At 39.7% G+C, this 129,886-nt stretch overlaps 4 protein-coding genes across 6 annotated transcripts; 1 reads left to right on the top strand and 3 right to left on the bottom strand.

Annotated features, from left to right (window-relative positions):
- The first annotated feature begins 11,551 nt into the window (after positions 1–11,551).
- On the top strand, positions 11,552–31,486 carry eno4 (enolase 4). Its single transcript, XM_062401473.1, has 13 exons — positions 11,552–11,726; positions 13,949–14,077; positions 18,315–18,487; positions 19,803–19,939; positions 21,097–21,266; positions 21,358–21,486; positions 21,686–21,754; positions 22,299–22,463; positions 22,625–22,750; positions 23,225–23,399; positions 27,757–27,818; positions 28,478–28,595; positions 29,157–31,486. The coding sequence occupies exons 1-13, from the start codon at positions 11,559–11,561 to the stop codon at positions 29,246–29,248; spliced, it is 1,713 nt and encodes a 570-aa protein (XP_062257457.1). The 5' UTR covers positions 11,552–11,558; the 3' UTR covers positions 29,249–31,486.
- Positions 31,487–31,620: 134 nt separating this feature from the next.
- Positions 31,621–58,753, bottom strand: shtn1 (shootin 1). Of its 3 annotated transcripts, none has more exons than XM_062401476.1 (16): positions 58,618–58,753; positions 57,068–57,120; positions 53,378–53,438; positions 48,236–48,330; positions 43,056–43,230; positions 41,811–41,908; positions 41,018–41,099; positions 40,766–40,860; positions 40,495–40,641; positions 38,507–38,660; positions 38,107–38,224; positions 37,621–37,703; positions 34,830–34,933; positions 33,852–33,896; positions 33,416–33,545; positions 31,621–33,075 (listed from the first exon to the last, which is right to left on the bottom strand). In XM_062401476.1, exons 1-16 carry the CDS (start codon positions 58,670–58,672, stop codon positions 33,023–33,025), a joined length of 1,548 nt encoding a protein of 515 aa, XP_062257460.1. In that variant the 5' UTR covers positions 58,673–58,753; the 3' UTR covers positions 31,621–33,022. The 3 variants fall into 3 exon arrangements, with proteins under 3 accessions (XP_062257460.1, XP_062257461.1, XP_062257458.1); XM_062401477.1 differs by having other exon boundaries at positions 31,621–33,054; positions 33,852–33,902; XM_062401474.1 differs by having other exon boundaries at positions 33,852–33,902.
- Positions 58,754–60,491: 1,738 nt separating this feature from the next.
- atp6v1ba (ATPase, H+ transporting, lysosomal, V1 subunit B, member a) lies at positions 60,492–87,171 on the bottom strand. Its single transcript, XM_062400945.1, has 14 exons — positions 86,970–87,171; positions 73,981–74,036; positions 73,633–73,731; positions 72,933–73,026; positions 72,374–72,451; positions 72,058–72,197; positions 68,981–69,082; positions 67,096–67,193; positions 66,728–66,851; positions 64,353–64,503; positions 63,340–63,422; positions 62,995–63,099; positions 62,490–62,619; positions 60,492–61,762 (listed from the first exon to the last, which is right to left on the bottom strand). The coding sequence occupies exons 1-14, from the start codon at positions 87,076–87,078 to the stop codon at positions 61,620–61,622; spliced, it is 1,512 nt and encodes a 503-aa protein (XP_062256929.1). The 5' UTR covers positions 87,079–87,171; the 3' UTR covers positions 60,492–61,619.
- Positions 87,172–97,780: 10,609 nt separating this feature from the next.
- vax1 (ventral anterior homeobox 1) lies at positions 97,781–107,760 on the bottom strand. Its single transcript, XM_062401291.1, has 3 exons — positions 107,315–107,760; positions 105,504–105,691; positions 97,781–101,497 (listed from the first exon to the last, which is right to left on the bottom strand). Exons 1-3 carry the CDS (start codon positions 107,526–107,528, stop codon positions 100,952–100,954), a joined length of 948 nt encoding a protein of 315 aa, XP_062257275.1. The 5' UTR covers positions 107,529–107,760; the 3' UTR covers positions 97,781–100,951.
- Between the last annotated feature and the right edge of the window lie 22,126 nt (positions 107,761–129,886).

Raw genomic sequence — 129,886 nt, forward strand, 5'->3', positions numbered from 1 at the left:
CCTCTCTCTCGCTCACTCTCGGGCCCCCGGCTTCGGGAGATGCGCAGGCAGCGCGAGGACCTAAGCATCCGGAGGTTGGTTGGGCTGCCTTGGTTGACCAAGGTCGAGCCGGCTGTACCGGTTATGATCCCTCTGCTGGTTTGCCTTCAGAAACTCTATTAAGAGTTTTACTTCCTCCAGATAGCCCAGATTGATCGTCTTCTCTGCGTTCCGCCAGGGCCGTGACCAACTCTGGCAGGGCCAATCTGAGGACCTCACTAAACCATCCAATGGGTAGTAGCGATGTGTGTTCAAAGGGCAGGGACTGATCACGAAACTCTGCGATTTAGGCATCAACCCTTCCCTCTGCAACTGGATACTGGACTTCCTATCCAACAGACCACAGTCTGTTAGGTTAGAGAACCACACCTCCTCAACCCTCATCCTGAACACCGGCGTGCAACAGGGCTGTGTGCTAAGTCCTCTCCTCTACTCACTATTCACGTATGACTGCATACCTGTACATGTAACTAATAGTTTTGTCAAGTTTGCAGACGATACTACGGTGATTGGCCTCATCAGCAACAACGATGAGTCGGCCTACAGAGAAGAGGTCCAGCATCTGGTGGAGTGGTGTGCCGACAACAACCTGGCTCTCAACACCAAGAAGACCAAAGAGCTCATCGTGGACTTCAGGAAGAATGGCGGCACACCCCCCCCCATCCATATCAACGGGACGGAGGTCGACTGTGTCACCAGCTTCAAGTTCCTATGTGTCCACATCTCTGAGGACCTCTCTTGGACCCTCAACACCTCAACCCTGGTTAAGAAAGCTCACCAGCGTCTCTTCCTCCTGAGGAGACTGAGGACGGCTCATCTGTCTCCTCAGATTCTGGTGAATTTCTACCGCTGCACCATCGATAGCATCCTCACCAACTGCATCTCAGTGTGGTATGGCAGCTACTCTGTTGCGGACCGGAAGTCACTGCAGAGGGTGGTTAAAACTGCCCAACGCATCGCCAGTTCCTAACTCCCCACCATTGCAGCTGTCCAGGGCAAGAGATGTCTCCGGAGAGCACGCAGCATCGTCAAGGACAGCTCTCACCCCAGCCACAGACTGTTTGCCCTCCTCCCTTCTGGGAGGCGCTACAGGGTCCTCCGTTCCCGGACTAGCAGGTTAGGGAACAGCTTCATCCCTGCGGCTGTCGACCTGCTGAACTCTGCACGGCAGTGATAGCAGCAGCCCCTCCGGCCACACACCCTCCTCCTACCACTGAACATTTGAACACTCGCACTACACTGTTACTTTTTTTAACACACACCCTCCTCCAACCGCTGAACATTTGAACACTTGCACTACACTGTTACTTTTTTTACTACTGTATTATCCTGCCTATAGTATATTCATATTTATATATTTTTATATATTTATCTTGCTTAAAGTTATTGTATCGTACAATACCTGTTAATACTGTACTACTTCAGATATATTACTTACTGCTCATAGTTCTTATATCATACAATACCTGTTAATACTGTACTATTTCCTTTATTACTGCTCATAGTTCTTATATGATACAATACCTGTTAATACTGTACTATTCCATATATATTTGCTACTGTACATATCTTATTTATTTACATTCCATTTTAAATACGCACAATACTCTGCACTTTAACTCCTTTTTTTGCACTTCTGGTTAGACGCTAAACTGCATTTCGTTGTATAAGCACTTGTACTGTGCAATGACAATAAAGTTCAATCTAATCTAATCTAAAAACTTAATCAAGCACATTCCTCATTTATTCCCTTTAGAATAAATAATCCATGTGCTCATGCAGGAGCTTGGTTTAGTTCAGTCTTGAACTTTAAAACACTGACACTAAGCTGTGTCAAGTGATTTTGTTCTTCTCTGTACTAGCACTGTCCAGGCTGTTAATATAAGAGGAAAACAATCATATTTTATGTGCCTAGAACTTGTCTCCTTTTGCAAAATTATCATAAGGGGCATTGTGTATTATTCCTGCTACTGATTAGAATGTGAAAGGTCCATGTTTAGTGATGTTTACATAATTTGTTAGTGGTTATACTGTGGTCTATTAGTGTTCTTAGACAGACACAAGAGGCACTTGTTTATCCTTTTGTTTTGTTTCTTTGATGTCCCTAGAAGTTCAGATGCACCAGTCCATTAGTATTTGAACCTCAGCATATAGGGTTCAAAATTTGTTTGATTATACAGTATGTATGTCCTTTATAGCCACAGTTTATCATTTTCTAATTGTCCAAGATAAATAATTTACGTAATGCTGTAATATCAACATGGAGCAGAATCTAAGAAGAACATTTCCAACAACTTGCGGCCTAAATGACACAATTAACTACAAATCATTGGGGTGTCAGATAGTTTCTGTGTAAGGAAATCTAAATCAGATCATTATCACTGACTGTGTTGTCTTGGGAGCTAAATTAAGCATTGAGCAGCTAATGCTTATTACACCTGTTTATCTTATGCATGTTTATGAATGAACCTGTCCATCTACATCAGTTCACTGAGCACTCTGTGGAAACAGTAGTGTCAAGTTGTCAGACGCTCTGGAGGAGCTTGGCCAGGGACAAAATAACCTTTCGGTTTCTTCGACCATTTTTGTTCTAATTTACATTAATATTTCTGTTGGGAGCTGGCGGGTTTATGACGATCACCACCTGGTGTTCACAGGCTGCACTGTCATTTAAAACTACATCAGTAGAGATGCACTGTGCTTCTATAATGGTATGTTTACATGCAACTAGTACGATGGCAGCTGTTTTATGTTTTTTTTGTAATTTAACATTATAGTGAGAGCTCAAATTGTCTTTTTCTCAAAACTACACTCCTTTGTTCGGTGTTCAGAGTAGAAAATAAGTAAATTCATCTGCATTACTCAATGTTTACCACTAGAGGGTAGTACAAGGATACAAGTAGAAAGTGAGGAGGTCTACAGGCCTCAGGAAAGGATGGGAAAGGGATGTCTCATACACACACACACGCACACACACTATATATATATTTATAAATATCATATTTAATATTAATGACAGGGTAATAATACGTGATTTGTTAGTAATGAATGAAGTTTCAACAAATGTAATTGTAATGCATGTACTTATTGTGAGTCGCTTTGGATAAAAGTGTAAGCTAAATGAAATGTAATGTAATGTAACTGCATTATATTGTTAACTAATCAATCAGCCCATTAAAACCTGTCACCTGTCAGGGACAGATTGGTGCATTTACTTTTTATAAATGAACAGAAATACTCTGATCCTGCATCATTTAAATGTTGATGTTTAATGATCAGTGTATACACAAGATTCTTCAGCACAATTAATTACAAATTATAATATATATATATATATATATATATATATATATATATTCTATCTCAGTTCCACCTGGAAGCAGTGACATACTTTTCACTTATAAAGGACGTTGCAAGATACATTGGAATGTTCCCACTTAAGTATTTAATTTCTGAGTTGCTGAAGAAATTGAATTAAAATATGGCACTGAAAGTAAAACTAAGAATATGGTTAGAAATGAAATGATGAACTGTATGAAGATTCATCTTATTGTGAAGTAATATGGGTTAATATTAACAGGGTTAATATGTTCTGACCATTATGATGAAGTCAACCTCCTAAACCCTCTGTGAGGGGCTTCAGCCACAGGTCAGACAGCATTTAGCCCCTAAACAAAGAGCTGTGCGAAGCTCAAAACCCGGCCGAGCAACCTGAACATCTGGGCTGATTGTCTGATCCCTCCGCTCTGCAGCTTCCAGAGAACAACAGCACAGACCTTTCTCTCAGGGAGATGTCAGAGAAGAGGACGCTGAAGAACTCCTTCTCTCTTTTTAGATCTGACATGTATCTCCTGCAGCTCGCTAAGCACCATTATGCCTTGTGTGTTATAGATTTAGACAGACAATTTTATTGAAAATAATTCAGTGTGATCAATCAAATTGATTTTATTGCAGCCCAGATATATGAAAGAAAGCTCATTTGCTTTAATCAGCTAACAACAAACGTTCTTCAAACATCAATGTGTGCAGCCTGCAGGCCTGTAGCTCTGGGAATGTTTCTCCTGCACAATCATTATTTTATTTTGTACCCTGCAAAGTTATAAAGTTTTCTTATGGCGTTAGTTCAGCATTTTCTCTGAGGTTGTGTTTTAAATACCCTTGTGGAATCTTATTTTAAGTGATTCGATTTTTCATATTAAACAAACAATAAATTATTATTCAAGCGTTTAGAATAAGAGAATAAATCTATATTGTGGATTAGCCTTGTATTATTTTAAAGAGAGTTTTTAATTTAGTTTGGGGCAATTAATTCTACTTATGCCAAATCGCTTTTTAAAAACCTAGTCTATTATCTGATAAAGATAACGTAAGGGGAATCTTGCATGTCTCGCAGCATTACGTGGCATCTGACAAGCAGAACACCTTTAAAGTAAAATCAAGAATAAAAAGTTTAGTAAAAATAGAGTTGATGGTTTTCTGTGTTTATTTGATTCTCCTTGTAGTCATCAGTCTGCACAGCTCTGTATCTCCAGACCCACAAACCAGGCCACACATACACATGTCAGCAGTAACACTGGGAGGTTCCCAGCAACACCTCAGCTCTCTGTATCACCATCACAGGCCATTCTTCTCTACCAGTCCCCTGCCAGACTTATAAAGCCCACCAATACCCCCATTCAAACCACACCTGGTCAAGTTTGAAAACATGACTAGTGGATTTTAATTAGGTGCAATTAGAGATGGCGACCATGCGGAGAGCTGCATGGACCCCCTGCTTTTTAGACAGGGGGCGAGAGAAAAAATAGATGCGCTAATTAGGCCAGAGGCTACTTTTATTCATGTGACCTGTGGAGACCCCGCGCAAGCTGTTTAATGTCACTGCTCTGACAATTAAAGCAGGAATTCATTTGAATGAGCGCTGCATGTTGACATAAACAGACACCATTACATTCACGGCAGTGGGAAGAGTTGCCTGTGAGCCGTGAATGGCTTGTGTTAATGGGCCAGCAGTAACAGGTGACAAGCAGAGGAGGAGAATGAGAGAAGCACGTGCAGCCATTTGCACACTTGTCTACATGTTGTGTTTGTGTAGATAAAAACGAAGCCGGTGAGCTACTACATTGAGAAATTGTCGGGCAGAATGTTTCTGTCACATTCATTTACAAAAGATGATAGAGGTGAGTAAGTATAAAGATTCCCCTTCAACTCATGGGAATTGTATAGACAAAACTTCAGTTCTGCATCTAAATGACAATTTCACACTTTGGTCAACTATTGCCCATTTGTCCAGGGGGACCTTTGAAGACCCTTTGAGGACCCTGAGAACCTGCTTGAAGACACCAAGTGGAACCCAACAAGGCACATCAGTGTTTTTAAATGACATTCACAGTTCTTCTTCCTGTTACGAATTAGCTGAAGACACTTTGCATGCAGCCCAATTTCATATGCCATTTGTGTCACTTAGACCCAACTGATAATTTTCTTGGCAGCTGCACTTTTTTTTAAAGCTGTTGGCACCCTGCTGTTGCAGTCTACCATCCTCTGGAGGAAAGAAATAAAAAAAGAAAGGAGTGATGGCCCTATTATGTCCTCAGATGTGAGATGAGAGTGTCCAGGAGGGGGCTGGGGCTCTGCTTCATTGGCTGAAAGCTGCACATTTTTAGGATTTAGCATCTTAAAATGTGCCCCCTCTGCTTCTTTTTTTTTGACAGGCCTAAATGCCCTTTACTTTTTGTATTATTATGTTTCCATAAGGCTTTGGCTAAACCTGTTGCTCCAAGTGTGCCTATCCCGCTCTGGTAGATAAGGCATCAACGATTCATGGGAATATAGTTTTAGTTCCTGAGTGTCTGAGGGTGAACATGCAGTGGAGTAAGACAACACACAGGAGATCCAGATAACAAAGACCCAGTTCTTCTGCTCTGCCTCCAGGTTGTGGCGGCAGTAACGGCAGTAAGTGGGACCTGATGGTAATGTGGACGTAAACAGGAGATTACATGTTTAAGCAGAATTACTTTAGGATTTAGATACAGAATACATGTACTCTTGTTTTCTATTCTGTCATCCTTAATCTAATTTTTGCGACTCCCCACACAGATTTGAATATTCATCTATTTTACTGAGCGAGAGGAAACATACTTTTTACAATTTATTGGGGATGATCTCACAGCACACTCTTTAAATATGATTCGTTTCTGGTGTTAGGATCATAACGGGCTGTAGACGTTTGGGAGGAACACAGCCAGTCAGTTTTATTTTAATAATAAATGCTGACTTTTGTTGTTTTGTGGAGGCAGAATCTAGTAGGTTTTTTTGTATCTGTATGATTTGATGTCAGTCCCCAGGTTTTCTGTATTGTCAACACAAATACTTGTTTATTTTTTGTGCAGGTTTCAGAATGGGTTTCCACAGGAAGTGAGATCAGAGCATGTTTTGATGAGTACTAATAGTGTGGTGACATCTAACAAGCCTGTGAAACCCTGCATGGTGCCAGAGCGATGAGGATAAAGACGTTCGTGTCCCTGTGTGGCACATTTGTGTCCCTTCTGAATTGCAGTCTAAATCTGAGCCATGTGGATGCGCTCAGGCGATGGAGTCTGTCCGCCTGCTTGACTTTCTGCCAAGGATGAAGCTGGCCCTCTGTGTGACTCCGCAGTGACCCCTGGAGCTGCTGGAGGGGCCCTCTGAGCCCAGTACTCTAATCCTGCCTGGTCCTGAATTAGGCCACGAGAAGGGAACCAGGAAAAAAACGTTGGATATTATGAATACTTAATGAATTATTTATGAATTTATACCATTATTTCTAAATCACTGGCATGGCCCCAGCTATTATATTATTTGATTCAATTTGAAAACTGAAATTGCAAAATAACCTGTTTTTTTCACATTTTAATTGAATTGAATTATAATCATATAGTTTGTAGTACATAGATACTCTTTGAATTTATTTTCGATATTTAAATACTTTCTGAATATAATTAGGAACAGTTTAGGCAAAATCACAAGCGCCTAAAATTATTTAAAAAAATTAGAACCAAACTGCGCTTGGTTGAAAATTCGAATATTAGAATAACAGGAGGGAAATTAATCTACATTAAAAATAAGGTTAAATGTGAAGGATAAAATTAGGGTTTTAATTGAGACAATTTACAGAATCTTTGAAATGGCGTCATGTTTTACTGTTTGACATCAAATTTTCCTCTGAGTTCACGGAGAAGCCTCTGGCCCGCTGATCTGTCCGGGCTCGGGGCTCCAGGGGCTCCGGGCTCCGAGCTCCGGGTTCCGGGCGCTCGGGGCTCCAGGGGCTCCGGGCTCCGAGCTACAGGTTTCGGGCTCCAAAGCCGGGGTGACGGTTCACCTCTGTCCGCAAACCTGCGCAGCGGCACCACCGCATCCTACATGTGAACTGTGCAGGCCTTTATCGAGGCGTTCATGTCTTCATTATGACTAATGAACAGAAATCAGACGAAAATAAATAAATAAAACAACATTAACGCAAGTTCAACATCCTCAGGTGCAAACAACATTATGAATAAGTTGACATTTTTCCTGCGAATATGGTAATCACTGGAAACAATAAGAGGTCGGTGTGTGTTTGCGTGCATGTTTTTTTTCTCTCATTCCACACGGGTGTTTGTGACTTAAAGAAGTGTGTGTGAGCGGGTGTGTGTGTGTGTGTGTTTATGTGTAATTTGGAAGTCAACAGATCATTATTGGTGTGAGTTGATTCGAGTATTTTCACTGCAAATACTGTTGGAATATAAACCAGACGGAAGAAAGTAGGGCCTGCTGTATTTGTTGGAAATGTCTGACAATTATTTCTTTATTTTAAAATGATTAATTAGTATAACATGTATTTGATGATATATCAATATAAGTATTTTATTTTATTTTTTATTTTACTTTCTCTTTCAAAATAAAGCGTGAGTTCCTGCATCAACAACGTGTTGAATTAAAGAGAGATGGAAATGGGGAGTTTTTCTTCATCATCTGCTGTTGACCTGTCTCTTGACAAACACTAATAAAGTTAGAATTCAACAGGCCCTGTGTGGACATGTGGGGATCAGATGGAATGATGGTCCATCTTACAGCCTGTTGAGAGGTTGACAGTCAGGTAATAAAGGCCTCCCTGTGATTCTGCAGCCTGAGGCCCACTGGGAGGCTGCTGGGTGACTAGAGGACACAGTCACTGTGGTGTCTTCTTCAAGCTGCTCACTGGGGTCCCATCTGACGGTATCAATTAGAGAAGAAACACCAGAAAGTCTTTATCAAATTTCTGCAATTTAATATAACAATATACACAATTGACAAATTTATTGGAATTATTCATTCACAAGGAAAAGTACACATGGGGGAGGGGGGGGGGGGTTCCAACAATATGGGCTATGGGTAAGCCTCGCAATGTCCAACATGTTAATATTCAGTGAATATATATATTCAGTGTTTAAGTATTAAATATGAGCTAAATCTGATTTTGTGATAACATTCAATTATTTACAAAGCTAAATGTTCGATTCAATTATTCATGTTTTAAATCCTTTTAAAACTAAACACTTTGCACTCCTCCACATTATGCTATCCTATTGTCGCACAATCGCTTTTGATTTTTGGGAGAGAGTTCCAAATAAAGAACAGTGGAGGTCACTTTGTTTCCAAATCAAGGTTAGTGCGACACACTAAGCTGTCCTTGGCCTGTAGCTGTACTCACTCTGATCTTGAGAAGATTCAGCTCCGTTAACCAGTTCAGCAACAAGCCACAGGCCTTTCGAACCCACTTTCACTGCTAAGCTCTTCACTGCGGTTGAACGTGTCCATGTTGTCAGACTGCAGCCTTGACTCTCCCCTGACAGACATGCACAGTTTTTAATGGACTTAAAACGCCCACTGACTGCCTGATCACCATTAATGCTGTTATTTTCAATGTGCTTATTGATAATGTGTTTCATAATGTTATGTTATGTGGTTTTGTGCTGCATGCCATGGCAGAGAAATAACAATCCATGGCTCCACAGTCATGCTCACTAAACAAACGTAAGCGATAGAAGCAAATTCGAAACATTCCCGTGTTTACCCCTGAGATTAGAAATAGCCCACACGGGGAGAGTAACAGTGATGTCACTCGAATTTCCTGACCTGCCACCGTCACTTGAACATCTCGTTCCCATGGCAACACACAACACAAAGCCAGTGTAGAGCCGACGCACGAGCACGGAGAGACAGAAGCTCAAACCGTGGCAGCGGCAGCTCGTGGAGGCACTTCCGGTGGCTACAGAACCTGCCACTGATTTGTGAAGGCAGTTGCCGAAGCTGTTTGGGGCAACTACCGCTGTTGGTGACTTATTCTGGGAGATTTGGACAAGTTTATGAACGTTTACTTTGTTCCGGGTCATGGATGGTTGAGACACTTCGTAAAGTTATGGTGTCGTCCCTTCACATCTGTTTTATTCTTTTCTACTTTCTGAGCTTGTTATGTACTGTATTTTAATACAAATAAATAGTTTCCCAACTTTAATATCCAGATATATTGGTTTTCATCTGTGGGGAGTTTAGTTAAACTTTAATAAGATTTATTAGGAGTTTTCTGGTTCAATGCCATGTTAATTATTTTATTTTTGTCTATGATCATTAACAAGATGCGCCTGTGCCACAATTCCGACTCCTCACAGCGACACAGTAAATAATTATGTTTTTTTTCAAAAATGTAGATGTAGATGAACACTTGGGCTACCCACACTGGGTTTCCCTAAAGCGCGAGGAGAATAAGGTAAAGATGTCCTTTTTTTCTTAAGTATTGTGTCCTCATATTGCTTAGTAATGGTGTGTTTTGAGCTGCATTAAAAAATTAAGTGATATTAGTGTTGGATACGTGGAGGCTATATAACATATTCTGCTGTCAAAATACTTTTGAGGACATCATTATTACTTATTACTAACCCTAACCCTAACTGTAACAAGGTACGACCAGTGTCAAGTGGACACTTCACTGCAGTACCATCTCTACATCCCTGTATTTCCATATGTATATTTATGTCCATTTCTTTATCTGATTCAATATCTGAACTTGTTCCGCAGATATGCATATCAGTTTATTTTTTGAATGTATTATTAGTTTCCATCCTCCGCAAAATTTGTAGAAAATGTCCTTCCTTCACTTGTCTTTAGTCTAGTAGCTTGAGGTCTCGCGGTGTAGACAGTTTCATTCTGTGTTAGTCTATAGTTTTTTATATTAAAAATACTAATTCAGTTGTCCTTTCCGATCCACTGAACAGTCTCTGGGCAAATCCAGTCATGACTGACAAGGTGATGCAACCAGTTTCCGATGCCAACAGGAATGGTGTGTCTTTCTGTGTAATGACCTTTATCTTTATTTTTAGATTTGGACAGAGAGTTGAGCTGTTGTTAAAAGGATGTAAAACAATCTGGTACACACAAATGTGGTAGGACTTTGCAGTGATGTCAATGGAACATGAGGCTTAATGACAGAAACGGGAAAACTGCTCTCTATCCAATGAGCTACATAAAAAGACTCAAATTTTCTCTGACTTGCTTCTCTGTCTTAAATGCTGTTATTAATGTGTCATTAGCATATTAACGTTGTGCCTTGAGAACTTCAAAGATTTTTTCATGTTAAAGTACACTTTAACCCAGTCCTTTTTAGCCCTTTTTAAGTTTCCACTATTAACATTTAGCACCACTGACACAATATGTCATTACAACAGACAATTCTATGAATTCATGCTCTAATTTAGTTATTATGATCTGCATTTGCACAAATTATTTAAGCATACAAAATTTGAATGTCTATCTGTCATCCAAGCTACATTTTTTTCAAGTTGTACTTGGTAACCTTGATGGAGATGACTAAGCCAGTCCGTCTCAATATGTCTGTCCACGGTGTCATTGTCAGTTAACTGAATTCATTGGTCTGGTATATGCACTGATGCTTTTACACTATATAATCTCATAAAATATATTTTGAAGTTGAAGGACTAACAATACGTCTTTTAAATTTTATTAAGGATGTTAGTGTTTTTAACTAAGATCGTTGGAGAATGACTATGAGATCCCGTCAAAAGGAAAACATCGGGGCCAGAGTCAACTTATGATAAAACTGTAAATGGTTTATATGCAATTGGAAAGTAAGATTGTGTGAGTCTCTCTTTGCTGTCTTTTACCACAAAAACACTGAATATATATATATATATATATATATGTACATATATATATATATATATATGTACTAAGCCAGTCCGTTTAGTATATATATATATTCAGCCTAAAGAGAATACATATAAATGGAGAGTGTGCCTGGTCCCATGGTCCTACCGTTCCTCAAACGTTGTTGGTCTGAGGTATTTCCAGGTTGTGACAACAAAGGCAGCTAACTCTAAACAGTGTGACAACACAGCCAGCTACCTCTTAACAGTGTGGTTTCCATAGTGGTTTCTGTGGACACCGGAAGTGCCTCTTCGAGCTACTGCTGCCACGATTTGAGCTTGTCCCTACTGCGAACACGAGCGATGTCTTACCCGCGCTTCCTCAGCCGTCTGTGTAAACAGGAGCAGGATGTGTATGAAACAAAAGTGGCAGCGGCCGAGTTTTACAGGCTCAACAGAATCCCAGAGCAGATCGAGCGAGCTCTGAACGAGCTGTTCCTCCACAAGCCCGCAGACCTCCACGGTTACCTGGTATGAGCTTCTAATGCTAATCACACAGCTAATCTAATCTCTGCGGTTAAAACCCTGCGTGTTTGTGTTAATTTATTTATTTTCATTCAAGAGAGCTCAAATTAAACGGAAGCAGTTCCAGCATATCCATAGCTATATGATAGCGGTATCAGGCAATTTCTAATACAGGACTTACTTTTACCTCATCTACTTTCAGGTTTCACAGGGGGCGCTGGAGAGCAACATACTCCTGAGAGCCCCTTTCCCCACCCATGTCCCCGCCCCTTTAGACATACACACATGCGCAAGTTCCAGACCCACTTAGAAAAGGAAAGGAAATAAAATAGATTATTCGTAAGTATTCGTATTAATGACATCTGGGCTGAAAACTTTTTTCAGTACTCAGTCAAACACAACAATACGGCAGCACTGTACACCTGTGCCCAAATGAAGGTCAAACAAAAGGTTTTAAGGGACAGTTCACCGAAGAATTTTAATTGACTCATTGTCTTTATTATTTTCAAATGTAAAAAAGAACACACAAAATGCCTCAATGCTCCTGACGTTCAAATTCGACAAGAAAAGGTGACATGTACACCATGTTTTAGCCTAAAAGTCCGCTACAGGAAGCAGGGATGCTACCGCTTGCCCTTGGGCGAGAGCTTGTGTGTGGTGTGTGTGTGGAAACGTATATACAGCACTAGAGGACATTTAGGTGGAAGATTGTTTTCTATTTTGTGAAGGTTGGAAAAAAGTTTATCAATGAAAGAACAAAATCAAAAGATGACATTGATTTGTTTAGTCAATAAAGTAAAAATGCCAAGAATAAGGTCAGTATGCCAAGATTAAAAGATTAGAATGTGGAACAACTGACAGCTATGTGAGCTCTCACTCTCCATCTTCCTAAGCTAGTGTGGTTCTTCCTTCAGCACAGATTTTTTGCACTGGTTACCGCTAGGGTTACAAAATTTCGGGAATATTCAAAGTTGGAAACTTGCCATTGGAATTAATATACGGGAATATGCTGGACAATTTGTGGGTAATTGATACTAACTGTATTTACCTTGTCATATACAGACATATAAACATTTTGTTTTGTCAAAAGCTGATTTGAGCCCTGAGGAAACTCTGGGCACTTGACTATATGCTTCTGCATCTTTGTTGCATTCTTAACATAGGTCTTTGCAAAGTATTTGCAAATGTACACAGCCATTCCTTCTACATTGGCTGGAGTGAAATGTCCCAACACATGAGATGTGGCATTGTTCTGTAGAATAAGATGAGAAAAAAGCTTTTCAAAAACACTAATGCAATGCCAGAGATATAAATAGTTAGCTAAACAATTGGAATTGTCTTTTAATAATATTTTACAATTGATGGATAAATGAATAGAAATAGCCTAGATGAACAGATGTACAATCCTCATTCAGCATGCTAATATATTTCCCCCAGTAATATCATCAAAACCTACCTGACTAGTCCTTTGGCTAATGCAACCCTGGTTACCTCACTGATTGGGCTACCACACTGTGTTTATGTGTCCAAAGAGAAAGAACTTCCTTGTTACTAAAACAGATTCTGATAACAAAATACCTCTCTGTAAGTTGTGACATGGCCATTTGCCTTTTTGGTTTTACCAGAGACATACAGCCACTGGACCGGCTGGGTTAACCACTTGGCTATCAACTCGATAATTTGTAACTGACTTTCATAGATTCTCCTTGTAAAACTTTGTTTCAGTCAGTTGTAATACTTGATAACGATCACACATTCGAATTTTGTATATGTAGAAACCTCAATACTTGTGAATGGTGATGTAACTGACTTTCATAGATTCTCCTTGTAAAACTTTGTTTCAGTCAGTTGTAATACTTGATAACGATCACACATTCGAATTTTGTATATGTAGAAACCTCAATACTTGTGAATGGTGATAAACTTTTTTGTATTTTTGTGATACATTTAAAGATTCATAGTCATCTCTGACAACACCCAGTTAAACTCTTTAACTCCCCTAGCATTGTATTTGTTGGAACTGTCTTTAATTTCTCAAAACCAAAAAAATCATCTACCACATTGTTGTAGATTTTATCACAACTACCACTACAATGATGCCACAGTGTCCACTTTGTGTGCAAAGCTTTTCTTATCGTCTAATTACAGGAGCTAAAGTAATTGAAGGCAGAATGTTGGTTCCACTCCCCCCAATGTGGAAGTAAAACATTTATTTTTCATCACTTTAGGCAAATTACTTCACAAACCTTTCTACACCACCAAGGATAAACAGGCTGAAGGGGCGGGAAGTTTATGGTACAAGAGGACAGCTGTCTATTGAGGTGGAGGTCTTCTGCATCGTCCGCAACATGGAGAAGGTAAAACTCAGCCGACTTTGCCTTTTGGCCATAGATTAGTCAACCTCTAGTTTGATGTAAGATCAGCAGATGAACTGTTGAACTGATATTTGTTTAAACATCCCTGACTGACGATCTAATGCTCATGTGCCAGATTCTGGATATTCGGTTCAGTGTACTCATTCAGCACGAGGAGTGAACCAATACAGATTAAACAAAGGAGATGAGATTCATTAGTGATGTGCTGATCGTTTGAAGTGACACTCAGAGGCCTCATCAAACATGCAGGAGGTGCTGATGTGAACAGGCAGCTGGAAGCAAGAAGTGAGGGAAGAAGGTAGCAATCAAAAACAGGGCATGACCCTTGACCCCTGTCTTTTCAGTGTTCTACAGTATCACAGGAGGCAGAAAGATGAGATGTGACACTGACATCACAGTGAGGTCCAAAGAAGGGCACAGACGGGGGGCTTAGCCAATATGCCCAGCGGCACAAGTGCTTTACCAGACAGTGTTCCTTAAAGCTATATTGTCTTTGTCAGGTCCTCAGAGCCAAAGATGGATAATACTGATAAAGACATGATATGTAAATATATTAAAATGTAAAATGTAAGATTTAACCATCATTAATAATACACAATTGCCAATGTTAGTTAAAGCAAATGCTAAGACAGTGCCAGATTCCACCAGATTTAGAGCCTTTTGAAAAAATTTTAAGTTTGTGTTGCAGTTCATTTTGCGTGAAGAAATTTTTGTGTTGTTAAGAGAAATTATGAGCAGAATACATTGAGAGTCAATCAACTACACTCTAAACACACAAGAGGTGCTGTTTTAATAATTTTTCTTCAACAAAGAATTAAATTTTTTTTTATGAAGTAAACAAAACAGACATTAGCTGCTCTCTGCCATCATGGAGAGGTCCACTGTCAATCTTCAACTTCTGGATCGTGTCAGGTGGAGGTGACTGTGTGAGTACAAGTCATGTTCATTTTTTTTTTATTAAGCCTATTATCACCAATCACAAATTGGCCTCAAGGGGCTTTGAGAATCTGTAGAGCAGTGGTTCTCAACCTTTTTTCAGTGACGTACCCCCTTTGAAGAAAAAATTCTGCCGAGTACCCCCTGACCAGCGCAAAGCATTTTTGGTTGAAAGAAAGATGTAATGTGATTTATTAATCCTTGTAACTAGACACATTCAAATTTAAAACTCCATCAATTTCCATAACATTGCTCATTTGTAGTGGTCTCTCTTGAACTATTTGGAAACAAAAAGATATAAAAATAACTAAAGACTTTTATTATTATCTCAAGATAAATAAAGATTTGTGCACATCAAAATAATTATCAACTTAAAGTGACCTCTTTTGGGATCATAATAAAGATATGTTCTCAAACTGAACTCATGAACTTAATTATAGCTAAACACTTCTTCCCAAAAAAGTAATCATTAACTTAGTTTTAAATAAAAGATTAGCTCAAAACATATTTTTTTTATATTTATCATCTTAAAATATCTTCTTTAAGGATCGAAAAGAATACTGACAGGTACCTTGTTTCCGCTTGCTTCTGGGAGGCTTTTCGCATCGTGTCTTGAGATGACCTGAATTCAGAAAGTTTCCTCTTAAAAAACTCAGGTGGCTTAGCAACATGACTTTCATGTTTTGTCTGGAGATACCGCTGAAGATGTGGTGGCTTAATGCCACTGTTGGCTAATCTCTCCCCACAGAAAAAAACAAAAAGTGTAAATAACCCAATCTATGTTAATGTTAATATTGGTGAAGTGTCTTTCTGTTATTTTATTGTGAAATATTTGTTCGCTTTAAGGTCATACAATTTCATTTCCGCTTTTGTATTACAGGCTTTTATTTTGAAAGGGTACCGGTAGAGACGCGGACTTCTTGTTATGAATCATTAACTTCACAACGGAAAACGTTTACGTTTTAGCGCCCCTTCGAAGAGGCACAAGCTCTCACGGTGATGTTTAGGGAAGGCTCTCTGCTCTGGTTTCGCCTTCTTTGGCTCTTGTCCCTCCGTGTTTCAGCAGTATTGCTGCTGCACTTCAACTCGACTCCATTGTTGAAGTTTTCAAGGCAGGTGATGAGAGGCAATGACAGGTGGCGTGTGCCAGGTTGGGTCAAACCATCGGTATGGGGGAGATTCTGTTTTTTTAGGATAATTAAATTGAAAAGCCTACTGAATATAAAATTTAGTTCATGAACTTACACTTATATTTTATTGAATGTTTGTTAAATAACAATTTTTCAAGGATTTTTGAATGGATGCTAATTTTAAATATAAAAAAAAAAATCCCAAGTACCCCCTGGAGCAGTGATTCTCAAATGGGGGTACGCGTACCCCTGGGGGTACTTTAAGGTACTCAAGGGGGTACTTGGGATTTTTTTCTTTATATTTAAAATTAGCATTTTTTATTTTATATTTTATATTCAGTAGGCTTTTCAATTTAATTATCCTAAAAAAACAGAATCTCCCCCATACCAATGGTTTGACCCAACCTGGCACACGCCACCTGTCATCGCCTGTCATCACCTGCCTTGAAAACTTCAACAATGGAGTCGAGTTGAAGTGCAGCAGCAATACTGCTGAAACACGGAGGGACAAGCGCCAAAGAAGGCGAAACCAGAGCAGAGAGCCTTCCCTAAACAACACCGTGAGAGCTTGTGCCTCTTCGAAGGGGCGCTAAAACGTAAACGTTTTCCGTTGTGAAGTTAATGATTCATAACAAGAAGTCCGCGTCGCTACCGGTACCCTTTCAAAATAAAAGCATGTAATACAAAAGCGGAAATGAAATTGTATGACCTTAAAGCGAGCAAATATTTCACAATAAAATAACAGAAAGACACTTCAATAATATTAACAATAACATAGATTGGGTTATTTACACTTTTTGTTTTTTCTGTGGGGAGAGATTCGCCAACAGTGGTATTAAGCCACCACATCTTCAGCGGTATCTCCAGACAAAACATGAAAGTCATGTTGGTAAGCCACCTGAGTTTTTTAAGAGGAAACTTTCTGAATTCAGGTCATCTCAAGACACGATGCGAAAAGCCTCCCCGAAATCAAACGGAAACAAGCTACCTGTCAGTATTCTTTTCGATCCTTAAAGAAGATATTTTAAGATGATAAATATTTAAAAAAATATGTTTTGAGCTAATCTTTAATTTAAAAGTTAATGATTTATTTTTTGGGAAGAAGTGTTTAGCTATAATTAAGTTCATGAGTTCAGTTTGAGAACATATCTTTTTTATGATCCCAAAAGAGTTGATAATTACTTTGAGGTGCACAAACCTTTATTTATATTGAGATAATAATAAAAGTCTTTAGTTATTTTTATATCTTTTTATTTCGAAATAGTTCAAGAGAGACCACTGCAAATGAGCAATGTTATGGACATTGATGGAGTTTTAAATTTGAATGTGTCTAGTTACAAGGCTTAATAAATCACATTACATCTTTCTTTCAACCAAAAATGCTTTGGGCTGGTTAGGGGGTACTCTGCAGAATTTTTTCTTTGAAGGGGGTACGTCACTGAAAAAAGGTTGAGAACCACTGCCCTGGAGTACCTTCAAGTACCCCCAGGGGTAGGCGTACCCCCATTTGAGAATCACTGCTGTAGAGCATATGGCTGACAGGAAAACAACTCCCCCAACAAACCTTTAATTCAATGATGGAAAGACATGCAATGCAATAGATGCATGTAAGAACCAGAAGAAAAAATCAAATGGTAAGCATGAATGAAGAATAGGAGGTTGAGACAGTTCCAGGTTCTGCCAACAGAAGAGCCACATGACCTCCTGTCCACTATGAAGACCTGGACCGAGGACAGAATTCACAAACGCACAAGAGGCATAACCAAGCACATTATTAACACAGCTAGGAGAAGAACACAGAAGGTGTTGGCGGTGGGGGGGTTTAACTATTGAGCCTGGGACTCTTGGAGAACAAAGATCCGCCAAGTTCCCAGGATGTCCAATGGTCCAGCAGAGCCTTAATGAAAGGACAGGACAGGGGAGAGAAAAAAAGAGGAACTGAGAGACACAAAGAACACTGCCTGGATGCTCATGTGCTTGTAGGAATAGACAAATTGATCGTCAGAAACATGGTTTTCAGATAATATACATTAATTCAGTTCCAGCTTTATATCAGTATTAAGATTCACTGCTTGATCACAAGTGAGTGTAGTGTTGGTGTGTGGAGGTTGAGAGGATGTAATTCATAAGGCTTTTCTTCTCTTCTTGTTCAGAGCATGTGCTCAGCTGCTGTCTCCAGCCACTTTGGACATGAAGAGGCATCACAGGACTGGAAGCAGACGGCTGACCATGTGATGACTGCTGTCCAGTGGGTCAATGAACCTCTCAACAATATGCTGCAGGGCCAGAAACCCTGTGACCAATTAGAAGTTGATCAGGCACTCAGGTACTGTTCAACTGAGTTACCCTGCTATTCTTGAAGTTCAGACACAAATAGAACTTTGTTTTATCAACCATCTCTAGATAGTCCACAGAGGAAATTTAGCAACTCTAACAAAGATTTCTACTGTTCATGTCAAAAACTATCATCATTGACGTACAGAAAAAAATTGAACATAGATTGTCCAACTAATAGTCCTTCACAATATTGGGAGAGCTTGGCCTAGGGGATAGAGCGGGTGTTCTGCAACAAGAAGGTTGCCGGTTCGAATTCCACTCTTTCCCATCTGCATGCCTAAGTGTCTCTGGCAAGATACTGAACCCCTAAAATGGCCACTCATAAATGCTGAGTGTTCTAAAAATGTAAGTTGCTTTGGACAAAAGCGTCAGATAAATGACATGTAATAATAATATTGTAATATTGTGTAATTCCCTCATTTAGATTATAAACTACAAGGAAGTCAAATACACATTAATAAAAAATTTTGGTTTTTTAATGCATTAGGATCCAACGGGGTCACATGTGCCTTGTGTTGACATCCTGGAATGGGGTCACGCAGAAGTTAATGCTTTGCACTTGCAGCCACATCAAATCATCATTATGTATTGAGCTCCCCTTGTGTCTCAAGACCCAACAGAAAAGCTTGATAAGTTATCTTGGGGGTTGGGGTGAACAATGCCATATTGACATGGTACCGTCTGTCTCATAATAGATTCCAATTTTGAATCAGAAAGAGTGGAAACATTTCAAGTATATCACATCTTCCATTTGTTGTATACTCAAATACTTTTAGATAGAAAGAGTCGTTCTTTTTTTTATCTTAGATAAAGTACTTTATTAATCCTAGTCGGGATACATATCCCATCTGGTCTGGGAACACCTTGAGATCTGCCAGGAAGAGCAGGAATTTCTGGGAGTAGGGGCATCTGGAATACTTGGCCAGTTAACTCCACGGCGATTAAATGGGATGTGTAATGTAGACATGGCTTCAGTTGAAGAGCCATGCACATGCATGACTGTGTCAGCTGCAATAACATGGATATTATGATTCCGAATTGGAGTAATTCATTTGTTGACCTCGATTGTAATTGATAACGGACCTTGTGTGATCTCTTTAGTTATTGTGAGTGAGTGAGGTTGACCTGAGAACATCAAATGAGATCACCTGTGTTCCACGCAGGTGACATACATGTAGGGGCAAAGTATTCTGGAGCAAATTAATTTGGTGTTATTTTTTTGTGCTTCATGAACAGATAGGCCATCTTTTAAATCTTGTTCATGTGGCCCAAAATAAAACTTTATGTTCTGTAATTTGGTGCAGCAACTTCTTCATGGTGTGCTACCTGGAGGAGAAAGAGATCCGCGACAGGGAAAAGGAGGAGAGTCCTTGTGAGCCTGAGGTGGTGCTTCCTCCTGAAACGCCTACGAAGACTAAAGGCAAAAAGAGTCTTGATAAAGGTAGGGAGCTTACTAGGGGGACAAATGTAAAGCTTCAGTACAGTGGGAGACCTTGATGTTTTATGGCATCAGAAATCAGTCACAGCATAATGTTGTGTTTAGTTGTTTAAAAAATATGGTTTCACATTTCAAAAGTAATTTTCTGTATTGAGGCCATCACCTTACTGGTGATGGTTTATGCCTAAATGATGAATATACTGTCTTAGAGAACAATATATCCATTTTGATCTCTGTGGTGAACCTATGTCCTTTCCCTCCTGCTCCTCACTGATCTTATGTCATGTAAATAAAAGGGACCTAATCGTGTCAATAGACTGGACAAGCATGCAAACTAAATGTTGCAACACTTTTCTATTGAAGGCGATTTACATAGTAAAAGCCCTCTCTAATTTACGTTTTCAAAATATCTAAAAGGATTGTTCTGTATCTGCAGGGAATGACAGCATGTTTGTGAGAGTTCACAGAGACTGAAGTTTCTAATTTGGTCTAAACAAATCTGTCACTACGATCCCAATTTTGTGGGTATAAACATCCCGTTGAGAGATAACATTTTTTTATGAGCAAAGAGTCTTGGTGCAGCGGCCAATTGAATGTTCAACTCTGTTGCTACTGTCTCATCAGCTGCATCAGGTTTTACATTTAATAATTCATTATTTGATCACTGTTATAGACACCAGATAAACTCAGAAACTTCAGTTAATGTTCACATCAATTATCAGAATTGACACAATTCAGTGAGTTTAGTGACCTTGACTTAGTATTCCTGAAACTTCTGATTAGTTCATACTCAACAGTCTCTAAAGTTTTTACTCAGAATGAAGAGAAAATCAACAAACATCCAGTGAGCAGCAGTTGAGTGTTGATTAGACATGTCAGAGGACAATGGTCAGACTGACAGAAAGACTACAGTAACTTAGATAGTCACTCTGTACAACTGTGGAGAACAGAGAAGCATAAGAATGAACAACATCCCTGAGGTGGAAGATTTCTGCTGAGGCTGCAGATGTAGAGTCACAATCTGGAGTCAACATCATGATTCCATGGAGACTGCTGCTGCTGGTGTGATGATGTGGAGAATGGTGTCTTGAAAACCTGGTCACTGTGGTTTCTGGTTTGCTCTGGTTTTTGAATGTGCCTGAGTTTCATCTGACTTTCAGGTAAAAAGAACAACACTCCAGAGAAGCCACTCCCCCCAGCTGAGCCAACCGAACCAGTTCTGCCTGGAAGCATGGCCATAGGGTCGGTGTCTCTGGCTGTTGCCAGAACTGGGGCTCAGTTACAGGGCATCCCTCTCTACAAATACATAGCCACTCTAAAGGCCCGAGAGGTTAGATCACTAGCAGCACAGACATGCATATTTATGCTAACAATAAAAAAACATATTGGGAGCAACATGTGTCTTAACATATTTTATTCAGACTCCTGCACAGTTTCATATCCCCATCCCTCTGGTAACCTTGCTGAGCTGTGGGAAGGCTTCTCCTGGAAAACTGAGTTTACTGGAGGAAGTCATCCTGATCCCCAAAGCAGGACAACGAGTCAAACAGGTGCTCACACTCAGTGTAGCTGTGCCATATTTTGTCTGTGGCCCACTCCCTCAAAGTGATGGCTGTTGGTATAGACTCAGCCATATAAAGTTGTCTCTTTCTTTGTTCATGCTATGACATGGTATATATTTAGTGAGGCTACATTCAGTTTTCTCTTGGATATTAATAAAATGCACTGAACTGTAAACTTGCTCCCCAGATCATCACAATGACCCTCGAGTTACAGAAGGAGATGATAAGAATAATGAACACTTCAACAAAAGCCGGGGTGAGAGACATTGCTATTGATTCACTGTGAGAATTGCAACTGAGTTCACACAGGCTTTATGATGGCAGAGAATGAAGAAAGCTGGAGGCAGGACTCAAAACTTTCTGTGATGGAGCTTTCCTAAAAGATATACACATAGAAGGTTATTTCTAAGTGATTTCCATGGCTAATGTTCAAATTAACTCCGGTGTGCAGGCTTGGAAATGCTTATTAAAACATTCAATACTTCGATCTGCCTTTTCTTTCACGCAGCATTTGTACTATATACACAGATTTATCTCCTCCATTGTTCAGCGACCTCTGGCACTGATATTCACAACACAGTGCAGAGGATTTCACCCCACTTTTCATAACTTTGAAATGACAACTGTTTCTTTCAAGCCTATGAATAAATAGTCTATTGTCATCCACATGCAGCTTCAGCCAAGCCATGTTCTAACAGATGATGTGTAGACCCTTCTAGGTTAATTTATTTATTACAGATGTGTAAAAGCACAATGCATAGATGTTGTTGACTTGGTGAACAATGTGTATCTTCTCCAAGGTCGTTCAGTCTATTCCGCATGACAGTGGAGCGCCGGCTGTGAGCTTTGAGAGACCTGAGCAGCCTCTGGACCTTATCACTGAAGCCTGCGCTAACCTCGGACTGAAACTGGGAACAGAGATCCATTTAGCAGTGCACTGTGCCGCCTGCGAGCTAATGGACTATGTAAGTTGAATGTCACTGGCTTCATGTGCATAATCATCTCTATGTGCATACAGCCAAATATCTCAGGTCACATATACATCCAGGATAGTATAATTGCTGCAGACACAGACAGAATCAGCAATGGAGGAAATAGCCTTTTCTTTTCTCCCTCTTTGTGTCAGTCTAAAGGAAAGTATGAAATTTCAACCGGAGTTTTGAAGTCTCCAGATGAATTAGTGGACGTGTACCAGTCCCTCAACAGGAAATATCCAGCACTGGTAGCCTTCATCAATCCATTTAGGACAGAGGTAAGTTTTTTATCTCATCATTGTTTCATCCATTGTATTATTTATTATTTGATTAAATCAAAGTGATTGTGAGGTTTCTTCTTGCATGGTTGTAGTACCAGCTGAAACACGAAAACTAGTTTGCAACCTGGAGGTACCATCACAGAGAGCCGTTGACATGTGAAAGGTGCTGCTTAATTTACTTGCAGTTCCTCCTTTGTAAAGAAATCCCCGGTTTACTGTAAAAAGGATATTTAACACCACATCGGATCTTATCAGTGTCATCATCACATTTTCTGTCTTGTCAGCTTAAATCACACTTTCATGAATGGTCATTATCATAACAAGGGCTCTATGTAGAACCAATGGAACTCTCAGTATTTAGGTTTATTTTCTTGACTGGTGTTAATGTTGTCTCTGTGTGTATGTGTATGATGATTTGTACACTCAGCTCACTTCACTCAAATGTCCGTCCTTGTTCTTGTGCTCTGTAAGGACAAAGAGCAGTGGGAGAAGCTGAACAACCAGATTGGAGGCACATGTTCGCTGCTCCTGGACATCACTAATGAGTCAAAGGCCCCACCCCCTCCAGGAGTCAGCGGCCGCATCTTAAAACACGTTCACGAGACGACAGTCAGTGATTTGATACGCATCGCATCAGAGCGCCAAGGTAACACAACCACTCAGGTGTGGCAGAGAAAATCTGCAGAAGCACTGCTCAAGGGGAAGATAGTGCTCAGCTGTAAATGAGTAAAATACTATTGAACTCAGCATCCACAATAGAATAATACAAGAAAGAGAATTCTTTGAATTTCCAACTCTGCTCTTATAACATATAAGAGTCATGGTAGTGGAACAAAGATGGGCACATCTGCTGGTTCAAGCTTTCCCTTCACAAGAGAAGGTGCCACAAAAGATCAGCTAATACACATACAACAAAGCATTATTAAAATGTGTGTATATATATATATATATATATAAATATATATATTAGTGCTGTCAAACGATTACAATATTTAATCGCAATTAATCGCATTTATGTCATAGTTAACTCAAAATTAAATAGCAGTTAATCGCCAATTTCTATCTATTCTAAATGTCCCTTTTTTCCGATTTAATGCTCTTATCAACATGGAAAGTGCTTAATGCAAATATTTTATTTTATTGAAAAACAACATTGGCCAACAGGACTCAGCCTATAGTGCAGTTAAACCATGGCTTATTATTTACTTTTTTTTTCAATTTTGCTGTGAACATAACAGTCAGGCCTCTTATTTCAGAAACAATGAACTGTAACAGTTAGGTTACCAATAAAAGTAAGCCTACTTCGTCTTTGCTTTCAGCCAGCTACTCAGACAAGCAACAAAATAACAAACAACAAAATACGCAGGCAAGTGTCGGCCTACTTTGAAATAAATTCCTCATATTTGTGGAAAATGTATGAAATAAGAAGTACCCTATTTTGAAATAAATAAAAACATATAGCTGCAGCCCAATAGGTTAAAAATAGAAACTCAGTGTTTTAACTGTTTTCATAGATATGAAGCAGTCAGTCAGTCACTGAGCGGCTGCTTCACGTGAACAAGCTCTGATCTCACTGTGTCTCTCTGAGCGAGTGATAGTGAGCGGGGGGCGGCGCCCCCTGACCAGTGCCCTATCTGGGAGGACACACACACACACACACACACACACACACACACACACACACACACACACACACACACACACACACACACACACACACACACACACACACACACACACACACACACACACACACACACACACACACACACAGAAAAGCATGAGTTGGCAGCTCTGCGTTAATCTTGCGAGAAAAACATTGACGTTGTTAAAATGGGTTTGCGTTAACGCTGTTAATAATGCGTTCAACTAACAGCACTAATATATACACATATATACCTGAGCTGCTTAGGTATAATCCTCTAAAGGAAAAGACACTTATATATTCTATAGCAGTGGTTCTCAACCTTTTTTCAGTGACGTACCCCCTTCAAAGAAAAAATTCTGCCGAGTACCCCCTAACCAGCCCAAAGCATTTTGGTTGAAAGAAAGATGTAATGTGATTTATTAAGCCTTGTAACTAGACACATTCAAATTTAAAACTCCATCAATGTCCATAACATTGCTCATTTGTAGTGGTCTCTCTTGAACTATTTCGAAATAAAAAGATATAAAAATAACTAAAGACTTTTATTATTATCTCAATATAAATAAAGGTTTGTGCACCTCAAAATAATTATCAACTATTTTGGGATCATAATAAAGATATGTTCTCAAACTGAACTCATGAACTTAATTATAGCTAAACACTTCTTCCCAAAAAATAAATCATTAACTTTTAAATTAAAGATTAGCTCAAAACATATTTTTTAAAATATTTATCAACTTAAAATATCTTCTTTAAGGATCGAAAAGAATACTGACAGGTAGCTTGTTTCCGTTTGCTTCTGGGAGGCTTTTCGCATCGTGTCTTGAGATGACCTGAATTCAGAAAGTTTCCTCTTAAAAAACTCAGGTGGCTTACCAACATGACTTTCATGTTTTGTCTGGAGATACCGCTGAAGATGTGGTGGCTTAATACCACTGTTGGCGAATCTCTCCCCACAGAAAAAACAAAAAGTGTAAATAACCCAATCTATGTTATTGTTAATATTATTGAAGTGTCTTTCTGTTATTTTATTGTGAAATATTTGCTCGCTTTAAGGTCATACAATTTCATTTCCGCTTTTGTATTACATGCTTTTATTTTGAAAGGGTACCGGTAGAGACGCGGACTTCTTGTTATGAATCATTATCTTCACAACGGAAAACGTTTACGTTTTAGCGCCCCTTCGAAGAGGCACAAGCTCTCACGGTGATGTTTAGGGAAGGCTCTCTGCTCTGGTTTCGCCTTCTTTGGCGCTTGTCCCTCCGTGTTACAGCAGTATTGCTGCTGCACTTCAACTCGACTCCATTGTTGAAGTTTTCAAGGCAGGTGATGACAGGCGATGACAGGTGGCGTGTGCCAGGTTGGGTCAAACCATCGGTATGGGGGAGATTCTGTTTTTTTAGGATAATTAAATTGAAAAGCCTACTGAATATAAAATTTAGTTCATAAACTTACACTTATATTATATTGAATATTTGTTAAGTAACAATTTTTCAAGGATTTTTGAATGGATGCTAATTTTAAATATAAAGAAAAAAAATCCCAAGTACCCCCTTGAGTACCTTAAAGTACCCCCAGGGGTACGCGTACCCCCATTTGAGAATCACTGTTCTATAGGCATACGTGAATACAACTGGATACTTATACGTAATCTAACCCATTGGAGGTTTGGTCTGATGGGCAATTTTAAAACTGCCTTGAATGTAATCGATAACTTAATGTCCCCTCTTCTTGGCTGAACCCTGAATTTCCTCACATTCAGTGTTTTCCATGAGTAAATGTAGACATCATCCGAATCAGGTTTTGCTGCCAAGCAGGTTTACACATACAAGGAATTTGCTGTGGTGTGTTGGTGCAAGTATAAATATAGAAAATGTCAAAAAAGGAAACAAACAAAAGAGTACTATAAGAAGCACGGGAAGTCAAAGTGTCCCAGTCTCAGGCAGCGATGTCAGTGCAGTTCGGCCTTGTTGGTGAGGCCAGCAGCAGTCCACCTGCTTATTCCACACTCTCATGTTTTCACTAGAATATTGTGCAGTGGCCTGTTACTGCCCCAGTTCTTACTCACCACACAGGCATACTCTAGATCAGGGACATGGATTGTTTTGATTGAGGGAGCTCCCACGGAATCAGAACAGCAATGCTAATTGTATTTTGGGGAACAAATCAAAATAACATATCAAGGGAGTATTTATTACTCACTCACTCACTCTCACTCATCGTCATCCGCTTATCCGGGGTCGGGTCGCGGGGGGAGCAGCTCAAGCAGGGGGCCCCAGACTTCCCTTTCCCGGGCCACATTGAACAGCTCTGACGGGGGGATCCCGAGGCGTTCCCAGGCCAGTGTTGAGATATAATCTCTCCACCTAGTCCTGGGTCTTCCCCGAGGTCTCCTCCCCACTGGACGTGCCTGAAACACCTCCCAAGGGAGGCGCCCAGTGGGCATCCTTACCAGATGCCCGAACCACCTCAGCTGACTCCTTTCTAAGTAAAGGAGCAGCGGCTCTAATCCGAGTTCCTCACGGATGACTGAGCTTCTCACCCTATCCCTAAGGGAGACGCCAGCCACCCTTCTGAGAAAACTCATCTCGGCCGCTTGTACCCGCGATCTCGTCCTTTCGGTCATCACCCAGCCCTCATGACCATAGGTGAGGATAGGAACGAAGATCGACCGGTAGATCGAGAGCTTTGCCTTGCGGCTCAGCTCTCTTTTCGTTACAACAAAGCGAACGCAATACCGCCCCCGCTGCTCTCCGGCCAATCTCACGCTCCATAGTACCCTCACTCGCGAACAAGACCCCGAGGTACTTAAACTCCTTCACTTGGGCTAAGGACTCATTTCCTACCCGGAGTAAGCAATCCATCGGTTTCCTGCTAAGAGTCATGGCCTCAGATTTAGCGGTGCTGATCCTCATCCCAGCCGCTTCACACTCGGCTGCCAGCCGATCCAGTGAGTGCTGAAGGTCACAAGCCGATGATCCAATGAGGACCACATCATCCGCAAAAAGCAGTGACGAGATCCTCAGACCACCGAACTGCAACCCCTCCCCACCACGACTACGCCTAATGGTTTATGGTATTTATTAATAATACCATAAATGGAGCGGCAAGCAGTACCGGCTTGAAGCCATCAGCAGAGTAACAGTGTCCTGTTAGAATGACTAAATATTATTGGACATTACATGTTAACTGGAAGCTGAGATGCTGATCCTGACACGTGAATGAAGCAGATACTTCAGTGGCTGAGTCTCCACAGGTTCTTCATTTAAAAATGTGAAACATTGCTTCTCTGATGGATTGTTATCAATTCTAATTGCATTTGTGTGTTTGTGTGTCCTCACCTGTTGCCCTGCAGGTTCAGTGTTGATGGGAACAACGTGTAATGAGCCCTGCACCAACGACTCCTTATCAGATATAGTGAGTTTATTCTTTTATTTTGTGACACAGACACACATAACAATAATAATAATAATATTGACTTAGAATATGAGAACATTGTCGATAGTGTGAGAACCATAGAAACACCTGAATGTGCAGCTCCTCTCTGGGTTGTAAAGCTTTATATTATATTAATATAATGTTACAGTAATATATTAATATAAATATTGTATTCATATTAAGTGTCCTCTTTTCACTTTCACTGCTCTCATAATGATACACCAGCTGTTTTCAGAAAATGTCCTCCTCAGCACAAACAGAACAGTTGTTCAACAGTGGAGCATTGAGCAAAACCCGGATCAACCATATTCCAGCAATTGCATCTGCATGTACATATGTGTATACATGTGCACAGTACTCTGTGAGCAGCACTCTGAGATGGTGCCCCATGTTGAGCTGCACATTCACACTGTCCATCGGTTCTGGATTCACAGCTAGTGACTGGACTCACTGGCATGTTCATGAAAAAAACACTTTATGACAATGACATTTAGTTTTGTCCTTTTTTGTGTCTTCATCAAGTAAAAAACTAGATGTTGTGTCACAGTTGTAATCAGTAAAGCTTTTTTGTGAGCATCTATTCAGTGTTCGTCACAGCGGCTCCTGTCTCACAGTGTGCTGCTCTTCTACTCCCTCAGGCTGTGGGTCTGGGGCTGGACTATGTCAAACTGGGAGGTCTGAGCGGTGCTGAGAGGATGACTAAATACAACCGCCTGGTTTGTATAGAGGAAGAACTGGACCAACAAGGAATCCGGGGTGGGTTTTCTATGCTCCTCCCTTATCTTTCTTTTTTTTGTAGCTGGACAGAGATAAAGGAGCCAGACAAAGAGAGAGAGCACATCTCTCTCTCTCTCTCTCTCTCTCTCTCTCTCTCTCTCTGTGTGTGTGTGTTTAAAAGGAAATGTGTGAGGAATCATACAAACGTGTATTTGTGTGTCTGTCTGTGTGTGTGTGTTTGGGAGAATGAAAAGCCATACCTTGGATCTGTTAATTGGCTGCCTAATTACACACTGGGACAAATACTTTCCCAGTCATCATTTCCAAATGATAGATGCAGGCAGGAGCAGCGGCGAGTTAATGAGAGATGACTACGTGTGTGAATCCAGTTCCGATCAAAAAAACACTTTATTTATCATGTTTGCTGCTGTTTGTTGTTTGTGTTGAAATGACGTGCTGCAGCCCGGAGTGGACCAAGTGCAGAAAGAGACTCAGTGGGCTTCAGCTGCAGCAGCGGGGCCATCATTTCATCCTGTTATGTGAAGCGTCTGTGTTCTTCCTTTTGTCCTCTCACTTCATTTCATTATTTTGTCTTGTCAGTCTCCAAGGAGAGGCACTCCCCTCCCCTGTTTGCTGGAAAACTACAGAAGGAGTCCACTGCTGGGGGCAGAGCTCTGTCAGAGGAGGCCTGAGGCAACACAGCTCGCAAGAGAACACGACTGATAAGCCCACCACATTATATTTAACTTTCAACAGCCGATTCTGCTGTGAGCACTGAGTCACATGATTAAGTGCATCCGTTATAGTGTTACTATTCTCTTTAAATAAAAATAAAGCTATTCAAAGACAGACTGAGAGGGCTTACGCTACCTTCAGCAAAGCGGCTTTTAAAACCCCTAACATCTTTTCACCACTTCAGGTAGGAGCCATGTTACCAGACACTGTAGACTGCAGCTCCTTCTACAAACAGGTCTGCTTTCAGGTCACAATCCACCACCTCCATAAAAACATCCAAATATAGCAGCACTCAGCAGCCACAACACACGAGCCTTCACTATTCACTACAATGGAGACAGGAGAGAGCCACTGATAGAGCTCATTATTTAATTTCACCACTTTAATTTTAAGCATGTTTTCTTAATGAATGTATGAATCTTTTCATTAAATAATTTTTTCTAAAAATGTGTTTATTTTGTATTACTTCCAGGAAAAAACAATATTCCTAAATACTACTATTACTACAATATTTTTGTATATTTTTAACATTTAATTTAAGTAAGCGTGCCGTTGTCCTTTGATTTCAAGCAAAGTGAATCTTAACGTTTCGGATTGTTTTATTCAAAGTTTGAGATGTTTAGGTATTTTTCTGGTTTCCTCTTCTGTTAGTGGTGTTGCTGTCCCTCTGAGGGGTGGGGGTGGTCCCGGGTCCTGACCCAGCGTTGGGACTTATGATCTCGATTAAATGTGAAATTGAAAACACTCCAATGATTCAGATAAATTTGATAATTTTTAAACTCTACAAGTCAGGGTCACCCATCGGGCTCATTCATAAGTGACTTAAGAGAGTGACAGTCACACACAGCAAGACCCCTTCGCTGCTCATTGGCTTGTGGAGGAAAGGATCCTGTCAGTGTGTAGAAACACTAGAGGAGCTACGACTCTGCACAGACCAAAAGAAGCTTGTATGTAGGAGCTACCTCGGTGCTATGGGACATATGCGAAATCAATCATAAAAATAAATTACGCTTCAAATTCTATTTCGTTGAATTGTTTTCTCGATTTGCCGGCAGCTTACACTCCGCACTGCTGTAAAAGTGTGTGAGTGAAGATAACCTCTAATCAATGAAACGTGCAGACACAGGCTGAGGCCGGGCACACAGCGGCGTCTCAACGGAGGCTCCCTGGTAAGGCAATTACTGTGTTTGGGAAAATAAATGAAATGACTAACAAAATAGGTCAAATTAAGTGTTTCCCAGACACACAAAAAGGACCTCCCTAATTGCTGGTCCCCGAAGGGACCAAAATACAAAAACAACAAAACATCATATTGTATCGGCCCGAACGATGACAGAAAAGACGCTGACAATAGGTTGCAGTGGCGAATGAGGATGCTGGGGAAGAAAAGGACACAGCATGGTTCGTATAATTATATGTTTTGCCTCGATCGGCAGCGAGCGCATCTTCTGTCAATCACTGTCAACAAGTCTGGTAGCTGGAGCAGATGGTAGGGGAAGGAATTGAGCCGGTCATTGACTTTGTTTCTTGCCAAGGGAAGAGGCAAACATCCCCCCCCGAGGATTCAAACAGACATTGTATGTTGCCATACTATTGAGTAATGCCACGATGGCCTCGACAAGAAGAACCTCATTGGATATGGAGGATATGAGCAGAGACAAATCAATAGGAAGGCCTACTCTTCTTTCTACTCCTACTGAAGCACTGACACTTTATCCTCCAATCCTATGGGAGGACGCAAAGCTGCATATGCTCTGTGCACAGGGATTTGTTTAATCCCTTCACACGCCATTTCCTGTTCCTACTGTTGTGACTAAATCTGCGTTTAAATAAAGTTAGCGTCTTTGAACAGCACTGCTGATGAATCCTGTTAGAGCCACGATGGCGTTTCCTGCATGCTCTGTTAAAGTGGAACCGGGAGCTGGAAATTGCACCTCAGTGCTAAATGAAGCCTAAAGCTTTAATTAAGAGCAGCACACAAAGAGGGACGGATGCTGGCCGCCGCTCACAGCTCTCATGTTTCAGCCCCGAGCTCGAGGAGGTGTCTGGGAAACCTCGACAGGTGCTGAGGTGAAACAAAACGAGATGAGAGCGGACCAGCATTGTGGGTCAATCAGCAGCATTCACTGTGACTTTGAAAGGGCAAAGGCGGATCCTCGGCTTCATACCTGACTCCCAGCCTCTAATCACTGAGGCTTAGAGGTGAAATCCACTGGGAAGTCACTCGAACACTGTTGCTAAACCGACAGTGATGACGCCCTCTCCTCTTCTGCTGCGAGGCAGAGGAGACTTTATTAATCGTGTGCAACAGAATCTAGAGAAGTGAACATTGTAAAAAAATCAAGGTCAATTTTATTCACTCGGAATCAAACTCAAGTTTCTTACATTACCATCACAGGTAGCCTCAGTGGGACATCATGCACTGCAGCTAAATCTGATACAGACACGACTGTTATCAATGTCAGAGAGAATGGAGCAGGTTCTACTTCTGGGAGAGATTGTAGATTATAAAAGAAGTAGAAAATGATACTAAAGTGTAGGAGACAGACAGTATCAAAGAGGAATGACAGGAAATCCCCATAAATCACTAAATCACAACAGCAGGAAGAGACAAAATTCAAATTTTAAAATTCATCTCTCTAGTGATTTGATTGAAATGAAGCTGTGGAATCAAGGCAGAAAAAAATCACCTGCCGATAAAGTTGAGCTCAAAAGCAAATTTTTTAACCAATATATTGAAACAACTTAATAATGAGAACTTGCTGGGGCTCCTTGGACGTGGGTGACGTCTCTATTCTGCTGAATCAAATAAATAAAAGAACAAATACCTCATGAATGACTTTTGATAACTTTGCATAGGTGTTCATCTTTAAACCCACTAAACCTACATCCTTGCTGAATCACATGCTTCTAACAACGTATGGGTTTGAGCAGGTTTGGTTAAAGATAAACATCTAGGTGAGATGTGCGAGGGCTGGCGTGTCCTCTCTCCTCCAGAACAGGTCGAGTGCTGCAGGGAGGAGGCACTTCCCTACATAAAATGGTGGCCTGAGAAGGCTGAGGGGTGTAAGTGGGAGTGAGGGGAGCAGAGGAAACCAAATCTGCCACTGTGGCCTGTAATTGCTCACTAGGTGGCTACAAGGTTAACACTTGTCTAGACAGAGCCATTCACGCACAGATTCTGCTTTGGCAAAAGCTCAAGGCTGTAAAAGCTGCTTCACTGTTCCTCGCACTGCAGACAATACGCTGGGCTTTCCCTTCAGTGTGAGAAAAAGAGCTGAACTGACCCGGAGAAGGTGGTTTGTTACACACGCCCTTCATTTCAATGAAATCCAACAGCCTCAGTGGAAATCAATGAAACATCTATGCCCTCAGTCCACATGCTACCTGACCTCCGTCTCCATTCTGCACGTCTGCTCTCATTTGTCTCCTCCTGAGATGGGACTTCACTATGAACCTATCTGACTGTATCACCAACTCCTCCTGATACTGTCACATGACTTCGAATGTGAAACCGACTGTATAGGGCAGCGCTATATGACCAAACATCTTGATAGACAGTATAGCATAATCTGAAGCAACCTGTCATTTCTATATATTGTTACATCGCTCAGCCCAAACAGACGTCAAAATAAAATGCTTGACATTGATTCTGAATCGTGTCCATCACCCACATCCAGTCTTTATTTCTGTGATTCTCTTGTCCGTCCGACCTCAGCCTGGTGGCACTGTCACACTGCAGGGGGGGGGATAGAATTGAGACCTGCACAAAGAGACAAACACACTGACACAATCAGTGTTGTCTCTTTTAAAACAAAGGACAGAAGAGATATATGCCAAAAATAACCAGATAACCTGTGTGCATGCACATGAATCACTGCTAACTTCACTTTATAGATAACCATCAACTTGACAATGTACACACAGTATTGTACAGGCTCAGTGTTTCCTATTTGACTTGTTTCGTCTGTATGTCCTGAAACTCGGAGGTGGCTCTAAACCAAAAGCTCTGTTTGACTTCAGACCAGAAACTACAGATGGACTAACCAGTCATTGATTGAGGAGCAGTAATGGACCTGGTGGATGCACCTCAGAGAGTTCCATGTGAACGAGATGAAACTTACTGGTGTGGGGGGGAGACGGTGGAGACTCCACTGCGTCCCTCCGTCGTAGTAGGATCCTCCGCAGCTCCTCGTCAGGGTTTGTTGACGGAGGTGCTACCTTCGGTTGAGGAGAGGCTCTATTGAAACTCCCCTGGAGGGTTTGAGCAGAGCATACACACAGAGGCCTGGTTAGCGAACAGAGCATATAGATGGAAGTAGATCTTATTAAACCAGACTTTAACTGGGGTGGATGCATCACTCAGTCTGACACTTCATCCTGTGTGTCTGTTGTGTTGCAGTAAAACTTTCTCTTCAGTAAAATATCTGACTACTGGATTTTATTTGATTTAAATATCACATGCTGGTGTGAGCAGCGCCTCTCTACTCCTGAGTAAATACAGTTGAAGTTCAACAAGTAAAATAAGGTCTGTGAGGATATTTGATTGTTGATCATTACCATGATTCCTTTAAGTTCCTGAATGGCGGAATTAGAGGGCAGCCTCTGCATCTGACAAAAGGGAAATGGGAGGAAAAAGACAGTTTGGTAAATAAGCAGCAGTCTGACCCATTATACTTATTTTTCCACAATCAGCGGCGACGAGACACTGTAGGTGAGCACGAGCCGTTTGTTTTCTACAAGAAGCAAATGTGTCAACACACTCACTCATTCTGAGTCACGTCAATTTTCCCATCCTCATTATTTCTAATTACCTGGCAGAGCAGGTCCTAATGCTATCTAATTTGGCAGAGTTGTTGTTGTGGAGGAACACGCAGACTGAGATGTCTTGGCCGTATGTTGTGTTTTATCGAAACAAGCAGCTCTTAGATATTCCTGCACACTGATGGATTGAGGAGCACTGAACAAAATATGTGCTGTACAGTGTATTTACTTTGTACAAGAAACTCATTCAGGCCCAAGACATCTGCTGGACGTCAAGAAAAAAACGTGTTTACCTTTATCGGAATTAATGGAGTAGTTTTATGTTTCACTGTCTTTTTGTCTGCAGGATGTTTTAATCTTTTCTTTGTCTCATTTCATTTATTTCACCTCACTTAACTTATTAAATTTCCCACCGGATTAATAAAGTATCCATCTATCTAACAAGCCAGCGTGTATTAATTGTTATTGATTATGTTAAGTATATTCCATGAATGGAGCAGGTAATATGATGTTTTGTTTGAAGTAACAACAAACAGTTTTGTAACAACAAAACTACCAGCAGAAGTTTCCTACATTATTGTTTCAGCCCTGCGATTGGTTGAGTGGCTGAGAACACCCTGCAAAGGAACTCCAGAGAATTGGGTCCAGACTTTCTCCAGAGGTTTTCTTTTCTCATGATTTAGGAAAGCGTACTGTCATGTGTGCCAGCAGTCAATGGTTTAATAGCAAGAAACACAGCAGGTCAAAGGTCACAGGTCATGTTGGTGAAGTCACCTGTCTCCTTGCTCTGTTAGCTGACTGGCCGACCGGTCGGAGCTGAACGCCTTTCTTGATCCTCTGCATCATCTCGTCCACCGCCTGCTGCTTGACGTCCACTTCTGAGCATGCGCACATGCACACGCAGACACACAGAAACACACACACACAAAGACGTCATCCCTTGGCCTGCAGCTTTAGTCCTTTTCAATGGACACGCTGTATTCAGTGGCTTCTGTGACACCAAATTAGGGTCTGCCTCAGTGTGATACTGGGCCAAGAACCAAAATGGGTTTAAATGATATTGAAGGGGGGAGGCAACGTGTAATTCATTAGCAGTGCAATTGAAATAAACTCATTTGGATGTGAAAGCGTAAAAATTACACCAGCCCGTGGGACCAATCAATTAAGTCTTTTTTTGGAGAAACTCCAGGGTTTCCTCTTAATTATGCCATAAATACTGACTGAACTGTATTATCGTCACTTCTGTTTTGGGCTGTAGTCATGCAACAATAGTTATTGCTGTCCCTAATTTACTAGTATTCAAGGTATGCCTTTGGGGTTCAGAGCCGTCTTGGTGTGTGAGGTTACTGAAACTCAACAGGAATGAATTTTGACTGGTTTGTAAAAACACAAACACTATTCATCAGATTTCAATCTGAGAGAAAGAGAGTTAAAAAAAAAGGCTAAGAAAAATAAAACTCTTCAATAATGCAGCCTATTGGCTAAGAAATGCAAATATTTAATTTCCTATCACAGCGCATTCAGCGACTGTACAATGGAGCTATTGTCACTAAAATGTCTCTAAAATGACACATAAAAAGTACTTTGTGTTGAAGTAATAGTGAAATATTTTCCTCCAAAGTGCTCAGAAAGAGACTATTATTCTAGTGTCAGAGAAGTAGATCCTCTGTGCGTAGTGCAGATCAGGCCTCACACATTCACATACATTGAACAAAATGAGGACTTAGACAAGCCTGTTCAGTCGACACCCATGTCCTACCTGCTCACACGAGTCAAGGCTCCCCTTTTGTTTGCACTAATTGAAGAATTTGACACGTTGACCTAATAAGCCAGTGATGGAGATTTGAATGAAGTGAGATTGATTTGCTAAGGGAAAGGTGAAAGAAATATTTTCTAAAATGAAAATTATTAAAAAAAAAATGGATGAAATACAGGAGCCACAGCAGACTTTAGGAGAATGAAAAACCAAATGAACGTATTCGGGCGGAGAAATAATAGATTAACGGAACATTTGGATTTTCAGAGAGTGGACAATACTACAACATTTCCCTCAGTGTCTTCACTCAGAATACAAAGAACACAACAAGACACCAGAACCCAACAAGAGGGAATATTTGCAGCACCTTCCTTTTTCATTTAGAGGTTTTGGTGTCTGGATAATTTGATCCTGTATGACCTGAGTGTGGCTCCATATTTGGAACACTATTTACTTTTGATTCCCTCAGAAAGAAAAAATGAAAGCTGAGAATCAAACCAGGCCTTCAGCTTTGTGCATTCTTTTCTTGCTTAAAATCCCCTTAAAATAACAACAACACAAATATGATTTGTTCATTCTTTCCTGTTGATTAATTATCCTGAACATAGCAGCGTATTATTTTGTAACTGATCTACACATGGAGGGATTTTCACCAAACGTGGTGTGAATATTACTTGGGCATGTGTCTACAGATTATTAACTTTTGGAGCTGATCAGCTGGGCTTGTTGTATCAACGCGCACAGTGAAAGCAGTATTTCATGCTGGATACAGTCAAATCTTTACAGATATTTTAACAGCCACTATCGGGGTAGGATTTCTGTTGCTGTTCTTTTAGATGCCATTTAGTTACAACTTTTACTAATGAAATGTAGATCTCATGAATAAGTGAGTAACACTGATTATAGGATGATCAAATGTAAACAAATTCTATATCTGCACAGCCAACACTCTCTGTCATAAGGGATTGGGGGATGCCCGAGAGGGAATGGTTATTTAGGGGAATTAATTTTTGTATCCCCCCTCATCCCCCGATAAACCACTTAAGCCTGAAACATGCTTCTGCGACTGCGTCTGCGTCTTTTCACGCCGCTGTGGCGCAAGACTCGTTGTCATTCATGCTTCCTCAACCGTTGCGCGTTACAAAGCAATTCCGCGCCAGAACACTAGGTGGAGTAATGCTTTTTGTCGAAGACGACCTGAGAGACGCCTTCTTTGTGGGTGTGGCAATCGTTGTTGACTGTTTATTTACCTTCTACCAGTCGTGTTCCCCATTACAAACACACGGTGAACCACGACAGAGAGTGTATTCACGATTCCAACCGAACAACAATTATTAAAATCTTCCGTTGTTTCTGCCTGTATTATGGGGCATGAAACCGGAAATGCAGCTCCAGAAAGGATGTAGAGCAGACCAATCACAGCCTTGCGGGCTGAGTGAGCTTGCGGAGCTTTGCCGTAAATTTTAGAAAAATGGGGCGACGCCCGTAAGCACGTAAGAAGGGATACATAAGCACATAAGGGACCCGGAAGGGCTCTTGCGCTTACGGGCCCGTGAAAACGCAGAAGCATGTTTCAGGCTTTACTGGTTGTATCCAACTACAATAAATCTGCTATATTACTGGTGCTTAGGCCTTGTCTTAGTGTATTAATACTGCATTCCTTTTAGAACAACAAAGACCTGCATCAGATCACACCATAAGTTACAAACCATGATTGATACCTGCCAGTCTATACAAATTCTTCATTGTACTACATTTTGAATGGTGCAGCAGCACCTTATATATAATTGTGGATGTTTTGCTGTGTACCTGGCGTCTTGGCAGAGTCATGGACCTGTAGTTGGATGTCAGTGTTGATGTCCTTTCTCTTTCGGATCATTGACAACAGTGAGCTAGAGGGGAAGGAACAGACAGAGCAATTGGTTATGATCGAGGGTTCTACTCTCACAGGAACATACTTGTGATCCTGGTGACCTTCACGTAAGGCCTTCAGGAACACGTCAAGTATTATATCAAACTAGTCCATTTGATTTTGAATGAATGTCACCACCTCACATCATAATCAGGAAAAACGTGATTATGATGTGAAACACCTTCAGTGACAGGTCATCACAAAGACAGGAACAGACTAGAGGCCGACAATAACAGAAAGAAAGTCAACAGGCTGTGTGATCACAAACTATTTTCTTTAAAGGATTAATTCAACTAAACAGATTCTGATCTAGCCTTTATGCTCTATATGCGTCCAAGTAAAACTGACTGATGATGTACAGAGCAGACTGTGTGGGATCAAACCTGAGTGGGTTGGAGGAGAGGGCCGGGGGAGGTGGTGGTGGTGGTGGTGGAGGAGGTGGAGGTGCTGGGGTGGGGATTGGGTTGGTAGCTGCCTGCAGCTTCTTCTGGAGCTCCTCAACTGGCCAGTCAATCCAGGGACAGTAAACACGCGGCGACAGAACAGTGAGCAGAACACAACATTTGTCAAGACTCTGGAGAACAGCTAATAGTCTCCCGTGCTGACAAAAGACATGAGGAGAATTTCATGGTCACAATTTAAATCAAATGGGGCCTGTTGGCTTTGTTGTAGCCTACACACACGGTGTTCCCTCTATAGTGCCAATAATGTGCTGTCCTCTATAGTGCACAGTGAAATGCCCCGCAGCTCATCCTGTCCTTACACTTCCAAATATATCCTCACCTGTAAACCGCAGATCCTTGACCTCCACTTCAGTCTTGGAGCATTTGTCACTGCACTCCCTCTTCTCCTCCTCCACAAGCTCCAGTTTGCGCCTCAATGCCGTCAGCTCCTTCTGAGCCTCACAGCTTTTCAGCCTGTCCTCCATCTGCTTTATCTGAGGATGGACCCACCACAACGCTCAATTCTTTCACTGAATAAATACAAATAGGAACCACAACAACTTACAACTGACAGTTACTTTTCTACTCTCCTGCCAGCACTGAAGCTTATGATTTCTGATAAGTAGCTGCCAGTTAACCTTCAGTCACCGTCTCTTAGACCCTGTTCCTTAACCAGTGTTTTAATTGTTCCTCAAATGAAGGGCATGACAACCTCTATCCAGCACCAGGAGAGATCAGTGATCCCACTCAGCTCTAATTGTTTTCCATCAGTGCCACAGGGAGGTGGGGGAGGCTGGGGTCGGGCTGGAGACGACGCTGCTTCCTTTAATTATTGATGTGGCAAGTCATGGCCCGAGGTGTTTCTGTCATGGCCTGTGTTCAGTCATCAGACAACCCCCCTATGTAATTAAACAGCTAAATAATTATGTGTCTTTGATTGATGCAATTTTGATGCATAAGAAATAAAGGGATTACAGGAGCAAAGCACAGGTATGGGTTTCACATGCAATACTTTTCTTCTACTTGAACTAATTTTGTGCTTCTAACGAGTTATGTAAGAATGAACAAAAGATGCTTGAGGTGTACTGTCATGACCTGATATTTACATCTGTCATGTTACATATTGCATCTTGCATCTTCTCAGATATCTTCAGGCAATCCCACTAAAGCCTTACCCCCTACACAGGGTTTGTGAAAGCAGGAGGCACCACAATGAGAGCTCCTTTGTTTGTTGGATTTAGTATTTACAACATGAAAATGTCCGAACAAGCAAAAGTAGATAAGCAGGTCTACAGTGCACAAGTGAGCATCCACTTTACTTTTCTTGTGCAATATGGATGCTCGTGCTACAGACTCGACCCCTCTGCAGTGCAGTACAAAGTAGTGTGGCACTCAGAAGAGTCCATACCTCCACAGAGGCTAAACAGTCCTCTTATTAAACAAAACACATACAATTCACTACATCTGGTTTGTATTTGGATCTGCATCAAATTCCACACACTCACAGATATCAGCTGACCTAACATGCCAGATTGTTTTCATCAACACCCATGTATTATCCAGAGAATCAAAGAGAATGTTGAAAAGCACCCTGTCTCGCAACATTAAAGAAAGTGAAGAAATACCCAGATCCTATTATCTCTGTTTAAAATGTTGAATAAAATCTGATCAAGGATGAGGAATACAGATACCTGCATATTAAAGTCTATAAAATGAGCCGTTTTTTATTTTCTAGATAGGGGGCCTGGTGGGAGCAGTCCACATTGTCTCAAAGTTCCTGCTGTAATCAGACATCCATGGCCCTTCGCAGACTTGGGAAAATGACAATTTATGTTACACACGCTCAAGAGGTCCCTTAAAAAAAATACAATCATTTAGAAAAGATCAAACTGACCTGGCGGACTATTATAAAATATCTTTTCAAACCAGTCGCAGGTTCTAATTCAGCAGCACCTGCTGCCTGAGTATTTGGCCTAATGTGCTACAAGCAGACAATTAAACACAACAACAATTTTACCTTATTCTTGAAAGAGAAGCTCGGCTCTGAAATTGCTTCCAAATGAGTTTTTTTGTCCATTAAAAAGAACTGAGTATGTTATTCAAACCAGCAAGAAGAAATGTCCCTGAATCATAAAAGCTCTGGTCTTTACAAGGAGACAAAAGTGGACATCTGATCAGGAAGTTTGCTTCCTCATGATTGAGGAGCATGTACTTTGAACAGATGTATGTTCTCACTATTTCCTAATCTGATCGTCCATATATCTTAATCAAGAATCAAAGACTCCCAGCTCTATTTGTGATGTAACATTCATAGGGTATCAGAGGAACCTGGTTGTGGTGCTCCAGCCTCTGGGTTTCCAGATCCTGGGTCAGTCTGGTGACCTGGCTGAGGGCTTCCTGTAGAGCATGGCTGGGCGAGGTGCTCTGAATCAGGATCTGACTCTGTCGCTGCAGCTTCTTTTGCTCGACCACCATCTGAAGAATACAAGGAGGACAGTGGGTATTCCACCTGAAGGAGCACAGTCAGTTGGACACAGCCTAATGTCATCGCACAGAGAATAAGGAAGGAGCATGGAGGGCTGCAGTGAAGAACACTCACTGCTCTGCCAAAGTTCTCTGCCTCTGTCCTCAGACTCTGCTCCAGGATCAACGTGTCCTGAAGGGTCTTGTATTCCTCCACAGCAAACTGAGACACTGGACAAACATTTCCAAATTGGATCATTGACTAGCAGAGATGCATTGACTGTGATACAGTGGTATCTGTGTAATTACTACAGAACAGTAAGGCCATAATCTGTTTTCCATACTTAATTATTAGTGGATGTAGAAATGAAGACCATATACAAATTACCTCTGTTATATTTCCCCAGGAGCTTCTTTTGCTGCACTGTCTCAGCAATTAAAACCGTGTTATCATGTTTCTCCTTCAGCAGCTGCAAATGGAAGGATGGTCAGAGCAGAGAAACAATAAAGAGAGTGCCGGGGATAAAGTGTGGATGGAAACAAACACTGATGTAGTTTGTTTCTTCCCGATCCATGCATATTCATGTTCATTTGATTTCAGTCTGCTTCGTCCTTTCCTTTCCCTGCATTGCAGCCTACATGGGACATTCTGACAACCTGTTGAAAAGTGGTCAGACTGTGTACGCCACCCATGTGCTTCCATGCATGCATGTTCAACCTTGTGCATGTGAAGAAACACTCCTTAAAGCTCCAAGGAAACTTTAGGACATATTCTTTCATACTTTTAGGGAAAAGTTTAGAATTGATCAGTCTACAATGTTATTCATATGTTTAATATGAACCTGCACAAACACCTTAGCCCGCATAAAGCTGCTATGGAGTCCATTTCTATAATCCATGCTCATGTGATGTAATCTATTGTTTTGTCAAGTCTATTCAATTCAACTTTATTTATGCAGCACCAAATGACAATATACATTATTACAATGCACTTTACATAGTTAAGGATTTAACCTGCCACCACCGGTTGGGTTGAGAGGAGAGATATGAGAGAGAGAGAAACGAGAATAGAACTGTTTGATAATCTCACTAAGAACATAGATTAATAATGAAAAATAATATATTGTATTGTATAATGTAAGTGACAGGTCAAAAACAAACAGAGGAAGCTTTGAACTTACTTCTTGTCTGGTCTCCCTCAGTTGGCCTCTCACTGCCTCAAGATCAGTGACAGCTTGAGTTTTCTCCTTTAACGTTGACTCCAACTTATTTTGCAGCTCTGAAACAAAGACGATCAGAGCAGCTTTAAACAGAACTCTTAAACTCAAGTGATTGTCTGAGCCTGAGGGACGGCTGGCTCTCAGAGGTTATTTTGTGAGTGTCTTCTTTTGGTAGAGACCTGCAATCTCAGGTGTCTACTGAATATGGAAGACATTGATCCTACCAAAATCCTCCAAACTGGAGGGTACACAAATATGAAAACGTCATTTCTGTTCAAAAAGAGAAACTGGGAGGAACAGAGTCTGAGTTGAGCATGGGCCTGATGCTGTGCAGATGGAATCAGTGCTGTGGAAACAGATACAATACCCAACTGAGCTGTTGCAGTAGGCTACAGGGAATTTCACCCCACTCAGTGTTCTTTTGACGAGGCTTTATTAGAAAACCTGTATCTGGCTGTTATAATGAGATTATGAAAATGTAAAAAATGTGTTTACAGCCTAACAGCAGAGATAAGCTGAGAATGGGCTACACCTGCTTTTAGTACATTTATTTATGCATAACTTAAATGTAATTTGTATAAACATACAGTGGAATTAAAGGACAGTCGCAGCATTAACACATTTCTTATTTGTCTAGATGGATGTGCTATCACCTGTTTTATGTGTTAAATTTATAAAAACAGAAGAAGTAGTGTTCCCAGGTAAAGCAGCTCACAGCAGGAGCAGGCAGAGACATTTAGGAGAGTACTTAAGCAGAAAAGGTTGTTGACACCTAAAATTGTTTTTGCGAGGAATTATATGACCTTTCTTGAATAGGACGATTAGTCTCATGAATTAAATTAAAGGAAAAGGCAGTTTCACAGTCGCAGGACCTACTCTGGGTCTCACCGCGATGTGCTCAGCTCCGAATCTAAAGCTGATGTTTGATCAAATTTAGTTATATGTATGTTAAAAGTAAAAAAACAACACACTGACCACTAGATCTCCTTTAACAGGTTATTATGGAAATAACACTATTATTTCAACAGCCTTAAACAGCATGATGGGAAAAGCATCATGGACTGTGAATCCATTCTCACCAAAAGTAAATTCACTTTGACATGAATGACAAGATGTGATAAAAATGTACCATTAAGGTTGAGACTAGACTGAAACTGTGACTACACTGCATGGTAAGTGTACATAACACCTGCAGACATCTAGTACCTGAGATGGTGCTCTGGCACTGAGGGGAGAGGCAGACCGTGCTGGCTGCATTTAAGTCTTGGCCAACTTCCTCCTCCTCTTCATCCTCAAGGCTGATCTGGGCGATGGTGCTTGGGCTGAGGTGGGACAGCAGCATCATGCTCTTCCTCTTCAGAGAGCGGTTCTGACGGTTCAGCTGCAGCGAGGACGCACAGAGAGAAATATGGCAAGATACACAGCGAGGCGTTAGTGAATAAAAGAGATGGATGGCACTGTAAAATTACTTAAAGGTGCTGCTGGGGATATTTGATATTTCCCAAAATTAAATATCTGTTAATAAGCAATATAATTTCCTATCCATGTTCCCTCCAAAGTAGAACATGTAATTTCATTAACAGACAGCAGATTTAATCTCAGTGCTGAAGATTGTCAAGGCCAATTTTTGGACACTGATCTAATTGGTTGATTGTGTAAAAATCTTCATACAAAGTGTGAAAAGCTGCACTGTCTGTGATCCTCATTTGCTGGAGAAGATGCTGGATTTCTATTTGCAGCATCGAATTCCTCTGACCCCCATACCCCAAAGTTAGAATCATCCATTTAACCCCTGTCAGTTTTCACTAGAAAAGCGCCACATATGTACAGACCAGACAATTTTTTTTTTACTGCAGTTAAAGCCGCGACTTAAACCCAAAACATATAACACACATCAAATTCACAACAATTTTCAAATTATAGTATATGATGATGATCATACAGATAATATTAATTGCATATTATCAACGATAGAATGTTTCCTTCAGTGAATTTTGACCTGAAATAATATGGTTGAAAATGTACACACATACAAGTTAAATCACTTTAAAGTTTTGGTAATAGCAATGTATTGGACATGATTAAGTTTCAGTAACACTGAACTTTTCAAAGAAGTGGGATTTTTCAATCTTTGACTGGAGAACAATTTAACGGATAAGTTCTGACAGCACGGCCCTCACAACAACACTTGAGACAACTGTAAAGAGGGAGATTACAAGGTGCAGCCACAAACACAACCTCTGAACGCACAACTTATGGACCATTCAGCACATGTTGCTTAAAAGATGACATGAACCCAACAAAAACTGACAGAGGCGGCCTTGTTCATGCCTTCATTTCACAAATCTGCATCACCGCTGGAAAACAGTGATGAGGGAGCAGAGAGCCAGACGGGGCAGATGAGATGTTTGTTCAATTTTCCTCGTTTCTCTTCTCCCTGCAATCATTCATAATGGCAGGACGCATTCAAAAGCAATGATAAGATGTGAAAAAAACGACATCATTAGAGGAGCACAAGCAGATGAAGGAGGCCGAAAAAAGCAGTTGATATCTCTCCTTTTAGATGTAATCACAGTTTTTTGATGTGGCGTGTTTGCCTCTTGCATCTCTGTGCAACGTGTTTTTCTGTGTGATTATAACTCTACCACAAACCCTTTTCCTTGAACTTCTTTGCAAATTAATCAGTTTCTACTCTAAGCGCAATGCATTCTAAACTGCCACAATGGCCATTACATCTATGAAAGTTAAATAATCAGGACAGCCATATGTTTCTTTTAAGGAGACCGTTACTAAAGGAAAACATGAACGATGCCTATGTGAAGGAGATTGATGCCAATTATGCATGTTTCATGGTGTCGTCTGAAGGAAGAAAATTGCCTTGAGTGTAGAAAAAAAGAGGAGGAATAGAAAAGGCGAGTCATAAAAGAAACATTTATTAATGGCATCCTGGTGGGAGCGGATTGCAGCAATTCCATCTTTTGATGATGCCCTTCAGGGTGCATCTTTTCTTTTCTGAAACGCAATCAACAATACATAACATAGAATCACATTATTTTGATAATAATCTACAATTGGTGGCAAGAAAAGTACATATGAAATTATATACTCAGTTAAAAAGAGGGCTGGCATAGCATCGGGTGAGAACTCTCCGGAGTCACAGTCACGTCCCCTTCATCTTGCTTTTGATCACACATCAAAAATAAGAAAGACAAAGCATCAAAAACACACTCTGATGTGACTGGTTGTAAATTGCTAACGCCCTTTGCTGGCTTTTTAATTCAAAATATTGAGGACTTAAGGAATTGCTCTGAACTTCAGCTTCATTCAAACAGGGAATATTGCGGAGGCCAAATGATCATCATCTACAAGGAAATGCATAGTTCAGTTTGTATGTTCTCCTGCAAAATCTCCTCGTGTGTTTTGACTTTAATTTTAAAGGTAAATAAGTGATAAACTGATGTAAAAGAAATGTGACTTTGTATATAATAATGCTAGTAGAAAGATCAACTCTGTTTAAAAGGGTTATATGTATGAGACCTATTCGACTCACGATCCTTACTGGTTAATGAATGCATTCTCAGTTGGGGTCTGGCTTTGGTCAAGGTTTTATATGAAGGAGGGAGAAGAAAGACACAGAGAGTAAAAGGCCAAAGGAATAGATAGCTTGATAGAGATACCGTCGGTCACACAGCAAGCTTTTAGTCTGTAGTCTCTTAAATGCCGTATTCAGTGGACGTACATCCTGCTACATTATGTCTTTTCTGAAGCCAAATTCCTGCAGTCTGTCAGTAGAACAGGAAATCTACCACAAAACAATCTCTCAAGACAATGTTTATTCACCATATTTGATTCTGTCATCATCTGCTAAGTATCTACCTTTGTTCAAACCAGCACATCTGATGATAGAGTAGATACTATGACAAAAACCAAGAGTAAATTTGGTCTCCAGAGAATCTGTCTTCATATCAGGCCGAAGAAAAATTATTTGACAGACATCTGCATCATGAGTCAGTTAAAATATACATTAAATTTGGTTCAATGTGGTTAAAAGCTTCACAGTTACACTTTGATGCAAAAAAAACAAACGAAAACACATGTCACAACAACATCATGACCTTATACCACAGAGAAAAGGTAAAAACAGAAAGAATTAGAAATCAAGATGACTGCGATAGTTTGAAAGTTGGACTGGAAAAGCATTTTGTCTTCAACACAACAGATCAATAGACGTCTAAACAAACATGACACTAAACTGAAAACCCCCTGCTTTATTCACTGTTACAGTGGATGGCAGGGACCAGTCCACTGGGTGTAATGCCACAGTTAAATATTAGTATTAAATCACAAAATTATAAGGAGGTGAGGTTGGAGCAGCACCCTAACTATCCCAACCTGGCCACTTCCTGTAGAGGTCAACAAACTTCCTTCCTACACATGTTGCATTGATTATTATTATTATCATTACCTCCAAGAAGAAGGTTATGTATTCCCCCTTTCTATTTGTTTGTTTATTGTAAGATTAGATGAAAAATCCTTGACGAATTACAATGAAACTTGGTGGAAGTAAGGGTCAGTAAACGTCGATATGGATCCAGATCAGGGGGAGTGTTCATCAACATTTGCCTTGATTTCTCAGAGAATAATTCATTGAAGTTGATGCCCGATCCCCGCTCTCTGTTTCCTACATTAAGAGATTAAGATGCATTTATTAGTCATTATTAGGTTTTTGAAATTTGATATGGAGAACGTTGATAAACTGCCAAACTCATAATGCCCTGTTTTCTGCTTATCTTTGGGTTATTAGAGCTGTGAGTTATTAGCAGAATATTTGCATAGAAGGTGTTCAAAGAACTTAACATTTTGAGATTGTTCTGAAGTAAGTTTATGTAATTACTTGTAATTATGACAATAATTTTCACAGTGATATCTTACCAGCATCTCTCTGCTCAGTGTTGCCCATTACAATATTTATTATATTTAGGAAAGAGAGACTGACTGTCAGTCTAGGCTCAATCTTTCACATCTTCATCTTGGTATTTTGGCTTTTTCACCTTATGTCATCAGTAATAGGAAGGAAATGCAACAAGGCCAGTATGTTAATGGTAAATCTGCTGTCCCATCAAGGTATTGCAGTTCTTCCCCACTTCCTCAAAATAATGTGGACGTTACATTTCCATCCCTACACTTTAACAGCCATGCGAGAGGTGACGTTTCAGACTCTCAAATTCTGTAAGAAATATGATCACATTTCAAAACGCTGAGAAAAATAATATTCTATTTTAAAAGTGTTTCAATTTCAACCCCTTTATCAGCAATAATTTTGTTTTAGAGTTTATTTGTCGTGGTTTTGAAAAAAAAACTGGAACAGCTTGGAATCAAATACATTTTCGGGCTAAGAAAAAATATTTTTTTATTTATTAAATCATTGATGCCGTGTATGTCTAAAATCCTGACACTGCACCGGACATAGAAGGAAACTAGAAAAACAATAATAACAAAGTATGACTTGTAAATCCCCAAATCCTCAGCAGCCACTGAAATCATCTTGAGATAAAAGTATTTCCCACAACCCAGTCCAGTCCCAAGACGCCGGATAGTATTTGGACCAGTACAAATCGTATTTGTCACTCCTATAAGATGAGGATGAAAAACAATCCAAAAGGAAAGAGAACCACTGGAGGCTCAAGGACGCAAAAAAACAAAAAGGGCATAAAAGTCAACCTTCACCATAATTCTCCCTCAGCCACCCACTGCCCAAAATCTGCTCCAGCCCACCTGGCTGACTGAGGGGGCTTTTGTCCAGAAATTGAATGAGAAATGATTACAATGATAAGCTCAACACCAGTGGGCTGCAAAATCACTACGTGCCAAGCTTCCCCGCTCTCAATCACAACTCGCATTTTAGCAAGGACCCCAAAAAAGTGTGCTCTGAATCAAAAGAGTCCAATAAAATTCTACACACTAAGATATGGGGGCAGCACTGGAGGACAACAGAGTGCTTCTGATTGCAAGACACAAATTGAATGTGTCAGTGTGTGATGGTTTCTGGAATACACAGACCAGAGAGACAACTCCAGTGACTGATTTGATGCTGCAGAATTGATTTAGCCAAACTTATTCGAAATCAGCAGACATAGATTACAGTTTTCTTTAGCTTCCTGACATGATTTCCTTGATTGTGAACATAGTATCGGACTTATGATCCATGTTAGTCATGTCAGTAACATGGAAACAACAGATGATAAGAGCGAAAGCTAGTTGATTGTTTCATCACAAAAAACTGTTCAGTTTCTCTATAATTTTTTAAGATCTAGAGATAATGTATGTCATAATTTGTAACTATAAAAATATAAATGAATTGAATTGAGAAAAAAATGGAACTGCACCTTAGAGGCAAGGGCTTCAGCACTTTCTCGACACGTCCTCTCGATCTCCAGGTTCTCCTGAATCACACTGACCTCTTCGATGACCATTTGAGACACTAGGAAAAAACATAGAAAGTGAAGACACAGAAAATATAAACACTTTTGGGCTGCTCCAGATTATTGACCTCAATGTTGACTAATTATTCAATCATAACCAAGGTCTCTACCAAACCCTCACAAAGGGCTTTGAGTTGCCTAAATCTAACCATATAAATACAAAGTTGTTTTTTTACTTTAGGTGCCAAGAGTGGATATTCTATAAAATGCCTCAGTGTGTTAATTTCCTATGTGTGTGTGACTTTGATGGTATGTTAAAAAAAGACATGACCTAAGTAGCATTACACTGTAACACACAAGCTTAGAGGTTTGTTGTCCTTGCTGAAGATCTTTTTGACCCATGTTCCACGAGTGATGGGAACTGGAGCTCCATGGAACCAGTAATAGAGGAAGAGGTCTGATCTGATATAAAAGTAGCACCTCACTGCAAAAATAGGTATTTGAGAGAAGACTGGCTGCAGTTAGCAAACATTCATTTGATTTACAATCTACCCAGAACATGACAGCAGCCACTCAGAGGAAACAGAATTCTACATTTATGTAAATTAATACCAACATTATTTTCAGCTAAATATGTAACATTGTTAGTATGTGGTATACAATATTATGTGTGATTAATAGATTATTTGTTATAATAATCAGCTTTTTTTAATAATAGATTTTTAATTTATTGTCATCAAGAGATGTATTACTACATTGATTATCTAATAAGAACTGTTTGAAATATAGTGGGGGAAAAATATAAAATGGCCATCACTGAAAATACTCAAGTGACTAAAGTACTAAACGTGTTAAAAAGGGGTCTTTAAAGTGCCTCACAGAGGGGACAAATAAGTGCCCACAATGTCACAATATTATTAAAGAAAATAAGTCAACAGTAATTTCTCCAAATTGAATGGGAAAGCCTCTCTGGTTCAACTGGTAACAAAGATCATCTAGGATCTGTTAGGACATCCGGTCGCATTCGGTCAGAAAAAGTTAGGGTTGGTGATACAGAAAAACTACCCCACCCACTCCCATCAGCCCTCTCGTCGAAGCCACACTCCAAAGCACATGAACGCACACTGACAAACAACTGCTAGAAACTAACTTTTGTGTGACTCACTTGCTAACTTTTCGTCATTGGCTCTGCGGTGTGGGTCTCTCTGGCTAAAGACTTGACATCCACAGTATAGGTCCCCAGCAGGGTGCGCACAGGCAGACACGTAGCTTGCTCTGCTCAGCTATGCCGAATCATTTCAATCAGTCTGATTGAAATGATTTGTAGAGTTTACAACAAATTTGCCAAACCTTTATAATGAAGCCACACATTAATGGATTGAATAAATCAAAGGGTCGATGATGAAACATGAAGCGTTATGCATGTTAATCTTAATATTCATACTCTTAGTAGCCTTTGCTGATATGACAATGTTATTGAAACATAGAAAATAAAACTACGGAACGACTGCAGTCTTTCAATACAAACTTACGAAGTTAACTCATGGCTATTGAACCTGATCAAAATGCCATCAATGAAACAAATAACACGATTGGGTTGTTCTAAATGAGTTCTCACTTCATTGCGCAGTTAATTGAGATAAGAGTGCCACAACACTTGACACCCAAGTATAATTCTGCTTGCTATTGTGTCTGCCATCTGAGTAGCATCATTGGTGAGTGACCTATGTGCACCATTATGATTTGAATTCAAAAGGAAGTGAACTAAACAATGTTAGCAATGAATCTTTTATTAAGATAATTTCCCCTACCTTTTTAATTTTCCGCCGTCAAGGCCAATCTGTATTGAGAATAGACTGAATAGGAAACAACTTTAGAACATAAGAGTACGAATAATAGTTTCGGATGTGTGTGTGATTTTTGTTCAGAATATTACATGTGATGCTGCACTTAACCCAGGGTGAAGGAAAACATTTGCCTTTATGCCTTATTTCTTAGCTAAATGACTGTAGCATGGGCAATGAGTGCTCTGGTAGAAAAATATGAGAAAATTGCTGAATTTTTATCTGATAAAACACTGTAGGGAGTTCGATGAAGAAAATAAATAGAGATTATATTTATTTATTCTACTTGATGTTTTTCTTATAAAAATATACAATGTTTGTTGAATATACCTTAACGTAATCTTAAATCCTGAGCTTCTATTTAAATCAGTAAAGTCCATGCAGCTTATTTCAACGTCCCTGATACATATCTATATGTGAGCACACGACAGCTCACCTCTTTTGTAGAAAAAAACCCTCACATGAGGTCATAGAGCCTCCGTCTGAATAACATCAAAACTCACCATAATGGTGAGTATAAGTGAACTGTTCTTCTTTGCATGTGGCATCTAATGCACTTCTGTCCATCCTGGGAGAGGGATCCCTCACACGTGACCCTCTCTGAGGTTTCTTCGTTCTTTTTTCCCTGTTAATAGTATTTTTAAGTAGTTTTTCCTGACTCTTGCTGAGGGTTAAGAACAGAGGAAGTCGCACCTTGTTAAATCCCTATGAGACAAATTTTGATTTATGAATATGGGCTATACAAATACAATTTGACTGACCAAATATATGTACACACACACACACACACACACACACACACACACACACACACACACACACACACACACACACACACACACACACACACACACACACACACACACACACACACACACACACACACACACACACACACACACACACACACACACACACACACACACACACACACACACACACACACACACACACACACAGCTGCTGGTTCGGCTGCTGGACATTAAGTGATAAATATTTTTCTGTATATCACTTATTTGATTTACAAGTAAAAGACTATTGATTGGTGCAGGTAAAGCTAGGAAGCTGAAAGAAATCTGATTACAATTCCACATCACAAACTGTGAGGTTGCTTAAGATGCAATCACACCTCAATAGACAAAGGACGCCCATAAACAATGTCCTACCACTTAACTAATGAAGCATTGTGGTTGAGCGAGGGAGATATTCAGCATTAGTGCCATTGCTGTGGGCCATTGGGTGACACCTAATTAAGAAGTTGATGAACGCCGCCGTTGGGCAATATCCACGTTCCTCCAGCGCCTTGCACATCGGTTACTGAATAGCACTTAGCTGCCAGTTTTCATCCTCAGCCCCGTCTCCCCAACCTCTTTGCCTGTCTCCATAATACTGTGGCCACACTCAACCTATGAAAGGACGCCTTGAACTAAATGACATGTTAATTATAATTACTGGTAGCCATGGTAAATAAACAGCGGTGGAAGTGTTGAAAGTGTATGAGCACGAGTCGACGGCGCCCTCTGACTCGTCAGAACTGGCAGTCTTAATTGTAAGTTTCGGCCTCCCCATCATCATCACTACATTTTTTTCTCCCCTCTTTTTTGTGTCTGTCTTTTTCATCCTCCTCTCAGGAAAGACAGTGATTACCCCTGTGCCGACGTGCTGCATAATGGTATCAGCGCCGCCAACGGAGCAGTGAATTAAATTGTATCTGCAGCCGCTGTGAAGCCTTGATGAGGGGGGCAGATGCCTTTGTGGTGTTATCATTATAACACAATGGTCATGTTGTCATCAACCTTGCCATCAGCAATTGAAAAGGCATGATTGTGTGTTGGGAGCTTTCTCTCCTGTCCTCCTGCTTGTACCCCCCCCCCCCCCCCCCCCCCCGCAACCAACCCTGTCGCCCCACCCCCAGCCGTTTCATTGTGAATAGGAGCAATTTTCTAAGAGCTATGAAATCACGTAATAGGTCCTAATATGCAGCTGCTTGGCACAGTGAGGCAGCTTCTATTAACACAAAGTCATACACAATATGTGTTTTGGCTGGAGAATCACATGAATACATGAGTACGGGCCAGATTTATTCAGATGAAAATCCACACAACTGTCACCATTACAAAGACAAACTATTTGCTCCATCTTTTGACATGTGGTGCCCTATGTCAAATTTCTGTCTCAACTAAAGTGGTCAAAGCAAAGCATTCAAGTTCTAAAGAAAAATTATTTTGGGGAGTTGAATGGGGGCTAAAACATCAGAGACATATCTGCAGTGTTAGGAAACAGATCTGTGTCCTGGTTCCTCCGGCTGTGATCACATTCAAAACCATGCATGTTTGTTCGATTAAAACACATTTTCTCTTGTCAGTGCCAGTAGATTTGTTGACATCAAATGTTGACAAAAAGACAACATCTAATAAATATTCGAACATGAACATTTTTAAAGTACTGCTGAAGTTCCTTCATAAGATGTATTTATATCAGGTGTTTATGTCTTCTCTTCACATTTGATCAGACACATTTTGTCAAATGAAACGAAATAAGAAAAATAGCCAACCTTGTGTGTGTTTGTGGATACCCTTTATGCTTTACTTTACAATAAACTACCTCAAAACATTGCTTTATAGAAGAGTAGTACTCCCTTTAAACTAACTTTGAAATACAAAGTCTAATCAATAACATTAGTGAAAATAAGCTGACTTAGTTGTGTGTTTTCAGTTATTTTAATAATGAATCCCCTTAAAGCTGTGATTGTCAGCTGGGGGCCACTGGGCCACATCTGAGCCCCAGAAGCTTCTCATATGGCCTGCAGCTGATTTTGAATTCATAAAATGTGAGGGCAATAAAGACTTATGTGTTTATCTGAGACGTCAAATACAAACACGGAAGAGGCAGCCGGGGATGACTTGGAGAATTTTTCATCATGCACCAATATCTAGAGGAAGATGGGCAAATTATTGAATGGTATGAATCTTTATGTGAGGAATCAGTCATTGTGGGAACTGGAAACCATGGCCCAGGCTGATGACCAATGAAAAATGCCCTCCAAGAAAAAAAAGTATTTTTTATATCATGATTTACACTTACATTTACACTTTCTTACAAATGATTTACTTTCACACTATACATGAGTGTCTCTTTCCCTGGCCTCACCCAGGTTCGTCCCAGAGACTTTACCCCTGATGCCACTAGGACAAAGAGCTGACTCCTTATCTTCTTCATGTCACTTTATGGACAAGCTTTGGGCCATGACAGATTAACTTACCTTGCTGGATCTCATTGAGCTCCTTGATGGCCATGTCTCTCTCCTCCTCCAGCCTCTTGCACTTTAGAAAGACAGACAGAGCATCTTTAATACAGGATCCCTGCTGTTTTAGTCATCCTTCAACCTGTCTGCCTCTGCAACAGCAATATCTTACAATGCATTGAAAATCACATTCTATAGAGCAGTGATTCTCAAATGGGGGTACGCGTACCCCTGGGGGTACTTGAAGGTACTCCAGGGGGTACTTGAGATTTTTTTTAAATATATTTAAAATTAGCATCCATTCAAAAATCCTTGAAAAATTGTTATTTAACAAATATTCAATAAAATATAAGTGTAAGTTCATGAACTAAATTTTATATTCAGTAGGCTTTTCAATTTAATTATCCTAAAAAAACAGAGTCTCCCCCATAACGATGGTTTGACCCAACCTGGCACACGCCACCTGTCATCACCTGTCATCACCTGCCTTGAAAACTTCAATAATGGAGTCGAGTTGAAGTGCAGCAGCAATGCTGCTGAAACACGGAGGGACAAGTACCAAAGATGGCGAAACCAGAGCAGAGAGCCTTCCCTAAACAACACCGTGAGAGCTAGTGCCTCTTCGGAGGGGCGCTAAAATGGAAAAGTTTTCCGTTGTGAAGTTAATGATTCATTACAATAAGTCCGCGTCTCTACCAGTACCCTTTCAAAATAAAAGCATGTAATACAAAAGCAGAAATGAAATTGTATGACCCTAAAGCGAGCAAATATGTCACAATAAAATAACAGAAAGACACTTCAATAATATTAACAATAACATAGATTGGGTTATTTACACTTTATGTTTTTTCTGTGGGGAGAGATTAGCCAGCAGTGGCATTAAGCCACCACATCTTCAGCGGTATCTCCAGACAAAACATGAAAGTCATGTTGGTAAGCCACCTGAGTTTTTTTAGAGGAAACTTTCTGAATTCAGGTCATCTCAAGACACGATGTGAAAAGCCTCCCAGAAGCAAACGGAAACAAGCTACCTGTCAGTATTCTTTTCGATCTTTAAAGAAGATATTTTAAGATGATAAATATTAAAAAAATATGTTTTGAGCTAATCTTTTATTTAAAACTAAGTTAATGATTTATTTTTTGGGAAGAAGTGTTTAGCGTTAATTAAGTTCATGAGTTCAGTTTGAGAACATATCTTTATTATGATCCCAAAAGAGGTCACTTTAAGTTGATAATTATTTTGAGGTGCACAAATCTTTATTTATATTGAGATAATAATAAAAGTCTTTAGTTATTTTATATCTTTTTATTTCGTAATAGTTCAAGAGAGACCACTACAAATGAGCAATGTTATGGACATTGATGGAGTTTTAAATTTGAATGTGTCTAGTTACAAGGCTTAATAAATCACATTACATCTTTCTTTCAACCAAAAATGCTTTGCGCTGGTTAGGGGGTACTCGGCAGAATTTTTTCTTCGAAGGGGGTATGTCACTGAAAAAAGGTTGAGAACCACTGCTATAGAGCACTGAGGGGACGATGAGACAACTTAAGGTTGGCAAGAAATAATTGTCATTGATCTGAGTTTGAAATAATCGTGATATTGATTTGATGTCATATCGCCAAAAATGACGACTGAATTTAATATGGCCAACTTTCTTTTGGGTCTAGGCTTAAGCTGTGTCTGAATCTAGGGCCCGCAATCTTCAGACGCTGCCTTTGAAGATAAATTGCATCACATCGGCGTGACTTGACTCATTTCCAAGAAACCTTCAAAGGCAGCCGCCAAATGCTTCCTTACATCTCTGAGAAACAGAGGCTCCAACAGGTGGATCCTTCCATCCAGTGAGTTGAAGCGGAAGTGGTAACGGTACACAAACCAAGGGGCAATAAATCTTATCTGTTTTGTCATCCTTCAGCTCTGTTGCTAGACAACAGAAACAAGGGTGGGAGATGCATGGTCAAGCCACTTAGCCACGTTCATGACTGACATGTGACAAGATTCCTCAGTCTTCCAGAAGTAACATAACAAATTCCTCAAAATAAACCAGGGTCCTGAGACCAGTCAGTGCTCAGGCTCTAAAACCCAGAAGCCTATAGCCCTCTGTATGATTTAAAAAACATTTTTTTTTCTTTTATTTAAGTCCCATTACCACATTTTAAATGATAGTGGATAGGGGAGAGCATCCGACCCTCGTTTGGTGCTTTGCAGCCTTAGTTGGAGAGACATTTCTCTCATTTCTTGTTTGCGCCGTCAGCACAGCTTTAAATAATGCCCTTCAACAGCCACCTCTCCATCAATCAAATCAAATTTTATTTGTATAGCCCATATTCACAAATTACAATTCATCTCATAGGGCTTTAACAGGGGGTGACATCCTCTGTCCTTAACCCTCAGCAAGAGTAAGGAAAAACTACTAAAAACCCTTTTAACAGGGTAAAAATATGTAGAAACCTCAGAGAGAGCCACATGTGAGGGATCCCTCTCCCAGGACGGACAGAAGTGCAATAGATGCCACGTGTAGGAAAACATCATCAATAATCAAAGTCTCTAGCAGCATTTGATGAGGGTAGACATACCGAAGGACAACCCCAACATGACATGCCAAGCAGTCCCGCTGCAAGTACAGTCCATGCTCAGCAACCATCTAGACCACGATCCACCATCCAGACCAGACGCCACTCCAGTCCTCAGTCACCATCCACCGCCGCCCACCAGGACCAATCACAAGCCACCACCGCGGCCCTGGTCCACCGTCCGTGCCCAATGCCAACGCGACACAGGGTCCGCCACCAGCACCACGATCTCCATGTCATCTCTCTCAATTCACACATTCAGTGCTATTGTTAATCTGCTCTTATCATTAATAACCATTTTGTAAAAGCTTCATCCAGCTGTTGAATTAATTAGGGACGGGGGAAATAATCGATTCAGTTACGAATCGCGATTCTTATGAATGACGATATGAATCTTTTTTTAAATATTTTTTACAATAAAAAAAACAAAAAAACATATATTTATTGGTTTTACACAGGGGCCGATATATGGGGGGCAGGACCAACCTCACCCCAGAGCATGTTGACCAGCTCTTGTTTTTGCACAAGAATCTAAACATAGCCAAGCACTAGCTTTGCATAGCCTACATGCAAACAACAGTGAAGCATAGCCTACTTTTTATTTATTTCAAAGTTTATATTTTAAGTAAACTTTTATTCATTCTCTTTAATTTACCTTTTATTTATTGTTTAAAAGTAGCCTAAGTGGCATCCATTTCTTAATCTTTCAGTTTGTGTGCAGTTAACATGGACTTTACATTAATAGGGCACATTTTTATTTATTTTCTCTATTGGCTGCTAAGTTAATGTTAATATTTGAAATAAAACTTGTAAAGCTCTAGGTGAATTTGACTGTGTTGTATTGTTTTTCATGGTCCTGTATTTAAAAAAAAATTTGCTAGAAATCGGAAAATCGAATCGCAATACTTACAGAATCGCAATACATATCGTATCGCCACCTACGTATCGTGATAGTATCGTCTCGGGAGGTCCCTGCCGATTCCCGTTCCTACTATTTATAGTAAGTGATTGTACCGATGCTACTGTAACTAACCTACATGACATTCATGGTGAGGGAGACGAACTCTTCATAGTGCACTGTCAAACACACAATGATATATGGGTGTAAACCTGAGCGCTATTGACACTCACCTCCATGGCTGCTGTCTCATGCTTCCTCTGCAGGCTTCCATACTCGTGTAGGGCTATGGGGAGCAAAGGATGCCAGTGAGCCATCTTCCTCAGTAAAGCAAATGTCAGTGAAGAGCACAGTACTCGTAGGTTCCTATTTAAAACACAGTCAACGTTTGGAAACTTGTCCAGCACGTGAGAACGGCTCATCCAGTGACTACTGCCACTCGTGCCCAGTGACTGACATGGGGCTTTGACTATAGCAACAATTATGATGGACCTGAAAATCTGCCCTGTGGTGTTATTACAATAGTAAGAGGAAGTAAGAGGAGCTACTCTCCAATTAAAAGTTGTACTGGTCACTCCCAAGATAAGACATGTTAAGTACAGATAGCAGCCACAAATGGTAATACTACTTTGTAATAACTTTTCACATTGTATGTTATGTATGTATTAAGAAAAACTATATAAAAGTGTGTTTCCAGTCTAGGGCTGTACCTTATAGACATAAGCAAAAAAACTCAAAACACATGCTCCTATGTTTTCCACATGGAACAACATGTTCATCAGTGACCACATTTAGCCTCTGTTTGCTGCTTGTGATGTCATGAATTAAGGAAGTGACTAAAGATACACTTCTTCTGCATTTAAGACTGACTTTTTTTTAATGTAGTTTTTTTCCTATCTCTTGTTTCGGGTCAAGGGGCAGATGATGTCACATCTTGTTTAAAGCCCTATGAGACAAATTGGGATTCGTGAACATGGGCTATACAAATACAATTTGATTGATTGATTGATTTGTTGATTTAGTTATGGCTCACTCTCTCTTCTCTAACAGATCAATGTCTGACAGTTTTGAATATTAACTATTTTATGCATTTTATTTCTAATATTCACAGACAATGAAATATACCAGGCAGTGGAGCAGAAGGTGTTGATATCCAGGGGGTTATTCTCATACTGTCTTAAAGCTGTAGTAATGATCATAGGTCCTAGATATAATGCGGAATGAAGGACATGTACTTAAATACTGTAAATTCTACTTTGTACTAAACTTCACTGTCACGTTTGAATTATTCTAACTACAGAACATTCCAAGGGAAATATGTTATTATTGATACTGATACAACTAGTTCTTTTTAAATTGAGAACTATTGCCTCGATAAAATATAATGGATTTAGTAAAAATATATTAGTATTGTTGTTGTAGTTAATTTTTTCTTCCCACAGCAGTGAAATACTGACTCCAACAACAGGGGAGCTTTGATTTTCTACTTGCACTTTAATTCTTGGGGCCACTCGAAAGTAGAACTCAGGCCTGAATAAGAAATATCCATTCCTTCCCGTGGGGAGGAAGTGCTGTAAAGGAACAAACTCGGCTGGAGCTGGTGAAGATTAAACTTGAGTTAATCATTTACGGACATGATCACGACTTGGTCTGAGATCTCCTGAAGGGTTTGTTTGCGAATACGCGTGATTTGTGTATCGTCAGTGTTCGTGTGTGTACCGACATGTGTGCGACATGTGTGTGGAGTCAGCCCGCAGCCTGGTCCCAGGAGCACGTCACTCACCTTGGTTTGACAGCTGGGTGATCACACGGATCTTCTGGAGCTCCTCAGCAGCCATGATGACAAACTGGGCGCGCACAGCTGAACAGGAAGTGACAGGTGAGACACACCTGTCGCGTTCAGCGCAGTAACACGTCCCGCCAGCTGTGGAGCACCGGCGCCATTTTAATAGTCCCACCCCGCGCTTCATTTATTTATTGAAATTTTCATGTATAACATTATTAATAGCATATACAGTAACATGAATATATGAACAGGTAATACATGAAACATAATTACCTGTATTTGATGGGACCACAAACCACAAACTGGATATCAATCCATCAAATTTGATTTGTAAAGCCCATGTTCATAAATCACAGTTCGTCTCATAGGTTTTAAATGGTAAATGGTGAATTGTTTGTATATACATAGCGCTTTTCTAGTCTTGATGACAACTCAAAACTCTTTACAGTAGTTTTACATCACCCAGCACTTTGTTGTGCTATGAGGGGCCATTCGGGGTTCAGCATCTTGCCCAAGGACACTTCAGGATGCAGATGGGGAAGACTGGGGCTCGTACTGCTGAACTGCCGACCGCTCTACCCTCAGCTACAGCCGCCCTGTTTAACAAGGTGAGACGTCCTCTGTTCTTAACCCTCAACAAGGGTAAGAACAGAAACCACACAGGGTAAAAAGAACATAGAAACCACACAGAGAGCCACATGTGAGGGATCCCTCTCCCAGGACGATCAGAAGTGCAATAGCTGCCGAGTATAGTACAGTATTTACACCATTGATGAGAAGAACCAGTTTGTAACGTAATGGAAAGATTGTTAATTTTTATAGTATTTGTACATAGGAAAATGGATGATGGGACCAGCAATGACAATTGAAATGGTAGATTATGTGAGTAGGCATATTGTATATCAAGCAGTCTTGTTGTAATAGTAGTCCATCAACAGCCTCCACCTCGATCAAGATCCACCATCACAATCACTGATTCGCAATCCACCGTCATGATGTGGCCGCAGCAGTGATCCTGGATCTGCAAACGAAAAATCACAAGGACTCCAGGAAAGACGTCAAGTCAGTAACATGTATTGATTAGATATTAATGTGATGAGGATGAAGAGGAAAGAAAAGCTCCATGTGTCAAATTCTAGACCTATACAGCAGAACTAAGATCAGGTCCAAGACAAGCCTGGACCATCACGAACTATACGTTTTATAAAAGAAAAGTTTCTTCTGCTTCCTAAACAGAAACTGGGAGATGGTTCCACAGAGGAGGAGCTTGATGGCTAAAAGCTCTGGCTCTTACTTCACTTACAAGTAAGCCTGAAGTCTGGGAGCTCAGTGCTCTAGTAGTGAGAGGCGGTGGTCTAGTGGCAGAAACTTGGACTATGGGCAGATAAGGTCTCTGGTTCGACTCCACGGAGAGACATAAAAAAGACGACCCTGGATTGATCTGTCCAAAAATCCAAGAGTCTCCCTACCCTGTCTAGTGCCCCTTAGCAAGGCACTTTTACCCCCCCATTATCTGCTCCCCGAGCGCCGTACATGGTCGCTCACTGCTCTGTGTGTACTGCACCAGATGGGTCAAAAGCAGAGGTTAAATTTCCCTACCTGCATGAGTGTGCCTTTGCATGTCTGTGGGACTAATAAATGCATCTTAATCTTAGATTATCCACTGACACTCATAAATAGATGTCTTAAGAGTTAGCTGTGTTTTAGAGCAAAAAGAGGAAACAAACATCTTTCAGTTACAAAGCTCATCCGCATTTTTGAAAACACTTTATATAAATGATGAGCAAAGCAAACTGCCATCATCATGTGAGAGGAGGAAGACACTGAGCCCATGAAGTGTGTCAGAGCTGACCATTTAAAACCAGACAAGATTTCTCATATAATTTACTTTATTCATGGACACACAACTCACAAAACCATTTTGCACGACAAAGATTTAGTTACTGTAAACGAATGGGAATGTTTAACAGACTTCTTTTAACTCTTTCACGACAAAAATCAAAACAATAGAACACAAATAATGTTATCATCCACTGCATCATCTAAAGAGGAGATACAGGAAGCAAGAGCGCCCTACAAAGGGGAGAGACAGGTCATGAAGTACCAGAGGAGCAACACAGTGAACATCTGAACTCTGCTGGTGGCCCACGTTTGTACGTTTACTCAGGATGTGGTGCATGGTAACATAAAAAGATTTAAGTCATGGTGAACTTGAAGTAACCGACATGGAAAAAAACAGCATTTGTCTTTATTAAACGATCTACAGAAGGGTGGACAAAATAAAAGAGACCAGATTGTAAAGTCGCCCTCGGGTTAATACCAATATGGTGACATTAATGAAGCTGCATTTTGTGTTGATCAGAAAATAATCAAAGTGTATGTCTTTGTCAAGAAAAGGACAATCAAGTGGAATTATCACCTCTGACATTCTCAATAAGAAAACCAAGCTTTATGAGTGTCACCTTTATGGTACTGACTGCAGGGCTAATGCTGTAGTCCAGGGTGTTTGTTATTTTGTCGACCTCCATATGTAGACACGCCTTTCTTCCATTAGAACCCTGCTGTGTTTAGGGGATGGATATTTTAAAGTATTTATTGACAAAAAGAGGAAACTCCAGCAGTAACACTCCCCAATAAATAAATACTGATCTATCATTTTAAAGACATGTTCACGTTTTTGCAATCACGGGTAGATATTACAACCACAGACACTTTTCATACACAACAGTACATCTATAGAAGGGGAAGATATTGCCCTGGTCTCCATTCAGGGTGGGGGAGAAGAGAGGGTGATGCTGGGGTGAGCTGACTCATGGGAGGGAGACTAGAAGAATTGGAGGTAACAAGAACAACATGATGTTTGGGATGGGCAGAGACAATGTCAGCCTCGCAGCCCCTGGAAGTGCAGTAAGGAGCAAAGGGAGATGAGGATGGTGGGTAGGAGGATGGTGGGTAGGAGGGGTGAGCGGAGGTACAGCCAGAGGTATCCTTTGTGTGCCTCAGTGGCGAACAGCAGACTCCCTCGGGTAAAACTCCGCCAGGGTGCTCTGAGGAATCCTCTTCAGCATCTCCTTGGGGAAGATTCGCAGCAACTGCCAGCCAATGTCCAGGGTCTCGTACACTGTCCTGTTGTCGTATGGGCCTGAGGGAGACACAATGGTGAAGGTTAGTATTCAATCATACTATTTACTAATGCTGCCCCTTTAGGCAAAGCCGCTTTACAAAACCAAATGTCAAGGAAAGAATCATCAGGTATTCAGCGTTTAAGCTGCAGTCAATTACTTGTATATAATGTACAGATCAGGTAGAATGGATAGTTCAACATTCATCCAATCCAATAAAAAAAAAAAAACACTTTCCATACCGCACTGACTAATATTAACATTTGGTTGATAATGTAACTAATAATTTAGAGTTTCAATTATCCTACCTATATTTTTTAACAACATAACCTCGAGCAGCCGATTTCCAATCCTCTCCATAAATCACCAACTGAATGTTAATGTGAACCTTAACGTAGATTACCCCTTTCAGATAGAAGTGCTTCTGTTTCTGGGAGCTCTGACAGAATCTCTGAGAATGTTTATATACATTTTCAGACTTTTTCAAGGTTTTACAAGGGCGGGAGGGAAGCCTGTTATGCCTTTCTAAGCAAAACATACATCTTCACATTATCAAGATGGTAATGTGTGTTTAGATGGATGTACACATGTACACGCGCACACATGGTTTCACTTTGTGCACCAGAAGATCCCGAGAGATAAAAGCATTTTGGTGGTTGCCAGCTACTGCTTCCACCTACACTATTATGAAGTTTGAAAACAAACTTCGTCTACTATTGCCAAACTGCTTCTTTAGCATGTTCTCACCTTGAGCGATGAAGTTCTTCTCAAACTTCTGTAGGAACTCCAGGTAGAGCAGATCATCAGAGGTGAGGGCCTCCTCGCCCACCACAGCCTTCATGGCCTGCACGTCCTTACCAATGGCATAGCAGGCATACTGGAGACAAGAGGAGACATAAGTAATACAGTATTATAGTAGTAAAACAATACCAGGTCAAAACACACCTATACAGATATATGACTGGACTGTTTTGGTCAATGTGCGATCTTTAGGATGTGGTTCAGCACCAAGTATCTGAATTTAACAGATAATAAAATATTAAGTGATGGAGACTTTGTGATATTTGTCTTATTTAAAATAATTGTGAGGAAGCATCGCTCATTGTAATGATCTCTCTTTTGCCTGTCTACAGTGTGAGCTATGTAAAAAGCAAAGTAGTAGTTGACAGCATGTACTTTTAACTCATTTAGAGAGAAAAACTATGTCCATGTTACAGGGTGAATCATTTAGGTACAAGGTAAACCTTCTTACCAGCTGGTTAGAGACATCAGCATGGTCCTTCCTGGTCATCCCCTCGCCGATGGCTGACTTCATGAGACGAGACAGTGAGGGCAACACGTTGATGGGTGGGTAGATCTGAAAGACAAGTATAAAGGTTGTCTAACTAATACAACATTTTAAAGCTGCTGAACACTATAATTGTTTTAACTGTAGAGGTTAGTAAAAAGGGAACCAGGGAGTTATGTTAATGTGTAGTTAGGAATATATTTCATCTGGTTAGGTGACCAAGAACATAGGCGTGATTAATCACTCCATGTACAGTATTAATGTTCAAATCCACACAAAATGACTGGCACAACTCAAGAACTCATATACCTGTCTGTTGTGCAGCTGTCTGTCAACATAGACCTGACCCTCTGTGATGTATCCCGTCAGATCAGGAATGGGATGGGTAATATCTGTCAGACACAAAGACAAACAAGACTTATCTCTTACAATTAAACACAGAAGTAGAATTATTATAAATTATGAAACACATGTAGGATTTAAGTTAACACTCTCAGTGAAGAACATCTACAACTGAGATACTATTCAACAGATAGGACACATCTGTTAGCTTTTCATTTTACAGATTTAACTCTGCAGAGTTCAGCCTGAGAGCCCTTGGGAACAGCAGTGTTTAGTCAAACTCACACTACCTCCTCAGCGATGATGTAATGGGGACTTCTGTTCAACTATATAAGAGTAGCCTCTTCATACTTGTTGCTATGGTAACTTAAGGTATCAGAAATATCTCCAGAGTGCATATCAGATCACTTCTGTAATTGATTTGCCAAAAAGATTTATGCATTAAGGACAGATTAAGATTAAGATTAAGATGCATTTATTAGTCTGTCTCAAACACATGCACAGACATGCAAAGGCACACTCATGCAGGTAGGGAAATTTAACTTCTGCTTTTGACCCATCTGGTGCAGGACACACAGAGCAGTGAGCGACCATGTACGGCGCTCAGGGAGCAGATGTTGGGGGAGTAAGGTGCCTTGCTCAGGGGCACCAGACAGGGTAGGGAGACTCTTGGATTTTTGGACAGATCAATCCAGGTTCGTCTTTTGTTGTCTCTCCGTGGAGTCGAACCAGAGACGAACCAGAGACCTTATCTGCCCATAGTCCAAGTTTCTGCCACTAGACCACCGCCTCTCCACTATAATGATAATGGAATATAGACATATAATCTGTATAACCACATCGATACACAACGGCTACATAAGTTGAGGAAAGCTATTAACCCTGCTGTGAATGATACACAATATTTCATATCAAGTTCCAATACAAGACTGAAGGTTGTGAAACACAGGAAGCTCTTGTTCTGGTGCTGCAGCTCTCACCATCGTTGGGCATGGTGAGAATGGGGATCTGAGTGATGGAGCCGTTTCTGCCCTCCACACGGCCGGCACGCTCGTAGATTGTGGCCAGATCAGTGTACATGTAGCCGGGAAAGCCTCTGCGACCAGGCACTTCCTCACGGGCAGCAGAGACCTAAAGGTGGGCGGCATGAGTGGTGTAAAATAGTTTACAAGGTTGGTCCCATTCAAATCCATTTTATTGCTTCACTTTTCTCTTATTTCCATCAGGTTTGAGAACATTTTAAAGCCACATTGATTAGTTGTTTTGCCACTTGGGAGCAGTAGAGTGAGTTGAAAATTTAAAGAAGTGAATTATCACCTTCTACAAGTACTGCAACATACATTTTAGATAAGTATTGCCTGACTACTAACCCAGCACAGAGCAACATTAGCTTTGATGTATAAATGAAGATATTGAAGATTAAAAATAACCTGTCTCTGAAGCTGCTACATGTTCCAGTATGTTCAGCAACTGGTTTTAGCTAACTGAGTCTGTCTGTTTGGTACAGGACAGGTGGTGTACAATGGCTACGTATGTCAGAAACAGTATGTCAGGGTTCTTGGGGCACAAGTGACAGATTTCACCAAGCATTTCTGTTTATTAAAAATAATACAGCTTTAAAGTCTGTTCTCTGTTTCCCAATAGACCCTTGGTTCTGTAAAGATGGAGATTTAAAGATGTTTCCTATCAGACTGAATAAGTCGATATTTATAATATGTAAGACTTGACTTTTGTGCTATACTATTCATTGTAAACAAAAAAAAAGATGAGTATTTTGAATCCATTTACTGTTAGAGAGTCAAGTGATGCTAACTCCTTCACTATATTTCAGAAGAGGCCAACAGCTGGTTGGAAATGTTGCCATTCTGTTTTTAACCCTCTGCAAAAATGACCAAAAATAAATCCTTGTTCCCATAGTCAAGTGAATTCAGAGCAAGCAGGAAAGAAAATGTATCTCATTCATCTTTGGATTCAAAGGTTGATGGGCAGGCTAAACACTTCTGAACTGTAGATTCAATGCAAAACTAAACCTTCACCCATATGAATGGGAAGAGAAGTTAAATGTTAATGTCCTCCTGGCTCTTTGTAAGTGCAGAAATACCCATCAAGCTGTGTGAGTCTTAGCTGACTATTGGTGCAGCGTGCATGTGCCAAGGTTAGGGACAGCGAATGCAAGAAGGGAAACGCACATGCGCCATTTAAAAAACACATTGTGCTGCCGGTATAGAAACACAAAAGAGTGAGTCGAGGGGGCCTTAGTCCTCATATGAGGAGAGAGGAGTGCAGCGAGGGGGGACCATTTCCTTTTAAAGGCAAGCGGACAATAATGAAATAAAGGTATTTCCTACACAAATGAAGGACACATTACCCTCCCTTTCAGCAATGACTTTAGTGAGTCCATCACCTTTGTGCTGATGCTGCAGAGAATTTACACTGGTGTGTTATGTTGACACGCCGTAACACAAGCAGCAGCTAAGGCAACAGAGTCTTCACAGAGGATTCTGTAGGATAATACTATGGTGAAGATATAACTATAACTACAATAATAGATGTGCCTAAATCTACAGTATTATAATATAACATTGACAGTAAGGCACACGTACCTACAGCTCCATTAAAAAGCTTGGTTCATATCACACCTTTTCTGTCATCTTCATACACAGCATGTTTAAAATCGAAATATAGATTTTCACTAATGTTCAGTGCAGAGGGTTGGGTATAATTTAGAAATCTAAATCATAACTAAATCATTACTTTTAAAACAGAACCAATACTTTTTCAAGCATTCCAACATCATGGCCAAAGTGACTCACTGTAGCATCCAGTCTACCCTGAAGTAAGGACATTTTATAACCCTTTGAGTTTTAAATAACGCAATGGCTGAAGCTCTTGGCGAGCAACAATATTAGCAATTAGCTTTTGATCATATGAGTTATGCTTAAAGAGTTGGATCCTCAATAAGTACCATTGGTTTGCGGATTAGTGATTAGATCAAAAAGGCAGAAGGTATTGAGTAACGGGCTAACAAATCTTTGCTTTTGGTGTTTTCACAGAATGTGTTGGCATCAAGAAATTTATAAATCTCAATACTATCCATTCACAGGAACATCCTTAGAAGTAGCTGAACTAACGAGTGTTGAAGTGAAAAGAGCTCAGACCTTGATGTAGTGTGTCAAAGTGTTCCTGTAAATGATTCAAATAGACAGAACATAAATGATTTTCTACTTTCAGTCAAAATTGGTACCTTTTTGAAGTTTGGCAGTGGCCATATTAACCACACTTCATCAAGAGCAAAAATCATTGTTTTCCATCAAAGAGCTTAAACAAATGTGTCATATTGGACAGGTAGCCATACCTCTCTCAGAGCCTCAGCGTAGGAGCTCATGTCAGTCAGGATGACCAAGACGTGCTTCTCACACTGATAGGCCAGGTACTCTGCTGTGGTCAGCGCCAAGCGTGGGGTGATGATACGCTCGATGCTGATTGGTCACAGAAACAACAACAGCAAGTTATCAGTATGTACACGTAAGAAATTAAGGTCTGAATTAAATTTATCAGGGAGAAAATATATTCTAGAGACTGGGCACAACTTATGTGCATATGAATCTAGAAAGCTTTCTGAAAACATCATCTCAGATTTCCATTGCTAAAAGATTGTCCGTGAGTATCAATGACTTACAAATATTACGATTACAGCTTTCACATATTCTAGTTGAATCTTACGTGGGATCGTTGGCCAGGTTCAAGAAAAGGCAGACGTTGTCCATGGAACCATTCTCCTCAAAGTCGGACTTGAAGAAGCGGGCAGTTTCCATGTTGACCTGCGACACAATTGATACAAGTTAATGACACTGAGCACATTTAGGTGAGGGATCTTGATACAGCAAAAGGCCGATTCAGACATCAGATATGCAACATTACTGACGTACTAAGTATCTGTTACAACAGATGATTTTAAACTGTGAGGCCTGGGGAAACAGAGGAACAGGCAAAGAAAGGTGTTTTCTTTATAGCTATAACCCTTGATCTGGTCAGCTTAATAACCCAACCAGCAGTTGGAGCACAGGCTGTCAAACAACCCATGGAAACAGTTGAAGAATGTTAACCCAACTGCCACAATACATTTAAAAAAGTTCAAATTCTTGGGATTAAAATCACAACCAAATCTGAGCTTATTGACATGATATTCATATTTAAAAGTGTTCGCCTTACTCAGGGAAATTATCAACTATCCGGCATGCATGGAGGCCAGGGTGGTTACTTTTACAACATAAATGTACTTTAGTCTCTGCATACATCAACTGAGCAATGTTGTCATATACCACAAGCCTTCATTGCCCACATGGCACATGTCATAGCTTTGTTCTGGAAATGGGGCGAAAATTTGTTGTCGCCTGGGAGTCACGTTTCAATCACTGCTGATCGGAGTTGGAGCCGATAAATACCTGTGACCTGGGAATGAAAGCTGATTGCACCCTTTAACACTGAAGACAAAAGCCAGATGTTAGTGGGTGTTGGTGGGCTTTTTTGTCCAATGTGAAAGGGGCTTTGCATAAATGCAGGTTATGGCCTTATACAAGCATGACAGAACCATTATGGAAACAGCATGGTGCACAGAGGGACTGCTGTCACTGCTGATAGCAGTTGTATATTGGAGGACCATTATGAATGAAAGGGACACTTGCCTCCTCTCATCACTTACCATGAATTGATTTTCATAGATGTCATTGTTAGGAATACCACTGCCTGTTTTATAATGTATAAAGCATGAAGTATATAATGACAAAACTCTTATTTCTGTTTGTTCACATGCTGTGTATTGAGTGTTTTGAGGATATACATAATTTACATTATATGTAGTATGCCTAAGTCTGTCCATATAAGACTGCTATAACATAAAACTGAATTAGATTCTTAATCTGACATGAGACCAACGTTTTAAACTGAAACATGTTCGCTTGGGAGATCTTTTGTATTCTTGCTTTAAAATGGCTGCAACTAATAAATGGACTTTTTACTTTTAGGACAAACACTAACACAAAATCTTAAATTAGTTCAAATTCAACAGAAGCCCTGAAGTGCTCTTCTGTCTCTTTAATAAACAGTGTCTTGAATGTGTTTTTACTTTACTATTAAACACATACGTTGCTGTTAAAGTGTGCACTATGTCCTTTAAAAAGATGAATATTCATGTGATGAGTTGGATAAATACTCAACTCTCCTGCTAGACTTAAACACAACACAAAATAAGAGGGAAGGGTTAGTATTTAGCAAGTGAACCGTGCATGTTAGAGGTCAGCACTGTCACAAATGGGGTGTTAGAGCAGACGGGAGGAGCAGCTGAGGAGGAGAGAACTTGATACTGCAGGGTAGACAGTGTTAAAAGAACCTGTTGAATTAGTGACCTGTCTACATGGCCGAGGGATATGCTCAGGGGTGCAGAAATAACAAGAGGGACTTAAAGGTTAAATCACCTGATGAATAAAAGACAGAAAGCAGGGTGGGAGAGAGGAGACAAGGTGTCACATCAGGGTTAAGAGGGGGATTAGAGTTACAGACTGGGGAAATTAATGTTTGAACAAGTGTCTGCTGAACACTGCCTGCTCACCCCCATGGCTGCAAAGACAATGGCAAAGTTGTCAGAACTGTAGTCCATTACATCCTTGGACTTCTGCACCAGGCCAGCCTGGCGACAGATCTGGGCAGCAATCTGGGAAACAGAAAACACACAGAATGATTTAGACAGTCAAGATGTCTCAATCTCAACACATAGACTCTCTTAATATAGCTGATGTCACTAAAATGTGCAAAGGTAAAATTTATATATCAGTCAAGCAGGGCTGGGTTTTGACAGTATTCTATCAAATCTGAATCCTTTGCTAAATACAATTTATAACTAAAACTCAAAGATTCAACTTAGATGTGAATCTGTAAAGACAAAAACACAAGTTTTAGCGTAGTTTATGTTAACAAGAACAAGGTGACAAGATGTGAAAACGCCTAAAAAAAATTTCAGCCATTTTTAGTTACCACTTGTCATGTTTGTTAGGTCTACTGTCAAAAGTGAAGACCATTTATGTATGTCTTTTTTTAAACAACAATGGGACTCTATGGCACTGAGGCATAACACATATCAGGTTTTGAATACAATGAGTATTATAATACAAAGTTTGATATGTCAATATTAAATTGTTCAGCTTAATAAAAAAAAAAGTTTCATCTTCAATATGAACCAGTGGAGTTTGGAGTCTATTTACAACTCTAACGGACAATAATCACTGGATCAAATCATTGTTTCTCTTCAGTCTTTTCATGAAAGTAGTTCTCAGGAAATTATTAAGGGCTTTATCCAGACAACTTCTCTAGTCCTCAAGTTATCAATAAATTGGTTATACAATAAACTCCCAACTAATTTCTTTACTAAACTGATTGAAACGAGTAAAGAGTGTTATATAATGAATTGTGGAAGTAAAGAGGAATTTCACGCTCGTCACATAATGCAACAGCCACAGCCTTGATAAGGCCTGACCTCTCCATGCACCCAGTGTTCGGACACCTGGCCCATAGAGGAAGCTATGGCATGAATGACCTCTGTGACATGTGCTTAATGAAACAACGAGCCACATTTTCACAACATCTCCACTGCACGACAAGCCACTCATCATTATCAGGATTCTGTGATAAGACAGTTTGATCACACTTTGTAAAAGTGGGAATGGAACTGAGAAGTTAACACTGGGAGTGTTGAGACAGTTGTGGATACTTTGCACAGATTCTCTCCAGTGATGCCATTGCTGATTTTATTGTACTTTACTTAGATTTATTATTGAAATAGCCATATTCATTATGAGGGGGTGCAGTGCAAAACATTTAGTCATTTACATTCACACACACAAAGAAAAACAGGAAGTTTAAAACCGAGTTGTGTTTAAATAATGTGCAAGTGTGGATATATAAACATTCCCGCAAAGGAAATAAAATGTTGTGGCTGATATTGGTTCTCCATTGTGAGAACGTAACAGCATCAAAATGTGTCCCTGAGAACTGATGTGTAAAGGACTTTAGGAGTGAAAAGAAGAATAGAAAATCCTCTTCTTTTACCTGAAGAGCATCAAGAACCACCAATGGTCACTCAAGAAACCTCAATTGAGCTAGAATGGTTCAGTGGATTTTTTGACAAACACAATGCAGTTATCTTGGTGGCCATTATTTATTTCATCACCTCAACCAAGGAGGTTATGTTTTCACCGTGTGTCTTTAGTCGTTTGTTAACGCGTACTAAGCGGGTTAGGGTTAGGGTTAGGGTTACATTTGGGAATTGTTTTAAATTTCTGTCCTCAACATTGCAAGATGGGGCATTGTTCATCATTTTTGTCAATCACTCAGAAAATAATGACCGGATACTGATGTCAAAATATCAAACATATTTTTGATTGGACACGTATGAGTTTTTAGAATTAGCCAAAGATTATCACACTTCTTCCTTTTTCCTATAATTGTTCTATTATACGAGCTATACAGACATGTGTAGGATTGTTTGGCCTTGGTGGAGGTATGTGCTCTACAGAGTGTATTTCTAGTTTAATTTAGTTCAGTTGCTTTTGGACAAATTCTTGAGCTGTCCTACTTAAACTAGCCTATTGTGACAATCTAGCTGGAATAACCACAACAAAGCTGTTTTTGCTGCACAGCTGTCAGTCACAATGATTACGACACACACTGTAGCAAAAGCTTGGTGAATGCCAAGCACCAAGCAGTAAATTCAAGCCCTGTGACTTTGGCAGAAGTTCTGGTTTCTTTACTGTTTACTGGCAAACTACAAATCCCACAGACAGACAAGAGTGTTTCCTACTTAATCCATAATTTCTGTTGTGTCTCCTATGTCCATGTATATGTGTGCAGGTCATGTATTGCACAGACCAATAAACAGTTACATGTTTTACTACACTGTTTATATACAGCTTGATACATTAATGTGTGGAACATTTGTGTTGGAGAACCGAGCCATGGAGTTTAGGATAGCAGAAGTCAAACTGGTTTCACATGACATAGGAGCACAGCAGACATGTGAATAATGTTGATTAATGTTTTATTAAAATATTACTGTTGTCATTTTGGCATGGGGCTCACTTTTGACTTTGGGAACACATACACTCTTTTAGCTTCTAGATTAGCTAAGTAGCGGAGGTTCTGCCATTTTTAAATGAAGATAATCACACACTCCATTCTAAAATTCAATCACAAGTTCCAGTAATTGAATTTTTAAAGGTTCTATTTTCATCAAGATTTATTCCAAAGTAAAAAGAAGAATAAATCAATTAGGTGTGTTTGCCGTTTAGCCTACCATCGTTTATATGAATGGGGGCTAGACAAAATAATTTGAATGTACAGAAAAAAAAAGTAGCAGCGCCACAACAGTGTTGACATATTCAGTTTAATGCTGTGGTGTCATTTCAATTAAATAACATAATCACTGATTTATTATAGTAAAACTGATATGGATGTATTAAGCTGGAAGCCTTTCTTTTAGTCTAAAATATTTGTATTTACTTCACATTTTGGTACAAGTAAGGGATCTGATACCATTTTCCTTGCATTCAGAAAATACTTTCAGGCTGGTAATCAGGTACTGAAGGAATTGTGTTTTTCTATGTTTGTTGAAATGAGCTGGTCTGGTGGTATCACCTCATTGTGTGGTAGCCCAGCAGCTGAAAATATTGGGATCTTCTGTCCTCTGGCGATGCTGTTCATGCCATCGATGGCTGAGATGCCAGTCTGGATCATTTCCTCCGGGTAGATACGGCACTGAGGATTGATGGGCTGACCTGGAAAATATGGAAACACCATTTCACTTTGAGACCCAAAACAAAGAAACACGTCCATGTACTTACAGGCAGTGGACAAAATTACAAAATGTTGACTTTGATTGAAAATGTTCTATTAGCATCAGGAAAAAAGTCCTACAAATCCACAGAAGGGCAGTACGTTAGTGAGGTCATACCCATAATGTCCAAGTAGTCCTCAGCCAGCACATTGGGTCCACGGTCGATGGGCTTGCCAGATCCATTGAACACGCGCCCTGAAAACGAAGATTGTCTCCTTTTAGCCTAACAGAAATCAAGTCTGTAGTGTGATAAATAGCAACTACATTCTTTTTTAAGTTCAATTCAAAGAAAATTACTAAGCAATGATGATAAAATGAAGTTCATTAGATGACACTTCCAACCCCATCTGATCTAATCTATTTTGTGTCAGATTCTTAACAGATAAGAGTGCTTCTGATGGCTCTTGTTGAGTCTACAAGTAACAAGTACAAGTAATTATAAATTCATGGATGGGATAAATGATACTTCAAAAACAAAAGCAGGTTTTACTTTCTACAGCTGTTCCAATATATGTAACCTTGTGCTGTACTGAGATAATTGCGCTGATTGAGATATTCAAAAGCATTCACAGAGGTTTCATTCATTGCTGTTGCTTACCATTTACTGAGTACATAAGTAGTAAAATAAGCTACATTTGGATTCAGTTTGCTCAGTGAAATCGAATTGATGTCATACCCAGCATATCCTCTGATACTGGCGTGCGCAGGATATCACCAGTGAACTCGCAGGCTGTCTTCTTGGCATCAATGCCTGAAGTTCCCTCAAACACCTGTACAAACACACACACACAGCAATGACAATGCTAGCATGTTAAAGACTAGCAAGTACAGGGATTGCCATGATGGTAAAGCATCTTTTATTTTCCAGATTGCTTTTTAATACAAAGTACAGAATGGGATAATTAAATAACAGGGGTGAAAGATGAAAGGATAGTGCTTAAAAAACATAACATTCCAAATATTAGCATAAATTCCCTGTGGACTATTTATATGTACAATCTAATATTTGTGGAGACATTTTAAATAATAGCAAATTCTACATGACACAATAAGAAGTCAGTAAAAATTGGCATCTATATCTAAAATTTGTGCCTATATATCAAGTAGAATCTGAGATAATTTACATGATTTTACCAGATCAAGGAAAATATTTGCGTTAACAAATAATTAGTAGGGATCCGTGAATGTCAGTATAAAATGTTGTGCCAAACCATCAAATAGATATTGAGCTATGTCAAAGCACAGGATAGGTCGATTTTGGCAAATGCTATTCATGCTTGAGTTTAATTATTGTGGACTATTTTCAGCTTTGGATTAGTGCACATTTGGTGCCTTCACAGTTATAAACAGCAGACATATTAGATCCTGCTTCTTACCTGGACCACTGCCTTGCTTCCAATCACCTCCAGGACCTGCCCGCTCCTCTTGGTGCCATCCGGCAGAGTCAGGTGAACAATCTCTGCATATCTGGGGAACTAGTTCAGAATGATAAAACAGTTTCACTACAGCTGCCCAACTGGTATGAAACTGGTATCACCAATACAACAGGGATCTGCCAATATGACCGTGTATACTTTATAGTGGCTTCTGAAAGTCAATTGGCAGTTTTGCCAATTCCAGTCTCATTGATATATTTTTTCTAAATGAATTTTCACAATAGGGGAATATCTTTCAAATTAATAATCATCGTCATTATTATTATATGAATTAATTTATAGACTCACCTTCACATTATCCAGGATCACCAGGGGTCCATTTACACCAGACACAGTGGAGTAAGCTGAAAGACAGAAGGGTTACATATATAGGTTCATTCATTGCTATATTTCAAGAGGCCACAGGACAGCAAAATAAGGCAGGTAAAACTGACATATTGGATTTCTCTTGTGGAACTGAAAGCTACCAATCAACATGGGAAAAGGTAGACTTCCTTCCAGCACAGTTGATAATCACAGGCTGACCTTTCAAGATGTGACTTAAACAGCTTTCATGCACTTCCAGGTCCAAATGTCAAAGACAGGCAAATGTCAGGAAAAAATTCATGGAATCCACTTGTTCATGAATAGTGAATACAATTACACAGGCACGTAGTTAGTTCTGAGCCTCACAATCATAGACTACTAAATGAAGGGTCATCACCGATGAAGGTTAGTGCGAATAGCCTGTGGCCTCCCCCAGTATTAAACAATAGTCACTGCAGCAAGATGAACTGAAATAACCTACTAGAGCTCAATGAAAACTACATGTCAAATATGTCAGCAGCGTTGCACACTGCAATTTCCCTGAACTTGGGCTGCTGCGTATTTCTTTAATCATCAGTAAGATAAAACAGTTATTCACATCTTTATTTGTGCTTTAAAAAGCACAATTTCAGTGGTTCCACACATTAGTGCAGTAAATCCTGTGTCCTTACAACCTACATTACCCACAGTCATTTCACAATTGATGCAATTGGTGCTGTAAATTGCTACTTTAAATTAGTTTCTCCAATCTTTCAGGGATTTCAGTTAATTTCATCAAAATCAACTCTTTATGAAAGTTATTATGAGGTTATGCATCATAATGAAACATGTGTCCACACTAGTTTTAACTGTAGTTACGTAATTTAAGAGTTTTAACTGTGTTGAAATTGAATAGTTTTCAGTGAATCCTATCTGTTGGTACAATGAGGTGAAGGTTTGGCGGTGGAGTTTTTTTATTAAGCTATGGCATGGCTTTACATTAATGCCATGCTCAGATACTTTCATTATGAAAACCTCTTGATTTGTCTGGATGTTCTTCTGTAATATCGATTTGAAAAAGTTCATATAGACTATATACGCACACACACGCAATCTTTCTTTACCAAAGCAATGCTCTTTGCTTGAGTTTGGAAAGGATCTGCTGATGCCCCCCTTCATGATTCCTGTGCACATCTGCAGACTTACGGGTAAGTTTCCTAACATGGTCTGGTGTTCCTCTTTATCTGTAAACTGTCAGTCCTGGGGCTGGTATCAAATACGCGAGGAAATTGGAACAGACTAGTACAAATGTAAATCTCAAAAGCTTAGTGGGGGGGCATTCACCATGCCACTTATTAGGCAGAGGCCAACAAAATGCCCTGTCAATGTGCTACCGTATTGCAGCCATATATAGTATCATATTATATAATGTTAATGTTAATGTAAATGTATGTGTATATGTCAAAGGACCATAAAATAGGTAAAATGTACTCAACTAAATATAAATCAACTATAGCCATGCTCTTCGGGTTAAGGATTTGTATAATCACAATGACCATAAAAAAAAAATGAAAACCAGCACGAAAACAGAAGAAGAAAGGGCTTCATTAAAATTCCATCAAATTTTCACAACATTATGTTTTCTTGTGGCCAGGTCCTTTCCCCACAAATGGCAAATTATCCATGTTGGCCATGTTTATAAAAGGACTTAATAGCTACACTTAGCCTACAAATTGCCCACAGATCTCAAAAGAGATGCATATGGCTATTTCCTGAAGGGCGATAATAATGCTGCAGGGAAAATTGGGCTACATAATTATACAGTAACCTCTTGGAAATCCACAAGTCAGTGCATCTTTAGGGGGTATGTGCATTTAAAGAAATTTGAGGGAACTTTTCCTTTTTCACTGTGACCATCAAGCTATATCTGACCACCACAAAACACCATCACGTCCGAGAGATTCAAACATTAATATTAAACCATCATTAACACGTTTACTCTTTGAACAAACCAGTAGAGCAAATTTAGATAGAAGGAACCATCCAAATATTTTGCACTGTAATTATTAGCCCTTAACCACTATTTACCTTGTGATTCACAGCAGACTTAATACAGATTAAATATACTCATATGGCTGCAGTGGTCAGTTAGCATCTACTGGGTTTATTCCTTCTAAATGCTGAGCATTGGTGCGATAGGGCAGCTCTCTGAAAGAGCACTTGCTGTTTGAGTTAAGTTGACACTGATGCCAGACATTTATTAATTCTGAATTTATATAGCTAATTTACTTTTTATATACTGGTAAATAAGTAAAAGTCACAAAGCCCAAGAATGTCAAAATTACTAATGCTTAGTCTACTAAGTTTATTTCATGTGGTGTACTCTGTAATTCTGCCTGTAAATCTACAATGAACAACGCCATAAACATTTGAGAAATATATTAAATGCAGCTCATGATACAGCATTCATGTCTTCCGAAGTTTGATTCCTTAAGACTACTTCATCAGTCATTTGGTGGCACTAGTCTTGAGTGTGGCAACATTATGAATAAGTAATATTAGTTAGATTAAAGGCCATCGTTGGCTCCATGTAGCCCGTTATAAAAAGAAGAGGAAAAGGTACACTTCTGTAGGACTTTAAAAAAAAAAAATGGTTTGCACTCTCATTTCACTAAATAACAATTCCTCAATGGCCTATATGTTCACAAGGTGTGAAGTAGCAACATTTCCCATTAGGTTTGGAAAACTTTCTCCACCCCTCTTTTGCTACTTCAGTTCAAGTGCAGCAGTCCCCTGGCTTGGCATGCAACGGCAGTGTGGGTCACCCTGCAGCCTGTTCAGCTGCCAGAGCTCTTTGTGTACAAAGATGTTAATTGGTCCTAATCCGCTACTAGAAGCTGTTTTGGTAGCCTGACCTCGCACCCTGAAGGACACCTTGGTGTGAAATACTAAAGAGCCCATTCAAGTGCCAGAGAAAAGAGGAACAGAGCATTCCAACACAATTCAATTTCCCAGCTGAAAGAGGGGAGAACTGGAGGGGTGGAGGAGGCTGGAGCTTGGATGGAAATGAGGGTGCATCATCAATCTGACAATAAATGGACGCTACAAAGCAGTGGCTGCTGTGATGTGCAGCTTCACAATCACGCCTTAGCCTCTACTCCAAGGGATTCCCACAGCCCCACTGGACAAGAGACTGCTAATTGCCTCAATCCCCGCAACCAACTCAAACTCGCCTTCCCTTGCTTCACCACATACACACGACATGCAACAGTGAGTCGATAAACCAAAATGATAAAGAGATGCTTCTTCAGACATGCACTGAACTCCAGAGAACCACCGGACATTCTCCAGAGGGGCTGTAATGACCCTCTTTCTCCTAATGCCGTTTTCAGACGTGACCTCCAGGTAAAATCCGGAGAATTGGCCATGGAGTTTACCCGCAGTTTGCCTTTCACACATGCACAACGCAGCGGAAGGTTCTCTTCACAGACGCGTTCACATTAGCAACAAATCCTCCACATCATTCAGGTGAGAGGTGGAGCAGCTGGGTGCAGCAGACAAAGGCAGGAAGTGACATTATCTCAGCTGTAGCTATAACATGATTTTGTTTACAGCACCTCGACACCAGCGCCTTTCACCACAAACTCTTGGCATCTCCGTCTGTATCTTCTACGTATGCTTTTTCACTGTGAGATATTCGTTTTCTCTTTTCTTTCTATTTTCGTAGCAACTGCTGCGCATCTCACTCCTCTGGAGAAAATACAGAGGGGCTAGAAAGCAGCTCAAGTATCTCCTGCTAGCCCCCTGGTAAAAGTCTGCATAATTACCAGAGGAGCCGAAGTGAGAACACATTGAGTGACTGGGTGTGTTGAAGACAATTCTGATCCATGACAGATGCAAACTTGAGAAAAACTAAAAGAATGCAAATAGGACAGGATGAACAAGCAAAGCCATGCATGAAGACACAACTTTTGTGATAGGAGCCGACGCCGGTGTCGCTATGCTATAAAAACATAAAAAGAAAAAAGAAGGGAGATCTGCAGCTGAATTGTTCCTTCCTCTCTCTGCTTGATGCACCACCCCCTTACCTGTGTTCTTGTGAACACGTCTGAGTGGAAAATGTCCCACGGCATTGTTCAAACTCCAGAGAATGTCCAGACCCAATTCAGGGGAGATCCTCGTTTAAGTCTGAAAACAGATTCTGACTCCTCAAACTCATTTCATAGCCTTTGCTTCTCTTTTGTCACTGTAAAGTTGATATTGACATTGATGGATGAAAGTAGTGGGGAAGATAGAGTAGTCAACAACAGGGTGAAAAACAAAGATGTGTACCTACAATGCTGGTTGGGATTTATTTACCTTCTTTTCCACAACTCTTATGACTGGTTAAAACAAACACTCACAACAAAGGCTGTGGGAAAGGATTAGTAACTCAATCATTAAGATATAGGTTTGCCAACCCGTTATACCACACTCATGTCAAGTGTGTGTTCTGAGAATTATTGAGGTTACAATATAAATGAGTCCACAGTCGGGCTGTATTATGTTCAAAATAAAATATAATTAAAGTATCAGCTTCAGTAGACAGTGTGTAATGTCACACAAGCCAATAGGGGGAAACCACTTCTATATACATCTTGCTGACTTATCGATGGATCCTGATCGTGATCACTGACCATGATTACAACAAGACTGGTTGATTTACAGTTTGTATACACTAATATACTACCATTACTGGCATAACTCCCACATTCTCGTCATTGCTTCTCCTTTCATCTGTGTCAGATATTTTCGGATGTATAAATACTTCAAACATTTACACTACTTTCCATTATGTTAAAAGATTTATTTTTAATCAATGTTGTACATACTGTAATTTTGTTGATTTTCTCATCTATTGCACTTCTTTCCGTCCGTCACATGTGGTTCTCTCTGAGGTTTCTACATATTTTACCCAGATTTGGTAGTTTTTCCTGACTCTAGTTGCAGGTTAAGGCCAGAGGATGTTGCACCTTGTTATGCTCCATGAGATGAACTGTAATTTGTGAATATGGGCTATACAAATAAAAATTGATAAAGTATTTGATTATCGGAGTGGAGCTTTTAAGAAGCTTCTGGCAGGGGTCCTGAGGATGAGTGCAAGTAGCAAACAGGCAGGGCTATACAGATGACATTGGTCAAAATGTTTCTGGTGCCTCCGTTGCCTCACCTGGATGGCACGATAACTGCTGAGTCCTCAGATTTTTCATTGTTGTAGGGTGAACCAGCTGCTTTAAGAAAGGTAAAATGCTGTATAATTAGGTTGCCAAGGTAGATCATAGTGTGATCCATGGCATCCACTGTTATCACTTTCTATTTTAACAGTGGTTCTAGTTGTGACTGATAAGCAATAAGATGTCCCTATTTCAATCACTACATCTAGATAACTACATTAAGATTGATGAATTTGTTTTATAATCAATCGATTATCTACGTCTTATATCTAATCTAACATCATCTTAAATGAAAGTGATGCCACTTTCAGCAGATTTTTTTTTTATATTCTAAAATGCAAATAAGAAAAAAAAAACTACACTTAAAGATGGAGCAATGTAATAACTTTGTCCACCTGCATAATGTGTGTTTAAAAAAATGGTTGCTATGGTGTTGGATACACAAGCACAACAAAACATCACAGATCAAGTCTGGAAGATGTGTTGTTAACAAATTGCAAATGCGTTTTAGAACCCAAAGCATTCTGCAAAATCCTGGGTGGCCATACACAGTATCCAGGATAGACACATCTCTGTGGTTTGACATTGAATTATTATGCTTGATCTTGATCATCAACACAATGTTGAAGTGCTAAAGAAAAGACCCCATTGCTTTCCATTTCCTAGAAGCCCTGCTTTTAGAAGACAAAAACCCAAAGATGTTCCTGGTTAACTTATTGCACTACTACAGAACTATTGAGAACTATAGAGCAGCACTAGGGAAGTTAACTGAACATGGAAATTGAAAGGGAAAAAGGTTTTGAGATGATGAGATTGAAGAGAGCGCATAATGATAGTCCTATTAATATATATCTCTTAACATCAGAATATATTATTAGTAACAGTAAGTGCAGCCAGACGTCCATCTGGCCTGTCATTCAGTGGACGTTCAAATTAAAGCCAAGTACAATAGTTTCAGTGTAGGAGGCATTGGGACAATTACATTGCATTAAAAAAGGTTTATGCTTAGAAAAACAGAATATTGTATGTTTTGAATATTTTTTATACACCATCTGCAGGATCAATGCTCACATCTGCAGTAATCATAGTGCAATAATTCAGTTTGTATTGTATTATCTTATGTCTGACTTATAGATTTTCTGTATGGTCGCACTTTAATTAGTACAGTTTGTACTCTTAATTTAAGTGTGTACTATGTCTGAGTGCATCAGTGGATTGCTACAAATTAATAATGATAATTATAACCTGGTGCCACTTTAAATGTCAGTATATAAAAAGGCTAAACCACTGATACATTGTCATGCTAGTGTTGAGTCCAAAAGGTAGGGGAAGTGAAGCAGTGGAATGGGGAATTTCTTGCAGTTGAAAATACATACTCACTTCTCTAAATGATCGAATAGCTTGTCGGATGAAGGATGTCAGGAAAATAATTTTCAGTGGTCAGCAAAAAAAGTGTGCGGTCACAGGGATTGCTCTGTGCTCATGCAGCAGACAGAAATGGTGTCAAATCCTTAGCCCACATTTGAATGTTCTTTCATGAAAAGAATGGCAAACGCCCACGGAGGGTCTTTTTCTCCAACTGACAAACTAGCTGTTTAAGCCTAATTAGAAAGTGGATTATAGAACTGCGGCAAAAATAACACTGATTTTATTGAAATAACTTTCAAAGTGACAGATGAGACACTTGTTTATCGTGACTACACATTATTACAATTAGTGCCTTGCTACATGTCTTTTCATAGCACTAAATGACAGAATGCACAGCTAAAACAAAGACAAGCCATTTCGTGGACTAATAGCTTTTGTCACATTTGACATGAGAGAGACAAAGGCCTCGTAAAAGAAAAGACTTGGTCTGATAGGAAATGTCTTTATTTGTTTATTTTTCATGCTCTGTCTCGCAGTGGCTTTTTCAATAGCTGCCTTAGAGCTCTGTCAAGTCAAAGTGGTGGTGAACAACCATCTCATTATCGTGATCTTATAGACTGGTTGATGCCTGGCATCTGACTATACTGAATAATGTCTGTGTGATTTCCTACACTCCCCATTATTGTTACAGTTTGCTTTAACACCAACATGACTGAGGCCCTCTATCATGTGTTCTTGGAGATTCACCAACACACTTATTCCAGGTCTGATAGAGGACATGTCCTGCAATGAATCAAGACAGACATTCATTTGACAATAACCGAATATGACACCCCTTTTCTAAATCCTGCTCTCTTGATTTGGTTCTGACAACTCCGAAATCCTCAAATTTCCTGGCCCTCTCAAGTCTCAAAAAATACCTGATGTTAGAGTAGGGCATCTTGACATGAAGATAAATATCATATGACAATGGATATACAACTATTGTTTGATATGCTCTATAGCACTGGTCACCAACCCGTCGACCTCAATCCACTGGAAGTGATCTCTTCACGGTCGATTCCCTGTAACGCTCTGGAATCTCTAGCTGCAGTTATCCGTTGTTCACACGTGTCGGCTAATGGCGGCTGAGCTGCAGGTTTAACTACTGCATTTCCTCTAAATAGTGTATTAAACTTTACCCAAACTTATTTAATTAGGTACACAGGAGTACTTTTTTGAATTTTGTGCATTGAAAAGATTTTGTAAATATGAATTGATATAAATGTAAATATTGTGAATTTAATAGATTAAGTTGCATTACTGCCTTTCTTTGTGTATATTTATGCTTGTACATGGAACATTTAAAGGAGACATATTATACCCATTTTACCACAGTTGATATGCACCCTTTTTACCCTGTCTATAACAGCCCTCCTCAGATTGACCTGTTTTGAGTGCCCCCCAGCCCCCCGTTAGCTCACAAGCTAACCGGGCCGGTGTAGCAGGGCTAGCGCTAGCTCGCGAGCTAACACTAGCCCTATAATTGACCAACACATAATTGACCAACACAAAATAGTCCATCATTTGGAAGTGGGGGGAAATATTACATGGATTTCTAAATTATTTACAAATAAAAATCTGAAATGTATTGAGTACATATGTTTTCACCCCCTTTACCGTGAAAGCCCTAACAAAGATGGTGCGACCAATTGCCTCCACTAATCACATTTGCAAGTCACATAATTAGTAAATAGGGTCCAACTGTTCTGTGAAGGCCTCAAAGTTGGTTAGAGATCATTACTGAACAAACAGCATCATGAAGACCAAGGAGCTCAGAAAACAGGTCAGGGATAAAGTGGAGAAATATGAAGCAGGGTTAGGTTCTAAAAAAATATCCCAAGCTTTGAACATCGCACTGAGCACCATAAAATCCATCATCAGAAAATGGAAAAAATATGGCACAACCGCAAACCTACCAGGACAAGGCCATCCACCCAAACAGAAAAACAGGACAAGGAGAAAAATTTATCAGAGAAGCCACCAAGAAGCCCATGTCAACCCTGGAGGAGCTGCAAAGATCCACAGCTGAGGTGGGAGAATCTGTCCACAGGACAACTATTAGTCGTCTATTCCACAAATCAGCCTTTCGTGGAATCGTGGAAAGAAGAAAGCTGTTGTTGAAAGGGAACCATATGAAATCCTGTTTAGAGTTTGCCAGAAGCCATGTGGGAGACACAGCAAACATGTGGAGGAAAGTGCTCTGCTAAGATGAGACCAAAATCTTAAAAACTTTTTGGCCTCAATGCAAAACACTATGTGTGGCGGAAACCCAACACTGCCCATCACCCCGAGCACACCATCCCAACAGTGAAAGATGGTGGTGGTAGCATCATGCTGTGGGGATGCTTCTCTTCAGCAGGTACAGGGAAACTGGTCAGAATTGAGGGAAAGATGGATGGGTCTTAATACAGGGCAATCCTTGAAAAAAATCTGATGCAGTATGCAAAAGACTTGAGACTCCAGCAGGACAATAACCCTAAACATACAAGCAGAGCTACAAAGTTTGTTGTTCTCATTATTGTTTTTGTCACAATAAAAAGGTATTTTGCACCTCCAAAGTACTATGCATGTTGCATGAAGTGAAAATAATCAAAAGGAGAAAGATGGAGCAGCAGAGTGATATGACAAGCTGTGAGAATAATACATAAACAAAAAATCACAATATGTACATTGCGTTCTGACAGTTATGCTTCCTCCCAGCCTCACTCCTTCATGCTGTGGCCCCTGATCAATGGCAAAATTATAAATAATAAACTGCACTGAGATAATAAGGAACATTTTCGAAGCAAAAGCATTGTAATGTATTGATCAGTTGTTAATGAATTCATTATTTACCTATTTGAACTGCAAAAGGCACTCAGTAGCACCTATACCTCCGTCAAAGCCAACAAGTCCCCTTAAATTCAATAAAGCTCAAGGCCTAAAGTTAAACTGACCATATTAGCTATTAGGGGAACGTCTGGAACAAGAGGATAGGCTCCACATTTGATGTGTGCACTGTCATTATTTTCCTCCAAATACATTGCATTGTTTCTGCATAGTTTGTTTCTCCTCGTATCATTGCTTTTAGTTAGCCTACCAAGCGGCTGCCCTAGCAGAAACCAGCATTACCAATGGTTTGAAGAGGAATCGTAGTCATTAAGGATGCTTCATTAAGTGAGGGTGTTGCACAAAGAACTACAAAAATGAACAAAACAGTAGCAAAATGGTGAATCACATTGATTACCTGCGAGTATGTGTACTCTTATTATACCTGGCCTCTGTAAAAGCCTCTCCTATATAAGAATAGTATAAGGGATATTAAAGCAAAAGCATCTCCTCTAACTAGCCGCATGCACTTAAAACATGAAACACATATTGTGAATGCAGCACCTACAGTATCTGAAGAGCACACAAAAAGTTTCCCCGACACTTACTTGGTGTTTATCATTTGGGTTTGAATTGCTGCCATCATTAGAATGGGCCCGCTGCTGTTTGGTTATGAGAGAAAAGGGCACTCCATTCTGCTACAACTAAATTAGAGAATTTCAAGAGTTGTATGGTTAGATGTTTTTAGGACAAGGGTTTTATCCCATGTTGCACCCGCTCTGCTTAGCTCTCAGATGGCCTGAGCTCCATTAAGTCATTTCCTTCCAGTTTGCTAAAAGGCTTTTAGTCTATGTTTGCCTCTCTGACACTTGCACAAAGAGAAAGCCATCACCTTGCTGGCTTCATAGCTTCAACGTGGCTTAGCGTAAGAGCCCAATAGCAAAATCATCGTCGCCGCAAGACTCAACATCAGGCGCAAAGAGCAAAGTGCCAAACAATTCAAATATTGGTCAAAACTTCCTGTGTTGAATCAAAACATGTAATCAGCACAGCCAGTGAATGAATGAACAATAAGGCCAACTCAACACAAACACAACTGATGACTGTGGTCACCAAGGTAGATAAATTATGCTTTTGTTATATTTGAGTAGAACAACAATGGGACAATCATCAGCACCTTTTCTTTACAGAATTTAACCACTCCCAAAGCAGGATACTCATCCAAAACCCTGTAATCTTCATAACCCATGTGACTCTCTCAAATAATCAAACCAGACGTATATAGGTTGATCAAATTCCTGTTCTGTTTTAAAGGAAAGATGACTTAACTTAAAATACTGCAGTGATAGCAGTCAGATAAAACCCTTCAATGTGTAAAAGCAGCAGCTCCCCCCCCACTATAATCCACACTTATCATGAAAGTGCTGATAAACCTGAACCATCACAGACTGCTAAAACACTCAATGTTCAAACTCTTCAGACTAATGAAATTTCAGACAGATTAACCCACTCAATACAATTTTGGGTTAGCTCTGGATACATCAGGACTTTCAGCTTAATTAATTTGAGTTATATATTCAAAAGGAAATAATTTAGATGATACAGAAAAAATATTTCTAGTTTCCATGTTAAGAGTCAGTTTTAGGCTGCACTTAAATCTATAATTCATGTGACAAACAAAACAGATTTTTAATCATTTTCATTTCCAGGATCAAAATGTACCTCATTGATTTATACTTTTTTCTCGGAAAAACATCACTGATTACATTTTGAACTACCTGAAAAAACTAGAGTCCAATTTCAAAACAGTGAATTATTTGAAGAAAAAGAAAAAAATATCAATGATTACAGCTTCTAAAATGCAAATGTTTGCAATCTTCCCTAATATTCTATGATACAGAATTACGTATTTGTATTTTGAACTGTAGACCTAACAAAACAAGACATTTGAAGAAATCTGCTCTCTGTAATGGCCATTTCCAAAGTTCTACTACAATTTCATAATCAAGAAATTTATGAATAATGATGATTACTAGTTGCAGTGGCACTAGTCCTAAATATAAAATAAATCTGCTGGGCCTATTGCTTTCCCTTTTCTGCTTTCCCATCCTTGAAATATTTAGTGAATAAATACCTGCAAAAGTAGCTGTGTTGTCAAAGTATTTGGGAAATGATTTCAAAATTCCGTGCACTTACAACAAAACATGAGCAGCCAAATTCTACATCCTATACTCAGATAAATGTGTTTTCAGTGACTCAAAGATTTAGTTCACCCTAGAAACCTCAGATAAAAAAGTACTGTGTCAGTAAACAACAATATTTATGGCAAGAAATGTCACAAGTAATGCTTTTCTTCTCCGTATTGAGAAACATTTGAAGCAATATTCCAATTCAATAGCACAAGACAGAGTACTAAAATAATAATCTGGCAAACTACTGTGGGTTATATTAAACTGCAGCTTTCCATGTCTCACCACTGCAGCCTGCACCACTCATGTGATCTAGTCACATGATGGAGAGACCGTCCATCTGACAGCATTATGTTCTTCAATTCGCTAAGGCTGCCAAAATGTTGACGCTCATCATTGATAAGATGGCTGCGCAGTTACTTAAAGCTTCAGGGGCAGTGAAACCAAAGTCACACGTTTCCATCTCAACTCAGCACATCAGAAAAATAACAATAATTTCCCGATATCTCATTCATTCCCGAGGCTGCCACCAGTCAGCTGACTGCCTGTTCTAGCTAATCCACTGCGCTGTGACATTTAGCTGAGTCAGATCGTCGTGACGCGCCATTTGTACACTCACAACAACAGTGACAATTATGGATTGACCCCAACAAGTAAATCCTTTGCCCACAGTATATTCATTTTCCGATTAACTAAAGTGTTTAATGACAAATGTACGTCGTGTCACTGTTAGCTACAGCCAGCTAGCATGTCAGCTTAGCTGGCTGTAGTAAATGACACAAGTGAGTGTGGCTGGTTTTATAAATGTAGGTGAAACAACGAGTAGTGTATATAGGATCATTCAGTCATCACACAAACCTCCACTCATTAGCCAGAGGAAAATACTATAGTTTATTTATAATCGTGATTTCCGTTTAATCATCTTCGCTTGTTAGCTAGCTAGCATTACGGCCCCTTCATGCTGCATTCATGTTCACTGGGAATATCAACAACTACATCTTGTGAATTGAGTTTCCTATACTTTATGATCATGTTTCCACTCTCACATACAATTAAATTACACCCTCTCAGCATACGTATTCATATGAATTCATTCTGCACAAAGTCAAGACTATTACAAATCTAATCCAGTCATCCCGACCCAAAAGTCCCTGGAATCCTGAAAACAGACAGATTTCAAGGTCAAAGTCCATAATAATTAATTCAATGACTGAAAGAGCCTGAGGTAGGACTTTATCTGCACAATTGGACCCCGGAGGTTAACATTAAATACATTTCCCTTCGAAATTTTCGTATTCCCTATTCTCCCCGTGTCATTGAACGCAGCACCCTTGCTAGCCACCCGCTACATCCTGCAGCTAATGTCACATACTTAGCCTGGGCTGAGAGATGTAGTTTCTGGTCACAGCTTGGGTGTGAGTCCGCGCTGCTGCCGCCATGCCGTTCACGTCCATTGCCCTGTTTGATACCAGTGTTGCCATGTTCGAATACAAAAGTTGAGACCCGAGAAGAAACGATGCTCGCTGCTCTTTGCTCACTGACGCTGGTTGATGCAGATGACAGCACACAGTACAGCAATGGTCATATGACTTTGAGGAACCGGAAGTTGGATGGAGCCAGGGACGCGCGTGTTGTGTGTGCGTGTGAGCAAAATAGGATTCAGCTTGGTATCACATTTTAATCACGACACGTTTCTAGTGCATGTATGTGAAATACTAAACAGTCTCACCACAGGTAGACCAAAACCATAAGAATTCCTAATAATAATAATAACTAATAATAATTTGGTTATCAATTATCTAAACAAGGTTACAAAGGCTTCCCAAAATCCACAGCAAAAAATAAATGAGAAAAATTCAGTTAAATTCAATAAAATTCAGGTAAATCCACAAAACACTTCTGGAGTTTCAGGAGTAAACAGTGGTGCAGCCAAATCCAATACAATTGAAGTAAGTGGGGACTCCTTCTTCAAACATGAAAAAATGTCTCCATACTGCTTGTGTGGTGTCATCCAAGTGTCTGTGAGCCCGGACATTCTAATTTGACTTGAAACATCATCAATTAAACCATGTTTTTAGCCTAAATGTCCACTGGAAGTAGCGATGCTACTGCACACCTGACACATATCCCTGGGTGGGAGATTCAAGATTCAAGATTCAAGATTTATATTGTCAAATGCACAACAATAACATTAAGCAGTCATTGGCAATGAAATGCTTGAGTCACAGGCTCTCTTCTAGCAATGCAAAGTAATTACAAATAAAAAAAAGATAAAAAGAAATAGTATAAAATAGAATATCAAAGATTTAAAATAGAAAACAAAATATATATATCTAAATATATATATATATATATATATATATATATATACAGATGAAGACAAAAATAAAACAACAATAGTGCAAAAAAGCCACGATGCTGGTTTGGTGAAGTGATTGCAGTTCAGAGGAGTTTAGAAGTCTTATGGCCTGGGGATGAAACTGTCTCTGAGCCTGGTGGTGTGGGCCCGGATGCTGCGGTACCGTCGGCCAGATGGCATCAGGCAAAAATGTTTATGGCTGGGGTGAAAGGGGTCTTTAATAATCCGGTTGCTCTTCTTGCTGCACCGCTGGGTGTAGAGGTCCTCCATGGATGATAGCGCCGTCCTGGTGATGTGCTGGGTAGACTTCACCACCCTCTGTAAAGCCTTACGGTTCAGGGCGGTGTTGATGAAGAGGGGGGCATGTTCCACTCCTTGTCTATTCTTGTAGTCTACGATCAGCTTTTTAGTTTTGCTGACGTTTAGAAGGAGGTTGTTGTCCTGGCACCAAGATGTCCGGGCTCTGACCTCCTCTCTGTAGGCCTTCTCATCGTCGCCGGTGATCAGGCCTATGACAGTGGTGTCATCAGCAAACTTGACGTTGGTGTTGGAGCTGTGGGTGGCCACGCAGTAATGCGTAAACAGGGAGTACAGGAGAGGACTGAGCACACAGTGTTGAGAGTCAGGCTGGAGAACGTGGTGCTGCCTGTGGTCTGCCCGTCAGGAAGTTCAGGATCGACTCACGGAGGGCGATGTTGAGCCCAAGGTCACTGAGTTTGGTGTCGAGCTTCAGGGGCACGATGGTGTTGAATGCTGAACTGTAGTCGATGAACAGTATTCTCACATATGTGTCCCTCTGGTCCAGGTGGGAGGGGCCGTGTGAAGGGTGAGGGAGATGGCATTTGCAGTTGACCTATTTGACCTGTAGGTAAACTGAAGAGGGTCCAGAGAGTCAGGGAGGGAGGAGGTGATGAAGGGTTGGACCAGCCGCTCAAAACACTTCATTATGATGGAAGTGAGTGCTACTGGGCGGTAGTCGTTCAGGCAGAGGATTTTTTTATTATTGGGAACAGGGACAATGATGGTCTTCTTTAAACATGCTTGTGTGCAGTGTGTGTTGTGTGTGTTCGAAAGTGAGCGATATCAAAGGGCATTTAGGCTCAAAACATGGTGTAAAGAATGCCTATTCAAATTGATTTGAATGTCTGGGCTTACGGACACTTGGATGACACCACAGGAGCAGTATGGAGGCATTTTCAGTTTTTTTTTCCCCTTCTGCTTTTTATAAGTTTGAAGAAGTGGTCACCAGTTACTTCACTGTGTTTTGTGGACTCAAACCCCTAAACCATCCCTCAATCTGCATAGTGGGGAGTAGATAATGAGTGATTTAAATTTTTGGGTGAACTATCCCTTTAAGCTCGCCACTCAGACTGTTGTCTTGGTGAAAAGAATTATCTTCAGTTGTACCTTTGCGTCATCAGGTGTTTCTGCCTTTTAATCGCAATAATGTTGAAAATCCGAACCTGAGGGTTTGCTCAGGCTAAAAGTAAATCTGAAAGCCATGTGGCTCGCCCAGGAGATCAGACATCAGAATCAGGTTCAGAATCACAATTCTTTTATTTGCCAAGTATGATTGGACATACAGGAAATTGCCTTGGTGTCATTCGTTGGTTCACTGAACATAAAACAACAATATAAAAACAACAACATAGAACAAAATATATACAGTACCAGAGTAATGGGCATGTGCGTGCTAAGGTGCAGAGATTGGTGATAGTGCCAATATTATATCAAGTATAAATGATGTGCAAGGAGGGGGTGGGGGGCAGAGTCAGTGTGATGCCGAGTCAGTGTGATGCAGAGTCAGTGTGATGCAGGGGGCTTGTTTGTGAGCCACATTATTACCTCTATGTCTTTTTAAATTAAACACCTACTGTCAGCAGCAGGGTCAAAAGCTGACCCTTTTAGGAAACTACATGAAATATAGTTGCAATGAAAGTACGATAAAAGGGAATAAATGAATTGAATTATATTATGAATTACTACATGCTATTCATATTTCCCAGTAAACAATTAAAGTAAAGCCGCTAAAAGGATTTAAATGTTAACTGGAATGGAATGCCCAACAGTCTCTTACTAAGACTGATTTTTTTCATCAAAATCCATCCATTTTCCCATCAGAGAAAAAATGCTGAATCTGCACCAAAACATTTTCGGGGGGTTTTCCTTGCCCATCCACGAAGTTTCATGGAAATCTCTCCAGTAGTTGTGCATAATCTTGCATATAAACAAACCAACCAACAAACAGATGAACAGACTACTCTGGAGTTTTACAGCTTTTAAATGGAGAAGTTTTTGGAAATGCGGCTGGCCTCGTTTTTGTTTGAAAACTCCAATGCTCTAGAGTTGTAGACACTCAAAACTGCTTGCTGATTGGGTCTTAGCAGTCATGACCTAACCTCTCTCATTTGTCAGGCTCCTATCACATGACCCTCTTCCAGAGCAAAACAACCGGCATCAGCCTCATGCCACTTCTACCACTAGACCACCGCCCCACCAAGCATGCACAGTGTATGTGAGTAATATATATATATTACCCCTGTATAGAAAGGGGAGCCAAGACATTTGTATGGACAGAAATCATAAATGTCATTTTAAAACAAACGTATGTTGAGAAACCCAACAGTGGGAACTGTAGGGTTTCTTTCTAATAAAAAATCTAAGGTCTTGAGATAATGTATATTATGATTTGCCGCTTTTCAAATAAAATTGAATTGAATTGAATTGAATGTAGCCTTGGTCCAGCAGCAATACAAATAATCCCACACACCTTGACAGTAACCAGACAGGAAATGTGTTCAGAGTGATGGCTGTGACATATGACAAAGGTCATTAGCTGGTATAGCTCCATGCATAAAGATGCATTTTGGTGGCTGGTTGCCTTCTGTCTCCAGTGTAAAGTGACTTTCTCATTTCACTTTAATACCACACAGAATGAGAAAGAGATGATGCGGCTTACAAAAGTGGAGAGTTAAGTATCTGCTATGTAGAATTAGATGTTAATCTCCTTTATCTCACACTTGAGAAAGAGATACTCAAGTGATATAAACAGAAAACTGTTCCTACTCAGAGTTGTATGCCTTTCGTCATTATTGATGAAGGAAGTTGCAAGGCATTGAGTACAAATTTAAATTAATTAAAAGTCAAGCACTTGACATATCCTCAACACGATGGTGGCATACTTTTAATTATGAATTTTTTGTCACAGTTTCTAATATTACTGCCCAACCTGGCAAATATCCTGTATTATGATGCCTGTCATGTGAATGTTTCCACACAGTCATAAACACTGCCTACGCTGTCGCTTTAAGTTCTACAGGAACTGTAGAGTCTGCATTGACCCAGAGAGCAAGAAGATACAGAACTTTATTAATGAGGGGAGGCTGTGGCTGAGAGGGTATAGAGCGGTAGTCCGCCAACCTGAAGGTCGGAAGTTCGATCCCCAGTCTGACCCATCTGCATGCCGGAGTGTCCTTGGTCAAGATGCTAAACCCAGATATGCCCCTCATAGAACCAAAAAGTGCTGCTCATAGATGCACTGTATGAATGGGTGTGTGAATGGGTGAATGTAAAAAATGTACTGTAAAGAGCTTTGAGTGTTCATCAAGACCAGAAAAAGCGCTATATAAATACAAAACCATTTACAATAATGACAGAGAGAACAATATTTTTGCACAAAATCTTCAGCTCCCGACCTCCGAAGTAACAGTGCCAGAGACTTGCGACCCCATTTATTCCCTTAGCCGGCAACATATAAAAGATACATTTTCGAAAATTGAAAAAAATAACTTACATGCACATGTTCTAACGTTTCCTGTGGTGGACAGATACAGTTTGAAGGAGGGTGACATTTTATTTTATTATTATTATTATTTTATTGCTCAAATTCACTTTCTAATGGCTTTTGGGTTGTAAATCTTGAGAAAACAAGATGTTTTCTCAAGATGCTCAGAGGGACCCTGACCCTAGTTTGGAAACTACTGCTCTAAACAGCAGATCAGTGTTGTGTGTTAAAATGTCAATTTTTGTAATATTGTCACAACAGGTACACAGAGCAATTATGGACTAGATGCAAGCTGCATCAACAGAATGCAAAATGGGAACAGAGCAGAAAAACAGAGAGGCTTCTTGTGAAAATATGAAAAATACCTGTGCATGAAATAAAGGCCTGGTTCTCTTCTCAGAGTCGAGGGGAAAAAAGTAGCCTTTCACTATTTGACAGTAATGACACTGTTCATAAGATAGTCTGAAAATCTTTCTGAAACATTAAGAGATTTGTAGCTCAACGACCTAAAAACCTCTTTTGAATGCCATGTAAATTTGCTCTGTGTGTGTATTTGTGTGTCCCCTTAACACACACAAAACCAAAAGAGTGTCCTGGTGAGCAAACGGTTGAGTGACAAGTAAAATTAAATGATTGCGCTCATGTTCCTCCTAAAATCTCTTGCATTGCCCATTCCTCACTTTCGATGCTGTGAGACATTCTCTTTTGACGAAGCACGTTCTTCACAATAGCTTGTAAGCGAGTGTTTGAAGATGATTTTTGAACCGTGCCCCCTGCACAACCGACACGCTGGCAGCCACACATCACATACAGACACACTACAGCTCTCTGATGGCGGAAAAGCACTACAGATTGAAGTGGTAAGCACTGCCATGGTGCGGCTGATGGCAGCCCCTGGAGAGCTCATCCAAACGTTTCAGACTGCATGCAAAAAATAGCAAATTAATGCAAGTGAAGGGCTTCTTCCTACAGGAGCAGTGCCCTCATTTTACAAAAAACTGTTTTTGTCCCTCGGTCTTTTATGATGAGTTCAGAGGGATGTGACATCCCTCCAGCACTTCATGTCCAACCTTCAAAGCAAAATAGATATCATAATATTCATAATTTTGTATGTCCGCTGCTGTTGTTGTTAACAGGCTCACACAGTGTCCTAATGTAAGTTAAATCACTGATGGTAACCAGGAACTACATTAACCAACCCCTCATCCCTCTGTTGGAGGTAGTGTGTCCTTTACGCTGGACTCACACTTATGCGCTGAATGCAACTCAGGTTTTCATGCGGCAAAGGAAGCACCAGCCATAGAAATCATTGTCAAACAAAGCAAGCAAGCATAGGCGCTAGCTAATGACAGTATGTTGTGATCGTGTAGACAGAGGCAGCTGGCTAACCTGGTGTGTGTTCGTCTGGTCCTGTGTACTTCTCTTTAGCATTGTATTGATAGCTAGCTTGGTACATATGCTTGAAAGCAGACTTAGTGTCTCCCACGCATGGAACTGTAAGCTTGTTGTCATTATGGTGATCGTGCTGGCACAAAACATCGAGCACGCCCACCATCAAGCAAAAATGCTTTGTGTGGATGGGGTGGTTTAATTGTACATCTGAGGTCTCTTTCTTTCGACCAAAACCAATATCTTCCCTTAACTTTAGAACTGCTGAAATCAACAGTTTAAAATTACAAGCATCAGAGGGGCAATTCATCCCCTCTTCACTAAATATGCCTCAATTAGGTTATGCCAATACCATTTCCTAATGATGCCATCATGACGAAGCAAAAGTCAATGCATTACTACACTATATGACGTCCTTTTCTGACTTTATAGTGATTTCATGATTGCGTTATTCCTGCCATATGATCTTAGATAATTTTTCAGTCTATATAAGCTTAAGGTTGTGTCTATAGTCCTGTATTATACCTCGCCTCTTTTAACTATTCATGACGCCATTTTCTGGCTTCATCGTGACTTCATAAAGTCACTATCACTGTGTTCCTGCGCAGAAGATCTTTAGACTCTTTAGCTTATTGTTTTGCTTTCTTGCTCACAAATGGGTGTTTTGGTTCAGATTAACAGCTCTCATCATGAGCACAGGCAGCTGTTTTTCAGTGAAGAGGAACCAGTGTTTATTCTAGCCCCTGATTTTGATGTAGCTTTAGCAGTTAGTTCGATTTACTCCAATTTTACTTATTTGGATTTGTTTATTTTAATCAGCAGTGAAGTTTCTGTCTACTTTTTTTCATGATTTCTTTTAAATGTATGACTTCTATGCATTTTGAGTTCTTACCGATTTCAGAGTTAGTTGAAGGCTTTGCTTACTTGTTCATACACAGTGTCAATGTCTATGTAATGATCCATGTATTATCATCCAGCTGGACACACTGACCAGTTCAAGATGTCTGGAACTTATTTCAGATTGCATCAAGAGTGATAGCAAACATTTGTAGCAGTCCAGGAAAAGCAAAGGTATAAGGAGAAAGAAAAACAACGAGACAGCTTAAAAGTCCTCAGACAGAAAATGTACATCCAAAGCCAGACATAACTGGAGACATTTAATAAAATTCCAAGGTCCAAGATCAAGAATCCATCAAATGGGGTTCATAGAAATTATGTCTCAATTTGGGGCAGCATCCTTCGGAAGCTGCATTTGTAGACCAATTTACGTCACAGAATTCATTTTTAAATCTAAGAATGCAACCGAACAGCTAGCAGTTCACATCTTAAAAACACATTCTTTTGACGTTTTTGAATCCACCAAAGAATGTTTTCTACTCGGCTGTAAGAGGATGCAGCTGTCGCCGGCTGCGTAGACCAGGTCCTTCGACCGATTGAGACACAGCCATAGACTCTTCTCATGAACACAGTAAACAAGGTCCCATTTGAAGGCAGCAAACAAGTAAGATTAATGTTGGCTCCACATTCACACAGCTTACCTATTTGAACATCGCATGATGCACTGACAATCTCAGAAGTTTAATGATCGTCATCCAATATTGTTGAGCATTCTTCAAACTCTGATATTAAGCATTCAAAAACTCAGTATCTGAACATAGTTTGCAATAATTTCTATTATCATTGTGCTGTCTGTTGAAAATATCTTTGTTGATATAATCAAATGCAACTTAGCGTTCATATTCTTAAAGAGCTTTTTCATTAGGACATTACCTTATTCTACTACAAAGAAATACAGCCAACTATTGAGTAGATTTTCTTGTTGGATAAAAAATATGCAATATTAATGTTTTAATATGTCCCTTATAGAGTGTATGACTCTGTTGGTGTTTTTGTAGGTTTGTGCACACTGTTCAAAAGTTGTTTGATTAAGTATTATATATTTTATAATTTACACCTTCCTGCTTGTATTGCTGATTGCTGAATTGATGTCATGTGGTTCCGAGTTCTAATCGTGTCTCTATGTTTCCAACGCTGCAGCTGGTGGTAACCTCCAGTCACAAGTGCGGCCCATTTACTGATGGTGATATTAGCCCTGTTCATACAGCGGCTAAAGGTGGGAATGTTGTGCCAAAAACTAAAGACAAACAGAGGGGGCTTCGTTGTTCCACATTTATGGTTTACCTGTTGCTTGAGTAGGAGGGAGAGCCAGCATGGTGGGACAGGATGCCGAAGATGTTGTCGTCCTCACAATGCCTCTTCACCTGAAACACTGGTGTGTTATATAACTCACACGCAGAAGCATGTGAGTTATCATGTTGCCTTTGTGTGATTCATTGTAAACAAGTGAAGGGTCAGAGTAAGTGCAGAATGTCACATGTATGTGGTGGCTTATTTTATTAGTGTGGTGTTTTATTTGAAGTGCACTCAATTTATTTTTATATTGTCAGGTAGAATTCTCCCAGGGCTCCGTCAGTGAGGGACTGGCTTTCCAGCTGTAGCACAACTGTCGTATATGTCTTTCACATAAGTTACAACAAGGCAGCTTTTGATAAGTTGGAATTACTTTTTTCACTTTTCATTTGTTCAAAATAATTGAATATGCACCACAGCACTAAAACGGTGCTCTTAAAAAAAACACATCTCTTATCAACAGCTATTAAGATATTTTAACATAATTTTTGTTTCCAATCCACACTTACTTTCCTAAATTTGTGTGTGTGTGTGGGGGGGGGATGTTAATCATTTTTTATTATATTTTGGGAATTGTATCTTGTATTGTATTTTGTGGTTTTTATTTTTGATAGAGCCAAGCTAACGTTCAGACCTGAACTGATCTTTTCCTTAAAACTTTACAATGTACAATTATTTTTCTCCATTGAGACAACTTAGGGTCAGTGGGAAAAGCATGTCACATGCTCCAATATTCACCAGCTAGCTAGCTTGTACTGATCTTTGAGAATGATCCAAAAGCTGAAAGACAAAATTGATAGATTATAAATTACACAAGCATTACACAAGCATAGCTGTAGTGAAGTTTGAACAAGTAATAGTGCACCTTGCAAAGAAAAGACTAAGGAAGTAATCAAAGAGAATAGCGAAATAGCTAAATGACAATAGCTTTACTTAAAAACTCCATTGCAAGTAATATGATAGCCTATTTTACTACGCACCAGGGTTTTGTGTCAATGTACCCACTTACAATCCTGGTCTACTTTGATTGACATAAGGAAATCTTGTACTTACCGCAAACTGTGTGTAAGTAGTGAGAGTCTTATGACATCATCTTATTTCAACATGTTGGAAAACCTTGAACATTTCCTGTCTCTATATTAAGTGTTTTATTGAATACAAAAGAAGAATCCTTTCTTTTTACACTCCCCTCACTTCTTTGATTACTTAATGGTATTAATTAATCTATGAAGAAGCAGAGTGACCACACTGCTTCACAGGTCTGGGAGGCTGAGAGGGGAATCCTCTGTATTTGTTGCACTGCATAGCGTAATGTGACCAGATCAATGCGCTACCAGGTAGAATTCTTTAAGTAAGACTTGTCAGCCTGTTAATCCCGAGATCCACTATGTGACTCACACAAAAAAACAGATACTAACAACGAAACAGGATGTAGCCTTACTTCCACCTCCAAAAACCTGATCTCTAAAACAGGAGGGGCCATGTGATGGGAGAAAATGTGTTGGTGGTCTGAAGCTGTGACAGCCCCACGCCAGACATAACCTGCATTCCCCCCGAAACCCCCCACTTACAAAAACATCCCTGACCTTCCTTCTAATTGGACTTTGGGGTGAAGGGAGAGAATGGGTGGGGGTGGCTGTGGGGGTTGGAAAGGGGGTAGGAGGCGTTAAGTGTGACCTTTTTTTTCTTTTCTGGGGAGTTTCCCAAGGCACAGTGGGGAGGATTGGTTTCTTTGGCTCCGCTCACAAAAGGGGCCTCAGTTTTTTTTCTGTTCCCGGACAGTCCCTGCAATTCTGCCGGGATTACTCTGCTGTAAGATGCAGAGCTCAACTCGGACAGATTACTAAATTGTCTGAATATGAAGAACAAACTTAAATTTGCGGCAGCATCTCTGCACCAAGACCATACATGGAGAGAAGGTCTCTGGTTCGTCTCTGGTTCGACTCCACAGAGAGATAACAAAAAGACGAACCTGGATTGATCTGTCCAAAAATCCAAGAGTCTCCCTACCCTGTCTAGTGCCCCTGAGCAAGGCACCTTACTCCCCCAACATCTGCTCCCCGAGCGCCGTACATGGTCGTTCACTGCTCTGTGTGTCCTGCACCAGATGGGTCAAAAGCAGAGATTAAATTTCCCTACCTGCATGAGTGTGCCTTTGCATGTCTGTGCATGTGTTTGGCTAATAAATGCATCTTAATCTGCATCTTAACAGCGCTGAAGTACATTTCGTCTGTTCACAGCCAGTGGTGAGACAGGTCATAATAACAGCCACAAAGTGCTACATCATTCTGTATTATATTTTAGACTGCTATTAATCAGGCAGTAGAGCATTATGATGTCTACAAAGTATAGTTGTATAATTTACCAACTTTAAAATTAGGCGGATATGTTTGTTTTCTGTGTAAAAATCATAGTCAGGTTATTTTGCACAGTTATTACATATATTTTATGGATTAAAAGAACAATTTCCTTTTAACTGAAGTCAAATTGTATAAGTGGAAAATATCATTCATTGGAAATATGTACAGATACAGGTACAGGTACACTACTTGATTACATTTATATCATCACTTCTCACAACTGGCAACAGCGGACGCACGCCACAGTGCAGAACAGGGGCTTGTGGTGTATATCCTCTGCTACTCCTTTGAATACAGTTGCTCTGGATTTATGATTTGATAATGCTCTTAAATGTGTTTTCCAGCTTTTATTTAAGACACTTAAAAAAACAAAACAGATGACCTGACTCTTTTCATGGTGTCATGGAAAGATGTTTTTCTCTTTTTGATGGATAATCAGTAAAGCTGTGTTGCTGCATACCTTGGTCACCATACAGCAGGATCATCCAGGACCTTTCGTCCACTTGCAGACTCAACTCCTATTAAGTGCACAGATTAAGTGTGAACAGTAAGCTAATGTCACTGCGTCTAAGGGCATAGGTTTGGGTTCAGTAGTGGGAGGTACAATGAAAGTTTATTTACTCCCACTACAAACAAAACTAAAACCGTGTGAATTCCACACGAGACAATTGGGCTAACTTTGGAAACAGTAGTTTAAAATTCTAAATATAATTAACTTTTTCTAAAGTTTTTCACCACACGTCTTTGTCTTCACCAGTGGAGCTCGAGATCAATGATTGATTGTTAGATGTTGTTAAAAACTCAAACCTTGAACATTTGATATCCTGATACAACATATATTTTTTGATAATGACTGTCCAAACAGAAAATGATTTAGTTTCAGTGACAGAGCTCTTTATTATAGATGGTTCTTACTAGAGGAAACACTATTCTTCCCTATATTGTTGTTCAATTCTAGTTTGTTTTAATATGAGTATTCACTCTAAATCATTTTTTAACCCTCAAAACAAACAAGATCAAGGTTGTGCTCAGCTCTTAGAGGTGACAGCCTTTCTCTGGTTAAGACCGAACGATGTGTTGATCACTTATTAAAAACTTGGGCCCGCCTGCTGGAGAAGCAAAACTCAGTGTTGCTCCTGAAGTTCACAGCCCATTCATACAGAGCATCTATATGAAGCACTTTTCTCTATATGAGAAGGGGCAATTTGGCTACTCTTTTATTTGACCTTTGGATGTTTTACTAGTTTCCCCTTAGTCACAATAATAAAACCCTTTCATACAAACATCAAATATTGAGCTTATAAAAAAAATTAATTGACAAAGAACTTGTTTTCATTCTCAGATTCTATAGATTTCAATGTGGGAATTTCCTGCCTTCTGTATTTAGATCATTTTAACTATGATATCCCTGGGTTCTGGGCAGTTGGTCATAGGAAAACAAGACATTGATGTCATCAGCTTGGAGTTTTGGGAATCAGGACAGTCATGCCATTTTTCACTAATTTCATACATTGTGTATTAATAAATAAAGTAAATGGCAAAATTATTGATGATCGACATTGGAGTCCTGATTTAACTGATTTAAAAGTTTTTGAATTTCTCTAATTTTTTTACAACCTCTTGCCCCATGTTATAATCTTACCATCATAAGACAAGTTTGAATGTAAACCACCAGCTCTACATATTGTTCCACTGTAATCAAAGGATGAAAGATAACATTAGAAGGTCATATTACCAAAAATAGGGTAAAAAACATGGAGGTATAACAGTCATGAAATTTATCATAACTCAATTCATAGCAACATGTTTGAAAGAAAAAGGAAAATCACATTTTGATTGTATCCATATACATAATATGTATGCACATTTGTACCACACGTTTCACAAATTTCAAGATTTTTCACAAAGACAGCACTAAAGACTTTTTGATTGATTCCTCAACCCTGCAAATACATCATTCATTATTTCCCAGATACTAATAGTCTATTAATTACAGAATTGAATAATTTACAATAAAATAACTCATTCTCATTTCCAGGCCTTTTTATACTCCAATAATTCCATTCAGTCTTTACATGCATCGATCTGCGTAAATCTTCCCATGAAAGCTGTGAATTCTGAAAATTTCACACAGAGAGGAAATGTTACTATAGCCTCAATGAATGAAAAACCTTGTAGTGTTCAACAAAGCAAGCAGCTTACTGATGCTGAAAAGCCTTTTTTAGGACTCCCCCTTTCAGCAACTCATTCCTGGAATTAGCTTCCACATGAAATCAAACTGTACACCGAAACTCTGAGAACTTCCAGTGTTATTAAAATCACAGACGCAACGAAAAAGTCAGGTGCCGCAGCTGACAGAGAAATTGCCACAAAGTGAAGTTTTGTTGTAAAATGTAAAAAAAATCTTCTCCAAACCACAGAGAAAACAAGACTCAACAATTGAGCCATCATACTGTATGACAACACCTTTTCTGGATTATGTTTTGGTTTGGTCCAAATTTAATACAAATGGATGTACAAATGATCCTTTTTGTAAGATCAATATTTGTAAGAGGTATCTGCGTAAGCAAATTGTATTTGCATGTGCAATGCACTGGGTTTCACTCTGACAGTGACCTTCAAACACAGGCAATTTTCTTCCCCAATTCTTTGTTGAAAAAAGTAATGATGCATTTCAAATTTTAAACATTCTGATTTGCTGACAGGGTCTTCCAATCTGCTGCTGCTTTCCTCTTTATGTACTCACTGTGGTGACATGCAACTACCCAACACAATCAAATAATGAAACTAAATTCAATAAGGTACAATCACTTCACACTTTCTGTCACCAATCCTATATCCCTTGCTGTAAACCAAATGCAACTTCCCCTTGCAGAGATTTTGCGGCATGAAGCAGCTATGTTCTCTAGGACCCTGTCTAAATGATTATAATTGACCAACAGATATAACCAGAGATTTTATCATCAGAAACCTGAAAGATCCCTCATTGATCACCTCAAAGTGATTTCTGATTCAAAATTTCTGTACATCTTTAGTTACTTATTTTGTGCAAATCCTCCCATTTCCACCCTGTCATTTTTAGATGAGTTGTACAGGTCTTGTGTTTTTCCTTGTACAAGGTGCCAGATGTGCAACTGGAATACATGAACTGCTACAGAACTTGACACAGATAGATGATAGAGACTCAGCAAAACCAAACACAGACAATGAAAGCCAAGGAAACAACTGAAACATGTCCAGAGGAAACAATCCATCTGTGCGAAAACAGGGCATCATTCCAGAATTTTCTTGTCAATTGATTCTTTGCCATTGGTCCGCGAGTAAGGCTCAAAAGCAGAAGAGCTCAGGTAGCGGGCGGAAAGTTCCTGCAGGTTTCCAGCCAGCGATCCAGCCATGGACAGGGGATTGGAGGAGATGCGGGTGGCGACACCACTGAGTAAGGAGGGCATGGGGAAGGTGAAGAGGCTGTGTGCTGCAGATGAGCTCTGCAGGCCTGCCACTGTCCCTGAGCTGGTGACAGTGGGTAGAGGAGGGCTGCCGCCTGCCGTGCCAGTGCTGCCTCCACCACTGCTGTTGCTGTTATTGCTACCATTGGTGGCCATGGCCATGGAGGGAGGGCGCAGGGCAGAGCCCAGAGTGCCACTGCTGCAGTGGGGTAGAAGGCCTGGCAAGCCCGGAGGTGTCAACAGCCGCCCCTGCTCCAGCAGTCTTAGGACACTGCAGGTTGCTGCTGTTTCTGAAACCACTGAACGCAGCTCAGAGTCCTTCCCTTGGTCCTTCTTCTGCTTAGTGCGCCGGTTCTGGAACCACACCTTCACCTGGGGAGAAGCACAATGAGAAACTTGGGTCAAGTCAGAGTCGAGTTAGTTCTGACTAAAAGACTTGAAGTGTTCTTGACCTGAGACTTAGACTTTAGACAGATGACCTTTTTACCAAAATATTTGCACATTTATTGTGTAGTTGTGCTTTGTTTTTGAGACATGATTGGGTGATTTTGAGTAAATTCTCATAAAGTTACTTCATACTGATGCAGGTCAACATAAGAGGCCAATGCAAGAGACTGACATCATATAAGGGGTGAGTCAAACAACAATGACATTTGGATTTAAATACTATGTTGTCATAGCGATGACAGATGTAAGTCATGCTGACATTGAGCGAGAGACAGTTTACCAGAGTATCAAGGGACCAACATACAAAGACAAACAACCATTCACACGCAGATCCACACCTACTGTGAATTTGGAGTCTCTAATTAACCCTAATTCCAATCCGCATGTTTTTGGACTGTGGGAAGCCTGAGTATCCGGAGAAAACCCATGCAGACACAGGGAGAACACGTTAACTTCACAAATTATAACTAATATTTCCAGGGCCCTTTTAGAGTTGGCTACATTACATTACTACAGCAGCGAATGATTGACTTTCCATGGCTCAGAGCATTTCTAATTCACTAAGACTCGCCTCTATACCCACAAATAAACTACATTTAAATAAACCATGTATCATTATCACTCAAGGCAGAGGAATAGCTCAACACGAGAAACAAGAGCAAGCGAGTGCAGCAAAGTGAGAGACAGAGATAGCTAACTGAGTAGCTAAAATACGCAGCAGATCAGTATTGCATGTAAACGTGATAAAGTCACTCAAAGGAGGAGCAGAGCGACTGTTTGAAATGAGTTTAAATGTCATTATCAGATAAAGGATACACCTCAGGATGTATAGAGGAATGTTATGACAATTTCTGGCCATTTGTTTTCCATGCTGCCATTGGACATACAACACAATCACTTGTTAATGTTAAATATCATTAGGATGTCTAAGGTGTGAGCATCCTGCAACATTTTAGTTCACTTTACATGACTAATTTAATTGTAGAAACTGGAGCAGGTCATCAGAACACAGACTGACTTGTGACTTAAAGATTAACAATTGAGTCTTGCACATGTGATTAACTCCCACCCACATATTTTATATTACCTTTTGGATAGGTAACAGATAGAAAAATCTATTGAAATTAAAACTTTTCTATTTGCTATAATTAACTTTCATAATATTTGCTGTGATTATAGTTCAAGTAGTAATCTGATCATCTCAGTACTTGGAGATAATTGCACAATGAACCATACAAGTCTGTGTCTTGACAGATTAAGTCAACGCTATTATCCAAAGCTTTTGTTCGGAGAGCATAAGTGGCAAAGTGCCTGCCCATTCCCAACTGCTGCATTCAGATTGCTACTGGTTGTCTTTAATGCATACTGTAGCTCTTAATCCAGGGATATATGCACTCATAGACACACGATCAAATCTGGTCCAATGTGTAATTGATCAAACGTCATGGAGGAGACGGCTCACAGAACTTCATATGTCAGAACACTGTGGAACAATCTCAGCCTGCAAAAAGCAAATCCAAATCGCCAGCTCTCGTTGGTAATAATTGTCTTAGACATTTTTGTTCTGTCGGCTTGCTGGTTTTACTTGATCAAACCAGATTGTTGTTCTTATATTGCAAAATTGTGACACGATGGTGATTTATTTAAAGATGAGATTATCAGTGGAAACTGACAGAGAATAAATATCTAATGATTTTTATAATGGCGTAGCAGACCGCTGTTTTATATTTCCACAAACAGTTATTGGAGAAAACCACCGTTATATATCTAACAGAACCCTCAAACTACTTTCCGATATTTTGATGATGAAATGTTAAAAATATGTATAAGTAACTGTAAGTTGCAGCCATTATTATGTTTCTATATAGATGATATGCCAATATTACAAAGAGCCTAACATGGTAACTGAACAATCCCAAAAGTGAAGTATCTTCGCCATTTGTTTCAGAAATATTACCAATGTCTCTTCCAGTCTGTGTATAGCATATTCCAGAAATTTATGTAATATCAAAATAAATGGAATAAAATTTGTTCATTTAAATTTCACACTGAAGAATGGAAAAAATAATCCATTCATTTTGATAGCACTGATTAAACTGTAGCAAAAGCACCAACCTTGTAATTTAACATGTTCAATCAAGTCATTCATCTGGCTCGACAGATCTATTCAGTTATTTTAACAGTTCCACATACTCTTAATTGAATACATGTCAAAACTAAAACAGATACGGGCTTGCCTGTGTATTGAACCTGTAAATCTCGAGTAATTTCACCTGATCCTATGGAACAAAATATCCATGTACCAATCAGCAGTGAGCCTCCAGCTCAATCCTGCTGCCCAGTCCAATCACATCTGAATATCTTTTTTTCCCTTTCTCTTCAGTCTGTGGTTTCACTCCTCAACCTCTGTTAACAACCATCTCAAGTCAAGAGAAGAAGTCCAGCCACTCAATCCAGTATTTTCTGTTTGTGACTTAAAGACTGCTCCGGAGGAAAAATCCTGTTCATTTTGGGGTGAAATTCTCTGACAAGTTGAAGCAAATAGCACAAACAAAAGATCAATGCACTCGCAGTAAACCCCGTCATTCTGTAATGTAAACAACCAGCTAATGCTGGGGAGATAACATGTTAATTTCATTATTGTCAATAAAAGGTATTTCATCAGGACAAGAAGACACTCAAAGAAAATCCTGAAGCCTTTGTTCTGCCGTAACAAATGTTGTTTTCTATAAATACTTTTATATGAGCCAAATTTCGAGACACTTAACTTGTTTTGACTTTAACAACAATTTTGTGACTCAAACGAACAATAACCATATTAAAACGTTAAAATTTAAAAACTTTAAGCAAATAAGTCAAATGTGCAGAATTAGTAGTAAAATAGGACCCGTGGGGTTGATGTAAATCAACCCGCAGATTGAAGATGTTCCTTTGTGAGGAAAAGGCTGTCTTCTCAAAGACCTCCACTTTAGGTCAACGTCGTTCAACCACATTGAAAGCCACAACACATTAACACCAAAGGCAGAGCCGAGGGCCCCGTTAGCCGTATTGCACACTTTTAAAACACATAAATATGTGAATAACACCAATGCTCCGGCGCAGACAACTGGTTCTCCCTCGAGTCCAAATCACAGGGTGAGTGGTGCTCTGGAATCTGGTGTCAAATGCAAGAGTGCAAATGCAGTTCAACCACAGCGGACACTGCGTGACCCATTGCTGACCCCAGACATATGACATGAGTAGGAACTCTGCAGGTTTTTTTTCAAAGGCAGATTTGGTTTTAGCAACTTGAGGCAATATTGTCAAATAACACTCCATAAGCCGAATCACCAGTACATGAAATGAATCTAATAGCACAATTGATTTAATTTACTGGGAACAAATTCAATATTGTCCAGTGGTGTATTCATTAACCTAAATACAAGCTCAAGAATCACCACAGCTCTCATAGTGAAAACGTTATATTAGAAGCTCAACTATTTGTCATTGATTATTGGAGCCATTAAATGTTCATTCATATCTGTAGTAACAGGCCCATATCTTTTTAAATGATCTGCTGTAAAAAACAGAATTCTCACTTCAATCTCTGATTTAAACTCATTAATATGTGAGAAAATCACTTTAGATTAATAGGTTCTGTCTGAAATGAAATTGATTAGTGATTTGTGTCAGGGCTTACAAATCAAATGAATTGACTTTGATCATATTGATAAAATCTCCTTCTGCTGTTACAAAGCGAGTGGTCGTCTTAGATTGTAATACGATTGTCTGATGTCAAAATAGACAGTGAGTGAAATTAAACAGACAAAATACATTAAGTTAATTTAAATCAATCAATCAATTGAGTCTTTTGCCCCATATATTTTCCTGTTTAAGCAGAATAAATTCAGAATTTAGAAAATGAGCAGGGACCAGTGTGATGAATACATACCTGAGTTTCAGACAGATTGAGCTGGCGGGCCAGTTCAGTCCGTTCCCTCCCGACCACGTACTGGCACCTCTGGAACTCCATCTCTAACCGGTAGAGCTGTTCTGCAGTAAAGGAGGTGCGGGTTCTTTTGGGCCGGTCCAAATCCAAACCCTTCGGCAGAATAATCTCACGAATGGAGCCTTTAGCATCTGCAACAATAAGCACTCTAAATGAACAAGGTTGAAGCCAAGATTGCAACCAAGTAACAATTCAAATAAGTAATCAAATATATAATTTCCTGTTAAAATATAGGAACAAACATCACAGTTATAAAAATATTATAATACTATTAATAACAGTATCAATAATAGAGAATCCACACAGATGTACTCAAATACAGATTTTACTTTCTGAATTTTAGTATTTGTGGATTTAATTATGGACAAATACTGTTCTTTTAAATTATATACCAATGAGCTGACAGCACTTAATGCTAAAAATTATTAGATTTAATATAAGAACCATAGGTCCGAGTCTTTTATTAAAATGATAATACTTTTATACTTATTTTTATTATTTATTTATTAATACATTTATATTTCCTGACGAAATGTGCATATCCAATTAGTGAATATAACATAAAGACACCGGGAAATTAAAATCACATGTACATCATGTGGTTCCATTTTAATTCACTTGTTTCATCCACATGTTAGCACACAAGACAAATTACAACAATTTGTGCTGTCATAAGAAATATGAGCAAAATGTTTAAAACCTTAAATAGGGTATTTTTCAAATCGAGCACAAAGTGGTTCCAGTGTTACAATAAATTAATTTCCAATAATTGTGCTACTAACAAGAAACTAAATAATAAATACTTATCTATGAAACAATTTTCCAAAAACTAAATAAATTAAAATAAATAATATAAAATATAATTTAGGGAGTCAGTTTGTTCTGTCTCATAATGTCTTGTGCAATTAATCCTCTGTTTTTAATTAACTTATATTTATTATGTGTTTATTAAAAACACACACAAACCAAACACACACACACACACACACACAGACACACAGAGTGTGCATGAAGGAAATACTCTCTATAGGCACCTGACAGTCATTTACATAGTTCCATGTTTGGTTTATATATTTCTATGCAATACTTTATAAACAGCTTCCATTTTTTTATTTTAAATAGTATTCATTTTAATATATATCCCCCTGAAAGTATAAGGTGGTAAAGATCGAATAAAACCCCTGCTGTATGTAGCCTTCTTTATCCTTAAAATTTGTGTCACACTTTGAACTTAACCAAGGAAATATACATGATTGTTTTATTTATTTTAATAACTAACATTAAACTTAAAAGAATACCATTAGTTCTGCTACAATTTCATAAGAAAGATTCAGCCTATTGTGGATTTACTTTTAAAAAGTTAAATATAAAATCACAAATCTCACGGCCTAGAATTAAATAGACATATTTAACAACAGTACAAGAAATAAAAATGTAATATCTCATTCTTAAGAGCAGAAAAAAAATATGTGTCCTTTTATCCAAAGGCTCCATAAATATACATATATACCGATTTTTCATTTAAAGGAATATTTTTTCGTAATCAACCATCTTCAGTCAATGAACCAAAAACCATGTCTGTTATTATAAATGTTATACAATTTTGTTCTGGAGGATTCTCTAATTTTGGTAATTGTGAAATTCATGTCAATCTAACGTCAGTTTATTTGACTTCAGATCAAATCTGTGCCGTCTCTACAGTATGAAACCTCAAGGTTGTAGAAACAAAAAAATGGAGAGAGAAAGAGCCGTACCTCGGACTAGGATTCTACGGCAGTAGTCTGGGTCCCCTGTGCTCCCTCTGTTCTTCTCGCAGTTGTCCAGAGTCCCAGAGGAGGAAAAGGAGTCCTGCTGCTCCTTGAGGAAGCTTTTGGACAAGCTGCCTTGGGAGTCCTTGCCATCCTTTCCCTCCTTTAGTCCATTCTTCAGCACCATCCCTTCCGTCTCTTGATTGTACCTGACCTCCATCCTCAGTTTATCCTCAGGACCTGTGGTTCGCCTTTTTTTTTCCTTTGTCAAGTGAAAAAAAAGGATATCTGGGAGAACGCGGCACACCAGCTCGTCTGGACAGTGTGGGTTTTAGTTTCAAAACAGCACCTTCCAGCTGGACAGAGTCAGCTATCTAATGTCTGGAAAAATACTTCTGTCTCCAGACCAAGGAGCCCTATTATCACTGACCAAACTCCCTTTGCCCAATGATCATGGACTTCTCACTGAAACTCAACAGTAATTCAGTGCCCCCCTTTCTTCGCTACATAGACATCAGGCTGATAGATGATCTTCACATAATCAGAGCCACGGAAGCGCACTTGCTGTTTCAATTGATTACGGTAATTTCGCTGCCTCCACATTTGCGTAACCTCATGAATACACTAAATTGTTTGGGGAAATAGATCAGGTCTTGATAGAGGGGTTAGCTTGTCCCGTCCCCCTCTGTTTGCCTCCTCTCAGCCCAGGGAATCAGGACAAATGATTGGTCTTGTCTCGCAACCAAGCCTCCCTGAACCCCACATGAATGCTCACAATCACAGGGGTACGACTCTTCCAGATCTGTAAAAAGTTCCCGGGTGCTTCATTCCTCCATCCGCAGATCACGACCAGACATTTGTTTTCCTCCCCCAGAGTTCTCACAGTGCACCTGATCACCGCGGCATGTCAGCGAACTTTGATCCCGTTTTTCCCTTTGGCTCTCTCGCCAATCAACGGAATTCTGCAATGAGCGGATCTCGCCACTATGCTATTGTAGGCGAGAGACACTGGGGGAGAGCCGGAGTGGGAGAGAGAGAGAGGGATAGGTGGGGAAAAAAAGGCATAGCAGACTAATCCATTTCAATATGCATTGTTGGAGGCAATGACAAGCCTGCGAGTTTCCGCCCAGCAACGACGCAGGGCTCTGCTTTGACGGGAATTGTTTTAAAGTTTCCTGTGTCGTCCTGTGTTCATTCAGAGCAGCCCGGCAAGGTCCTGGCCGCTAACGCCACATTCTTCAGTATTAAAATGATTGGACCCCAGAAGCCATCTACACCCCTCATAGTCTTAACCTCCACATTTTAAAAAGACAAAAACAGGAGAATAAAACTTGTCATTAGTGCTTAGTCTGCTAACACTCTCTCTCACTCATGCATACCCCTGGAATGGCCCCTACCGCTCTCCACCACTCGCCTTCCAGCCCACTAGCCACACACCCACCCGCCCTACCACCAACTCTTAGCTATTTTCATTGTCAGTGCAACAATATCTCTGAACACAGCAGTGGCCAGTAATCCAATAAGACCATTGATTAGGCCACAATGATTAAATTCAAGCCAGTGGCCTAGTGCAAGGAACATTCTCTGGCCCTTCTTGTCACCTTAGCTGGCCAGAAGCCCTCTTCAACCTGCCCCCCTCCTTGAGTGCCATTCATGCCTTTATGGGAAACAGAGAGGAAAAGGAGTGAAAGATGGCAATTATCTAATTGGACTATTAACAAACAATTCTGTGAGTGTGGCTGCCCGGCAGTAGTCTTTGGGTGGGTTTAAGGGCTGTATGTTGGACTAACTTTATTCACTGAGTGTTTTGGGGGCTGCTGCTTGGAGTGGGGTAGGATCTATTGTTTGAGAGAGGTAAAGAGGAGGCTAAAAAGGGAGCGACTAAAGGGGACCGGGGCTTCTCAAGCTGTGGTGCAGAGCCCCAGCCTGGGAAATAGATTGAGGATGCAGCATCTTGGACTCTCATGGACACACAATAGCTGAAGGGGAGAAAGGACCGATGTTTGGTTTCTACATCCCTAAAACTATCACACACTCAAATCTAGAATATGAATAATATAACTTTTTTGTAATTCAGGTTTTGCTAACATAATGCTTGGGAGAATTTCTGAGTTTTCACTTGTAGATAATGGGTTCCTTTAGTAGGTCCTCGTAAACAAAAGGCTTCTGTATCCCGTCACCAGAAAATGAGCCATTAGGCTCGCATCACATCAGAAAGCCTCAAAGTGCTGTAAGGATCTAACACTTTCATTGCTGCTTGAATTAGGCTCGACGAAAAGACACAATATTACATTTGTTGACTTGCACCATATGCTGCCATTGTGTTGTGATGTCACTGAAGAGTGAAACTACAACATTTACCTGGTATCAAGCTGCTTACACTGGTTTGTGTGACCGCGTTTTATTGTAGAGACAATAAGGTCATTGACCAGCTGGATGTTATGGTGGGGATGTCTTTTGACCTTGTGGTGTTCCAAAGGTAACGTTCAAATAATCTACATGAAAATCCCTTCAACATACTGGTGGCCCTTTTATTATTACTTTCCAAACCAGGAGGGTTACTCCTTTGTATGCCATGTTTTTCTACATATCGACCCCGCTGTATATTCAATATTTCTTTACCAATATTGTTGTTCCCATAAAAGGAATAGTGTAAGTATTAAAATGACACTACTAACTAATACTAACAGTGAATTGACTCATGTAAAAATGACCTGTATAACACCTTAACCACTCCAGGTGTAGAAGTAATTCTTTAACCTTCATTTTCTTCCTGTTGGAGGCTGAACTCCAAGGTATTGCTACTTCAGATGCTTTTATTCCACAAACTTATTAATACCAGACCAGTATCGATTAATATTATCTTAAATGTTTGTACTGCAAAAAGCCTCCATAATGTATTACACTAAAAACTGCATACTGTAGTTCGACACAGGAGTGTTTGACTAAAACTTGACTTTGGTGAATATGGCAGATGTAGAATCTAGTCCTATCCCGTTCAACACAAGGGTTCCTTAATTGGCCACAATCGCATGACCAAGTTTGTATAAAAGAAATGAAAAAGGTGAATCCACAGGGATTGAATATATTCCATCATGTTCATTTCTACTTCAAGCATCCAACTTTGGAGGCAAGTGCCCTCCCACACACACTCACACACATTCACAGCGCTCTGCAGTGGTCCAATCACCACAGGCCAGCGCTGAATCATGAGCCTTATTATCATCACTATTATAGTCATCATTTTTAACACAGCATGGCTTCAGTGACATTCTTTAAAATACTGGACAGTGCTGTGCTGTAATGTGACCCGGCTACAGACAGCTTTTCGTTATTTCAAAACAGGAAATTAGAGCCGTTCTAGGGACACATTTAATGTCTGGTTCGAAATAAGTGTGTCCCAGGAAATCAAATCGAGCCCCAAACTGCTGCAGCCAGCTGGACAAAATGAGGGGGTGAAATTTCAAGTTATTTCCAGCGAGGAAATGGTTAGTTTCGCTACAGAACCTGCTGAGAGGCCAGCGTGTTTGTTTGTAATGTGACTGTGCCGCACATAAATAGTAATTTAACACAGTCAAAGCAAAGTGGAGAAATTACCATGTGCCTAACGCCACAGTTATGTTTACTGTAAATGCTATAAGTTGACGCTTTTTTGTCCTGTTATTAGGAACAAGGGCTACTTGGCACTTTGTGGCAAAGCTTTTTGGGTAATTCTAATAGAAGGTAGGTTGCTGTGGTGAGCGCAGGCCTTGAGGAGCCTTGATGTCTGATTGACAACTTGGTAACGCAAGATGAATGGTCACATTCAAAGCCCCGCTTTACGTTTACAAATGTGGTGATTATGTTCCACAGTAAGAGAGCAAGCTGTTCTTGAACCCTATAAATAAAGAACTTGTTTCCATCTATGGCTGAGGGCAACACTCGCAGCTGAGCTCAAACATTGTTGAGCACTGATGGGTTTCTCTGCAAGCATGGACTTTTTATCCAGATTCCATCTTCCCTTTGCTTCAAAATCCTTGGTGCAAACAAATAAAGATGGTGTCCTCGTAGTGACTCATGATGTTGTGAAAACAAACTACCACACCAATTAAGCTTCATCAGAGCTGTTGAAGTTTACACATTAGGTTTAAACTAAGTGATTTTGACAACCGAGCTAATAATTGGAATTAATTGTTGTGTGTGTTGGTTTGTGGCATAGGAACCCTATGTTCTCAGGCCAGTGACAACTCTATTGTTAATGCGTACTAAGGTCTACCAGATAATCTGCTCAGCTAATGTGCCAATTAAAAATGAAACTATATTCTTACCTTAAATTCCTCTAAGGATTGTTTGACGGTGTGACAAAGAGGGGTTGCAGGTTTTCTTATATAGAAGGAGCTGTCCAACAACTATCCTTTCACATTAAGTACAAGCCATCTACCTGGCTCTCAATGGTATAGAAATGTATTGTTTTCATTCAAGATGTGGCGTTTGACAAAGTGTCTGAACGTCTAACCGTGTTCACTACGGTTTGCTAATTGTTTTCAACAGGCATGATTTAAATAGAGCTGTCCACTAGATCGACCAGCGCTCTCTGTCACTGTGGAACTAACAAGGTGATCGCAGTATCTGCCACATCTCATTGGGTGATTTCCTAGTTTAAAGCAACATCTCTTAACATAGGGTGCCTCTTCATCAATAATTACCAAGGCCTCAGAAAAGTACATTATGGTTTGGAATCAAGACATTTGATGAATGTAGATACAACAGTGGCTAATGTGTCGAGTAGACGCCACCTGCATTTAGGATAGTCCATGTAATTTTGTCAGGGTTAGAAAATATCTCAGTGCTGTTGTACTAATCTGCTGCTGACAATACAATATTGTAATTGTGACATACCAGACAGCCTAAAACCTGCAACAAAGCCTAAGCAGTAATTGTTTTTTCTTCTGTACATTCGCCGTGAGTAGATTTAGATAACACTCTTTTGTCCCACAGACAGCGCCTTGCTGTAGTAATTGTCACAGGTGTAATTCGAGCAGTTCCTTTGTATCTCTGCAACAGTTACGTCCCCATTGGCAGTCGAAGAGTGCATCAAGACTAAAGCATGAGGGAAACAATGGAAAGCATCATAAAAGCTTTGAAAATAAATCATGTGTTTTTTTCCTCCCCTCTTTCATCACTCAGCCCACCATTTGTCGAGCCACAGACAGATTCCTTCTTTTTTTTTGTGAGGAAGATCTTTTGGGAGTGTTTGGAAACAGCTGGGATTCTCAGTTGAACCTAATCTTAACAGTATAGGGTTATTGAGAATTACAGAAAATCTTTCCTGCTGGGAGCTGTAGTGATTAAGAGAGCATGTAGTTAGGTGAAGAGTAACGTCTATGTTGGGAACGAGGACCCACGTACTGACACTGGGCCCCCCACTTATTATTATAATTATTTGTACCTCTGTCCCTGCAACAAGGTCGCAGGAGGCGACAACAGAATGTTCAGTTCTACAAGGGTACAGTACAATTTGAAAAAAGATATTTGTACTGATTCCTGTTTAATAGTTTACAGAAGGTCCTCAAAAAATAATTATACGTTGTCGGTTTAATGGGCAGTCTGTACAAAAGACTAAAACCAGCAATAACATATAATCTGTCTGGCAACTGACCCGGTCTCTGGCGCTCAGCAAACGGGACATTAAAATAAAAAGCATTGGTAAAAAAAAAAATAAGGAAACTTATTTATATGAAAATATAAATATATAAATTATAATTAAAAATGAAATAGGTCAAGTCAAGAAAAGCTCAAAAGTAAGCGAGAGCCCTCTTTTTAAATAGAAAATCCTAATTCTTGAAAAATGAAATTCATAAATCGAAAGTCAAACGTTTTCTTTAAAAAAAACTTGTTAATTTTGTTAAGTAAATGGCCACTGTATGTTTTCGCAAAAAAACATGGTTTGGGGACTATTTCCAGCTGCAGATGAATCCACATTTGGTGCTCTACTGAGCATTTTCACTGGCAGAGCAGTGTGTCCGGGAATGAGTGTTTTTGTTTAACAGACATGCTACATGCTATGTATTCAATAGTGATATTCAACAGACATGCTACATATTCAATGAACAAGCCATATGCAACCTGAGACTAGAGCTTAAACATAGACAAAGGTTGGGATTCACTAATTTTGTGAAACCAAATCAGTGTTTACTGTTAGCTTCGTATGTACGTCATGTATTAAGGATGAATGGAGTGATTTCAGGATGTGAGCTACAGTTGTTAACACCATTATTATTGAAATTGATGGAGTGAAATTTTTTTTCTCATTAAACAAATTCATTGAACATGTAAAAGTCACTGTTGCCCAGGGAGATCTGAGCTGAGGACTTCCTATGGTTGAATGAGACATTATTTGTTATGGCAAGTTTTATTTTATTTAAAACGATATTTTAATGATAGTAATAAAAAAAGGCCATGGGTCGTCTCTGCAGAGCAAGTTATTATGACACGTACATGTCACTGCTTTAGTGACCTCTAGTGGCTGTAGAAACACGGGCAATGGAGGAGGTCAGGTATTATAGAGGGAGAAAGTCATTTGAAGGAGGGAGAGGTCGCCGTAGACGTTTAGGTTGACAAAACATTGGACTATGAGGAGTCCAGTGTCAACACTGTTCCCTTAAGTCAGGACCATGTGTTAATGGTAACCATGGCAACAAAGGTCCTCTAACTGTAAGGTATAATTCCTACCACAATGTTTGCCTGAACCTCACCTCAAGTATTTTGTGAGGCTCAACCTGAACAAACATTGTCTCTTCCACAATCTCAACCATGTGTTTATTATTCTTACTGTAGGAACAAGGCAGTGTGGATGTTTCAGTTGTAGTATTTGTTGTATCAATAATCCCAGTAATGCAGAGACCGGATGAAACCCGGTCTCTTATATTTCCTCTCTAAGACAATGAAGAAAAAGGACGGACTACACACATAAAAGCAACGCGACTCAAAGGGGAATCAGTAACACAGAGGGACAACAGGCAATACCTATTCTAAAAGAACAACTGATGTGAGAACAGCTGTAGGTGGACGCAGTAAACAGTGGCTGCCTCTCCTGATGAACCAGATCACAGAGTTCTGGATGAAGCATTGACAATTCTTTGGTTTTTGTATTTTTCTTTTTTAGGCCTTCTGCTGTCCAACAACAATAAATCTATGTTGGTTGGAAGAACAAACACATTTCTGCACCCAGAAAATCAAAATGCACCCCACAAATCAGCTGATAAGAAGCTGTGGTCTAACTTACAGGCAAACATGTCTGCACAGCAAACGTGAAGGAAGAGGACAAGGTAAACACAAGGAATGACAGCAGCCCAGTGATCACGTGATTTAAACAAAGACATCTAAGACAAATACATCCAAACCAGCTCAGCCATGTGTGGAGGGGCACTATTGACTCACATGTGCAGTAATTTGTGGGCAAAATAGAGATTCAAATATCATGCATACCCAAAATATGCTGCAATATCGCGTTGCATAAAGGCTGCAAACACACATTAATTAAAAGAGCCGAGTATAGACACACAAGTGCTTGAGAACATGATCGTTTTTCACCGTCATACAACTGGCCATCATTTTCCATTCATCATGAAAGCAGAAAAATCAATGAAGAGCCGTCCATTGTCACGGAACAAAGCAGAGCAGTCAGAGAAAAACATTGAATACCTAGATGAATAAATCAGGGGTGACAACTTCATAGACAGCAGGACTTGTTAGACTTATCTTATAATTCTCAGGTTCAAAGCTGCTTGAATCTATAGGTTGAAGCAGGCGGTGATTGTGACTGACTACGGTATCTACACGTCGAAAACATACACGACTTTTATGATAAATTTATACCAGTGCATAATTTACCTAAAAGTAAGTATTCACACATTCAAACATCCCAGATAAAGGAAAGAGATTCAATCTGGTCTTATCTAATCGAAACCGTTCTTTTCATCTCTCTGCTGCATTATAATCATTAACTTTCAGTATTTAAAAAAATACATGTTTTTGCAAATGTCATAAAGTGATAAAATGTGTATAAAGTCTAAGTACCTCTTACAGCTGAACCCCTGACACATATTTTTCATTAAGACTATGCAATAAGGTACAAACCCAAAAGTTTGGATAAAGCTCATGTTCTTCCTCTTCATGTAGGTGGATGTCTTTATGATATAAATAACTACTGACCAATCTAAAAGCTACTGCACCTAATATAAATGTCAGAACCACTATTTAACATCCAGAATCCAGAAAAAAGCTGCTCACATGTGAGAATTTGATTATTTTCTTCTCTGTTTTCGTTTTTGCCAATTTCTGATATTTTGTTGTTCAGATTACCGATAGTAGTTCGTGGTAAGAACGTGTTTTCAAGCACAACACTTTAACCATTAAGACGTGCTATCATAAAATAGCTATGGTTTCTTCATTAATCCGAAATTATCGGAACTGGCAATGTGGAACTGGGCAGGAAATGATGGGATGTTTCCAATTGAGTCAGTTTCATAGAATTTTGTAATGTAAGTGCGTCTTACTAACATGGAAGCTGTCAAGCAGGATGTTTAGTCAGACATTTTACAGTGCCTCAAGTAATCTTTTAGTTATTATTTTCAGTACAAACCCTTTATTCAGTCATTTATTATATATGATACAATTATTTATTAATATAATAAAAAATCTTGATATGTAATACTGAAACTCTAAATGTAAATCATTGCTCTATAAAAAGACTAATTAACAAACTTTCAAAAATGTTTATTAATTGATGAATAGTCAATATTCAATCCTATTTTCAATTAAAATGTCTCTCCTAGTTGTGTCAAAGCCTTTCCAGTGATCACAAATACAAGATACTGCTAAATAATGAAAAAACATGTCTATTTTTATTTTTGTAATTGATTTTACATAACAATTGTTTCTTTCAGAAAACAATGACATTTGTAAGATCTTTCGTCTGAACAAATAATCAGAAACTGCCTTTCAGGTCATTTAAATATTCACATTTTCTAGATACAACAGTGTGGACCTGTTGTCAGTTATAGCTTTGTCCCTGATCCTTCCAGACCCTGAAGATGTTGACAAGATATCTCTGTCACAGGGACATTGGCTTATCCCAACAATAAGCATTCACTCCCCTGAAAAGAAAAACTGGACCTTTGTTACAGAGCTAACTCTTTGACCCCCACTCCATCAAATTAACATATGCGTGATGGATGAGCAAACATGTTGATTTGATTAACATGAAATCAAACTTTGATTTGCTATTATTCCAATCCAAAAATGTAAATTCACCACTATAAATTAGGAAACTGGAACACATAGGATCATAATTGAATATGTTGGTGTCACATTGAAATCACAGTCATGAAGGCTCGCTTCCTGTGCCAGGAGCCATTAGAATAGAAGCTTGTGGGAGGGGAAATCTGATTTAAACCTGAAAACATTAGGTATCTTTCGGCACAAGTTTAGATGTATGACTCCTAAACCTCTGGGGCCCTCGTGTGGCCTGTGAAGGTAGCACTCCCCAGTTTTAAAAAACAGATGATATTCACTTACCAAGATTAAGACTATTATACTTTCTCACGTGTAAGATGAATGTAAAAATCCTTCACATTTACTTACAATCATCATCATAAAAAATATTATGATGTCACACTAATGAACAGCTAATGAACAATACTTTTTTTTGGATGCACTTCCGGTACCAGCAGCAGAATGTGTCACAGCAGAACTTTGTTTCAATTTCAGACAATACAGTGATTTATATTTATTTTACAAACTACATTAAATTACACGATATATAATTATAACCATGTTATTAAGATATTGGATTTGACATTATGATCAATTTACATCTGTGATTGGCTTTTCCTTCCTACAGGTCATGTGAGAGTTTCTCTTAAAAGTTACTGACACCGAGCACTTTATTAGGAACACCTTCTTATTCATGCAGTTAACCAATTATTCAGTCATGTGGCAGTGTAATGTATGACCTCTGCAGGTCAGAAGATTCACCAACATCACAATGGACAAAATATATGGGGGACAAACACAGCACAAAAAGGAAGGGAAACATGGCAGGAAAGGAGGTCATCAAAAAATTCTAACGGTTTCTAGTTTAGCTTGGTTTAGTTTAGTCTTGTTCAACCCTGTCGGTTTGCTTAGTTGAATAACAGGTTTTGAAGTTTGTAAGAAATATGACAAAAAAACAACAGGGGATTTCCTTCTGAATGTTGGTGTGATCCAGATCAGGGGGCGGACTCAAGATTTTTTACTTCAAGATGTAGGATTTGGTGTTTTTCATACATTTACAGCATTAAAACCGACAACCTGTATCTTAGATCCCATTCCCACAAAGTTACTTAAAGAAATTCTGCCCCTAATTGATAGTTCGTTACTTAACACAACCAATCTGTCATTATCATCAGGTTATGTACCACAGTCTTTTAAAATAGCAGTAATCCAACCCCTACTCAAAAAACCTACCCTAGAACCAGAGGTTTTAGCCAATTACAGACCAATATCTAATCTCCCCTTCATGTCTAAAATCTTAGAAAAAGTGGTAGCCAGCTGTGTGAGTTTCTCCAGGAAAATAATATATATGAAGACTTTCAGTCGGGGTTTAGAGCCAATCACAGCACAGAGACAGCCTTGGCAAAAGTCACTAATGACCTTTTAATAGCCTCAGATCAGGGACTTGTGTCTGTCCTCGTTCTGTTAGATCTCAGTGCAGCATTCGACACAATTGACCATCAAATTCTATTACAAAGACAAAACAGTTAATTCACATTTATGGAACTGCCCCTAACTGGTTTAAATCGTATTTTTCTGATCGCTCCCAATTCGTGCAAATTAATGATGAGTCATCTGTGCGCACCAAAGTTAACCATGGTGTTCCACAGGGCTCTGTGCTCGGCCCAATTTTATTCTCATTATATATGCTTCCATTAGGAAACATTATCAGGACACACTCTGTAAATTTCCACTGCTATGCGGATGACACCCAGTTATACTTGTCAATAAAACCTGAACAAAGTAATCAATTAACTAAACTTCGAGCATGTCTCAAGGACATAAAAACCTGGATGACCCGCAATTTTCTCTTATTAAACTCAGATAAAACAGAGGTTATAATACTTGGCCCTTTACACCTTAGAGATACATTATCTAATGATATAGCTTCGCTAGACGACATTGCCCTTGCTTCCTATGAAACAGTCAGGAACTTGGGAGTGATCTTCGATCCTGATTTATCCTTTAATAGTCACTTAAAACAAATTTCTAGGACCGCCTTTTTTCCACTTGCGTAATATCTCAAAAATCAGACATGTCCTTTAACAAAAAGATGCAGAAAAACAAGTCCACGCCTTTGTTACATCGAGACTGGACTATTGTAATTCATTATTATCAGTAAGTCGTTAAAGACTCTACAACTTGTCCAAAATGCCGCAGCACGTGTCCTGACGAGAACAAAGAAAAGAGGGCACATTTCTCCTGTATTAGCATCGCTACACTGGCTTCCAGTCAAATCAAGAATAGAATTTAAAATTCTCCTCCTCACCTTCAAGGCCCTTAATAATATAGCGCCTTTTCATCTTAAAGAGCTGTTAGTACCTTATCAACCCACTAGATCCCTCCGCTCCCAGAATTCAGGCTTACTTGTCGTCCCTAAAGTCTCTAAAAGTAGAGTAGGAGCCAGAGCTTTTAGCCATCAAGCCCATCTGCTGTGGAATAATCTACCACTTTCAGTTCGGGAGGCAGACACCATCTGTTCGTTTAAGAGTAGGCTCAAAACCTTCCTTTTTGATAAAGCTTATAGTTAGAGCTAATCAGTGCGGCAGAACGTTACTTGTTCTATTTTATGACACATGACACACAGAGCTTCTTTTTCCAGCTTCTCCTTCCTCTTCTCCATCCCTATCCCCCTTCCCCGCAGATTCATCACCCGCAGATCCAGGGCCTCTGTGGCCGCACCATCGATTGCGGTTTGTGGATCGCGCACCGGGGGTCGCGGTGGTTGATCCAGTGTGGCGGATCCTGAGTCATGTGGGCTGATCGTGGTGGTGGTGGTGGCGGACTCTGTGTCGCGTTGGCATTGGGTACGGGCGGTGGACCAGGACCGCTGCAGCTGCTCATGGTGGGTCCTGGAGGGCGGCGGTGGACGGTGACTGAGGTCTGGAGTGGCGACTGATCTGGATGGTGGATTGTGGTCCTGCTGGTTGCTGACCATGGACTGTGATTGGCATGTTATGTTGGGGTTGTCCTTCATGATGTTTACCCTCATCACTACTGCTAAAAACGTTAATCTGGATGATGTTTTCCTACACGTGGCATCTATTGCACTTCTGTCCGTCCTGGGAGAGGGATCCCTCACATGTGGCTCTCTCTGAGGTTTCTACGTATTTTTACCCTGTTAAAAGGGTTTTTAGTAGTTTTTCCTTACTCTTGCTGAGGGTTAAGGACAGAGGATGTCACACCCTGTTAAAGCCCTATGAGACGAATTGTAATTTGTGAATATGGGCTATACAAATAAAATTTGATTGATTGATTGATTGATTTTCCCAAGGAAATAAATCATGGTTCTTGATGAGAACTTTTTTTTATACAATTGATAGAACTGACAAGATAACAATATAATATTTACAAGCAAATAACTGATCAAATTAAAACTGTATATCATGTATGAAACATACAAAATAAACATAACGAGGATTCAGTGTTAGAAAATGGTTTTAAAGGTAAATGATTTTGTCTTGAATTATGTTGTTATTGTTTTTTTTTTAAATACTGAGGCTTGGTACTGTCCTGTGTTGAGCTTCTGATCCATTTGTCTCTCAAGATACTTTCTTCCTACATTCTTGGAGCTTAGAGTGCAGTGATCCAGTGGGTAATATGAGCTCTTTAACATAAGATGGGGCCTGGCGACTATGAACATGAGGAGGAGGAGGGTTTAAAATGCATTAATGGATCTTATGGGGAGCCAATGCAGTGAAAGTAATATGGACGAAATATGATCTCTCACTCCAGATCTTGACAGTAGAAATGCAGCAGCTTGTTTTTCTTGGTAAGAAAGCTTGATAACAAGGAATTACAATTATCCAGCTTAGAATGAACAAATGCATCAACCCTTTCATTACATCAAAGAGGATTTGCAGATTTTTGCAAAGTAAAGTATAGGTGATCAAAGACAGTCCTAGAAGTTTATTTTATGTTGGAGTAAAAGGACATATTGATGAGTAATAGCCTTCTAAAGTATCTATATCATTAAGTAATGTGTCTCTGATGTTTTTAGAGCCAAGCAAGATAACTTCAGTGTTTGCTGACTATAAAACCAAAGAATATCAGATTTGTATAGTTGGGTATCAATTGCATTAAAGTGAACGTTTAGGATAGATAAGATACATTTATTAGTCCCAAACATATGCACAGACATGCACAGGCACACTCATGCAATTGTAGGGAAATTTAACCTCTGCTTTTAACCCGTCTGGTGCAGGACACACAGAGCAGTGAGCATCCATGTACGGCGCACAGGGAGCAGATGTTGGGGGAGTAAGGTGCTTTGCTCAGGGGCACTAGACAGAGTAGGGAGAATCCTCTTGGATTTTCAATCCAGGTTCGTCTTTTTGTTGTTTCTCTGTGGAGTCGAACCGGAGACGAACCAGAGACGTTTTCTGCCCATATAGTCCAAGTTTCTGCCACTAGTCCACCGCCTCTCCAGTGGAGTGTTTCCTAATGATGTTGCTAAAGGGAAGCATATGGGAATAGATAGCGATAACAGCGTTTGGAGGGAGATGCATCCACCAAGCTCACATCAGTTGAGCTATGTTTAGAAGGCCTGACAAAACATCCCCATGGGCCACAGGTCTTCATCCACCTGTAGGCCTCCAGGAAAGTAGTGCAGTGCTCCTTCAGATCAGCCATGAACTGTGTGGCAGAGAAGCTCCTGGCATTTCGCTGCACCAGTGTGTAGCCTCCGCACTCTGCTATATGCTGTATTTGCTCTGTCACCTGGTCAAAGTGATCGTTGAGAAGAGAGACTGAAGTGTCAGAGACCGGGACTTGGATGAGCTTATTCCAATATATGAATAAAATGGGAACTGGAAATGATGTGCGAGGTTTTTCAAGAAAAAATTATACCAGTTGGCAAGATGGTGGCACTGTGATAATGGGACAAAAAAGTTTGAGAGGCCACACCCCTCATACCATAAGTCCAACTGATTTCAACTTTAACACTTGTCCAGCTCAATGTTCACTTGAAAGTTGTTAAGAATCCAGCATGATGGATTTACATTTTTGATTTCTGCTGAAACAATGCATCCAACTGCTACCAAAATTGTCTGTGGATCTCTATCAGAAGAATGTTATCAAAACTTTCTTTTCCATAACTTGTCTAATTTTAAAGATATTGACCAATAAACTTCACATGGGTGGCATTTATCAGGAATACGATCATAACACATATACAATTTAATTCTCATTAGATTTAAACATGTCTGTTTGGAATTGGCTGTTTTCTGGTTGTTAATGATCCAGAGCTACTTCAGGATTATTCTTTGTCATTAATGAGTCCTACTCAAACAGATCTACAATATACTGTCACTTTTTAATGTTTGTGTGCTGGATGTAATGTGCAGAGACTTTTCTGTCTATGGTGCAGAGTGAAGCTAGAAATCTTTGTTTTATCTGCAATAAAGATTTTTCTCCATTTGCTTTGTGACTGTTCACATGTGTCGGTTATATTAAGTTTGAATGATTGACTTAGATGCTGTTGTTTGTTTTGTGCATTGCATGTCGGCTATAAAGGTTAGTTAAGCAAAAGTCACAAAACCAAGTTCACAACTTTGTGATTGGTCTCTTGTGAGGTGAATTTGACCATCTTTGTAAATCCTGAAAACTACTCCTGTGGCCATAATTTTTGCCGATTGAACTGCTTCCTTCTGTCTCAGACAGATTCAGAACTCTGCGGCCCGAGTGCTGACCTGGACCAGAAGCAGACAACACATCACACCTGTCCCAAAATCCCTACTTTGGCTGCCTGTCAATTTCTGTATTGATTTGAAGGTTCTTTTACTTGTTTTTAAAGCTCTTTATGGTCTTGCACTGGTCATACACATTTTAAATTCGACTTTTTATTCATTTAGTTTTTTATTATATCTCAATTCTACTGCATGCATTAGTCTCAAATTGTTTTTAAATTGTTTTTAATGATTGAATTGAATTTTCCTTATGTTTGTCTTTTTATCATATTGTCTATCATATTGTATGTGAAGCACTTTGAACTGCACTAACCTGCACTTTCAGCAAGTTAACACCTGTGGTCACCTGGATTGGGGTCGGGTGAATGACCTCCTGGGACATGAAAAGATCTCTGGCTGCAGTGGCTGTTTATTTCAATTCCGGTTAAAGCACACCACAGAGATATGTTTTATCAAACAACCAAGCAAATTTGATTGCTTAGAAAAAGGCAAGTATTTAAGATAGGGTTAAAAAATGTATATAAAAGAGCATAATCCTGTTCACACAGCAGACAACCACATACAGCAGAACCGCGGCAAGTGAGAAGAGAGCTCAGGAACAGTTGTGTAACTATCATGTTTCAGCTCTGTCAGACAAGTTGTTATAATAATGATGCTACGGTGCTCTAGATTGGATATAGTTTGGGGGCTGGGCTATGCTAATGACAGCTGCACTTAGTCATGCACGTTGACCAGTAAAGTTAGGGACAGAATTGTTGGGAACAGGTGATGTTGGTCGTTTACCTTGACCTACAGCACATTATTCAATAGTATTATCTACCGACAATCTGAGCTTTAAAGAAATCACAGCAGGTAAAACATTTCAAGTAAGCACTTCAATATGAACCTTTATTTTCTTTGCATGAAATAAACTTCTCAAAAGACCACATTTTTATAATCTTTGGAAAAATTATAAAAACCTGCACTAGCTGATGTTTAATACCAACAGTTAAAGATAAGCTATTTGGTTCTGTTGAAACTCAGTATCAACTGGAGACTTGGAAGTTAAATTTGAATGATGAATTTCCTAAATGGATTGGAGGCTCCGATACAAACTAAAGATGCTTTCAGACCTGCACTGAACTCTGGAGATCGTCTGGAGTTTTTCCGTAGGCGTGGCATGTGTGTCCACAAATGTCCAAGTCAGAGCCTCTGCAGTTTCTGTTGTCTTTCTCTGCCTCTGGAGGAGCTGATGTGAGAATGCAGCAAGAGATCTCCTGCAGAATTGATAGCGAGCAAGCTGTTGGTTGTTGACATTTTTAACATATGGCAGATGGAAAATAAAAAACTAAAAGTAAACAATATTTATGGGTGAAAAGGGGTAGATTTGAAAAGAGTTTTTTGGGATAAGAGTCCACAATGTGGAAGTGGAAGTCGCTTTGGATAAAAGCGTCAGCTAAATGACATGTCATTTAATGTAAACAAAAACATGATGATACATGCTTACATTATACTGTATATCTCCATCAGGTAAAGATTCTCAATGTTCATTATTACTTCATACCCACATCTGAACTGCAGGAAAAAGGTAAAAAAAAAAAGTAGTCTGTACAGTTTGTCCAGATGCAATGTAGTATTGACACTGCTGGTTTCCTGCATTAAGTTTGATGGCTTAGCTCTTTACTGGATGTGCAGCAAACTTGTCTATCCAAAATGCCCGACTGCAGCAAAGTGAGTTATGAGAAGCATGACGGTTTCAAGCTTTTAGGGGCATAAGAGAGGGTATTTAATCACTAGAAAATATCTGACTGGAGGGAAGGGAAGGCCTTAAGACTTGAAATGAGATCCAGTAAATGGCTTGAGGGTGTGATAACAGCTTTACAGTCTCATAGGGCTTTAACATGGTATGACATCCTCTGTCCTTAACCCTCAACAAGAGTAAGGAAAAACTACTAAAAACCCTTTTAACAGGGTAAAAATATGTAGGAACCTCAGAGATAGCCACATGTGAGGGATCCCTCTCCCAGGACAGACAGAAGTGCAATAGATGCCACGTGTAGGAAAACTTCATCAAGATTAAAGTTTTTAGCAGCATTGATGAGGGTAAAAGTTTTGAACTTCAATACTATATGTCAAGCAGTCCTGCTGCAATCATAGTCTATGGTCAGCAGCCAGCAAGATCATGATCTGCCATCCAGATCGGATGCCACTATAGTCCACAGTCATTGTCCACTGCCGCTTATTAGGATCCATCATCAGCCGCCGACTGAGGTCGTGGTCCACCACCAGTATATGATGCCAACGCAACACAGGATCCGCCATTACCACTACGATCAGCCCGCAAAATATAGAATCTGCCGTTCTGAATCAACCACCAAAGTGACCTTTGTTGCACGATCCACAAATCGTAATCCATGGTGCGGCCACAGCGACCCTGGGTCTGCGGGCGATAAGGCAAAGGGACTCTGGTGAAGGGGTCAAGTCAGTAACATGTACTGATGAGACATGACTTCGATGTGATAGGGATGAAGAAGAGGAGGAAGAAGCTGGAAAGAGAAGCTCCGTGTTTCACGTGTCATAAATTCCTTTTGCGTCTTAGCGTCATCAGGGGTTATTGCCTTGATTTAATCTTCATGTGTGCTGAAACAAAAAATAATCCTGAAACAAACATAGACTGATTCAGCAGCCGTATAAGTAAGTCCTCCCTCAAGCTCATCTCATCGTAAATCATTAACACAAACACAGACGACAGGGTTTGCCCTTAAAAGCTCTGCCAGAGACATGGTGTGCAGGGGCCGGGGATGACATTGCAGAGTTGCTGCTCTGACTAGTTGCTCTGGTATGGTGTCGCTGCAGATGAATGTGATGAGTAGAGGCCAGAGCACCATGACTTTGTGTTGGGTGTTTACTTTAAGCAAGATGCTCTCCAAATGTTAGTTCCAGTAATGCTGAGCAGACTTACAAGTGTTGAATCTAATAGAGTGGGCTGCAGTCATTGGACGTCTCTGTTTACACCAATTATGGTCATGATTGCACTAAACATGGGTCTTTAAATATCCAAGCAAACCTTATGCTACTTTTAAAATGACATACAAAAAAGAATAATAATTTGTAACTTTTGAAGAGCTTGTTTACAGTATTCTGGCCTGTTCACCCATTCTAAACATGTTCTCTTGTCCTGTTTCAATGATCTGGAATATCTTTAAAATTATTCCTTGTCATTTGTGATGCCTTCTCAAATTACTACAAAATGCTATCACTTTGTATGTGTTTGTGTGCTGGACTTTGTGCAGATCTTTTTATAAACTGTCAAACTGTTCATCCTACCTGGTTTATCTAGACCGAGACTTTGCTTTAAAATGCTCATGTGTGTGGTTTAAATATCATTTCAAATTATTAACTTAACTGTTGTTGATTTTTTATATTACTTGTCAGCTATTTCAGAAGTATGTAAAGCTATCAACACAAGTTTTCAAAATAAAAGCTCAGTACAAATCAGTATAAAGAATTGCAGCAACATAACAAGCGTTGTGTTTCTTCTTTGAAGACAAATAAAAACAGGAGGTAGTTCCATTAATGTTGCTGCTGTGATGGAGCTCAGCACCTATAGTGGGTCAGTCCGATATCCTCAAATAAAAAAAACGAATCATTAAAATAGTCTTGCTGGAATTTTGACTCATGGTTTGACCCAGTTGTCGACAGCTACTATCAGTTGAAGACATGCTCAACTCAGACCATAGGCTGACCCACACACTGCCCCGCCCCCACTGACTGCAACAGACCACTGGTCACCTGTATATTGAATTTGTGTTAATATCTAATCATATTACGTGTCCAAATCACACCAAACCCTGCAATCAATCAATCTATCAATCAATCAAATTGTATTTGTATAGCCCATATTCACAAATTACAATTTATCTCATAGGGCTTTAACAGGGTGTGACATCCTCTGTCCTCAACCCTCAGCAAGAGTAAGGAAAAACTACAAAAAAACTTTTAACAGGGTAAAAATATGTAGAAACCTCAGAGAGAGCCACATGTGAGGGATCCCTCTCCCAGGACGGACAGAAGTGCAATAGATGCCACGTGCAGGAGAACATCATCAATAATCAAAGTCTCTAGCAGCATTGATGAGGGTAGACATCCCGAAGGACAACCCCAACATGACATGCCAAGCAGTCCCTCCCCTCTCTCCTGGGCCATCTACAATACATTTGCTGGAGTGAAGCCAAGTAGATGAACAGTTTGTGAGATATGTGTTCCATATACAGACAGATATTTGTGGAGTAAGTGGATAGAAAAGATACACAACTGCACATCATTTAGCTTTGAAATTGTTGCTAAGAGTCCAGAGCTGATAAGTTTCTCTAGAATAACTTTCCAGATCATGATCAATGTTCTTAAGAATTGAAAGGTTTGTATTGAGTGTTGGTGGTTACTGTTAGTTGCAGGCAGGAGTCAAGCCTGGTAGAGAAATCTCAGGCAACCAGTGAAGGGCCCCAAGGGTTGTGTTTAGTTTGTCCAGTCTGGGCTAAAGCCTTAGTACAGAGAACACACTCCTGATGTAAATATAAAGTAGTTAAATATAAAGGATCCATTTTCGGGGAAACAAAACAAAAATTCAGGATCCAATTTAGATAAAAAACACTTGTGAAAACATCACTATGAGTATTTTTTATATTTAGTTTCTGCCAGTAGATTCCTTTCACCTATATTTTACCCACTGAAGCTTTAAATTGACCAAATTTCCATATTTTTACCCAAAGGTTTACACTCAGTAACACATATTGATATATATTTAATAAAATTGGGCAATTTTTAAGGGCTTTAATTTACAAAAAATATTAAATGTAATTTTTTTTCTGTTCAGGTCTCTACAAACTTCTAAAATATGGATTTGTGCACTTTGTTTATCTAATTCTTCCTAAGAGATCCTTTAAGGTCAGACTGGATGAGACGCATCCGTGAACTGACAACAGTAAGTTATCTTATCTGTAGCTCGTTGCTCCCTCACTGCGAGCTAAACACTCATCAAAAACGCGACTGTTTTCCATCCTGGCTCCTAAATGGTGGAATGAGCTCCCCATTGACATCCGGACATCAGAAAGTCTACACATCTTCCTCCGAAAACTAAAAACACACCTCTTCCGACTTTACCTTGAATAAAAAAAAAAAAAAAAAAACTACTAACAACTTTTTGAAACTAACACTTTAGTAGCACTTACATGGCACTTACTTATAGCACTTTGTAGTTTTGCTTTATTTGAAGAAATTGTACTTTCTTGATTCTTGTCGTCCTTGGTATGTACCCTCGGGTTTGAATGCGCTTAATGTAAGTCGCTTTGGATAAAAGCGTCAGCTAAATGAAATGTAATGTAATGTAATGTAATCTTGGCCCCTGTAGGACAGTCAGACTTGTCCTGAAGACACTCCGGCGCTATCTCCAGCTGTTCACTTCAGGCTATTGCCATGCTGGAAGGTAAGAAGTCCCTCAGGTCTCAGGCCAAGTTGTCCACTATGGAGCATGTTCTCTGGAAGGCCGTCTGGGTATTTTACTCCTTCTCGCAGTTCTGATCAGTCTGCCTGTCCCTGCTGCTGAGAATCCCCCCCCACTAGCAGACCACTTCCCATGATCTCAGGATATGGCAGGGGTACAGTATGTTGGACTAACATGTCTAGCAGTTGCAGTCAAGTCAGTCCTGCAGTCAAGTCAGTCCTGTAGCTTAGATCAAGAACTAGGTTGATTTCTTTTAACAGTCTTTTGAGATTCGGTTAAAACTTTTGGAGCTGAATTCTGGATGAGTTGGAAGTGCCAGATTGTTGAATTAGTTATTACAAATCTTGTTTTGTCATGAGGTCCATTTAGAGGTTCATTATCTTGCCCAAGCAATGCAGAGGGGGAAGACTGAGGATTTAACTACCGACCTCTATAGTGGACTCATTGTTTCCCACAATGCATTGTGAAAAGAAGTGTTCAACCAATGGGATACTAACCAAGCAATATATACCATTATGCTTTGAGCTTGAATTTTTGCTTGGGTCCCCGATAGACGCTAGAACTGCCGCTGCCTGTAGTTTTTGTTGGATTTGATCACTCCCTCTTGTGCTTTGAGCTAGTGTCTTTGCTATTTTCTCCCTCCATCACTTCATTGCTCTAATAATGCAGTGTCAGATCACAGACCAAATCTAAATGATAGAATACTGTCTGTGTAAACATTTGGATATTCATAGACACAGACACAGTAAACTGGATATTCAATCAGTTTAGTTAAAGGAGAAGCATCGCAAGCATATTTTATAGTCTCAAGGTATTTACAGAAAAATACCCCAGTTGTTCTCTGACTCTGACCCACAGCCCATTCCTAACACATGGTTGGTTAAATATAGACATAGTGCAGCACCTGTTGCTGCTGCAGCTTTATAACCAGCAAGAGAATTTGTTTTTAGAGATTAAAGCCACTTGATTGCTTTTTGCAATAAGTGGGGCTTCAAAAGATAAAGATAGCAAGCTGACAGTCAGAAAGAAACCAACCTTTTTTGGTCTGCTACTTTACATTGCAGAGGTCAACATAATTGCATTCTTACATTATTGTTTCAGTACTCGTTTTTTAATATAGGATAAAGTATTCATTGAGAATGTTCAGAATACCCATAAATAGAGGTAAACAAAAGTTAAAACAAAAAAATAAAAATTAGAACATTATGTGGATTTGATGATCTTACTCACTGACTGCTAAGTTTTTAATGTTTGGTTTTATATTCACTGTGTAGGATAGAGGTTCATTCTTCTGACCACAGCCTTATTTCATTATCTTTGGCATGAGGTTGTGTTTTCATCCCTATCTGTTTGTTTGTTTATTTGTTTGTAAGGAAGATAACTCAAAACAACAGTGGTGTATAAAGTACTTGAAAGCCATACTTGAGTAAAAGTACAGATATCTTACTTGAAAGTTACTTCGGTAAAATTAAAAGTCACCCGTCAGAAAATGACTTGAGTAAAAGTCTTAAGTTAGCTCATATTAAATGTACTTAAGTATTACAAGTATCTGGTGTTGAAATTTACTTAAGTATCAAAAGTAAAAGTACGAGTACCAAAATTAAAAATCCATAGTGCTTTAGTCTATACAGACACAAAACTACCAAAAAAGTTTCTCCTCAAGATTTATTTCAACTGACTGAAAAATTATAACAATATGCATATAATCTATACTTTTACAAATTTTGAACCCTAGATACTGAGGTTCAAATAGTAATGGACCAGTGCATCTAAAATTCTAGAGACAACAAAGGATCAACACAACAGAATAAACAAGTGCCTCTTGTGTCTGCCTAAGAACATTAATAAACCACAGTATAACCACTAAAACATTCTGTAAATATCACTAAACCTGGGCCTTTCATCAGTAGCAGGAGTGAGACACAATGCCCCTTCTGATAACTCAGTAACCGGAAACAAGTTCTAGGCACACATAATAAGAAAGTTTCTCTTTTGTTAACAGCTGCACTTTGCTAGTACAGAGAAGAAAAACTCACTGGACACAGTCTCGTTTTGCTGCCAAATTTCAGACCGAATAATAAAGACTGAACTGAACCGAGCTCCTGCAGGAGCACCTGG

This window comes from Platichthys flesus, chromosome 12 (assembly GCF_949316205.1).
Source record: "Platichthys flesus chromosome 12, fPlaFle2.1, whole genome shotgun sequence".
NCBI classification, from domain to species: domain Eukaryota; kingdom Metazoa; phylum Chordata; class Actinopteri; order Pleuronectiformes; family Pleuronectidae; genus Platichthys; species Platichthys flesus.

Bases quoted from the DNA above. Each gene is read 5' to 3' on its own strand.
- eno4 (XM_062401473.1), top strand. From the start codon at position 11,559: ATGTCTTACCCGCGCTTCCTCAGCCGTCTGTGTAAACAGGAGCAGGAT. The intron at 14,078-18,314 runs GTAAAACTCAGC...CTTCTTGTTCAG, and splicing joins TCGTCCGCAACATGGAGAAG to AGCATGTGCTCAGCTGCTGT. The intron at 22,464-22,624 runs GTAAGTTGAATG...TCTTTGTGTCAG, and splicing joins CCTGCGAGCTAATGGACTAT to TCTAAAGGAAAGTATGAAAT.
- shtn1 (XM_062401474.1), bottom strand. From the start codon at position 58,672: ATGGCTGCTGAGGAGCTCCAGAAGATCCGTGTGATCACCCAGCTGTCA. The intron at 40,861-41,017 runs GTAATTTGTATA...ATGTTTGTCCAG, and splicing joins CCTGGGGAAATATAACAGAG to TGTCTCAGTTTGCTGTGGAG. The intron at 33,076-33,415 runs GTAAGTTTCATC...TGATTGTGTCAG, and splicing joins ACCGTCTCCCCCCCACACCA to TGTGTTTGTCTCTTTGTGCA.
- atp6v1ba (XM_062400945.1), bottom strand. From the start codon at position 87,078: ATGGCAACACTGGTATCAAACAGGGCAATGGACGTGAACGGCATGGCG. The intron at 73,027-73,632 runs GTAAGAAGCAGG...GTGTTTGTACAG, and splicing joins GAAGCAAGGCAGTGGTCCAG to GTGTTTGAGGGAACTTCAGG. The intron at 67,194-68,980 runs GTGAGCAGGCAG...ATTGTGTCGCAG, and splicing joins TTGTCTTTGCAGCCATGGGG to GTCAACATGGAAACTGCCCG.
- vax1 (XM_062401291.1), bottom strand. From the start codon at position 107,528: ATGGAGGTCAGGTACAATCAAGAGACGGAAGGGATGGTGCTGAAGAAT. The intron at 105,692-107,314 runs GTACGGCTCTTT...TTATTGTTGCAG, and splicing joins CCGTAGAATCCTAGTCCGAG to ATGCTAAAGGCTCCATTCGT. The intron at 101,498-105,503 runs GTATGTATTCAT...GCTTCTCCCCAG, and splicing joins TCAATCTGTCTGAAACTCAG to GTGAAGGTGTGGTTCCAGAA.